The sequence below is a fragment of the Prionailurus viverrinus genome, chromosome E1, assembly GCF_022837055.1.
Source record: "Prionailurus viverrinus isolate Anna chromosome E1, UM_Priviv_1.0, whole genome shotgun sequence".
Taxonomy (NCBI): domain Eukaryota; kingdom Metazoa; phylum Chordata; class Mammalia; order Carnivora; family Felidae; genus Prionailurus; species Prionailurus viverrinus.
The window spans coordinates 51,603,715-51,739,020 of NC_062574.1; the positions used below are offsets into that span (position 1 = coordinate 51,603,715).

Here is a 135,306-nt window from a genome sequence, read left to right on the forward strand (position 1 = left end):
CGGAGTGAAGGACCTTGTGATCGTTACTTACCGGACGCAGGCCTCAGCCTCTTCTGTGAAATGGGTGCGGTACCTCAAGGGGGCCAGCTGGCGTGAGGCAGGTCTCAGGCACACCTTCCCCCAGGGCCCCGGACCCGGGAGTCTCTGTGGTCAAGGGCAGCCGGGGGCCTGGTCCAGGCCCCTGGGGACGCTGCTCGGGAGGCGGGAGCTGGCACCAGGCAGGGGAGGTGTCTGCTCTGGTCTGAGCAGAGCGCCCCGCACCCAACCCGTGTGCACCCACCGAGCCGGCTCCCTGTCCACCGCAGGGCCAGGATGGACGAGGACTTCTCCTCTCAGATGAAGAAGATGGCCTTGGCCATGGGCACGTCCCTGTCAGACAAGGACATAGAGTTGCTGCCCACGGACATGAGGCATCACGGTATAGCACACCCCTCGTCCCCAGCACCGTGTCCCGACCCCGGGCCTGGCCCAGCCACGGCCGAGGAAGCAGTGGACACAGGAGTCCCTCTGGGAGCTCCCCCTTCCCCGGGCTGGGCGGCCTCGCTCACACAGGGGTGGGGGGAGGGGAAGTGCAGGACACGGCAGTCCCCACCCCCAGGGCAGAAGCCTCCCTCTGGGCTCCCCGTGACCTGCGCCTGGATGTCCCAGGCTCCTTCAACTACCTCAAGTTCTTGGAGTACATGCAGAAGTTCCAGGCCTCGGGGCAGCTGGAGAGCGCCATCCGCCAGGCCTTCCAGACTCTGGACAAGGACAAGAGTGGCTTCATCGAGTGGAACGAGATCAAGTAATGGCCAGTGGCTGGGGAGAGGGGTACCGAGCCTCGGGCCCCGTGCCCAGTCCACGGCCACCGCATCCACCCCGGCACAAGACCCGGCACCCCCCGTCGGGCCCCAGCTGGCCTCGGGGGAGGTGGGGCGGCCGGAAACAGCCCAGGTCCACAGCACTGGGGCCGGGCCCAGAGACGACTCTCCAGCCGGGCCTCAGTTTCCCCACCTGTAAAGTGGGGAGTGAGCACCTTGCAAACCATCGGGCACCGGCCAGACACCCCCTCGGCTCTGACCCGAGCCCACCCCTGGCTCCAGGTACATCCTGTCCATCGCCCCCAGCAGCACGCCCACCGCCCCGCTGACGGACGAGGAGGCAGAGGCCATGATCCAGGTGGCAGACACGGACGGGGATGGCAGGATCGACTTCGAAGGTGGGTCAGCACAGACAGAGGGGGCAGAGGTGTCTCTCGGGACCTTCCTGGCCGGCCGCTCCCGGACCCCACGTCGCGAGGCACCCAGCTCGGGGCAACGCTGAGCAGGGCCGCCCACCCCCAGGCACCAAGCGTACAGCCTCCTCCTTAGGGGGCACCGTCACCCACCACAGATGGGAAGCGGAGCGTCAGGGAGGCTGAGCGGGTGGGGCGCTCCCTGGACGGAGGGGAGCCGGTGGGGGAGAGGTGGGCTGAGGCGGCTGTGGGCAAGGTCAGCCAGGACGCAGCAGCGGTCCGTGGTGCAGGGGACGGAGCGCGGTGGTCTGAGATGGGCAGGGAGGTTCGAAGATAGGGACGGGGGCCTCGGGCTCTCCATGGCTACCCTGGGGTCCGGTCATCTTGCAGCCCCGCCCACCCCCCCATCCCCAAGTTGCTGGCCCCGGGGCCCGAGGGCAGAGGGCAGCAAGGTGACCCCGAGAAGAGTCGAGCAAGGCTCAGAGCCTCAGACAGACGGACCTCCAGACCCCACTGCCAGCTGTGAGCCCGTCCTCACCTCTCTGGGCTCGCAAACCCTGACTTACGGGGTAGCCCCTAGAATTAACAGAGGGGCAGCCTGGCCAAAGGGTTCGCTTCGGACTCAGTGCCCCAGCCTCCCTGCCTGAGAAAGGCAGGATGATCTCAGGAACTCTAAGGGGAATTCCTGAGGGTCTCCACAAAGGGGACCGAGGGTCCCCAGTCCATCCTAAACCCCCAAAGGGGCTGGCTCACCTCCACCAAGCAGGCCCTGGGTGGGGACACAAGGCACACAGCAACTGTGGGGGTCAGTCCTGCTCCCCAGGGCTCAGGAGGGCTGGATACAGGGTCCCCTCCCTTGTGAGACCCTCCCCCCTCCCAAAAGGGGGTGTGTCTTCCCGTTGGGTCTGCAGGACTTGAGGGGCGCAAGGCAAGGGATTGTTCACCAGAAATCTGTCTCCTATTCTAGAATTTTCTGACTTGATCAAAAAGGAGAAAGTTCCAAAGAAGAAGTAATACCACACCCAGCCCTGGGCCAGAGGAAGCTACACCACGGGGCATCGCGAGGTGTTTGTGTGCCCGATCAAGGAGGCCGTGGGGGTGGACGCGGCATGTGCCAGGGAAATGGAAGAAAAATGTCATTAAATGAACAATGCAGCCCGAGCGTTTCTTGGGGGGCAGTGAGTGACCTGGGAGAGGATCATGGGTCTAGGGGAGAGCTGGGGGGGGGGGCGGGACAGGCGTATGGGGTGTAGGGGGGAAGACGGGAGGCTGGGCTGGTGGGTGCATCCAGCCCCTGTCCCTTCTGCCTCCTCCTTGTCCCCACAACCCTGGGGACACCTGCAGAGGAGTTCCACGGCCAGCTTTCGTTGGGCCCAGACCCCTGCAGGACCCCCTTCCCCAGCCCCAGCTGCACTCTGCTAGGCTGCCCTGGGTTCACGCAGCAGCCACGTGAACACAGAGCGGGGACACCTGAGACCCCAGGGTCCCAAGGGGGCCCTGGCCTGTGTCCTGCGTTGTCTCCTGGCTCTCTCCTTCCTCTTCTCGATGACCCTTCTCCCCAGCCTCTTCCTGCAGAAGAGAAGCCCCTCCCCCTTGGGGCCTTGCCACCCCCCCCCCCCATGCTTGTCCTCTGGGAAGGACGGGTGCCCCTGTCCTGCGGTTTAAGTACCACCTGGTGGCCAGGGCTCCCATATCCCACCTCTTCCCGTGCCCTGACTCCTGTGTCCATTTTGGCTTCCCAACGCCCCGTTTCACGGGAAAAGGGCATCTCAAGCTTAGAGCCCGGGGCTGAGCTCCGATTCGCCTTTCCCAAAGACTCGCCACCTGCACCTTCCTGTTTGTGCTGCCTCATTCCTGGGGCTGCTCAGTCCAGGAGCTTGGAGATGTGCACACAGAGGGTAACGGCTGCCCTCCCCCTCCATCCTGGGGCTGGTCCCGGGGAGCACTGGGCCCCCTTCCCAGCCTCCCCTGGCCACGTGTGGAGGGTGAACACAGGGGCATGTGTGGCTTATGGTGAGGTTTACAGGAGGTGCGTTCTCTCGTCCAGTCTCCATGGGACTCCCCACCCTCCAGGAAGGAGGGGCCAAAGGTGGCTGGATCACCCTGGAAGTGAAGGCGCCCCTCCGGAGCACCCTCACTGGGCTGTGGCAGGAGCGGGGGCCTGACTCACATGTCATCTTGCATTCCTCCCCTTACCCACCCTTGTGGGGGTCCCACTGGCTCTGTCCTCAGAAAGCCCAGACAATTACCACAGCCCCCAAATAAGATTCCCACCTGCCACCTGACAATCGGTTCTCAGCACAGCAGTGGGGAGAGCCTTTAAAAATACAAGTCAGGGGCGCCTGGATGGCTCAGTCGGTTAATCGGCCGACTTCGGCTCAGGTCATGGTTTCGCGGTCCATGAGTTCGAGCCCTGCGTCGGGCTCTGTGCTGACAGCTCAGAGCCTGGAGCCTGTTTCAGATTCTGTGTCTCCCTCTCTCTGACCCTCCCCCGTTCATGCTCTGTCTCTCTCTGTCTCAAAAATAAATAAACGTTTTAAAAAAATTTTTTTTAATAAAAAAAAAAATACAAGTCACATCTGGGGCTCCCAGCTGGCTCAGTCGATAGAGCAGGAGACTCTTGATCTCGGGGTTGTGAGTTCAAGCCCTGCATTGGGCATAGAGCTTACTTAAAAAAAAAAAAAAAAAAAAAGGAAGTCAGATCCATTGCCCCACTGAGAACCCTCTAGAAGCTCCCCTGTCAAGCCAAGTCCTTGGAATGCCCACGTGCCTGGCTCCCCACGCTCTCTCTGACTTCAGACCCCAGCCCCCACTTCAGCCACACTGACCTCCTCACTGTTCCCTCTGCACAGCCGCTCTTGGGCCTGGCATGCTCTTCCCTAGATTTAGATCTGTGTGACTAACTCTGTTGCCTCCTTCAGTGTTTCCTCAAATGTCACATCCCAAAGAAGCCAATCCTTACTCCCCTGTTGTACATCACACATGCCCTCCCCATGCCTTCCTCGTCTCCTTGCCCTATTATCTTTCCCCGTAGCACTCACCATCCCCTAATACACTACAACATTCACTTACTATGCTCATTGTGAGAAAAAAAAAAGCACCAAGGACGTGGGGTCTGAGATCCCAGGGAAGGACGGCTTTGAGCTTCATGTTGGCACAGGTTCCCTGCCAGGCATCTGCCAGTTAGTAACGGTGGCCAAGAGGCTGGGCAGCTGAGGAGGGCATCTGGTGGCCTCCTGAGTGTTTGGTATCTTCCAGGGAGGAGGAGGGGTTTTGCTTAGGGCCCTAAGGGCCTGGAAGTGAGGAGTGAGGACAGGAGAACCAAGCCAGTCCTCACAGAGACTGGAGACCAGCCTCAGCTAGCCCAGTCCCTCCCCTGAGTCCCCCTCAGAGCAGAAGAAATCCCTCTGGATCAGGGGCAAAATGCAGCTCCGTACAGGCCAGCCCTGGCCATGCCCGTTAATTTGCATATTATTTGTGGCTGGTTTCAAGCTGTTTTTAACTGGAAGGGCACGGAAAGCCTGGAAGTACGAAGAATCGCAGAGAGACACCACGCAGACAGTATGGTGAGAAAGCTGGTACAGTCACCACTGTCCGATGACAGAGACCGTAGGCAAGAGCGCTGCTAGACAAAGAGGCCATTTCATAAAAGTGAAGGGTCAGTCTGCTAGGAGAACACACAGCTCTAAATGTGTATGCGCCCACTAACACAGCCTTGGAATTCCTAAAGCAAAAATGAGCCAACTAAGATGATAAAGAGGTGATGCATGACCGCAGGGGCAGATTTTACCGTTCCTCTTGGGGACTGATAGGGTGAGGAGCAAAGAAAGCAGTAAGGATATGGAAGACTAGAAACACAAAGAGTGAACTCAACCCAAACGATAAAGATCAACTCTGCATCCAACAACTGCATTCTCTTTACGTCAACCAATAGAGCGTTTACCAAAATTGACCAAACGCTGGCCATAAAGCAAGTCTCAATGGAGTCAGAGAATTGAAATAACATAGAACACGTTTTCTGACCATGGGTAAGTCAAGTGAGAAAGCAAACCCAAAATGAAAAGTAATGAGGCGCTAAACAACCCACAATTCACAGAAAAAATATTTTGAACCTAAGAATAATGAAACTACAATAAACCCAAGTCTCGTGTTGCTTGGAGGAAAATAGAGTGTTTGCTGCGTGGGCTCGGAAGGGAAAGGCTGACCATCGGCGATCTAAGAACACTTCTTGAGAAGTCAGAGAAAGAAAAGAAGATCAAATTTAAAGGAGAGGGAGGGAAGTAGAGGAATTCTGAAAGGCCAAGGCCCCTGCCCCCACTGCACACCCCACAGGGCAGGCTGTTGGTTTGTTTTGCTCATGGTTCTGCCTGGCACTGATCCAACAGGAACTTCGAGGATTCGTTTGTGCTGTCACTGGTCTCCAAAAAGGCACATGGCCAGAGGACCACAAATGCCGTGGGCCTTGGGACAGGGTCTGGGTGGGGTGGGGCCAGAGATCTCCCCCTCCAAGCTGCCCCTATAACCCACAGCCAGCCGGGGAAGGGACTGTGTCAGAAACTCAGGGTGTCCCCGCCATCCTGCCCACAGGGGGCTTCGAGGAGCTCCTGCCGGGTGGTGCCCGGTCCTGCCTGGGCTGGGAAGTCAGGCTGCCCCAGGTTGGAGCAGCACCTCTGCCCGTCTGCACAGGTTTCCTGCCTACCCCCGTCTCTGGCCCCCACCCTGTCTGTCTTCCCGCCTGCTGAACACCTTACTTGCAAAAATACATAGCTTAGTAATTTACAGCGGCTTCCCCCTGGCAACTCCTAATGACAGCTTCAGACAAAAATACCTTTTACAGGAAACCGGGAGGAAGGTCCGAACCATTCTTCCCCCGTGTGGCCCCCACTCTGCCCCCGGGAGCCGGCCCGAGGGCAGCGAGTAGCCGGCTCCTTCTGGCTGCAGCTGTAGCCCAGGGAGGGGTCTGAGCTGGTGCCTGCCGCCCCTCCCCTCGAGGAGCCCCCACCCCTGGGGCCCAGCCATCCCCCCTTCTCGGGACTCGAGAGGACGCGTCAGAAGGTCAGCCTGACTCTTAGAACTGCACGTAGAGGGGCTGAGCTCCAGGGCAACACTGGCCCCGGGGGGAGGAAGTGGGCCAGCAGCCCCTCCGCCCCGCAAGCCCCAGACAGGGCGCCCCAGTTACACACGCCAGACGGCCACTTCCTCCCATCCAGCATCTCACAGGACGAGACGGCCCCATGAGGAGGGGAGGTGGACGGCCCCGAGCAGATGCCCCCGCCCCGCGCAGGGTTCGGGCCAGAGTGGGCCTGTGAGTCTCCGTGCTGCGTCCCGCTCTGGCACCAAAGAGGAGAAAGACTCTCCTGTGCAGATGAGGGAACCAAGGCTGGACACACCCCAAGGAAGGGAACAGCAGCGACAGCGGACCGTCCTGCAAGTGAGCGCCCTGCGAGCTGCCTCAGCCCTCCCCCGGGGCGGCCCTGCCACAACCCACGTGCAGGAGGTCACCCTGTGTGAGCTGGAGGGACTTCCTGGCCAGCACACGCTCCCCAGTGCGCCTGGCAGAGGGAGGGGAGGCGCGTCCTGGAGAAGGAGCACCCTGTCCGTGGGCCTCTCACCACCCCCACCCTGACTTCGGGGCGGCCTCACCCTCCTCTTGGGCACAGCCTGCCCAGTGCCCACCTCTCAAGGGCTCCAGGCTACACACTTCCAGGGGGTGTCCCCAAGTGGGGTGGAGGAATAAGAGGGTCTCTGCCACAGGGGGAGCACAACCACAGCTGGGGCATCCGAAGAGGGCAGGGGAAGAGCCTCCAAGCTCCTTCGGAGGGCAGGGCCAGCCAGCTAGGGAGCCCGGGAGAGCCCAGGCCGGAACAGACAGACATTCCCTGTGCTCGGGGGCTGGGACTCAACCCCGGGGGCTGGGGGGGGGGGGGGGGGGGAGGCCAGGCCTGGAGCAGAGCTGGGGACCCCGCCCAGGAGAGAGAGATCAGACAGAATCACATCAGTACTAAAAACACCTCTTTACTGTTAAAATGCAGCCCCGGCGCTCTAGCCTCAGGATGACCTGAGCCCGGGGCGGAGGGAGGGAAGGGGGATGGAAGGCCAGGGCCTGACGGGGGCCACGCCCCGCCGGCGCCCTCAGCCCTGCTGTCCCCGCCGGTCCGGGCTGCTCTCGGTCACTTGGCGCTCGGGAACGGCCGCCTGCGCTGCTCCAACAGCTCCTCCAGCTGGTCGGCCCGCTTCACGGCGGCCTGCAACACGCGGGCCACCTGCGGTCAGGCCCCAGCCGCCCGCGTCCCCGCCCCCGGCCTCGGCCTCGGGGACCCACCTCGTGCTGCTTCCGGAGGCCGCGCACCGCCTCCTCCTTCTTTGCCAGGGCCACCTTCACCCTGCGAGGCGAACACGGACCCGGGCAGCTGAGGGTGGCAGGGCGGAGCCTCCGTCCCCCGAAGAGCAGGAGGGGCAGCTCTGCTGCCCACCCCACCCCAGCCCTGCCGCCCGAGGGCACCGGGCCGCCTGGAGGGGTTGACGCCTGGCACTGTGACCCCCATGGCTGGCCTCGGGCCGCTGCCCGCAGAACAGGCCTCGGCGGGCCAGAGCCCAGAGCGGGAACCCTGGCACCAGGACCGCTCCCTGCGGCCCTGAGGCCAAAAGGCCCCGCCCCCAGCCCCGCCTCTCTGGAAGGACTGAGGGGCCTGCGGGGCTGGGGGCGCTGCCCGCTGCTACCCCCGCCCCCACCTTGGGACTCCTCCCACACGTGAGCTGCTGCTGCTTCACCCAGGCCTCTCTGGAGGCCGCGCTCCTGGGGCAGGAGGGGAGACCCTAGTCCCGCTGGGATGGCCGGGCCCTGGGGCCGCGCCTCACAGGGACACCACAGCAGCTGCTGACGGGCCCCATTCTGCCTCAGCCGCAAGGAGGCTCCCCTTTCTCAGGCCGAGGGTCCTGTCATTTGCAGCTGCGGGACCCTGCCCCCCTCTCCCCTCCCCCGTGCCCCCCAGGGACCCCGGCTCCAGCCTGTGTCTCCCCCTTCCCCCTCCCCCTCCCCCGTGCTCCCCAGGGACCCCGGCTCCAGCCTGTGTTCCCCCCTTCCCCCTCCCCCGTGCTCCCCAGGGACCCCGGCTCCAGCCTGTGTTCCCCCCTTCCCCTTCCCCGTGCCCCCCAGGGACCCCGGCTCCAGCCCACGGCCCACCTCTCCCACCCCTGCTCCCCAAGGATCCCGGCTCCAGACTGTGTCCCCCCTTCCCCCTCCCCCGTGCCCTTCAGGGACACCCCCCCCCCCCCCCCCCCCCCCGCTCCAGCCCACGGCCCACCTCCCGTGCACCTCCTCCAGCTCCGCCTGCTTCTCCCGGGTCAGCTGCTCCAGCTGGGCCCTGGCCTGCCGGGTCTCCTCCTCGGAGGCTGCCAGACGGTCGGCGAACTCCTGGCGGAGCACCTCGGCCAGGCCGCTCCGCTCGCTGACCAGCTGCTCGTTCACCTGGGTCGGCACAGGGCGGGTGTGAGCGGGGACCCGGATGCACTGGGGCCGCCCGCCCGCCCCTGCCCGCCCCGCTCACCGCCGCCGCGTCGGCCAGCTCCCTCTCCTTCTGCCGCACCAGGCCCTGCAGACGCAGGTTCTCCCCCTCGGCCTCCCCAAGGCGCCCCTTCAGCTCCGCACACCGTTCCTGCAGCTTCCGCTCCGACTGCTCCAGCTCCGAGAGCTCCGTCTCGTACTTGTCCCGGATGCGCCTGACGCTGGGGGGCCGGCAGGGCAGGGTCAGGGGGCTCCGGGGCCGCGGGGCCGCGCCGGGGCCGCTGGGAGAAGGCCTCACCGGCTCTCGGCGGTCCGCTCGCTCTCCTCCCTGGCGCGCGTCATGTCTGCCTCCAGCCGGCGGATGACCAGCTCGATCTCCTCGTCCCGGCCTCTCCGGATTTCTTCCCTCAGCTCCCGTTCCCGGGTCAGCAGCCACGCCTCCTGCGGGGCGCACGGGGCTTGGTGGGGCTGGCCACGCCCCCCCAGGTCCAGCCCCCGGTACCCGGCAGCTCACACGGTGGATCTTCGGACCCAGGGCGACCCAGGACGGGACAGAGCAGGGGCACACGTGGGAACATTAGCAGTGCAGCCGGAGTCTGCTGCCAGACCCGCCAGCGTCAAAGGAGGGACCAGATCCTGGTTCTGAGAACAGGAAGGGACACCTCCAGGCCTGGCCAGCGAAGGCCCAGACGGGGCAGGCCTTTGGAAGGCAATTTGGAGACTCAGGTCAGGTTTCACACCACACGCCCTCTGACCCAGCTGCCCACATCTGCAAACACGTCCCACAAATACAGTGGCCGCTGTGCACAGCTACGGGGCACGCAGGGAGGCTGCTTGGCCACTGCTGAGGCCCTGTCACTAGGCCAATGGGCCATCGCCTCATGTGTGGCCCTGTGCACCTGTCCACCACAGCCTCCTTCCGGGACCGGCGAGCCTGGTGGCACAATCCGTGCCTGTGGAAGGCACTGGAAGATAAGGGGGGAGACCGCCTCCTAAGTGTTCCCCTTTTGCTCGCTGGCTGAGTGGTAACCCTGAGAGCAGCCAGCTGGAGGGCAGGGGCGAGGAACAGCCTCCTCTGATGTCAGCCGGGTCTGCCCCCCCCCACCTCTCCCGCCTCCTGGCGACGCACTCAGGTGTTGCACACACACACTAGCACAATGCCACCGACCCCTGAGCTGCCCGACTGTGACACCGTGACACCGGCAACCCTGCCCTCCGCGAGGCCACAGAAGCACGGAACCCCATGCCACCTGCTCTGGTGTCCGGGGTGCGGGGCAGGAACAAACACTGCGGCTTCCCGCTCCCCACCTCCTTCTTGGCACAGCTGGCCTCCCACATTTGTCGCTCCACCTCCAGCTGGTCCTTCAGGGCCTTCATCTCCATCTGGGGGGGTGGGCGACACCGTGAGAGCAGGCATTGAAGCCCCGCCCCCCAGGGCCAGCTGGGCTGAGGGTGTGCAGGGGAGCCGGGGAGATGGTCTGCAGGATCTGCCCAGCTCTCCAAGTGGCCGCCATTCTGGCAGATGGGGTCAGGCACGGATAGTGACCCTGACACGGTGACCCCAAGGCCCTGCAGCGGCTGACGGGGTGGGGATGCGGTGCCGGAGCGCGGGGGCGGGGGCTGCGGAACGCAGGGAAGAGGGGAGGGACGAGGGGGCGACGGGGGAACGTGGAAGGGTGCACGGGGACGCAGGAGACGCAGGGGGACGGGGGAGGGGGAGCGCCAGGGCAAAGGTGCGAGGCGGGGCGCGGTCGGTCGCAGGCTTGCCCACCTGGTGCCGGCGCTCCTGTTCCTCTCTCCCCTTCTCAAACTCGGCCCTGAGGGCCCGGCCCTCCGCAGCGCTGCTCTCCTCCAGCTGCTGCCTCAGCTCCTCCAGCTCTGCCCGCTGCCTGGGGGGAGGGGGAGGTGAGAGGTCAGCTGGGTGAGGGAGTGGTGGCGGCCGTCGACGCCCGGGCCCCTCCCGGTGGCACCTGGCTGCCTGCTGGCCCAGCCGCTCCTTTTCCTCGGCCACCTCGCCGTAGAGCCGCCGTCGCTGCTGCTGCAGGGCCCGCTGCTCCTGCTCCACGTGCTGCTCGAAGCTGAGGGACGAGAGAGCCTCAGCTGGGGGCCACCGCCACTGCAGCCGGCCTGCCCCACCCGGGGACGCCGACGTCTTCAAGGGGTTTGCAGGGAGGCCACGCCCCCGGCGCCAGCCTCCGCGTCCCCCGCCCTCCCCGGCTCCGCTCCGCATCCTCCTGTCCCCGGGGCCCACGCACCGCTGCTGGGCGCGCTCCCGCTCCTGCTGGCCCAGCGCCTCCTTCTCGCGCTCCAGGTGCTCCCGCAGCTCCTCCACCTGGCGGCCGTAGCGCTGCGCCGCGCGCGCGTCCGCCTGCAGCAGCTCCGCCTCGTGCAGGCCCTTGAGCTTCTTCAGCTCCTGCTTATGCTTGGCGATCAGCTTCTGGATCTCGGGCTCCAGGCCTGGAGGGAGGGCGCCGCTGTGCCTGGAGGGAGGGGCCGCAGAGGACCCCTGACCTCTGCCCACTCTGCTGCCTACAGCCCTGACCCTTGCCCCCAGTGCTGTAGGGGACCCCCCATTCTCACCCACCGTGACACCAGAACTGCAATCCAGCCAGGAGATTTCCCCCCCAGGGGATCCCCGACCCCCCCCGACCCCCCCCCACCCCCCTCCCAGGCTCCAGTGGAGGCGAGGCTGAGTCCACCTGGGCCCACGACCATCCCTCTCCCTCCGGGCGGCCCTGCAGCCTCCGTGGAGCTCTGGCCCAAGGGGTCTCCCCTTGGAGGCGACCGTCACTGGGGAAGAGAGTGTCCTAGAGCAGGAGGGCCGGGCACAGGCCAGGCGTGGTGGGTGCAGCCCTGTCAGCCCTCAGACCTACTCTCTGACCAGGTGGCAGGGAACCCCGTGTGTCCCCCATGCTCCTACCTGGCTGGCACCCCGGGAAGGTGAAAGAGTTCAGGCGGCAGAGGGAAGGCCACGCCCTTCCTCTTGGACCCACCCTCCGTCCCAGGTCCTTGGCCCGTGTGGCCAGCCCCCTCCCTGCCTCCTCCGGGCCTGAAGCTGGCTGGACGGCAGCACCTGAGGCCCCGTAGCTGCCCTGGAAGGCCGTCTCTACTGCGGGCATAGACGAAACTACTGTTCCTGCTCGAAGGCCCCCATGCCTCCCCCTGGGCCGTGTGGCCTGTCAGCATCTGACCAGCGAGGTGTGGCCGGTCCCCACCTCGGACTGTAATTTCCTTGATTTTTCGGGTTTTCTCATTGATCCACTTCTCTCTGCGGACTTTCTCAGTGGCACTCATTAGTTCTTTGAGTTTCTTAATCTCCTGCCAGCAAGGAGACAGGAAGTCGACAGAGACCCTGGCCCCTCAGCCACCCCCCACCCCCGCCCCGGGGGCCCTGCACTCGCCAGTGGTCCTACTCTGCCCTCCCTGGAGGTGGAGGCAGGATCCAGTCTGGAGGCTTGAGATGGGGGAAAGTAATCGGCCTGCAGAGGCCCTACTGGGGTACCCCGGGTCCCCACTTCTGCGTGACGGAAGGCCCCCCAACCCTGGCTGTCCCCTGCGGTCACTGTGGGGGAGGGGGCTTAACAATGCTGGTACCCCCCCACCCCCCCAGAGCCAGCTCTCGGCCTGGGGGCCATCGTCGCCCACGCCGTGGGAAGTGAAGCTGGGCAGGGGAGAAGGCTGGTGCTGCCAGTAAAGCCCGATGAGGCAGGGCCCCCGGCCTCGGCGGCAGAGCCAGGAAAGCTAGGGGAGGTCCCTCTGCCCAGGGGCCCAGAGCTGGGGCAGTTCAGGCTCCCAGTCAGCCAGCACTGAGGGCAGGTGGTGGCTCCTCCCAGCCCCGCCTCCTCGTATGTGACACGGGAGGGGTAACCGGCTCCGCCCCAGGGTCTAGCACCCAGCACAGCTCCAGCCCAGAGAGGGACGAGACTGGGCTGGGGCGGCACCTCGTCCCGGGTGTGGGGCACGGGCCCGAGCCTCCACGGTGGGCCCAGTGATCTTGCTCTCAAACCCCCCATGACTCCCCTGCTCTGAGGCTGTCCCCCCCACACCCACTGCCCACAGGGCCCGAGAGCGCTGGAGCTGCAGAGCCGCCACTCCAGCCGCAGCCACCCACCCGAGGGGCTCACCAGCTCATGCTGTTCCTGCACCTGGGCCTCCCTGTCCCTGCGCCTCTGGTCCCCCTGCTTCAGCTCCGCCACCACGGCCTCGCACCTCTCTGCCAGGGCCTTCTTGTCTTCAATCAGCTGTGGCGGGTCAAGGGCCGGGGCTCAGGTGGCTGCCCTGAGATGGGGCCCTGCCCCTGGGACCACTGACCTCCCCTCCCCTCCCCTCCCGGGCTCCCCTGGGGCCGAGACTGCAGGAGCCAGCGCTTGTGGACAAGGGGCGTGGCCGGGGGACGTGGCCTCGGGGAGAGCACCCAGTGACGCCCTGGGCTGGCCCGTCAAGCAGCTCCCACACAGAAGATGCTGTGGTTTCTACACAAGGGAGCAGCAGGCCTGCCAGGAAGCCCCGTGGGTCTAGAAGTGTCCGTGCGGCCCAAACCGGTCTGGAACCCAACGACCCCCTGGGCCCAGCAGGTCCCGGCCCCTCTTCCCCGGTGCCCGGCTGCCTCGGCGGTGGCACCTGGTCAATGAAGGACAGATGCCGCTGGATGGTGGCCTCGTAGTGGTCCCTCTGCTGCCGCAGCTGCCGGCCCAGCTCCTTCTCAGTCTCCTTGACCCGCCGGACGGTGAGGTCCCGCTGCTGCACCTGTGGGGGTGGGGGGAGGAGAGGTGGGACACTGGGGACCAGGGGCAACGCAGTAATGGCCCCGCAGCGTGTGTGAGGATTTGCCAGGGTGGTGATGCGGCGATGGCCCAGGACAGGGACAGGGATGGGGACGGGACGGGGAACGGGCGGGACGTTACCAGCGCTTTCTGCAGCAGCCCCACTGCCTGCTTCTTCTCTTCCACCTCCAGCTTCAGCCGCATCACAGACGAGCTCACCGTGGACGTGGGCTCCAGGCGCCCCTCGTCCGGCACCAGCCCCTGGGAAGGCGGCCTGAGTCAGGTGACGGCCAGGCAGGTGATGACCTGGCGCCCTCCCCGGGGACCCTCCGCACCTGAGGGGCTGAGGCCGGCCGGTCCTGGCCCGACTTCTCCATCTCGTGCAGAAAGCTCATGATACTCTGCAGCTTGGCCTCCGAGAGCAGAGTCCCGTCTTCGGGGGGACTGGCACACGTGCCGAGCCTCCCAAACCTCTCCAGGTTGTCTGCTGTCAGGGAGCTGGCATCGTCCTCCTACAGGGGAGGGGGCGCAGCATCAGGGGCTGAGGGGTGGCCGCGGACGCTGGGCTGGCCCTCGGGAGCTCCTCAGGGACCCCCGGGTGGGAGGCAGGGGTGGAGCCAGTGCAGGGACGGCTGGGGAAGGCGGCCGGACCTGGTCTGGGAGGAAGGGCCTCTCAGCCTGCCCGGATGCTTGCAGGGCATCGCCCAGGGGCGCGCTGGCGGAGAGGCGGCACCCGTTCCCCACTCCTGGGCAGCCCGCGGTCACCTCGTCGGTCCAGGAGTATTTGTCCTTGTGATAGGCCCTGGGGTTGGGCAGCGGCTCGGGCTCCTCCTCCAGCAGCCTTAGCGTGGCCAACAGCTCGTCCAGGGTCGCCCTGGACTGGGCCTTGTCCTTGGCGGGGCCCACCACCGCCAGATCCTCCCTGGCCACGTCCTGGGAGCCGGCATCCTGCAGCGGACAGGCAGGAGGGACAACCGCTGAGGCCATTAGAGGCCAAGACCCCCAGAGAACTGTGCAGGCGGGGAGAGGGAGGCCTCCTCTGCATCGGCCCACGGCCACTCAGCCACATGGATCAGGCACACCCCGACCCACCTCCAGGAAAAGGAGAAGGGTGGCCGGGCCTCCTCGCCCCTCGGCCCGGCGGCTTCGGCCCACACCCAACCTCTGAGCTTCCTGCGCTCTTCTGTGGGCACGGACTTCGGGCCCCACCCCAGGGCGTCTGTGAGAGCCCAGCCGGATTCGAGGGCCATCGTGAGACCCCCCCGCGCCTTAGGGCAACAAGACCCATTCCAGGCAGCCTTTCCCAGTCTGAGTAACCCCACAGCCACGCAGGGGTGGACTCAGGCCACCCAGGCTGAGGGGGAGGGTGGACAGAAAGGGCTGTATGGACACCTGAGGCTTGTTCTCTGGAAACTGCCGGGGCTCTGGGGAGGAGTTGGAGGCCGGCTGGCAGGGGTCCTCTGCGCCTGTGGAACGGAAGCCAGCTCCTGCACGACAGAGCAGAGCGTTGGTCACGGGCGCATCGCCCCACCCGGGGGCAGCAAATCTGGAGGGGCCCTTGAGAAGAGACCACACGCACGGGAGGGAGAGCACGTGGCAGCGGGGACCACGGCAGACTGCATGCGGAGCAGAGGGAACATTCCGGAACCCTCACCTTCTGGGGTGAAAGGTCAGGGAAACTGGTGCAACCACCCCAGAACCCTCGGCCTCACTGGTCGTTAGGGTCATCGTGTCCAGCTTCAGAACAAGAGGGGCGGCGGTGGAGAAGCGGGAGGGGGCTGCACAGCCGAGGCCCCTCCTCCAGGGCGGAAGCAGGCGGGGCCAAGGGACGGCAGCAGAGGCCACGCCTCCTTCCTGGCCACTGCCTTCCCAGCGGGAGGGGGCGGGGCACGGGGCAGGGCCATGACCTTGAGAGTGCCTAGAGCTGGGAGGCAGAGGTGGGGCAGGACTCTGTTGGGCTCACCCGCGCTGGTGTTATTGGCCTTGTGGGTCCGGTGGGCCCGAGCGGTGCTGCCCGGCCTCAGGGCGGACTCTTGAGCGGGCTGGGGCTTCTCGGTCTCTCGAGCTTCCTTCTGCAGCCCAGGCTCAGGGTCGCCTGACTTCTGGGCTCGCTTCTGCTGCTGGAGCTCCTGCCGTGAGGGGCCCCTCTGAGCAGCCTCGCCCAGCACAAGCCGGCTGCCCTGCCCTGCCCTTCCCGTCCCCCCTCCCCCCACCAAGCTGCCCCGAGGCCCAGCGTCCAGGGGCTGGGGGCAGGAGGGCTCAGGGAAGGCAGCAGGCAGGGGTCCCCCAGGAGCACGGTCTTGCTCTCAGGCACAGGGGGTGTACCCAGCAGTTGTCTGCTGACTCCGCCCTGGGCTTCCTGCCCAGGGCACCCCAGGCACCTGAACGGCCAATCGTCTGGCCTGGCGCGCCTTCTCCTCCCGGACCTTCCTCCTGGCCGCCTCCTTCTGTTGCTGCAGGTCCGGCACGTTCCTGTCTCCCAGCTGCTGCCGCTGTTCCTGTGGAACCACAGCTGGTTTGATGGCGAAGGTGGGGGTGCTCGTCCAGACCTGGGTTTCCACGGGACCCCACCCCCGCCCGCCCCCGGTCCCCCAGCCTGCCTCCCTGCGGGTGGCCAGCGGCTCCTTCGAGTGGGGAGACAGCTCTGCATCTCGGAGCAGGGGCCCTGACTCAGGGCAGGGAGGAAGGGAGCCCCCACATGGGGTGTGGGCCCATGGGGCAATTCCACGTTTCAATCCCGCTGGTCCCAGAAACCCCACTGTATGCAGCCGGGACCCCGGGGATTCCCGCCTGCCTCCTCGGGGCACAGCTCACACCCCCCCACCCCCCCACACCCCCCGCTGACCTCTCGCTTCGGCGCGAGCAGGTGCTCCCGGCGAGCGGCTCTGGCCTGGCGCCTCTGCACCTGCTGGCGGTACCAGCGCTGGATGGTGACGGCAGCCCGGTTCACCTGGTGGATAAACCTGCGGGGGCAGGAGGGCGCAGGACTGAGGCAGGGCCCCAGGCAGCCGCCGACCCGGGTGAGCGAGTGACGGCCTCTCCCCCCTGGGCCCCCCCCCCCCCAGGGAGTGTGCAGCCGCACTCCCCAGGGGAGGTGAAAACGCCCATTCGCAGGCTCTGTGTGCAGTCACCAGAAATAACCCAAAGGCCCAGCGCCGTGCCCGGCACACCCGGCTGTGGGTCTGTGGGTGGGCGCTGCCGTCCTGATGGTGGACGCTATTCACCGACAAAAAGCAACAAACCAGAGACCTGGCTGGGCATGATAGGCCACAGGCTGAGTGCTCGGGCCATAGACTATTCTAGAAAAGGCAAAGCCCTAAGGGAACAGATGGGTGTGGCCAGGGTGGGGTCTGGAGCTGGATAAAAGCCCTCCGGGGGTTCTGGGGGTGACAGACGTCCTGTGTCTTGGTGGCTGTACCTGCAGACCACAGAGCTGCATACACGCGCCCGAACTCAGCCAGCAATACATCTAAAACGGGTGCATTTTATCGTACATCAATCACTTTGACTCAGTAAAGCTGAATAAACTCTAAAAAGCCTTAACCCCGGCTCTAAGGACCCCCTGCCGATTTACTCAGCAAAAGCCCTAAGGGAGCATCCAGGACATGGATGGTCGCCGGCTTCGGGACAGGCGCACAGAGGGGCCTGTATGCTGATGCACAGCCAGGCTGGAAGCACCTGGCTGCCGGCTCCTCCCACGCGCCCACCCCCAGGGCCCCATCCCCAGGCTCCCACGGGACAGCAGCGGTGGCCACCCACCAGGTGTTGGCTCCCACACTCTGACCAGCACAAGGTTCCTGACCAGGAGCGACACCCTGGACCGGCGGCCCCGGCGGAAGGTCCCGCGGCAGCCCACCCTCATCGCCCCCGCTGGAGCAAGATTCAGGGGACGGGGCCATAAGGCCGTTTGGGGTGTTTTTAGTTTTATGTTTTCCTTCCACTTAATGCTTTTTTAACTAACAGTTTTAGTGACGTACAATTTAGATACCGTAAAATCTATCCATTTTAAGTATACGGTTCAACGATTTTTCATAAATTTACAGGGTCGTACGACTGGCAGTGTGACCCAGATTTAGAGCATTTCTGTCACCCCCGGAAGGACCCCCTTCTGCAGCCACGGGCCCCAGGCAGCCCCAGGCCTCCGCCTTCTCCAGATTTGCCTCTTCCTGACATTTTCTTAAGTGGAAATTTCTATCAGGGGAGCTTCAGGGTCCCTCCCGGCCCCCAGCCCGCGGTCACCTCTCGGCCTCCTCCTCTGTCACCTCCTTCCGTCTGAGCAGGCCCGGGGTGGCCCCGGCGTTGTTCTGGGCCACGTGGTTGCTGCTGGAAAAGTTCTTGTGTGGCTTCCCGGAGCCGCCGCTCTCCCCCTCACCGGTGGCCGCCTTGAGGATATTGCTAACAGGAAGAGAAGGGGCTCTCTGCGCCAGCCCAGGCCCACTCACGGCCCCGGTGGGCAGCTCTGCCTTCGAGAAGCGGGGCTGCCTCAGCCCCATCCCAGGGCCTTGGGCCTGGAAGGACACACCCACAGGACATCGGGAGTGGGCACGGCCCCCGGTTCCCACACGCTAGTCGATCCCCAGGACCACCTGCCCCCCACACAGAGCCCACGTGGTGGGTTACTGGGCTCTTTCCGTTACAAAAAGCAAAGAGGTCTGGGGCATCTGGGTAGCTCGGGCAGTTAAGCATCCCACTCTCGACTTGGGCTCAGGTCACGATCTCATGGTTCATGAGGTTGAGCCTCGTGTCGGGTTCTGTTGATAGTGTGGAGTCTGCTTGGGATCCTCTCTCTCTCTCTCAATCTCTGTCTGCTCCTTCCCCCAACCCTGTGCATATGTGCCCATGCCCACAAGCACATGCCCACGTGTGTCGCTCTCTCTCAAATAAACAAAAAAAAAAAAATAATTAAAAAATGAAAAAGTCTCAAAGTCACAAGATCCCAGAGCCAGACGGTGACCCACGACAGCCGACGGGCAATCCCTGACTCCGGGTGTGCCGGGCAGGGGGGTGGGGGTGACGGGTCCGGGCTGCTCTGGCCTCAGCCAGGGGGCCGGAGACTCGGGGAGAGGCTACGGCTTCCTCGGCAGGGACCCCTCGCCGGGGGTGATCGCCCACCCGGGTCTGGTGTCTCTCTGCCCCGGTGCCCCCCCGCTGGCGAGGGCCGCAGCTCCGGGGGCGCCTGGGGTCCGGCCGCGCATCAGCTCCCGGACCTGCCCCAGGCCAGAGCCCGCCTTACTTGAGGGAGGGAGCCGTGTGGTTGGAGCTCTTGGGCGGCGGCGCCTTCTCCGAGGGGGTGTAGCGGTTGTGCAGCATGGTGGTGACGCGGTTGCCCACGGCAGCCTTGTTGCTCCTGCCGGAAGACGCGGGTGGCATCAGGCTCCGGGAGGCGGCACAGCCCGAGTCGTCTCACCGCGGCACCGTCCAGGCGTCCCTGGGGCCCCACCGCGGCCGCCACACCGACAGTAGGGGCCTTCTTGGGACCCGGGACAGCTCCACCCAGGGACTCCCACGGAGCAGGCCCCGAGGTGTCTGCAAACAGCAGAGACCTGCTGCAGGGAGAAGGTCAGGCCATCCGTCAACAGAGAATGGGCGTCTCTGTGCCAGGGAAACACGAGGGGAGGCAGACACCGCTCTCTCCCCGCCCCTCTCTCACCCACCGGAAGGAACACACGCGGTATAAACACACAGGGACCAAGGGAATGCGGGAGGAGGCTGCCGCGAAGACACGACTGCTAAGTTTTAGCAGGATGAGAAGGGCCAGTGGTAAGTGACACATGGAGGGACGGGGGAGAGGCCCCGAAGCGGCTGGTCTGTCCCCCTGGAGCCCCAGGCATGAGCCGGAAGTGGGGGTGCCTGGCTCTTCCAAAGGAACGCTGCACCCCAGATCCCTCCTGCACCCTCGCACCCAGGCACCAAGCCCACCCTGCGCTCCAGACAACAGGCTGGCCTTGCAGCAGAAGCAAGGTCTGTGCACTGAGCAGGACACCGCCATGCCCTCTCCCACCAGGCCCACAGCAGTGGCGGGCAGGTACCTAACCCCGAGGCAGGAGACCAGAGAACCTCCCCCCCCCTCCCCCCCCACATCCAGAGAGGCTGAGCCGCCCAGACACTAATACGTGTGGACCCCCAGGACACCAGCCGGGTTCCTGCCCGGGCACCCCCAAGTGAGCCACCAGGCAACTTTTAGGGCCCCCCCTCTTAGATGCTGGCAGAGCCAGTATTCCAGACGTTTGAGGAACAACCCGCACGCTACGGGCCAACAAACAGGATGTGGTGGAGACAACACTAAGCAGAGGGAGGGTGTCCCAAAGAATCCATGCTGATGGCCGGGCCGCTTGGACAAGCGTTACCAGCCCGTTCTCGGCAGGAAAAGCTCGGACTTGCAACGTTTGTCACCTTCGACATTCCCAGCACGGTGACCTCAGACGTCCCTGCGCGCAGAGGCGGGACGAACAGCCAGCCAGCGCCCTCCCCCGCCCCCCGCCGCAGCTGGTGCAGGTTGCCAGCCACTGTTCCCCGCTGTCGTCAGAGACGCGAGAAGGAAAGCCAGGCGCCCCGAGCCGGAAGGCAGGCAGCCGCCCTCGGGAGCAGGAGGCGCTCGTGGAATGGAGGGCTGCGCGGGGACGGAGCGGAAGGCAGAGGAGACAGGAGCGGTGCCCGTAGTCGGATCCGCTCAGCAACCCCAATCCCGGGAATAGCGGCGCAAAGAAAGGGAACAACTGCGCAGTCCTGAAACCTCTCCCTGCCCAGCACCCTGGCTCCGGAGTCTGGCGGAGGATGTGCTCACAGAAGACAGAGGAAGCGGAGGTCGCACGGGGGGGGCGGACAGCTGGGACCTCGGGAGAAGCCAGGCTCCTGGGACAGGAGGGGCCCCCGCTGGGCTCCCGGTGCAGAGGCCAGTTTCAGCCTCTCTTGTCAAGTCTGGGACAGGTGGCCGAGACACAGACAAGCAGCTAGGGAAAAAGGAGCGATCGTCTCTAGCTCTGGGAAAGACAGGTGCACTGCGCTGCTCTAAGAGGCTCCCGGCTCACCCGTCAAACCCTCCTGACCCTGTGGGGCAGACACAACGGCGGCCCCTTAGTATAAATGAGCATTCTGGGGCCCAGGGAGGTTAAGTAGCACTCCCAAGTCCCATAGCAAAAAGAAAAAGTTGTGAACTCAGAACTCGGACCGGGAAGAGCCCCTGCGTGACAGCGTGGCCCCGTGGCCCAGATCTGACGGACTCAGCTCTGCCAGTGTGGAAGGACAGGGGAGGACTCACAAGGCGGCCACAGGGGAGCAAAGGCCCGCCTGCCACGTGGATTGCATGCATCCAAGGTCGAAAACAGTCAACAACGAACACCACGAGCACATTTTCATAACTGTTTTCTAGAAAATACTAGAAGAAACTGCTTGGAAGTAGCTGCTTCCAGAAGCGCCTGGGAGGTTCAGGTGGTCAAGCGTCCGACTCTTGATTTTGGCTCAGGTCATGATCCCAAGGTCGTGGGATCAGCCCCCAAGGCATGGAGACTGCTTGGGATTCTCTCTCTCTGCCCCTCCCTGCACGTGTGCTCACTCTCTCTCTCAAAGTAAATGAACATTTAAAAAAAAAAAAAGAAAGAAAGAGGGGCGCCTGGGTGGCTCAGTCAGTTAAGCAACTGACTTCGACTCAGGTCATGATCTCACGGTTCGTGAGTTCGAGCCCCGCATCAGGCTCTGTGCTGACAGCTCGGAGCCTGGAGCCTGCTTCGGATTCTGTGTCTCCCTCTCTCTCTGTTCCTCCCCTGCTCATTCTCTGTCTCTCTGTGTCTCTCAAAAATAAATAAACGTTAAAAAAAAAAAAAAAGGAAAGAAAGAAAGCTGGTTCCGGGAAGCAGGACTCAGTTCTGGGGGAAGAGGTAGTGGGTTTGTTGCTTTTATTTTAAGTGTGTGGTACTGCTCTGCTTTAAAAGCTTTTTTTTTTTTTTCATCTTTATTTATTTTTGAGAGAGAGAGAGCAAGCAGGGAGGATCAGAGAGAGAGGGAGACACAGAATCTGAAGCAGGCTCCAGGCTCTGAGCTGTCAGCACAGAGGCCGACGCGGGGCTCGAACCCACGAACCGTGAGATCATGACCTGAGCCGAAGTCGGCCACTTACCCGACTGAGCCCTCCAGGTACTCCCACTGCTCCGCTATTTAGCTGTGTGCATGCATCACTGACAGAAATTAAAATTTAAAAAGTTTTTTTTAGAGAGAGGGAGCGCGCATGCGTGTGAGCAGGGGAGGGGGCAGAGGGAGAGGGAGAGAGAGACAACTTCAAGCAGGCTCCATCCCACGACCATGAGATCGTGATCGGAGCGCAAATCGAGAATCGACTGATTCCACCCAGGTGCCTCCAAAATTAATGTTAATTTAAATTCTTGCATCAAAAGGAAGAATCTTCCCGTGCTGACTCTGGTAGACGATCCAAGACTCTTCCTCTGATGCATGGCTCTGGGCGTTAAGAAGTTCTTTCTTGCGCTGAGGCACACCTATGTCCTTGTCCCTCTGCCCACTGGTCCCCTGAGGCCAAGAGCGAGGGGGACCGGCTCTGCAGCCAAGGGCGGCTGTGCCGACCCTCAATTCCTCGGCGGCTTCTCCAGGCCCCCTGCCCACCCTGACAACCACCGGCCACCAGCCCCACCACCAAGGCCAGCTTGCCTAGCCCTCTGCAGACCCCAGCGTCGTGGCCATCCCTCTGCATGTGCTTGCTTCTGTCCTGCCGTGGGCGGTGCGGCCTGCACACCAACCAGCTCTCGGCACCCAGTGAGCAGGGCCCGCCCGAGGCCACCTGCTCCACCCCTCCCGGAGGCCCAAGAACCTCCCCCGAGCCTTACTCCGACCTCTTCAAGAGCTAAGCCGGGCGTCTCGGGTCCTGGGGAGACAGGCCGCCCCACAGAGGAGAGGGCGGATGGAGGCCTGCAGGAGCCCTGGGCGAGCAACCCTGGGCCAGCAGAGCCCCCGGGGGCAAGGTGCCACCCCACGGCCTCCCTCCCCGGGCCCCTCCCCGCAGCCTCCTTCCCCGGGTGCAAGGTGCCACCCTGTGGCCTCCCCCCCCCCCCGCCCCAGGGCCCCTGGGTGGAGAAAACCAGTCACTTGTGCCCTCAGTCATTCATTCCAAAGCACAGGGCACCTGCCACGAATAAGACAGTCAGTCCCCAGGCGCTTCAGCGGTTGGGGTCCCTGTGTGGCACCCGCCTCAGGTCCCACCTGTTGTTGGCAGTGAAGTTGGGGGCCAGGGGGACGGTGCACTCTCTCCTCCGTGGGCCCACCGGCGCGCTGAGGGTGCCAGGACTCCCGGAGTCGGGTGGCGAGTCGAAGGCCCTGGGGTGGTCATCCTGTCGAGGACACTGACGCCACCTCAGACCGTGATGTGCTGCACAGGCCGCGGACCCCAGGCCCCAGGCAGGTCCCCCACTGCCTCACGCACGGATGGGGAGCTAACACAGACCCCCTCCCTGCTGCCGGCCCCTCCCGCAGGTGCGGCCACAGCAAAGAACCGGGTGTCACTCTTGAAGGGACACTTAGACTCAGCCCCTGGCCCTTACCAGGACATTCCACGTGGCTCCCCTCTCGCTGGGGGCCTTGCTTAGACCGGTCAGCCTCTTTTTCCCACCAGGGCTGCCCTCAAAGAGTGTCAGGAAGTGGGGGTCCTCGGCTGGCCTGTGTCGGAGACAGGATGCCAAGCAGGGACAGTCACTCCGTCTGGCCGGGTCGGCTCCAGGAGCACAGATGGGCACGTCTTCCGAGGGGCCGGGAGGGGCCGGGTCACCGGAAGGGAATTCTGTTCCCAAGCCAACAGCTTAACTGTCGATTCTCAGCCATAATCTGACGACCGTGCCTGAGAGAGATGCTCACACCCTAGGCCGCGGCCACCCCGACACCCACGGGAAGAGTGCAGCAGGGACAAAGGGAAAGAAGCAGGTATGGGGGGCACTGGCCTGGGGTCCGCATCTCTACCCGCAGATATGACGGGTCAAGACTCGGCCCGCCTGCCCAGTGCAGCATTGGCCTGGGTGCAGGTCACGTCAGGCCCCGCTGCCCAGCCCGTGGCCAAGCTGTGGGGCTGGAAGAAGGGCTGACAGAAGCAAGAGAGGAGTGTGCTGGGAGTCACCTGAGGGGGAGAGGGAGGGGTCACCTGAGAGGGGGCAGGGGTCACCTGAGGGGGCCGGTCCACGCCTGGCCGGCTGGTGGCTGGTGGACCTGCGTGGTGCTGTTAGATCTGCGAAGGTTGTTGATGGTTCGGGAACCTCCGGGCCCTGTGGCCTCCTGCAGAAAGGAAGAAACAGCCGTCCCCGTGGGTTTCAGACACTCACCAGTTCACCCCGGGTCACACCAGGCCTGGAAGAACAGATTCAGGGCGAGCGGGTGGACGTGGCAAGAAGGGTCTCCCGGCTCTCGTGGACGAGAGCAGTGCAGGGTCCCGGGCATGGCCGCGGGAAGCCTCTAGAAGCCCCGTCTTCCTGGATGAAGTGGGCACCCTTCACCCCTGGCTGGTGAGGGTCCGGGAGGAAGTGCGTGAGGCTTGGCCTGGGGGCTTCGGCAGAGGCTGCCCGGCCTTGTCCTCCGGCCTCATCCTCCCCACCACCCGCTACCCAGGGAACGTGGTGGGCTCGCTTCCGCCGCAGCGCCTGCCGCCCGCCTGCCCACTGGGCTTTCCTCAAGGCCACCGGGGGCTTATCTCCTCCCCCCACCCCAGGTCACCCTGCTTCTTGAGGACCCAAATCCTAAAGCTGGCAGAGCGAGAGGGGCCGAGAGGCTGGTGATTTCGGTTCTGCCTCAGACCGGCGACCGACCCTGGCCTTGACCTCTTGGGGAGATCGCTCTGACCTGTGAGCTGGAGCCCCCCGCCGGCCCTGGACACCTCCGGCCCCAGCACTCACCAGTGCCTTCCTCCTTGGCTCACTGCCCGAGACCGCGGAGAAGGAACGGGCGATAGGCTTGGCGGCGGAGGCGCTGTTGGGGCGCCAGGACACAGGCGGAGGGAGGCCCGTCAGGCTCAGGTTCACACCTTCTGGGCTGCCCTCGGGGGGGCCAGAGGGAGCGCTGGCGGCCCGGGAGCCCTTCATGGAGGCTGCAAGGGCCCTGAGCAGGCAAGAAGAGGTGCAGGGGGATGCCTTCTGAGGAACCAGGCCTCCCGGCACACCACCACACCACCGCCACCCTCCTCACTGGGCGGCGGGGCTCCTTTGTCGGGAAAAGAAGCCACGTGGCAGAGCAGGGCTCCGGGCCACAGGGACACCTCTCCGTAGGGACCCTGCCTGAGGGTGGCCTGAGGCAGCATTTACCCCATCCCCCACCCCAAGACAGCTACTCCACCTGTCTGAGCCTCACCTCCTCCATCTGTAAAATGGGTATTGAGAAAGTGCCTCTTCCTGGGTCGTCCTGAGGTGTGGACAAGGCGGCTATGTGAACACTCAACACGTTCAAATCAGGACTTGGTCTGATTGACGCTGCCCAACCCAGGGGCCACAGCTTGTCTGGCCACGGAACCCCTTCCGTTTCCTCGGAACCTCCAGAAACCCATGAGCTTCTGCGATGTGGCATCTGCCCCCTCGTGTCCAGGTCCCCCCCCCCCGTCTCCTGGCACCAGGCACCCTTCATAGCCTTCCTTGCTGCCCACCCCCACTCCCACCCCTGAAGTCGGAGGGCCCCCGGGGCTCAACCCGGGCCTCTCCTCCACCCACCCTCTCCCCTGGGGGACCTCGTCTGGCCTCCCAGCTTCAATCAGCGGCTGCCAGCTCCTGCCCCCTCGGTTCCCTAACTCCTGGCTCATGACCAGCCGTGCATTTGGCGCTTCAGCCCCAGAGAGACCAAAACAGAACCCTGACTCCCACCTCTGGCTGCCCCCTCCCCAGGGGTCATGCTTTGTAACTGGCTCAGGCCAAGGACCTCGACCTCATCCTGACATCTTCCCCTTCAGCGCCACACCTGCTCCCTCAGCAACCCAGCCAGCTGTGCCCTCTCCCCACACATCCTTCCCCTCCACAACCCGGATTGAGCCCCCTCTCCCTGAACCCGGACAAGCGCACCGCGCCTTCCCGGACCCTCCCCGCACGGCGGCCGGGGCTGATGTTTCTCCACCAGGTCTCAGATCACACTGTGTCCCTGCTGAAAACCTTCTGAGGGTCCGCTTGGCACAGAGAATAAAGTCTAAATGCCCAACACCCCTCAGATCTGACCCTGCTCTCTCTGTGACCTCCTCACTGCCACCCCTCGCTCTGCTTCAGCCAAACCAGCCTTCCTGCAGCTCCTCAAACTGGGCCAGCCTGTTTCCATCCTGCGGGTCCCTCTGCCGGGAGCCTCTTCCCCTGGGATGTCACGAGCCACCCCCTTTATTCAGAGGGCCACCGGGCCATCACTTTGCTCCCCCGTCCTGCTTTATTTTCCTTCACCCTGCCCCATGGGCGGTCTGCAACGTCTGACCCCCTCACAAGAACATTAGCTCCGTGAGGACAGGGACCACGCGGCCCTGGCACGTGGCAAGCTCTCAAGCAACAGGAGTGGACGAGTGCACGAGCCGGTACCACAGAGAAGAGGCAGCCCTCCCTGCCACCGAGGACTCTGGTGGGCCGACAGGCACACGCCATTACCACCCACGGTCAGTGCTGCGGCCTCCTTCCGCCCCCCAGCCCCCTCACACACATGTGGGGCGCCCCGTGGCCAGGTGCCCCTGCCTCTCCGGCCTGGAGCACAGAGCTGTCCTGCCATTCACCAGGTCGGTGTCCTCAGTTATGCATTTCCGGTCGTGTGGGTGAAATTTAACACCCTCCTCTCCCCAGGGCACTGGCCACACCCAGCTGGACCCAGGCTGGCCAGCTTTCCCAGCCACGGGAGCGGCAGCACGAGGGATGGTAAACACAGCCTCTCCGTGGAAACCTCCCGGCCAGACCTCACCTTGCAGACAAAGATGTCTCTCCCAGCAGCCCACGGTGGGTGTCCAGGGCCTCTGCCCAGACTCCTCAAGATGGGCTGACCCAGGACCCCTGGCAGCTTCTCCACCGGGCAGCTCCCAGTCTCCCAAGGATCTGGCTCAAGGTGGTGGGACCTGAGACCTTTGATTGGACTCCGCTCACCGGTGCAGGCCCCCCACCCCGACACACCTGCACGGGGTAGGGGAGAAGGGGGAAAGACTTCACCTGCACGGGCCCCGGACTCCCTCATCCGCGCGAGCCCCTCTCATCTGCGCGGCAGCCCTCACCTACAGGGGCTGGGGCCCGTCACCTGCGCGGGGACCCCCTCACCTGCGCGAGCCGGGCCTGGGGCGCGGAGCCTGAGAGGCCGGCCCGCGGGGGATGTGCGAGGCCCTCCGGCGTGGGACGCCCGGGGCCCCGGCTTCAGGCTGACGACCTCGCACCCTGGCCCTGGCTCCGAGGCCCAGGTGACAATGAAGCGACCGGGCCGTAGCGTGAGCGGCGGCAGCTAGCAACCAGCAACCAGCCTGGCACCTCCTCCCCTGTCCGTCACCGAGGCCCGCCTTTCCTGCCCGCGCCGCCTCCGGATTGGCCGACCGGCTGCCCGCTCCGGCCGTCCCGAGAGCCCATTGGGCGCCTGCCTGTCCTTCGGGACGTTCAGGCGTGGGAGGAGCCTCGAGGAGCGGCGCATCTCCCCGCCCCCCGCTGGTGGCAGCGGGCCGCCGATTGGACGCAGTCAGAGGAGGCGGGATCTCTGCTGGTATGGGGCGGGACCTGGGCGGAGCCTCAGGGAGAAGAGGCGGGGAAAGAGAAAGGACCGAGGGCGAGGCGGGGCGGGCAGCGTGGCGCTCCGGGCCCCTCTTTCTGAGCGACCTGGTCGGCCTGCGCTGGCATCCTAGCGGCCCTGGGCTCCCACGCGGTCCCGGTTCCCACGTCCTCCCCGGGCTCCCACGCCCTCCTCGGTTCCCACGCGGTCCCCGAGTTCCCACGCTGTCCCCAGGCTCCCACGTCCTCCTCGGGCTCCCACGCAGTCCGGTCTTCCATGCCGTGGCCGGGCTCCCACTCCGTTGCTGGGCTCCCACGCGGTCCTGGCTCTCTCCCCACTGCTGCTCTCGACATGTGGGTCCCGCTGCGCCCCTTCCCTGAAAAACTCCACTTAGGGCCCAGACCTCCCAGAGGCCCGCTGGCTCCCTTCCTCCTGCAGCCCTGCCCCAGGACCTGGTCACTGAACGTGGCACCCAAGGCCCACCTCCCTTCATCTCTCAAGACCCCTGGGTGGCACATGTTTTGTTCTGACTGTCCTCTCCATTCTTTTACTCAGGGTTTTTTGTTTGTTTGTTTGTTTGTTTGTTTGGCCTCCTTCTCCAAAGTTTTAGTCACCCCCACCCCTAACGCCACTAGTCTTTGCCTGGGAGTCGTTTCCACCTGTAACCCCAAGTCCAGACCACAGGCCCTTCCCTCAGTGTCCTGTGTCCCAAAGCGGGCACTGCACTGACTTCCCTGCCCTGCAGGTGGAAGCCACAGGCACCTCGTGCCCCTTCACCTGTCTGTGCTCCCTTCGCCCGGGAAGCCCCAGTCCTGCATCCCCTAACATCCAACACAGACGCCCTCTCCATGAAGCCTCTGGCCTCTACAATAAAAGTTACCCCTTAAACTATAACACTGCACGTTGGCTGGTCTTTACGCCACTTATTATAAAGTGCTTTTTTATTTTTAAAAACACACATTTACATAGGATGAAATTCACACTTTGGGGGCTGCAGTTCTGTGAGTTTTGACAGATGCACGTAGCTGTGTCACCACCACCATCAAGGTACAGAACATCCCTCGACAAAACACCCAGGGGCTGCCTCTTTGAAGCCAGCCACCCCCTTACCTAGGCCACCACTAATCTGTGCTCTGTCGCTACTGTTTTGTCTTTCCCGGAATGTCACAGAGATGGAATCCTACAGAATGTAGCCTTGGGTCTGGCTTCTTCTACTCAGCACTGTGAGATCGATCCATTGGCGACTAGTATTCCACCGGGTGGTGAACCACGCTTTATCGGTCATCGATTGAGGGACGTGGGGATTGTGTCCAGCTTGGGGTAATTATGAATGAAACTACTGTAAACATTTACTTTCAAGCTTTTATATGAACATGAGTTTTCGTGTCACTTGGGTAAAAACTTAGGTATGTATTTATACTTGTGTGTATATATATATATGTATATATATATATATACATATATATATATGTAGAGAGTGTGTGTGTATACTTATATAGAGAGAGAGAGAGGGAGGGAGAGAGAGAGGGAGAGTAGGTATGTGTTCAACTTTATAAGAAACTTCTAGACTATTTTCCACAGAAGCTGTACCATTTTATGGTCATACCAGCAGTTTATGAGAGCTCAGGTTGCCCCCCTGCCCCCCCATCACCCTCAGCATTTGGTTGTTCAAATGTTTTTATTTTGGCTTTTTTTTTTAATTTAAAATTTTATTTTTTGAGAGAGAGACAGACAGACATAGCTCGAGCAGAGGAGGGGCAGAAAGAGAGGGAGACACAGAATCCGAAGCAAGCTGCAGGCTCTGAGCTGTCAGCACAGAGCCCGACGTGGGGCTTGAACCAGTGAACTGTGAGATCATGACCTGAGCCGAAGTCGGATGCTCAACCAACAGCCACTCAGGCACCCCTGGTGTTCTCATTTTTAAAAAGTGATTCTAGGGGTGCCTGGGTGGCTCAGTCGGTTGAGTGTCCGACTTCGGGTCAGGTCATGATGTCACAGTCTGTGAGTTCGAGCCCCGTGCCACGCTCTGGGCTGACAGCTCAGAGCCTGGAGTCTGTTTCAGATTCTGTGTCTCCCTCTCTCTCTGCCCCTCCCCTGCTCATGCTCTGTCTCTCTCACTCTCAAGAATGAATAAATGCTAAAAAAAAAAAAAAATTAAAAAAATAAAAAGTGATTCTAATTATTTAAATACTGATCCCTTAGGTGTGCAGGGGTGTCCCGTGTCCCTATACTGATGTCGAGAATCTATTCCTAGGCTTATTTGCCATATATTTATATACCTTCTTTGGTGAAATGTTTGTTCAAATCTTTTGCCCACTTTGTAAATTGAGTTGTTTGCCTTAGGAGTTTTGAGCGTTCTTTACACGTTCTTTTTTTTTTTTTAATTTTTTTTTCAACGTTTATTTATTTTTGGGACAGAGAGAGACAGAGCATGAACGGGGGAGGGGCAGAGAGAGAGGGAGACACAGAATCGGAAACAGGCTCCAGGCTCCGAGCCATCAGCCCAGAGTCCGACGCGGGGCTCGAACTCACGGACCGCGAGATCGGGACCTGGCTGAAGTCGGATGCCCAACCGACTGCGCCATCCAGGCGCCCCAACACGTTCTTGATAATAAGTCCTTCATAAGATACGTAGGTTGCGAATATTTTCTCCGTCTGTGGCTTGTCCTTCTGTTCTCTTAACTGTGTCATTCAAGGAGAGGTTCTTAAGCCTTGTGGTTTGTGCTTTTTGTATGTTGTAGAAGCCACGGCCTGACCCGAGGACAGAACATTTTCTCCTATTTCTTCTAGAAGACTTAAGAGTGTTAGGTTTCCTATCTAGGTCTTTGGTTCAGCTGAGATTTTGTGTAAGGTGTGAGGTATAGGGTGACATTTTAAAATTCTTTTTCTTTTTTGTACATGGATGTTGAATTATCCCGGTACCACCCGTTGAAAAGCTATCCTGTCTTCATTGAATTACCTTGACACTTTTGTGTAATTTAAGTGACCATATTTGTGTGGGTCTATTTCTGAGCTGTCTACACTGGCCTATTGATCTGTGTCTGAACTTTCCCCAGTACCACACTGTGTTGATTAGTGCTATTCCACAGTAAATTTTTGAATCGGGTGGTGGGAGTCTTCTTTGCCCTTTTTCAAAATTACCTATTCAATTTATTTGGCTCTTCCTATACTATTTAATATCAGCTTGTCACCATGTACAAAAAAAAAAAAAATCCAGCTGGAATTTTGATGAGGGTATGTTAAATCTGTAGATCAGTCTGGCGAGAATGACGTCTTAACAATATTGTTTTCCAATCCATAACCATGGTATACCTCTCCATGTATTTAGGCCTAATCATTGATATCTTTCACTAGTCTTTTGTATTTTTCAGCATACAGTATTATTTTGAGCATACAGAAATACAATTGGTAGTATAATTTACCCTGTATCCTGTGTCCTTGCTAAATTCACTTATTAGTCTTGGGGATTTTTGTGGATTCTATGGGAGATAATAATGTCTGTGGATAATAACAATTTCTTTTCCAAGGTATTTGCCTCCTTCTCCTCCTGTTTTATTGAACTGGCCAGGGCTTTCTGTACAATACTGAAGAGAAGTGGTTGGAATGTATATCATTGCCCTGTTCCCAGTCTGGGGGTGGGGTGGGATGGGGGAAGCATTCAGTCCTACACCATTAAATACGATGTTAGCTGTGGGATTTTGCAGCTACTTTCTACCAGGTGGAAGAAATTTTTATATTCCTCACTTGGGAAGAGTTTCCATGAATGAAATGTTGAATTTGATCCCTTGCATTTTCTGCATACAATAGGATTTTCTTCATAAATATGTTAATTTGGTGAATTACATGATTGATTTTCAGATGTTAACCCACTAGACAAAAAGGCAGCGGTAGCAAGGGAAATTAGAAAATATTCTGGGGGCTCCTGGCTGGCTCAGTCAGTACAGCATGTGACTCTTGATCTCCAGGTCATGAGTTAGCCCCATGTTGGGTGTGCAGCCTACTTAAAAATAAGATAGATTTTAGGGGCGCCTGGGTGGCGCAGTCGGTTAAGCGTCCGACTTCAGCCAGGTCCCGATCTCGCGGTCCGTGAGTTCGAGCCCCGCGTCGGGCTCTGGGCTGATGGCTCGGAGCCTGGAGCCTGTTTCCGATTCTGTGTCTCCCTCTCTCTCTGCCCCTCCCCCGTTCATGCTGTCTCTCTCTGTCCCAAAAATAAAATAAAACGTTGAAAAAAAAATTAAAAAAAAAAAGATAGATTCCAGTGATTCATCCCTTACGTGTAACACCCAGTGCTCATCCCAACAAGTGTCTTCCTTAATGCCCCTTGCCCATTTAGCCCATCCCCCCACCCACAACCCCTCCAGCAACCCTCAGTTTGTTCTCTGTATTTAGGAGTCTCTTATGTTTTGTCCTCCTCCCTGTTTTTATATTATTTTTGCTTCCCTTCCCTTATGTTCATCTGTTTTGTCTCTTAAATTCCTCATGAGTGAAGTCATGTGATATTTGTCTTTCTCCGACTAATTTTGCTTAGCAGAATACCCTTTAGTTCCATACGTGTAGTTGCAAATGGCAAGATTTCATTCTTTTTGATTGCCAAGTAATACCCCATTGTATAGATGTACCATATCTTCTCTATCCATTCATCCATTGATGGACATTTGGGCTCTTTCCATACTTTGGCTATTGTCGATAGTGCTGCTATAAACATGGGGGTGCATGTGCCCCTTTCGAACAGCACACCTGTATCCCGTGGATACATGCCTAGTGGTGCAATTGCTGGGTCGTAGGGTAGTTCTATTTTTAATTTTTTGAGGAACCTCCCAACTGCACCAGTTTGCATTCCCACCAGCAGCGCAAAAGAGATCCTCTCTCTCCACATCCTCGTGAACATCTGTTGCTGCCGGAGTTGTTAAGGTTAGCCATTCTGACAGGTGTGAGGTGGTATCTCATTGTGGTTTTTTGTATTTCCCTGATGATGAGTGATGTTGAGCATTTTTTCATGTGTCGGTTGGCCATCTGGATGTCTTCTTTGGAGAAGTGTCTGTTCATGTGTTTTGCCCATTTCTTCACTGGATTATTTGCTTTTTGGGTGTTGAGTTTGATAAGTTCTTTATAGATTTTGGATACTAACCCTTTATCTGATACGTCATTTGCAAACATCTTCTCCCATTCTGTCGGTTGCCTTTTACTTTTGCTGATTGTTTCTTTCTCTGTGCAGAAGCTTTTTATTTTGATGAGGTCCCAGTAGTTCATTTTTGCTTTTGTTTCCCTTGCTTCCGGAGACATGTTGAATAAGAAGTTGCAGTGGCCAAAGTCAAAGAGGTTTTTGCCTGCTTTCTCCTCTAGGATTTTGATGGCTTCCTCTCTTACGTTTAGGTCTTTCATCCATTTTGAGTTTCTTTTTGTGTCTGGTGTAAGAAAGTGGTCCAGGTTCATTCTTCTGCGTGTCGCTGTTCAGTTTTCCCAGTACCACTTGCTGAAGAGACTGTCTTTATTCCACTGGATATTCTTTCCTGCTTTGTCAAAGATTAGTTGGCCATATGTTTGTGGGTTCTCTGTTCTGTTCCATTGATCTGAGTGTCTGTTTTTGTGCCAGTACCATACTATCTTGATTATTACAGCTTTGTAATACATCTTGAAGTCCAGGATTGTGACACCTCCGGCTTTGGTTTTCTTTTTCAGGATTGCTGTGGCTATTTGGGGTCTTTTCTAGTTCCATACACATTTTAGGATTGTTCTAGCTCTGTGAAGAATGCTGGTGTTATTTTGATAGGGATTGCATTGATTATGTAGATTGCTTTGGGGAGTATCGACATTTTAACAATATCGATTCTTCCAATTCGTGACCTATGCATATATGCTTTATTGAGACATAATTAAAACATTTATTCCCTCCAGGTTTACTGAGATTGAGTTGACGCATCGAGTGAATTGCCACATAACCCTGTGCGAGTTTAAGGGGTACACAAAGGTGCTGATTTGGTATTTATAGAATGCAAAAGGGTTACCGCCGTGGCGTTAGCTGACGCCTCCATCCTGTCACATGGCTGTTTCTTTGTGGTGTACATAGTATTAGAGTTCTGTGTCTTTTGATGAGTTTATACATCCGGGTAACCACTAACCTAATTAAGACATGAAACGTCACCATCCCAAGAAGCGTTACTGCCTCCTTCTGCTCAATTCCACCACACATCTTTATTCTTTCGCAGAGCAGAATGCTTTTGAAATGCATCCGTGTTGTGTAGATCTTCTATCGGCCCCCTGTGTGGCATCATGGCAAATCACGGTATGTGGCTTTTTGTGTCTAGCTTCTCTCCTAAGGTTCTTGGTGGCGACGCAGAAGCAAAGGAATTAGCAGTGAAGCTGGTGGAAAGAATCTGAGATCCCTAAACGGGACAAAGAGAGATGTTAGGATCTTGGCGGCAGCCAAGGTGGACTGTTTGGTGGCCAACGGAATGGTCTGGGGGAGCCTTCAAACTGGGGCACGTGCAGGGTTGGAAGGAAGGTATTGGGCGATCTGCGTAAACCGAGGAAGCAGGGTAGGAGCGTATTTCTCCAGGAAGAGCCGGTCTTGACTCCCCCCAGCTAACTGCTGTTGTCTGGGTTCTTGTTTTTGCTGCGGATGCTTGTATTCAGCTTTCCTGAGTTTCGCTCTCTGGTTCTAGAACCAAACCTCCAGGGTCACGGCCACTTCTTGGTTCTGCAGGCTGGGAGGGGTGTGGGTTCTGACTGGACAAGAATTCCAAATCTGCTCGTGGCTTCTCCGTGAACATTGTTCGCTTCCTTTGTGAATGCTGCTAGTGCCTTCCTTTAGGAAGGTCCCCTGGGTCTGACATCCTGAGATCTACATGTGTTCCCATGCTCTGCTCCTGTGACCAAAAGAAGAAAACATTCTGAACCGAATAAAAACAAAACTGCCAAAGTTCATGGGATGCAGTCAAAGCCGTGTCTAGAGGAAAACTGATAGCATTAACATTTTTGTTAGAAAAATAAAGCTCTCGCGTCAATAATCTAAGCTTCCACCTTCAAGAAACTAGAAAAAGAAGAAAAGTAAACCCAAAGCAGTAGGAAGAAACTAATAAAAAGCAGACAGCAATGAAATACAAAACAGAATGGTAGGAAAAAAGGAAACCCCAAGGTTTAGTTCTTTGAAAAAACCAGTATTAACAAACTTCTAATCAGACTAACCAAGAAAAAGAGGGGAGAAAGTTATCAACATCAGAAATGAAAGATGGAATACCATTATAGACCCTACAGAAATTGGATAATGAAATTATGTCATAAAATATTCTATGGTCATATTCAACTTCTGTGAAATGGACCGATTTCTTGAAAAATACCTTCCTGAAACTCACCTGGGAAGAAAGAGATAACCCAAATAGCCCCATACCTACTTCAGAAACTTTATAGTTCAAAGCCTACAATTAAGAATATTGAAGGACCAGATACTTCCACTGGGGAGTTCTTTCGAGCATTTAAGGAAGAAATAACACCTGTCCTGCTTTTAGAAAAGAAGTTCTCTAAGCGTGTCCTCATTAATGCTATCTTCATTAGCACACACGCGCGCACACACACACGCACGCACACACACACGCACAGGAAAGAAAAACAGCAACGGTGCAGCTTTGCGGGAACAACCGTGTTTATTTCGGAAGCTCTGGTGCTGTGACCCCTGGAGCAGCCGCGACCCTCTGAGGCACCAGAACCCTTGCCCCGAGGCCAGCCCCGCACAGTCTGCAGGGACCAGACACAGGTCGTACCGGGATCTGGCAGCAGAAACAGCCCGCCCCCCGCCCCAGGTGGATAAGCCGCTTGGGCGATGTAGGACTCCCTGCGAAGGGAGCGCTGAGCCCCAAAATACTCAAGCCGTGCTTCCAAATCCACACAAAAAGCCCTTGTTTCTGAGAGGCAGGCACAGGTCTCCAGGGGGCCCCTGAGGTCAGCGTTTCCCAGACCCGCTGCTGCAGGAATCCAAGTCCAGACAGCTAGCCTCTGGTAAGGGAGACAGGGAGGGGAAACTGAGGTAGCCCCGAGCCCTCCTCCCAGGGTGGCAAGGGCCACGGCTTGTCTCCTCCTGACTCGTCCCCAGAGGGGGCCGGGTGCCCTTCTCCATGGTGTCTGTGAGGACCCTGGGAGCCCCAGACAGATCCAAGTGAGGAGCCGGGCCTCTGCTCCTGTCCCCTCCAGGCAGGCTGTGCCATGCCCTCTGCCCCGGTCCCCCTCGCAGTCCTTCTGGCCGCGGGAAGAGCAGCCTGACAGTGTCTGCGGATGGGGCCCCCCGGACGGCTGCAGGGCAGGAGACCCAGCAGTCGGTCCGGGGCCCCCAGCCACCACCCTGAACAAGCAGCTCAGTTCCTAACCCTGCCCAGAAACCGGCACGGCCGGCACGGCTTGGCGCTGGTCCTGTTTCTCCCCCAAGGCCTCAGGCTGCCCCTCCGGCCACCACGCCCACAGGAAGGGCCCGTGCACGAGGGGGGTCCTGCCTCATCCACAGGAAACCAGGGAACCCGCTTTCGGGTTGGGCGCCGACCCCTGTGCACGGTGCCACCTGGCTCTGCTGGCTCGTGGACCGGCGGCACATCACCCGGGGCTTGATCAGCGGCCGCTGTACTCGCTCTGGTCAGCTGCCCGCACCGTGTCCTCGGTGAGTGAGGGGGGGATGCCGGAGGGAGGGCGGACCGGCCACACACACCCGAGGGGAACCACTCCTCGGTGGGACGTGGGGGCTGCGGGCAAACGGGACAGCACAGAGTCACGGAATCCTGGGATTTACAGGCCGGGGCCACGGTGACTCCACGTGTGGCCCAGGCTGGCAAGGTCACGAGTTTAGGAAAGGGAAGACAGAAGGTTCCGAGCCGGGAGGGGCTCCTGCTGCCGCCGCCCTCTGTGGTGGCGTCCAGGGGGCCTGGGGGGCCTCTTCTGTGGCGGGCCCGGCCCCCAGCAGGCGGGGACAGGCCACCAGCTCCATGCCAGCAAACAAGGATCTGCAGCCCCCGGGCCCTGGGCAAAGTTCCGGCGCTCCCTTTGGGGAGCCCGTGCCCGGCGGGCTCCACTCAGGTCCGGCGCCCTCCTCTCTGGAACCCACCAGGCCGGCCTCGGCCTCCCTGGGGACTGAGAGCGGGGAGCCATCGGGGGGAAGGGGGTGTGCAGGGCCCTGGGGCGGGAAGAGGGCGGAACTCAGCGGCTGCAGGAAAGCGTGGCTCCCGGAGAAGGGCACGGCGTCGGTCAGCAGGTCGGCCGGGCCCCCGCGGCCAGCAGCAGGGCCCAGCTCGACCGGGGGCCTCTGGGCGGGGGGCCGCTGTCGGCAGGAGGCTTCAAAGTGCCTCAGGATCTGGAGGAGGAAACGGAAGGGACCGGCTGAAGGTCCCTGTGCGCCCGGGAGCACAGAAGACACAGCCTCCCAGAGAGCAGGTGGCTCGTCCCACCTCCTCCTCCTCCAGCCACCCCCCACCGGCCACACTGTGTGCGCCCAGACACGGCGAACCTGCTGCTCTACAAATGCACACGTTCTCCGGCCCCGAGCCCGGCCCCGTGACGAGCCAGCTCGGGGTAGTGGGGGGGGGGGGGTCCCTTGCCGGGTGCCAAGCAGCACCTGACACAGATGCTGAGGAAATGAACGTGCCTCAAACCCTCCGGTCCTTCCCAACTCTGCACACACGGCCTCCTCCAGCCTTCACGTCCTCAGAGACACCGTGATGGCCTCGCTGCGGCGGGGTCACCGATTCTTTGACAAAGGGCAATTTAAAGACACGCCACTGAGGGTCCGAATTCTCAGCAGCCACGGAGGAGCGCAGAAGCCGGGGATGCCAGTGGGCAGGTGGAAGACGTGCTGGGGCCTGGCTGAGGGGAGAGGCCAGCAGCCTGTGGGGGCTGCCCAGAGGCTCCCCAGTGAGGGAGCCGGGCGGCCCGCACACAATTCGAGCATAACTGGGAAACGGACTCGCGTGAAAGAAAACACTTCTGCTCTCTAGGGGCCGAGCACGGACTCCTGAACTGTGACCCCAGGTGGCCAGCAGAAGGATAAATGGACCTGAGCAGGCAAGGAGGGCTTCCCGCAGGAGGCCACTCGTGGGCTGAGCCAGGCGGGACGGGGAGCTGCCTGCAGAGCAGAGCTGCTGAGCAGCAGGGCAGGGGAGAGGTCCCAGGAGCAGGAAAGATCCACGAGCCAAGGACCCCGGCTGTTCTAAGGCCCGGCCCGGCCCAGCCCGGTGGCGAGGGGCAGGAATGTGGAAGCGGATCTGGGAACGGCTGGAGGAACAGCGTGCAACTTCTCCTCCGGGTCCCGGCTGCTGCCCACCTTGGTGGCCTTGTTGGTCACGGGTCCAGGGCTGCCTGCGCTGAGCTCCTGCAGCCGCGGCCGGGCGAGGAGCAGGATGTGCTCCTGGGAGAGCAGGTCGGTGCAGCCCAGGGACGCGATGGCGCCCAGGGCCCTCTGCCGGGCGGACAGAAGGTCAGCGCGGTCCACCCCCGGAGGGAGGCCCCTCTCACAGCTCCGTCCTCCCCTTGGCCCGACTACAGCCCCAAGGTGGGGGAGCCCCGGGGGTGGGCCCACTGCCCCCCCGCCCCCAGGGCAGGCCCCGGGTGAGGCGGTCCCGGCCAACCCCACCGCAACCCTCACCTGCCCACACCCATGCCCCCAGGCGCCCCCCAGCCTCGGGCCGGCCCTCACCATCTGCACACACTCGCTGGTCCCGTCCAGACGGCGGGTCAGCAGTTCCAGGACCGCCTCACAGTTCAGCAGCCCACACCTGCAGGAAGGCACAAGCAGGAGGTGGGGGCGGGGGGCTGGGGCCGGGGCCAGGAGCGGGGAGCCGGTGGGGGGACTCACTCTTTGATGAAGCACTGAGCCTCCTCTCGGCTCAGAAAGGCACGCGGCCCCCGTGTCACAGTCTGGACCAGGCTCTGCTCCTGCTGGCAGTCGCTCAGGGTCACCGCCTCCACCCTACCGGGGGCACAGCAGTCAGGGTAGAGAGAGAGTCCTCCGGGTCAGGCCCCAACCCAGGGTGGGACCCCAGAAAAGGACCTCACCGCTCTGCCAGGTCGCTGGGTGCCTGGCTAGCCGCTGAGGGGCTGTCGCTGCCCGACCGACTGCCTGAGTCTGAGACCTTGCCTGGGTCACCGCTCCCCCGGGATGAATTCTGGGAGCTGGAGCCGCTGTCTGGCTCGTCCCAACCCCCTCCTGCCTGCCCGGGCTGGGGTCTCGTGACTGTGACAAACAGGACCGTGGGTGAGGTCGGGGGCGGGGGGCTCTGACTTGCCTCATACACCCCTCCCCGGGGCACCTCGACCAAGAAACACCAGGGAAGAGGTGACACGGGACAGAGCAGGGAACCCCTCAGAATGGTCAGGGAGGGGCCGGCCGGCCTGTGGCGGCAGGGGCAGTGCCGGACCCCGAGGCACAGAACTGTCGGGGAGTCCCGACAGTTCTCCTTCAGGCCAGGCCAACTCCCAGGAGCTTGGGCCAGAGCACTGTGACGCTGCGGTCCCTTCTCACCACACACCTCGCTCGGGGACGGCCCTGTGTCGACATCCCCCCGACTAGAACGCACGCGCGTGGAGGCTGGCCCTGGGCCCTGGCCTCGCGGCCGTCCCGGCTAGACCGGCAAAAGCCGGGCTGCGGCCCAGCTCACGACCCAGGCCTGTACCCGAGGCGGTGGGGCCCTCCGGGAGCCCCCGCCCCCCTTAACGCCATACACCCCAGCTCCTACTCGAAGCAACTGGCGAGAAGCTGGCAAAACAGCATCCAGACGCCGCGCGATCTTAATACGGCACGGAGGCCACAGCGAGCGCGCACAGAGCCACGGAGCCGGCGAAAGGCTGTGCGGGCCCCCGGCCCCCCCGGGACACACCACCTCCTTCCCCGGCCTCTGAGCCAGGAGCCTGTACCCCTTGCCGGGAAGGTCCTGTCGGCGGCTCCGCGGCCCCCTCTCCCTCCAACACACCACGGGGAGGGGCCTGCTCACCCGGACCCCCAGGAGAGTCTCACCGCTTCCTCGGGCGCCCGGGAGAGCTCCGGGGAGCGGCTTCCCGGCACTGGGGCAACCACGGCTGGCTGCGGGCGTCATGGCGGGCTGGTAGGCGTCACCCCGCGGGAGGGGCCTCCGGGTGCCGGGGCTCTCGGGCCCGGGGCGCACAGCATTGGCCACGACCTCTGCAGCCTTCTGGATGGTGGAGAGGAAGGCTTCGCCCGCAGAGCCTGCGCCGGAGAGAGACAGGGTGCCAGCCCTCTTCAGTTCTGCCCCCCCCCCCCCCCCCCCCCCCGCAGGAGGAGTTCAAGAGGCCAGCACGTGAGCCGTAGTCACACAGCAGAGCCCACGTGGGGCACCCAGGCCCTTCCGGAAGCTTCCCCAGTGAATGCTGCTTTAGTGCATTCCCAGGCCCGACAGAGCCTGGCGCTCCAGCTTACGGCATGGCCATGCCCCCAAGTCCCCCGGCCCCACGTGGGAGCAGGACAGCTAAGGGGATCGTCAGAGAGCTCGGTCCCCTCGGCGGCTCACGTCCAGTACGGGTGCAGGGGTGCGTGAGTGCCCTGACGGGACCAACCACCGTCACTCCTGAGTCAGGAACAGGCAAGGCCTGCGAGCCAGGCCTGCTTTAGGAATCAGTGCTCCCGAGGTACCGGGGGTCTGAGAGCCGAGACCAGAACCGGCAGCACCCAGGCCGGCCGCGTCCACTCACGACGGGCACCGTCCCCACGCCACCGCCCTCCGCCCTCAGCCCCTCTGAGGGACCAGGGCCTGGGTGCACGCGTACAGACCTGGCCTCCGCCCGGCTTCTCGCCTGTTGGTTTCGCAGACTGGCCCTGCCTCGTTCTCCCGCGGGCCCGGGCAGAGGAGAGCGCGGTGGCAGGACACCGGCCCCAGCCGTGCCACCCGCCACGCCTCCCAGGCCAGATCCGCCAGACCCTTATGCCCGCGCCCTGCACCCCCGCAGCACTCACCTGTGGGGCCCCGTTCCTTGCTGTAGCCGAAGCCCTGGAGGGCGCCCTGGGGCCTGGACTCGGAGCCCATGCCTGTGAGCAGGACCCACGTCAGTGCCAGTGTGACCGCTCACGCTCAACCCTGTGTACCTGGGACAGCGGGGCGGGGGGGGGGGGACCTCAAACCCTCCCCAGGGTGAACACCCAGCGAAGGGGATGGGCGGTCGCCTACCTGCCGGAGGCAGGGCCCTGGGTGGCTGGGAGGGAGGCGGGGGCAACAAGTTGTCCGAGAACAAGGCGCTCCCCAAGTCCTAGACGAGGACGCAGAGGGCACTCAGCTCGCTGTGGTCCGGCTCTGTCCCCCCGCCCCCCTGCTCTCTCCGGGGGTCCCACAGCAAGGGCGGAGCCACCTTGTTCCCAGGTGGTGGAACAAACGGAACAAACGAACAAACGTCTGGCAGTCTGTCCCGGGCTGCCCCGAGTGCTGGACTCACCTGGGCGGCCGCCCGCACCTTCTGGTACAAGCTGTTGCCGTGGAGAGGGTCTGGGGGCCCCGAGAAAACTGTAGGACGGAGGCAGATGCGCAGGTGAGACGCAGCTACTGACACTCAGAGGTGCGGCTTTAATGGCCCCCCGGCCCTCGTGGTGGGCACCCCCCTGGACCCCTGGCAGATGACCCCGGCACCCCGAGGGTCAGGGGCGGCCTCCTGAAACACGGGTCTGACCTCCAGTCCCCGGGCGACACCCCTTCCAGGTCAAAGTCCCTAGAGTGGCGGCCACCCTTCCGCACCCCCAAGCCCGGGAGCCCCCAGATCCCCCTCATCCGGGACCCACTGCCCCCACACTGCTTTTCAGAGATATACCACCCACTGGGCCTATGGAGGCCGCACCCCGGCTGCCCCCTCGCTCATGCCCACAGAGCGGAGCCCCCTGCCGTCTCTCGCCGGGGTCCCTGCACTGTCTGCCTCACTGTACCCCCCTGAACCCACTCTCTACTCGGAGCAAAGCGAGCAATCAAAGCCCCACGGAGGCTCCCGCGGCCCTGACGATACCACCTCCCTCTATGTAACAGCTTCAGCTGTGACAAACGAGTTTTTCCTAGAAGGAATTGAGTGACACCCCCGTTCCCAGTCTCTTGTCACAAACGCATCTCACTTTCTGCCCTGGCAGGTGGCCCAGGGTGCGCGCCCATCGGCCAGTCGGGAATGGAATCACCAGGGAACCACCGGGGTGGGGGAGGGGGGGTGGCGTAAGCCTCCCTGCTGTTCCTGCCGCACAGGACCCACCCCCCCCCCCAGCCCCGGCCCCTCGTGCCTGAGCTGAGGCCGTCGTCTGCGGGCCGTCCCACCCCAGAGCCACCTCCTCTCGCTACCCCACCTCCCGACAGCCTGTGGCAGGGTCCCCCGGGGTTGGCACTCAGAGTACAACGGACTGGGACCGGCCCAGCAGAGACTCCGGTGCCAACAAGGACCCGCTGTCTGCCGCATCCTGTGCTGCCTCAGCTGCGCCCCTGGGGTGGAGGACGGAGGCCTCCAGTGAAGAGTCAGCCGCGGTTTCGGGGTGTGGGGTAGGCCGGCACCTGGCAGGCAGGATGCTAGAAATGCTCAGGATCCCCGAGGAGCACGCGGTGGCCAAGAGCAACTAACTGGGTCCCCCTCCCCGGCGCTGCCCTCCCAGGGACCCTCTCAGGGATGGCTCCGTGGGCGTGGTTCTTGCCTGCGGGCCGAGCCCTTCCGGTGTCATTCAGGGCGGGGTCTGCTGACGCTGTGCCCCTGAGACCCACCGCGGCCAGGACTCCTGCCTTAGCTGAGGGGAAGGCCTCAGGCCCCGACCCCCCCAAATCCCAGTTAGGGAAAAAGACACGGGACAGCCCCAGGCCCGGCCGGGGAGTGAGAGATGGAACCCCACCCCAGACCCAGCTGTGCTAGACCTAGACCTCGACAGGCCAGAACCCCGCCTCTCCCGGGGGCCTCCCACAGACCTCCCTGTCTCGGTCCTGGGGAGCAGTCCTGGGGGGGGAGACAGAGCCCCTCTGGTGTGCCGGGCACTGGAACAGGCAGGACGGGCCTGGGCTGCCCAGGCCAGGCAGGGCACACAGGCAGAAGTAAGCCACCGTGCGGCGGCGGGCCTGGCGACGGATGGAAGGGAAAGCCTGTGACAGAGTGAAGGCGGTGGCTGGGGTGCGGGGTGCCGCGGAGAAGACCGCAGCGGGCAGGAGGCGAGTCCCGCCGGTGGGAGGGGCGTCTCTGTGAGGGGGCGGTGGCCAGCAGAGGGACTCTGTGCAGCCTGCCCTGGCCGCCCCGCCCCAGCGCCCGGATACCTGCGGCTTCCTGGATGAAGGCAGGGTTGCGTTTGAGGATGAGCAAGGACGAGGAGGAGCCGTGACCACACAGGTGGAGCAGGATCTTCAGCACCTGGGGGACAGTCGCAGGGGGCAGCACAGGCCCAGAGGGCAGCCCGCACGCATCCCGCGGCGACCCTCTCCTGGTGCTTCGCCACCCGCTGGCCCGTCCCCCAGCGGAGGGTCTGCGGGGGCCGCTCGGGGACTCACCTTCAGCTTCACTCGGCCAGAGCCGCTGTGCAGACGGTTCAGAAGGTACTCCAGGAGGCACTGGCTGCTGCCCAGGGACTCGTGTGAGATTTCTGGCAGGCGCTCGGGTTAGGGAAGGAGCGAGCTGACCCCAGGCCACACGAGGCCACGCCGGCGGGGGAGAGAACCAGGCCTTCCTGCCACCAGACTTCTCCCGTGTCTTCCCCGCAAACACCCACCCGAGGCCCTGGTTTCAGGAGCTTGGGCCTCTTACGGCCTCCTGGGCCCCGCGTCATCAGTCGTGTGGCTTTTGGACCCACCCACACTTGGTCCCTACAGTAAAGGAGCTGGGGGGCCTCCGAAGGACAGGCCCCTGGACATGGGTGACGAGGAAGGATACTGGCGATCTCCTCAAACAAGTAGCCCGGACACGGGACATCATCGTCCGACGTTCCCTTCAGGAGAACCGGGAGCTGAAAGGGAGCGCGAGCCCCTGGCATGATGAGTGGGCATCACAGGGAAAAAACCCAAACACCCATTCCCACTTGGCCCAGCGTCTGGGCGTCTGGGGAGCGTGGGCCTCAGAGCAAAGACAGGACGGGGAACCTCAGGGACACTCACGGGGACAAGTGCGTGGACTCTGCTGGGTGCTCACCACAGACTACAGTTTCAAGGGCAGCGGCCTGACGGCACGAGAACACGGGCCTGAAAGTCACCTTATTTGTCCAGCAAGGCCCAAAGGGGAGCTGGACAGACGTGCAGAGCCGTGGAGGCCTGGGCCCAGAGCGGAGTCTCTGCACTAACACAACTGAACCGACCGACTGCTTCACCGGCGGCCCAGCCCCTGAACACCTGCCTGGCGACGCTCAAGGCCGCCCGCTGCATCTGCTTTGGCTCTGGCCAACAGCAACAACAGGCCCCGACCTCCGCTTCTCGGAGCATTCGCCACGATGAACTGACGATGGTGGACGTGGGTCTCCCACAACTCGGGAGCGTCCTTCCCTAGGACCTGAGGGCCCCGGTTTGAAACGCAACCACTAGGAAGGCCCGGGCCTGTCTCGCACGCCCTGTACGGGGGCAGGACCCCAAGTCCCGAAAGGGCCGGCCAGCTGCCGAGTTGCACGGACACTGCAGTGCTCCTGCCACAAATGGGAAGGAGCCGGGGCTGTCCGCGCCGGCGTCAGGCTGTGCCGTCTGAGACCCCAGCTGTCTCTTCCAATTCGGGTTCTGTCCGGGGGGGGGGGGGGGGGGGATGTGAAGCAGAGGTGGCGTGCCCCGCCCACACGGCGTCGGGGATCGGACCCCGACCCTGAGGCCACAGCGGAGAAGGGGACCCAGGAACGAGATGCAGGGGCAGAGGGGACACCAGGGGCCCAAGAACGGCCGGAGGGGCTCGAGGAGGAGGACAGGCACGGAGAGGGCCGGAGGGAGATGGAGGCGTCTGTGGGCCTGGGAGGAGGCCCCAGCGGGCGCCGAGCAGGGCCGGGGAGGGGAACAGCTCTGGCCCGGGGTGGGGGCCGCGGCCGCCCGCACTCACCCGGTGCAGGAAGCTCAGGCGGTCCCGCAGCGGCGGCGTGGACGCCATGATGCCGGCCACCTTCCGGCCCCGCCCGCGGCCGCGGACCCCCTCCAATCACCGCGCGGGCCTGGACTAGCTGGCCAATCGCTCGCGCGGGGCGGGGCCTGCAGTCTATGCCGGCAAACAACCTGAGCCTGAACCAATCCGAAGTCCCAGATCAAAGACAGACAAATTCACGAGCCACTTGCAGGGCTCGGAGAGGCCCGGCGCCGTTCCGGAAGCGAAGCAGGGGCTGGAGCCGAAGCCTAGCCAAATAGAAAGCGCAGGAAAGGCGACGGGCGGAAGGCGCGCCTATCGAGAAGCTGGGCGCCGGAAAAGGACGGGCCTAAGATGGCGGCGCCCATGGGTGCCAGGAGGAGCCGCTCATGTCGGGGAACGGAGCGGTGTGGGGACGCGTGCGAGGCCGCCTCCGCGCCTTCCCCGAGCGCCTTGCGGCCTGTAGGGCCGAGGTGAGAAGGTGTCGGGCGGGGAGGGGGCGGGGGCGGAATCTGCCCTGGGTGACCGGCGGGGGGGGGGAGGGGCGCCCTCCGCGACCCTCGCCTGTCCCCGTCCGCCCCCAGGCCGCGGCTTATGGCAGGTGTGTGCAGGCGTCCACGGCCCCGGGCGGCCGCCTGACGAAGGACCTCTGTGTGCAGGAGTTCGAGGCCCTGCGGAGCTGCTTCGCCGCCGCGGTAGGTGGGCGCCGCCCCGGCCTCTTCCCTTGCCAACCCCAGCCCCGCCTTGGGGAGGGGCACCTGGCGGCGGGGACCCCGGCGTCCCAGCGCTGGACCGCTGGTCGGCCGCCCCCCCCCCCCCCCCGCCCCGCCCCGCGTGTTCGGTGCCAGGCCGTACCTCCTGCCCGCCGGATCCCGCCGCCGCGGAGCTTGTGTGCCCTCGTCTGTCGAGCGAGGGGAACACCAGCCTCGTCGTGAAGATGCTGGTGGCGGTGGTGGCATGTATGCGAAAACTCTCTGTGACTGGTGCTGTCGCTGGAGCCTAATGCTCAAACGAACCGCAGCCTAGTAGTCCAATGGGCACCTGCTATCTTAGCTTCCTTGGTGTTTAGGACCCCGCGTGTGTACCGCGCGTGCATTTATAACCATAGGGCCACCCAGCACACACTGAGAGGCACCCCCGTCTTCCCCCAGACAGCAACCCCATTTTGCAGAGGGTGGAAGGAGAATCTATAGGCCACTGTCCTGGGTTTGTCAGAACAGGCTTCCAGAGGCTGGTGAGTCCCTAGCCTAGCTGCACTGGCTGGTTTTCACTGGCTGGGAAGTGGGCCCCGCTGGGAACAGTTTGCGGGCTGTTTTCGGTTCTGGACTGTAACCACTCAACAGCGAGTCCCATCTCTTTCTGAGGCATTTTTTTCTGATCCCTGTTTGATCAAGTGTTGAGGCAGCAAGAGTCTCGTGAATATCACCAGCGCTTTACGAAAATGAAAAACTAGTGTTGTATTTACACATTTCCGTAAAAAACATGGAACAAGTGGGGTTGGAGGACGTAGCCGTGCCCAGAGAACCTCCATGGGGAGTTCCAGACAGCATGAGGAGAGGGCTGCCTGTGATGAGGGTCCTGGGCTGGTGCCCAAGGCATCACCACCCAAGGTGCCTCCATTGGGTGGGGCTGGGTTGGGCCATGATGCCAGCCATCAGCTCTGTCCTCCGGAGCTGCTGGTGCAGTTGGGTGAGCTCGGCAGGATTCAGGAGACCCGTGGCTGTTTCCTGATGTTCTGGGACCGTCTTGAGCAGAGTGACTAGCTGTGGGTTAGCTGCTTCTCCAAGGAGAGAGTTCACGTGTGTTCCCAGAGGGCTCAGGTCTCCTTGCACCTCTCTTTGTGATTATCATGGCCGAGAGCCTTTGGCCTCATCCTGCCCTTGTCACCAGCCTCAGATCTGATGTGGGCTGTTCATCCAAGGTTGCACCTGTTCCCCGGACTTGCTTCCTGCTTCTCGGCAGCTTCCTTGTTTGACAGGCCTCCCCAGGGGACAGGATGAAGCTTCACTGTGTGATTACTGGTGGGAAGAATTTAAGTGCAAGATGAAGATCAAACGTGTTAGTTATGCACAGATTTTCTGTCCCACCTTTTGTGGTTAGGAGTTGTCTGTTGCAGGCATCTGATCACCTGTGACTTTTTTTTTGCTTTTCTTCCCTGGTCACTTGAGGTGTCCCCACAGTGCGCGTGCTGCCCTCAGGAGCCCTCTGCTATTTTAATGTGCCATTCTTCACGGAAGGTGACTTACCTGCAGACCCTGGGCCCCAGGCACTTGGGAGTTTGGGACTAGGGTGCTCGAGCGTCTCTCACCACGAGGCAGCGCACTGCTGAGTGCATTTCTGCCCATCCTGCTCTTGTCCCCGGCACTTGTGCGGAGCTGCAGGAGGCTGAAGGGGCGTTGGGCTCCAGACCAGCTTCGTCCCAGGGAGCCCTGTCCCTGGGCCAGTGTTTCAGCAGCTCTGCCTCAGCGTTTTCTGTAAGAAGTTCCCGCTGCCTTTCAAGAACCAAGTGGTGTGCTGGAGGGGGGGGAAGGTCTGCACAGCACCTGGTCCAGGGTGGGCTTGGCTTTGGGAGCACGCTGTCACCAGCAGATTGAGCCCCTTGGCCCGTGGCAGCTCCGAGCAGCTGGGCCCTCTTCCACGCATCCACAACCAGGCTCTCCCACAAAGTGTTCGCTAGGAGATGGCATTTGGGGGGGAGGTGGCTTCTGCCCTTTGCGGTCACATCTAACCCATTCAAACCAAATCTTTTCTCTTCCAGGCCAAGACGACCCCAAGGGGAGGCCTTTAGGATGGACAAGCCTGCACTACATTTGTGTTTGCTGCCCACAGCCTTGAGGGACAGACGCCTGAGACGTCTAAAGCTTTTAGAGCTAAAAGGACTGCACGCCCATCAGGGCAAGACGTGGGCAGACGGGGGATCTGGTTTTCTTGCCTCGTGTATGTAAGGTTTCTGGTTAGAGTAAGAAGCGACAAAGCAACAATACAGACTGGCAGACCACGCCGGGTCTTTGTTCTGTTGCACCCAGAGTGTGCGTGGGCCCTGGGGGTACACTTGTCAAAGAATTTTCACCCCAAACACGTTATCGGAATCTAACAGCCACCAAATGTAGTTACCGGTTTACAGGACCTACCAAAGGACGTCAACGCCATGAGGAAAAGATTCGGGCGTAGGGAAGGAAACTCAGGTGCTTTTTCTGGACTTAGAGGCAAAAAAGGAGGGGCTGCCCTTCTAGAGGCTGGGAGGGTGAGGCACCAGCCAGCCCAGAGAGGGTCTGGCCTAGGAACCCAGCAGCAGTGACAGCATGTGGGGCGTCTCCCCTTCTGCGGCCTCCTCTGGGGTCAGAGCCCAAGCCCTCTTGACCCCACCCTGCAGTGCTTATGTGCAGCACACACAGCCAGTAGGACCCCCAGTGCCTGTGGCTGAGGATCCCACGGGTCCTGAGTGCCACCTGCTGGACGCTTGGGGATTGTGCTCCAAGAGCCCCTCCCAGGGGTGTGGCGGCTGTGCTACCCCTGGGCTCCACGCAGCCCCTGGCGTCTCAAGAGTCCCCAGCATCCACATGCTGATGGGGGGGGGCGGGGCAGGTGACTACCCTCTGCTGACCCCACACACACTCCAGGGGCCTGAGGGGGAAGGGGCGGGCGTGGGAGCCGAGTGATCCTTACCACAACCCCCACCACTATCACAATGCTCCTCATGGAGCCTTGAGGGTGTGCTCTAGACCCTTGCACGCTGTCCCAGGTCCTGACAGCCTCTCGTGGGGAGTGTGTGGGTGTCCGCTGGCCACTGGCTCAGCCCCTTCCAGAACCGTCCTGCCAGGTGCCCTCCTGCCCCCATGCCTCCCAGTTCTGTCTCGTGTTTCCCGTGTGTCCCTCCCCTTTGGGCCACACACCAAGATCCCTTCCAAGTTCCTTGGCCTTTGTGTTTGCTTTCTGGCTTTGCTAAATTCGCCCCATCTTTAAGACTGTGTTTATGGAGGGAAATTCAACGAAACTGGCATCTGGATACGGCTGTCATCACACCCAATTCCTCGTATGCCTCTGTACCGGTCACTGGTGTTAGCCCTCGGGTGGCCCTGCCCTCAGATGGGAACCTTGAAGGCAGGATCCTTCCCCACTCGCTCAGGGCAGCTACCCACGGGGCGCCCGCGGCCGGCCGTGCTTGCTGCTTCAGCCAGACTGCCCGTCGCACCTGCTTGGCACCAGCGATCATTCCCCACCCCCCACCCCAGCTCACTGCAGTTCTGGCAAGGCGGCCCCACCCAGAGGTCCCAGGTTCTTCCCTGAGGGCTGTGGACAGGGGAGGAGGTGGAGGTGAGAGCCAGGAGGCAGGGAGAGTGTGGGTGGGACCAGGACCAGAGTATCCAAGGGCAGCACGACCCTGCCCCTGCCCTGGAAGGAAGTTGCAGGATGGCAGGACCTCCAGGAAGACGCGAAACTCGGGTCTAGAACGTACGTGGGTAAATATGTTTGGAAATAAAATCCCACTCTAAAAACTTAACAGAGTTCGGATCCTAGGGAAACATCCAAAAGGTGTCTTCCCGCTGAGCATGGTTTGTTTGGGATTTTTACTTAAAAAAGGATAGGAAACACCCAAGACCCCGCCTCACCCAAGCCTCACCAGGGGCTTTCCTCTGAAGAAGCAGTGCTCCTCTCCCTCCCCTCCTTTTATTACCAATTTCTGGTCCTCAGGCCGTCCAAGGACAGAAAAAACTACACGAATTCAAAGGTGCGGGGGAGGCCAGAAGCGACGGCTGGAGCTGCCTGGGCAGCTGTCAGGGAGCAGCCGCACCCAGGGCCCCTGCCCTTGGAAGGGGTGTGGGGTATACACGTGGGATGGAGCTGGCACAGGCCTGAGCCAGTCACACCTGCCCCCCTGACCAGCCTCCGAAAAGCCGGGGGCAGCCTTGGGCTTCTGTTCCCTGAAAGTCTCCCCCAAACACCACCCCGCCTGCTCACAGGGTCTTTCCGGGGCTGCGTGGGGTCCAGTTTCCGTGTCACCCGTGACGTTTGGTCAACAGGGGTTCTCCGGCCGCCTGTTGCAGCTCTACGCTGGCCACAGGGGCTCCTCGACGCCAGCCCCGCTAACCAGACGTCGCGCCGTTGGTTATGTTTAAAACCACTTTCTGGTTTGGGAAACCGCAGGGACTGGAGCACGCAGAGCAGAGCTCGAAGGGGCAGGGGCGGGTGTGCGCCCGGGCAGCTCTCTGACCCTGTGGGCAGCCCAGCCCCGTGCCCGGTGCCCCACAGACACGAAGCAGCGTCCACTGAGCAGCCGGGTGGTGGCAGTGTGTATTAGGGTTTTCCACAACACTCAGAACATCGCGTGAACAATGAACAGAGCAACTGGGAGTCGGGCAGACGGGGGGCTCTCGCTCTCCCCGAGCCCCTGTAGGGGCTGTGGTCCCCGGCCGGCCTCTCTCGAGGCCCCAAGCGGACGCTGCATCGTCGGGAGTCTTGGCGAGTGGCTGTTTCTCCTCGAGGCCGCAGCGAGCTCAGTCACTTGGACAAGAGGCGGGATAGCACAGGCACACGCTGTCTGGAAACGAGGCCACAGTGAGAGGTCTTTCAGACTCCCACCCAGGGTGTGAACTCTGGAACTCCGCGCCCACGTGGTCCCGGTGTGGCTGGGTGACACCAGCCAGCCAGGAGGACGGTGGCCATCAGGGGTGCTCAGGGATCCTCCAGGGCCTCAGCCAGCTGCTTAATCTGGCGACCATGGACCACCCGCAAAGCACCCCCTGCAGCCTGGCGGAGCTGGGTCTCTAGGGCACTCCGGAGATCGTTGACCTGCACATCCGGGAGAGGGTTGAAGCTGATGATGACCCTGTCCTTCGGGGCTGGGGCTCCCCCTGCCCCAGGAGCCACATCCCGCCGTCTCCTCCGAAGGTCGGAACCGGCCTGGACTTTCAGGTCTCGGTTGGGTTTGGCGTAGTCTGGCTTCTGGGCCCCGGGGATGGCTGGTTTGGGCCCAAGATCTGGGTCTGGCCTCTGCTCAGGTTCTTGGATGGCAGCGTCCTCCCCCTGAGCAGGCACACGGTCCCCGCCAGGGGCCTCCTTTCTGGCCTCCAGGTGACCGCCCTGCTGCCCAGCCTGACCCAGTGCGGAAACAGCCCGGTGCCCCAGCTGCCGGGTCTCGGCCTGGGCCCGGGGGGCCGCTCCTCCGGGCTTGCTGGCCAGGCCTGCAGGCCCCTGGTCTCGGATGACTGGCTGCGACTTCACACGCGGGTCCCTTATCTCCCTCGCCTCCAGCGCATCTGCCTCCTTCCGAGCCCCGGCACCAGTGGCTGCCACCTCTTTTCTGGATTTCCTCCTTTCGCGGGAGCCTCCGCCAAAAACGTCCTGACCCTGCTCCGGGAACTCGCCGGCGACGAGCTTCTCTGGGCTCCGGGGCGCCTCAGCAGGGCCCGGCACGGGCACCCGCTCCCGCATGCCGGCGCCCGCTGCCTCAGGCACGACGCCCGGCCGGCCCTCCCTCGGCTCAGCCGGGGCAGCCCGGGGCTCCGCGTCGGCCGCGCCAGGAGGACCGGCCGGAGCTCTGCCCGCGGCCCCCACGGGCTCCTCCGCGGAGCGCTGGCCGTGCCCCTGGGGCGGAGCGGGGGGTCGCCCCGGAGCTCCGAGCGCCGCTTCCAAAGGCTGTTGGGGGGGGTGCTCCACGGTCTCCTCGCCGGGGGCCTCCAGCTCCTTCCCCCTGGGCGCGGCCACTCCAGGCTCGGGCGGCACTTCAGCTGCAAATGAAGGAGGCCACCGGTTTGGCTACAGAAGTGAGAAGCTGCTGACGAAGGGACTGGAAAGGAGAACTGGCCAGCGGAGCCGGAGCCGTGTTAAGAAACACAAGCCCCCAGGGGGACTCTAGGCCCCGGAGCCACGCACCCAGCCACACGGGGACGCCGGGAGACACTGCCGGCCTCCCGCGTCCAGGGACCACCCCCTTCCCGATCCGGCCCCGACTTGCCCTCCTCGCCGTCCTGCCTCTGCTGGTGGATCTCCTTGTGCTGCTCCTCGATCACCGCCAGCAGCTTCTCCTGCTGGTCCAGCAGCCGCTTCTGCTGCACCTGCTGCTCCTTGATCACCTGCAGCAGGACGGCGTGGTCCAGCATCTCCGCCCGGCCAGCTTCTGTTGGGAGAACGCGCGGTGAGAGCCGGCCCCGCTGCACGGGGGCTGTGCCGGCCGGAGGGGAGTGCGAGACGTGCGGCCACACCACCGGGTCGCCTGCGGGGACACGCCCCAGCACACCCTGCACCGGTGCCGGTGCCGGCTCATGCGGGCCTGTGGTCTAGCCACGCCCGGCGGGGTCCCAGCTGCTTTGATTGTCACTTGCTGGGAATAAAGGCTGAGAAAAGCCCCAGAGAAGGTTCTGGGCCACGATGGCAGTGATGGTGGCCTTCTGGGCTGGGTGATTTAAACTGCAGACTGTTCTACAGAAACAATACCAATTCTCTAAGAAAGCGTCCGCCAAGTTGAGAACTTCAGAAACAAACAGAATTTGGGGCTCCTGGGGGGCTCAGTCAGTTAAGCGTCCGACGTCAGCTCGGGTCATGATCTCACGGTTTGTGGGTTCAAACCCTGCATCGGGCTCTGTGCTGACAGCTCAGGGCCTGGAGCCTGCTTCAGACTCTGTGTCTCCCTCTCTCCCTGCCCCTCCCCCGCTTGTGCGCTGTGTCTGTCTCTCAAAAATAAAGATTTAAAAAAAAAAAAAAAAAAAAAGGCAAACAATTGCCTTCCTTTCCAGCAGGGACCAGACCTGCGACCTGATGGACCAGAGGCCGGCTGCTGGCGCACAGGGGTCCCGACGCTGCCCCTGCCTGCCGCTCTGGAGACGGGCTGCAGGCCGGCCCTAGAGGAGCGCCAGGCTGGAAAGGGAGGAGGCCAGAGCAGCAGGTGCGTGTGAGAGGGCCCGCCGTGCTCTCTTTGTGCCACCAACGCAGAACAAGGGCCCAGGAAGAGGCCTGGAGTCCGAGCGCCCGGCAGCCACCGGCGGGCACACGGGAGCTCACGTCCGCTACAAATGCTTTGGCGCTGGGTCAGCTTTTCGCAGCGAGCAGCCACAGCTTATGCGACTTCTACAACACGCGTGTCTCTACAGAGGAGGCCGTGGAAGATGACGTGAGCGGTCAGAGCCGGTCGGGGGGAAAGTTCGGAACGAAGAAAAACGTTCCGTGGGCGGTCATGCAAACATCCCGACCAGGCCCCACAGCCGGGCACACGCAGAAGTGCTGGCCCGTCCTCCCCAATGGTGACCTGTGACGTGCTACAATAGCACGGGGTTGGCCTCCTCCCAGGGGCCGCAGTGGCCTTCCCCCAGAGGCCAATGAGGAGTATGCTGAGCCAGACCCTCAGGGAGGACAGGAGGACCAGGTGACACAGAAGGCAGGGCCAGGCAGAGGACAGGGCCCCTCAGCAGCCCCCGCTCCCCAGGCGCCCATCCAGACACCCTAAGGTCATGAAGACGCCCGCCCGAGCCACATTCCATAGACCGACGCGGGGCTCCACACGCCCCGTTTGCCTGAAGGAAGTACTCCGCGCCATCTCCACAGGGCTCTAGACCAGCCACCTGAGCCGTGGGCCTCGCTGTCACCCTGGGTACCTGTGGCTCATGGCCACATCATGGTCAACGGTACAAGGACAGCCCCACATGCTGCCCAAACCGCCCGTCCGCAGTGCTGGAGGAGGCAGGCCCCATCCTTCGCGGCCCCTCGGGGGACCGGACGGATGCTGGAAGAGGAGTGAGGTGACACCATGTCATGTCCAGCCAGAAGCAACACACAGGGCAGATGTGAACCGGAGTGGTGGCAGGCCGTGCCCACAGGCAGAGCCCGGCCCCCGGGACCACAGGGACTGGCCTCACAGATGCAACGTAACAGACATGCAGACAGAGTCACACGGGGCCATGCACGCGGCAGGAGTTACACGTGGGCCCCGTCCTCAGGGGACGCCGGAAGCAAATGGCACTTACAGACAGCACCCACTGCCCTCCAGGGCCGGGCCGTTTGTGAAAAGCCGTGACTTGGGGCACCAGGGGGACCCCAGCTAAGGGGCTGGGGCCAAGCCCGGGGGACAGGCTATGTGTGTGGCCCCCCGGGTCTGGCTGTTACGGGCAGCCTGCCCGTGGCATCTCTGTTCCTGCAGCTTTACACCCTCCGCAAGCAGGCTTTCTATCGGGACGCGCTCCTCTGGATTCATACCTGCTACTATCTTTTTGATTTCAGCTGTTCATCCCATTGAGAGGCGTACGGAAGAAAGGCAGAATAGGAAACTGTGAAAATTCTCTTTTCAGAAAGAAAAAAAAAATCAAAAGAATCAAACAGGTTTAGGCAAAAGAATCAAACAGGTTTAGGCAATAGATTATAAGGACCGGAATCAATAAACACAGGGAGACTAAAAGCAAAGACAAAGCAACACGTGTGAAATTCCGAAAGCACCCCCCGAACTCCAGTGCCTCTTGGTTCGGGCGTCTGGCTGTTCAGAGGTTCAGCAGACATTCCCAGGCTCAGTGCTTAGAGCTGGCTGACCCCACGAGACCCGCTGGGAAGCAGCTGGGGCGGGGCGGGGGGGGGGGGGGGGGAGGCGAGGCATGTGTACCAGGAGCTGCCCCCAGTGCTGCTCCAGCGAGATCCCCGCGCAGACCCCGGGAGCACAGGGAGAAACGTCCTCGCAGGGCTCACGGGGGCCACGCCTCAGACAAAGTCGGTAAGGCCAGGGCTGGGTTCTCACCGGGTGAGCACATGCACAGAGGGCCCCTGGTCACCAGGAGATTACGAGCCGGGAAGGCTGCCCCCAGCCACGCTACAGAGGCAGTGTCCAACGGGGAGGGGCCGCTAGGAGGGGGTCACCCCCAAAGAGGCTCGAAGGTCGAAAGGGAGATGAACCGCTGGAGGAAAGCACGACAGACTCTTGTTTCGGGACAGGTGCCAGTCTTCACTGCGGGTGGCACAGATCTCCCCCCGAGCTAAGGGCAACAACAGCCCCCTGCCCAACTGGGTCACGGGGAAGACACATCCTGAACACGAGCAGCGTCTGGGCGCTCGAACTCGCCTATGCCTGGCGGCGCGCGTCACTACAGGCGCGTAGCTGCTTTCAAGGAGCTAAAAATGGGAACGGAGGACCGTGTGACAGGGCGACAGATGTTCTCTTACGGGGAGAAAGAGACGTAAAAACCGTGCCTAGGGAGGGGCCCGAGAGAAAGCTGCTGGTGGGGAGGGGGTGGTTCGAGTCTCTCCTCAGGGGGACACCAGGAAGTACCGAGGTGGGGGATGGGCTGGGGACGCCTCGAAAGGACCCCCCCAGGAGGACAGGCACCCGCGGCGGCTGCGGCTCCTTCTCCGTCATCGCCGTGGGTCCGGGAGGGAGGGGCAGACGTCGCGGGGCCCCAGGGAGGATGCGGCAAGAAAGCGAAGGCCTTACCCTCCAGTTTGCTGCCAGCGTGGCCTCCGCCCTGGCCCGCGCCCTGGCCCTCCGCGTTCCTCTGTTCTCGCAGCTCTGCCTGCGGCCCAGGCTCGGGGGCCAGCTTCACCGGGAGGGGAACCTTCCCACCTGCACACACGAAGATTCTGGAGGTTTGCAAGAGTTCAGAGGGAAGCGGCAGGCGGGTGGGGAGGGGGTGGGGGCAGAGGGCGGCAGAGGAGGGACAAGGAGGGGATCTGCTTCCGGAATCCCCCCCACGCGGCCCCCCTGCCAGCAGGCTCATACCCAACCTGACGATCACCGGGGAAGTCGTAAAAACATATTTAACAGGCTCACGGGCTCGTGGCAGCGAGCCAGCGTTAACCACCTTCACCAATTAACATGCGAGAACCGTCCCAACCAGCACTCAGACGGCACGGAACAACGTGGTACCTGTCAAGCGCTCCCCGCCCGTCCCCCGTGTGTGCCCCCACACACAGGCACGGCGCGGCACCTGACATTTAGTGGTCCGGCAGACAACTGTGTGACAGATACCACGGTAGCTGTCAAGCCACCAGACTCCCAGGTTCCCCAACAGCTGCTGAAGGGGCCACTACGCTCACTTACTGACATGCCGGTCTCGGGAGCCGAGCAAGAGAGTAGGGACCAGTGATGACAATCAGTCCCCACGGCCCCGCCCCAGCCCCCTCCCCCCCAGCGGGGCCCACGGCACGGGAGCCTCTCGAGGGAGAGGAGTGTGCCGAGACAAGCCCGCTGACACCCACCGGGCTGACTCTTCTCCGCCAGCTCGCCCGCCGCCCCTGCAGCCCGGCCTGGCAGCGGGATCCCGCCTGCTCGCTCCCCTGCGCCCGCCGCCGCCGGGGCGTCCTGCCCCTCGGGGAGCACGGCCTGGGGCCCCGGACGCAGACCCCTGTCTCCTGGCCCCCGGTCCTCCTTCACAGGCTCGACGGCTGGCTGGCCATTTTCTTCTGGAACCTTCTGGGGCTCTCTGGGGAGACCACCTGCTGCCTCCACGCCCTGGTCCTGTCTGGGTCTCTCTCTTTCTGCATCTGGCAGAGGTGGTGCCATCTGAGCCTTGCCGCCCACAGCCTTTTCATCCAGGTGCTTGGACGGACGCTCCTTCTCCTCTGCTTCTTCTTGGTCCTCCCCCTCGTCCACCACCACCTTGTCATGAGGGACGGGGGGCTCGTGGCGGTGGGCCTCGCCCATCGGGAGCACAGCGCCTGGAAGGAAATGGGTGTGTCGAGGAGCAGGCGGGGGAGGGTGGTCTCCACCCTGGGGGTGGGGGTGGGGGTGGGGGTGGGGGTTGGGGTGGGGGTGGGGGTGGGGGTGGGGGTGAGGGTGGGGGGTGAGCTCTAGTGCCTGACGGTGGCACACGGGCTGGCAAGCGCCACCTTTTACGGATCGGACTTTTGTCCAAGCGCTCATATCCCTCCTGGAAAACTACAAAAGGGGCCCGGCTGCTGTGGCCAGGGGAGGAACGGCCACTTGGATCAAAGAAGGAAGGAGGCCGAAAGGACCAGAAGGGAGGCAGGCCCCCCCCACCCCCGCCCTGCCGGCGCGCACCCCACCTTGGCCGGGGCGGTCCAGCTGCACCTCCTCCTGTTTGTTCTTGGCATCCTCCCTCTGGGGCACGTTCACAGGGCCCTTAATCTGGGCCTGCTCCGTCTCCTCTTTGTTATTCGGCAGCTTCGGCTTGTCTCGGCCGTCCTCGGCCACGTCCACCAGCGGGTTCTGGCCTGTAAGCACGGCGCAGCTAATTGAGCAGGGTTTCCACACGGCCACACCGCCAATCGGCACGGGAACCGGGCGGTTTTCCCTAGATTGTAAGTAATCACATTTCCTGGCCGAATGGCAGAGCCTCAGCAGTTATCTTTCTCCTGCTTCCTCGTTAGCAGCTAAGTAGCACAGAAAGCCGTCATTTTCCCCGTGTATTCGTAACAAAAATGGGTCAAGATGCAATTTACACCTAACTGGGTGCAGAAGAGCAACACTCCACGTAACGCTGGCCGTCACCACCAGATGGCAGCACGAGCCCGCGCTTCACCGGCATCGGCCCAGGGTCCCCCTTTCTCCGGAACCGCCACCCTGCCCTAACTCAAGCCCTTGCTGCAGGCCAGCACGGAAACGGGAGACGCTTAGGGAGGCCGATGTGCCATCTGTCAACGTCGTACTGCAGACGGTGAAAATTAGCGTCCAAGGAAGACGAGGGCAAGCAGCAGAGCCTGGGAAGCAGCACCCCGGCCGGGCCTGAGTGCCGCGGCCTGTCCCCACACAGCCGTCCTGAGCCACAGCCCACCTGCACAGCAACCGTGGGGCCCACACGCCGGGGCCAAAACGGAGCCTCTTAGGAAATGGTCTCCACTGAAAACGTTAGGCAAATGTGGCAGAAACTAAACACCCTGGGAAAAGAAACTTCAAAAAAACCCCAAAAACCCGCCATGTCACCCTCTGCTTCCCAACTCGTCCTCTGCGGGCAGCAGTGCCGCTGGCCTGAGCAGGGTTGGGGGGAGGCGAGGCGGGGAGGCTGGGGTCACAGCAATCCTGCTCACACGGGGCCCGGCCTCTCCCCAAGGAAATTACCCAGGCCGACCCAATGTGCCAGCCAGGGGAGGCACGCTCACACGACAACTTGGGATAGCGCCCTCACCAAACTGGGGCCCTGCCAGGTGGCGGGGGCGAGCCGGCAGGAAGCAGACTCCGAACTCTACAGTTTAACCAAGTGGCTGATAACAGTAAGCTTGTGAAGTCGCCTGGGCAGGTGAAAATGTTCTGGTCGCCGGCACACAATTAACCCCTTCCCGGGGCCCCATGCTCCAACAGGAACCGCCAATAAATCAAGGTGTCTGACCAGTGGATTACAGAGCTAAGAGAAAAGGCCAGGAGAGGAAGGAAAAACACAGGAAAGCACAGAAAACCGCCGTGCTAGCACGGGACCGAGCAGCCTGTGCGTGGTCCTGTCTCAGCAGGGAACGAGGTGAGTCCGCCACGAGAGCAGGGAGGGCCTGGCGTGGTCTGGGCCGAGGGGAGCCCTGTGTGGGCACCCCCCCCCCCCCAGCTGCTGGCCTGACCCCTGGCATCACTGTCCACAGCAACAACCAGTCCTTCCTCACCTAGAACGGGGCTCTTCGTAGGGCACAGCTTGCCAGCCACGCCTCCTGGCGCAGCAAACAAACCCTCGGAATCAGTGACTGAAAAGCAGCCCGTGCTCACCAGTCTGCTGGGGCCGCACACACAGGAAATGGCCCAGTGAGCAGAGAGGCACCTTGGCTTCTCCAGCGGCCCTGTCACTCAGCCTCAGGGTCGTGGCTCCCGGTTACCAGCGACCACTGATGACCCAGGAAAATCCCGTGTCTGTGCCTCATGCTGCCCGGGGCGGGGGCGAGCTGGTTCTCAGGGGCCTTGTGCCACACTTAGAACTGCGCCGCCTGGTGGCAGGGACCTGCGCACCCTCCTGACTGTGCTGCGGGCTGGGAGCGCCCCAAGACAGGCCGACAGACGGTTACTTGTCAGACTTCCCTTTCCAGCGTCCAGCATAGGCATCGAGTCCGTGATTCTGGCTCAGTGAGCTGGACGCCAGGAGCTCCCGGAACTGTGCCCTGGGCTCTGTGTTTGGAATCGGGGATGCAGTCTGGGGGGGGCCCAGCCCCCAGAGCAGCCCTGCCCCCTGCCCCCAGGAAGTCTGCACTTGAGGACCAGGGACTGGGGGTGCCTCCTTGTTGGCTCTCCCCTCCAGAACCCCGTTCTGAGTTGGGGTACACGCTGCTGATCACCGGCATCACAGGCCTCTCTCCGGGCACTCAGTGGTCAGGATGGAAGGCAATCACCTCAGACCATCAAGCACCAAAGTAACTGGACCTTTCCAATCACGCCCGAGTCCACAGACACGGGGTCCCTGTCAACTGGAGGGGAACCCTGATTCAGGACACGCACAGGGCCCCAGGACCACGTACTCATAAAGCAAGAGCAGCTGCCTGACGGTGCTTGAGGAAGCCGGGCCCCGCTTTTAGGGAACTTTCTGGTGACCGGTTTCCAGCGCTCCTTGGAAACACCTGCCTGGACGTTGCTGTGAGCGGCTTAGCAAGTGCTTCTGTCTGAACCGCACTGTCCTGGACTTGACCGCGTCGCGATGACGGCCTTCTCCCGCCTTCCCAAGGGTGCAAGAACCACCATGGGCCCGGTTCTCCCGGGAGAGCAGCTGGAGGGGGGACTCTGAGGGCAGGTCCAGGTCGCTCAGGGCCGCACACCGGGGGCAGTGCCCTCCCTGCCCCACGGGTCCCCCCTGAACCCGGCACAGCGGGGCTGGCGGAGTTATGTCACTGCACATGCCGTGTCCCACTGCGGGCAGAAACCATGGGGGCAGCACAGCGGCCGGGACCCGGGAGAGCCGAGGTGGGGCCCCGCTGCCCTTGCTGAGAGAAGGCGGACGCGTGTGGAGCCACGTCCCCCTCACACGCACTGGCATCTGTCACAGAGTGCACGCGCTTTTACGCCTGTGTGCAGGGGTGAGTCCTCGGGCGACAGGGTGTGGGGCGAGGGGGCCCAGTGGCGAGCTGCCACTCGGGCCGGCGGTCATCACCCTCTGCTGCCTGAGTCCACAGGCACGGCCACCGTGTGGCCCACGCTCGGGCCCACCACCCACAGGGCCCGTCCTGGCCCTTCTTGCTCCTCCCCCACAGAGCAGAAGCCAGCCGTGCCCCCGCAGGGCGCTGGCGGGGACAGTGTGGGCCATGGGGGCTCTGACACATGCACAGTGGGGATGCTGGGCGGGGAGGGAACGCTGGGAGGGGAAAGAGGAGAGGGGACGTGCGCATTCAGAGGAGGGAGCCAAACAAGTTACAGAACCCGACCTGCCCAGCCAGACCCTCTAGGGTGCCATCAGATAGAGGAGATAAATGGCCTAATTAGCCTTTTTAACAGATAATTGCCTCACGGGAATCAGCAACCTCGTTCCTCCACACTTGCTGTTTGCCACACCTGCGCGTCCGGGGCTCTGCTCCCCAGGGGTGCCCGGCCATGGGTGCCGGTTACGTGCGTCCCCAGCAGGGCAGGACCGCCATCATCTGTCCCGGGGCCCACTTGGGGCTCTAAGGAAAGCCAGCACCATTCTGGCCTCTCCAACATCAAAGAGACCAATAAAACCCCACTCCGGCTGACGGGCAGAAGTCCGACAGGGTGTGCACACGGACGGGGCAGGCCCCGCGGTCCCAGCTCTGCTTCAACGAGGCAACCCATCAATTACGGGGGAGGCCGGGGCGAGAAAAACGGAGAACGCGCTAAAAACAAACGGCATGTGGTTCCAAGGGGGGCCATGTGTTTCGTTACAGCCTCGTGGAAGAAATGGAAACCAGATGTGCCCTCGGCGGGCTCCAGGTGAGCCAAGGGCCCACAGCCCGCCTCCATGACAGGACGCAGCTGCTGACACAGGCCGTGGACTATGGCGGCCACGGGGACAGGCAGCCGGGTGCTGACGGATGCTGGAAAACCCACAGCCGGCTGAGATGGGGACACTGGTGCCCGAGTCCAGTTCTGCCAGGATCATCCCAAAGCACACAAGATGCCTGGCGGTGAGAGACCCGGCGGGCTGTCGGCGTGGCAGGTGCAGGCCACCCACTTCCCTCTTCAAGTGGACTTTCTCCATCCAAACTGCCCAACCCATGCAACTCAGGGTGGGATGCTCAGGCAGCTTCCGACCACCCTGATTTGTTTCCCTGGCAAACGCTGCCATTCTCAGGGTCCTCTCCGCAGGGATCCCAGAAGGGGAATCTTTCCGCCGGCCCTCACCACCCCAAGAAGGCAGAAGAGAGCAGAGCCGGCTCCTCTGAGCCGCAGGACGGACTGTTCACTCCCGTAGGGGAGTCTGTGGGCTGCACTGACGCAGCCAGGGGCTCTCAAGGCCAGAGACAGACACGGCGACACATCCAAGGGCCGTGTGCCTTCAACTGCTGGCAATTCTCTCGCCAGCCCTTTGGGACCTTCTCTTTCATCAGTCACGGTAGGTGGGGAGACCGGGGCTCCCACCTAGGGCAGGCACTCCTTAGCTATCGGCGTCAACAGACACCTGAAACCCACGAGCAAACAGCCTCCCCTAGGGGGCCTCCTCCCGAGGGGTAAGCCTGGCAGGCAGCCTGGCGAATCTCAATCCAAGTGGGGGTCTCTTTGCAGGGGAGGGGAGTCAGACACGCACAGGCGCACTGCTAGCGCGGATGCATACAACTGTCGTCAGAGCAGGAGCCCCCAGAGTGAACGCTACCACAGAAGCACAGCCCGCCGGTGCCCAAGCCTGACGCCCCGCAGGGCCACCGCTGGGGGTGAGGGCCCAGCACGGAGGAGGTCCTCTCTGCACGCCTCCCAGCTTTGCCTGGAAGGACCACAGGCTCAAAGAAACCTCTTCTCTTCCAACCGACTCCGGACACAATGGACCCCCTTCTGTACCCTGGAAAGTCATGCTCAGAAACCACCCTGCACCCCACGGGCACGGCCACAGGTGGGGTGACAGAGCCACAGCCCAGCGGGCCTTCCGAGGCCGGCCCGCGGATGTAGCAGGCCGCGTGGGTCATCACCCATCGACGTCGGGGCGGAGGCGGGAGTGCCGAGAGCAATGCAGAACATCAAACAAAGCCAAGGGCGTTGCTGACTTTGTCCAGGCAAAACCTGGCTCGAACCCTACAAACTCACAACAGAGCAAGCAAATGTGGTCACACCCACTCATCCGCTTACCTGTGGGCGCACCGAATGGTGGGCAAGGAGATCTCAACCCTGCTGTCTGCTGCCCACCATCTGCCATCTGTCCCCTGGCAAGCAGGAGGCCGTACCCTGCCCTGGAGGCCCCCTGCCCCACTTATCACCCCAACAGGACAGGGGCAGGTGAGACAACTGGAAAGCGCCTTCTGCACACCACGACCCTGAGGTGATGCCGCCAGGGTGCCCCAAGGAGGCTGCGGGGCCGTGTGCGCCCCTGGGAGCCGCGCACCTGGGAGCTGCCTACCTGGGAGCCGGGCTGCCTCTGCCTTTATGATGCCCTCGGCCTCTTCCAGCCGGCCGGCCGGGGCTTCCTCGGCCAAGTCCACAGGGGCCTCCTCGCTCACGGACAGGGTAGTGTGTGTGCTGACCACCAGGATGCCCAGGCCAACCCAGAGCACCACCTGGACGAGACAAAGACCCAAGAGCAAAAGGGGTCAGGCAGTTCCTGCGGCCCTGCCCTGCGCAGGGGAGGAGGGGGCGAGTGGGCACAGCACACAGCAAGAGGGGCTGGGGAGCACAGGGCACACGGACCATGGTCCCGCCAGCCTGCCGGCCACTCACGCCGGCCGCTGGGAGACAGTGGCTCCTAACTGGTGAACGTGACCGAATTGTCAGCGAAACCGGCTTGAGCCATGTTGGCGGTGGGGGGAGGGCGGGCTGGGGGCCGCGTGAGGGCAGCTTGAGGGCGGCCTGCAGACAGCCGACCCCCAAGCCGGACCCGTGCACCTGTGGCTGCAGAGGTCAGGCCCCGTCACCGACTTGAAGGGGGCCCCTGCGCCTCCCACCCTTCACCCAACGACCTTGCAGAGGGCCCAGGCCCCTGGGGGCCTGGCTCTGCACAGCCCGGGTGCGATCGTCCGCCTCCAGCGTCACCCACTGAGCTGGACGAGCCCAGGGCTGCTGGCACAGACGGAGAGAAAGCCATGGAGGCGGCGGCTCTGCGACCTCTTCAGAGGAGGGTGCCATCGGGGCCGCCCAGGGAGCGGTGCTGGAGGCGCTGCTGACCGCCGGGGGGGCCTCGTCCCCGACCCCGTCCCTCCCGTGAAGGAGCCGCGGCTCATCACAGACGCTGCCCTCAGTAATTCAGTACGACAAACCCCACATTATATAAGGCCGTCTCCTCCTGCAGCTATTTTAAGACGCGCACACATCGGACCAACGCTGCGTTATTTGTGCCGCCACAGCAGTGGATGCTGCTATTTCTGCCCTGCCTGCGCCCGGCCCACCAGGCTCTCCCCCGGGGAGCAGGAACTCTGGTCCTGCAGAGTCCGCAGGGGAGGAGCCCGCGGGGCGACCTGCCCCAGGAGCCAGGGAGAGCCTGCCACTCACCTGCACGCACTCTGAGCCAGAACTCAATACCTTTTTCTGAAGGGCACGTCCGTCGACTCTAAAATGTATCCGTTCAGAATAACCAGTGAGCCTTTCTGGGTCCAACACAGCTGGAGAAGGGGCAGTCCCAGGAGGAAAGGCCCCCACTCACAAGGCTGGGCGAGAGCGATGGGAGAGCCTCCAGGACAGGTCCACCTCTAGCCCCGCCGCTCCAGACACCCTCTGGTTCGGCGCTCACACAGGCCAAGTGCAGGCCATGCTTCCGAGGTCGGCTGTGGCTCGGGGGGGGCCTATGGATTCCCAGAGCCCCCCAGAAGCGACCCCCCACCCACCTGCCACAGTCAGGTGCAGTGGGGCTATCCGAGGTACGTGTAAGACCTGGGAGGCAGGAGAAGCCATCTGCAGACTGGGGCCAAGAGGGCCTGACCGTGACCTCCCCCCGCCCCCCCCCCCTCAAGTATGCTCATACCCTGCTTGAGTATGCTCAGCTTTAGCACACGACATCTTTCCGGGAAGGTAAGATTCGTGGAGCAGAGATGGTGTCCAGAGATGACCAAAGTCATTTCCCCCGTGACTCTGAAGGACTTACTGTAACACTCTGCTTTCTAGGCTTAAAAGAAAAATACCCCACACAAGATAAAAAACATGGGCGCCTGGGTGGCTCAGTCGATTAAGTTTCCCACTTCGGCTCAGGTCATGATCTCACAATTCGGCTCGTGAGTTCAGGCCTCCCGTCGGGCTCTGTGCCGACAGCTCGGAGCCTGGAGCCTGCTTCGGATTCTAGGTCTCCGTCTCTCTTCCCTTCCCCCAATCGCACTCTCTCTCTCTCAAAAATAAATAAGCAGTAAAAAACTTTTTTTGGGGGGGGCGCCTGGGTGGCTCAGTAAGTTGAGCATCCAGCTCTCGGTTTCGGCTCAGGTCACGATCTCATGGTTTCGTGAGTTCGAGCCCCACGTCGGGCTCTGCGCTGATGGTGCAGAGCCTGCTTGGGATTCTCTCTCTCCCTCTCTCTCCCTCCCTCCCCTGCTCACTCTGTCTCTCTCAAAATGAATAAATAAAAAAACTTAAAAAAACTTAAAAAAAATTTTTTTATTGAAAAAGATAAAAACCAAAAACATAAAAATAAAAATAAAAATAAAGATAAAATAAAATAAAAAAAAACGTCAACTCCACCAGTACTGGGAGACAGCCGAGCTTCCCAAAGAAGACTGACAGGTGACAACTTAAGGTTGCTTTATAAAGGAGGGCCTGCATGGGACCAAGAGGTTCCAGAGAACAAGCTCAGCTCCACTGGGTCCCAAGCAGACGCCTGCCCCGGCCACCGGCCTGGACGTCCCAAGTCCCCCCCCTCGTAGGACATGGCCCAAAGCTCCACCCACGCTCCCCACCCAGTGGCAGTCCCTGCGCCTCCTTCACCGAGACCCCGCCCGTGTCCTGACACATCTGGTTTGCACGCCAGCCCCGGGCCCTGCGGGGCACTCGCCAGCCGACTGCTGTCCCCAGCGTGAGCAGCCGCGGGACCGACCAGAGGCTCTGTGAGGAGCCACACGTCTCAGCTCTCTACCCTCACCTTTCCTCTGGAGAAACACCACAGACCCACAGAAGCCCCGGGGCAGGGAAGTCAGAGCCGCTCCCGCTTCGGGGAAGCCGCGAGATTAATGGCACACGGGTGCCAGTGAGGACACTGGGGACCCACACCGGACACCAGGCAAGTTTTGGTCCACAGGGTGATGGCTCACATGGTGACCAGACCGCCATCTGCGAGCAGGAACGTTGGAGGCAAGAGTCGGCCGGAGCCAAGGAAGGAGCAGGAACACGGCCACACGACGGTGCCGGGTGCCCCAGGTGGGCCGGGCACTGGGAAAGGGCACAGGTGCCGCCCAAGTCCCCCGAGGCAGCCATGACAAGTACGTGCTGACCACAGGCCCACGAGCACAGCCTGGAACTCTACGAGGCCCAGGGCTCCCGGGGCCTTTGGAGGCTGGATACGGAATGTGCAAACAGGAATGATGGCGGGTGCTCTAAAGTCCCGGATAAGGGGCCCTGCTCCTGGAGGAAGGAGCCGAGCTCTGTGCCATCCGGGCCAGGAGCAGAGAGACAGGGAGCAGCGGTGTAGGGGTGCACGGCCTAAGATGGGAGTAGGGAGTTCCAGTCCCTGGAGCTCAGCCTCAGCCTCAGCCCGGAAGCCCCAAGCCCAGCCCCTTCCGGGTCTAGCCCTGTGTGCGTCCAACAGGATAAGGCTCACAAGTGTGCCCAGTGGGCCAGCCTTCTGACTTCACAGTCCCCCTGCCGGACCACCAGGAGGAGGCAGACACAATACATTCTGAGGGCTTGGGGCGCCTGGGTGGCTCAGTTGGTTAAGCGTCTGACTTCAGCTCAGGTCTGATCTCACTGTTTGTGAGTTCGAGCCCTGCATCCGGCTCTGTGCTGATGGCTCAGAGACTGGAGCCTGCTTTGGATTCTGTGCCTCCCTCTCTCTCTGCCCCTCCCCCACTTGCACTCTGTCTCTCCCTTTCAAAAATAAACAAACATTAAAGAAAAATTAAAAAAAAAAAAAAAAGACATTCTGAGGGCTTGGCCCAGGCTGGGCAACACCAGGGGCTTGGCCTGGGGGCCACACGTGACATGATGTCCCGGAGCACCCCGCAAGCCGTGACCTGTAACCTCCAGATCTGCTGAGGTCCTGGACTCAGAGAGAAAGGCACCCAGGGGCACAGAAAAGGTTCCCTTTCGCTTCGCACATGGAAGCCTATGTGAACAACACACAGGCTCAAATTGTGCACCTCAACAACGAACACACACCTGGAGACGGGCTCGGGCCAGCCTGCAGCCACACACCCTGGTTCTGGTCTCCAGGTCAGCACGGCCAGTGTCTGATGGGCACTCCGGCCCCAGCCCACAGATCCCAGCCGGAGGGTCTCCAGTGTCGGGCTCCGGTCGAGGTCAGCAGGCAACGTGGGGTGACTCACTGGAATCCAAGACTCGGTGTGCATTGACTCACTCATGCCCTTCCAGGAGCACAGAGCCAACCTTCCGGCCCTGCCTGGGTCAGCTGCTTGCCCGCTGGGCGCCCGGAGAACGGCTGCACCGGTGAGCTGCACAGGCCGTGCCCTGGGCGCCCGCAGAACCTCTGCTCTCTTCCGGGGGCCCCTCCCATGGCTCCTGAGCCCCCTGCTGGCTTCCAGGACGCAGCGCGCCAATTCCAGAACCCTCCACCTAGGTCAGGACCGGAGAGACAGTCTAATGTAGTCTCTGACTCTCAAGATAAAGAATGAATGCACTATGGCAGATAATGTTCCTTTTCGATTCACTAAGGGCTCATGGTGTTTGCACAGTCCTTGCTCCTCCTTCCAGAATGTTTCTCAGGACACTCCTTCTTTTGGGACTTTCTGCAGCCCCGCCCCGACACACCCATCACCCACGAACCCCCAGTCCAGCTCCTGTCCAGGCCGGTGTCCAGGGACAAGCACTGTTGTGTCAAGGAGCACTCAGGTGGGCTGGGGAGAGTGGACCCTGGGCCTGATGCCCAGTCTGTGCCTTTGACAGGAGCAGCACCTGGAGCTCCTGGGACAGAAAGGAGGCGGGAGCCAAGCAGGTGCCCCCAGGGCCCCAGGTCTATGCGCACCGACCTCCAGCCACATTTCCAAGTGTGTCCCTTGGGAGATGTTTTCCTCAACATGTGAAAGCTACATGTTCAGAAATAAAACGCAAACAAAAGGCAGCAGCAGGTGAAAGGTAGGCCACGGTCAGATGGTCCACTCCAGAACTGACTTGTGATACAACTCACCAGGGCACTAAGTCAGAGGGAGAAACTTAACCACCTTCTCCACAAACGGTTAATACAATTCAATGTGCTCTCTAGATTTAAAAAACCATACCCTCCCCTACTTGCTGGCTCTCTCTCTCTCTCAAAAATAAATAAACATTAAAAAAAAATTTATCATGATCTCACAGTTCGTGGGTTCAAGCAGCACATCAGACTCTGTGCTGACAGCCCAGAGCCTGGAGCCTGCTTGGGATTCTGTCTCCCTCTCTCTGTGCCCCTCCCCTACTTGCTCTCTTTCTCTCTCAAAAATAACTAAATATATAGATGTTACAAAAATTTAAAAAACACAGTAAAGCAGGCACAGAGAGGGGCTTCTCTGCCACGATTCGTGTGTGTTTATGTAGGTGTATGTGCAGAGGTGTGTGAATGTATGGAATTCTCCATGCACGAAGCCACAGCCAGCACCAGGCTCATGGGTTAAAGACCAGGAGCTGTCCCGGCTGAGTGAGGAGGCCGCTCCCACTGCCACTCCTCCCACTGCCAGCCCCTCCCACTGCCAGCACCACGGCCAGAGCAGCAGGACACGCACAGGAGGAAAGAGAAGTCGTAACCCCTGGAAAGGAGGAGGTGAGATTATCAGAGACCCTGCACGGTGGGTAAAGAGCTGACATGTGAAGGAGACAGGCCCCTACACACAAGCAGGGAGAAGAGCTTTTGCAAAAAAGGAGATCCCGGTGGCGCAGACGCACGGGACAGCCTGGGAGAGGCGGACAGGACACCACACCCTAGGACGCCCAGGAAGGCTGCTCCCTACACACTGCAGATCAGCTAGAGCGGAAAGATGGCACTTTCCAAATTAACCTACAGTTTCAGTGAATTCCAACTCGACCAAAAACCAAAAAGCTGGATTTAGTTTTGTTGAGAGTCAGATCGGCTAATTCGAACATTCATATGGAAAATGCACAGGCGAGCACATCCAGAAATGTCATTAATAAGAGTGAGGACAAGAGATCAGAATTAAAACGTTTCCAGGGCAGGGTGCCTAGCTGGCTCAGTCAGGAGGCCAGGGGGGTGGGCATGTGACTCTTGATCTCAGGGTGGTTGAGTTCAAGCCCCACACTGGGTGTAGGATTACTAAAAATAAATACGCCTTAAAAAAAATAGTTGGATCCAAATTTTAAAAAAAGTCTCCAGGGGCACCTGGGTGGCGCAGTCGGTTAAGCGTCCGACTTCAGCCAGGTCACGATCTCGCAGTCCGTGAGTTCGAGCCCCGCGTCAGGCTCTGGGCTGATGGCTCAGAGCCTGGAGCCTGTTTCCGATTCTGTGTCTCCCTCTCTCTCTGTCCCTCCCCTGTTCATGCTCTGTCTCTCTCTGTCCCAAAAATAAATAAACGTTGAAAAAAAAAATTAAAAAAAAATAATAATAATAAATAAAAAAAGTCTCCAGAACGATGCGTCACAGTGCAGGGGCCCCTGCGCTACCACGGGCCATGGCAGCAAGCAGCGTGGACGGCTGCACGACAGGGCAGGCCAGAGGTACTTTTTTTTTGTTTTTTTAAATTTTTTAATGTTTATTTATTTTTGAGAGATAGAGAGAGAGAGTGTGCGCGCACATGAGAGGCGGAAGGGCAGAAAGAGAAGGAGACACAGAATCCGAAGCAGGCTCCAGGCTCTGAGCTGTCAGCACAGAGCCCGACGTGGGGCTCGAACTCACAGACCATGAAATCATGACCTGAGCCGAAGTGGGAGGCTTAACTGACTGAGCCACGCAGGCACCCCCACCAGCGGTACCTTTGAATGCAAGTCCCACGTGAGGCCCATGCACACGCAAGCATCTACATACGTGGGAGCAGTAACATGGCACGTCGGGGACAGAGCAGCAGCTAATGAGTCGGCTTTGCTTCTTACCCCAAAATAAGACACAGATGATCAAAGATTCAAAGGGGAAAAAAATTAAGTCATGACAGTACTAGAACCGAGGAAAAGAATTTTTAAAAATCATACTGAGAGGTGGGCCTTTCTAACAATGACTTTTTTCCCTTATAAGAGTCTGAGGGACTAAAACTCTGGGACTTGATGAAGGAAAAAACGTGTGCAATCTGGCAGTCATGGGCTAGTTAATTCCCAGAACTCACTAAAATCACCGAGTTGAAGATAGCGGCAGACAACCTGGGCCACTGAGACTGCCCGTGAGGATGGAGGCCAGCACAGAGGCCCCGGCTCCTCCCGACCCGTGGCACTGAGCACCAGGCAAGAGAGCAGCAGCCTGGAGCTGGCACAACATGCAAGGCGGGTACCAGGGGCTAGGGGTGTGGGCGCTCCAGCATCCAGAACTCAAGCGCCACCATCCTTGGAGAAGGGCACCCACACCCCGTGTGCAGTTCTCCCCAAGGCACATGCCAGCTACCAGCTACGCAGAGAGGCGCAAGGAGCACCTGCCAAGAAAATCAAAGCTAAGCAGAGAATTTAGCAGTGTGAGGGCAAAGGCGTTGAACTGAGACCCTGGAAGGGCTGTGCCCTAGGAGTGAGGCAAACCACAAGCAGACTCACCTCAACTGAATACAGGCCTCCTGCCCATCCTCTGTCTGCTGGAAGGCAGCATCTTTCAGAATCTCTACCAGTTCTCAAACAAAAACTACCAAGCACACCAGAAGACAGGACCAAGTGACAGAAAACCAAGAGGCTGCAAAGGATCAATATAAATAACACTGACAACTTAAAACAGTAACGGTATCTTGTGATGTTTAAAATATATATGTAATTAAAATACACATAAAAAAAGAAGTTTTAAAACTAAAATACACAAAAACAACAGCACCAAAGGCTAAAGGAAGATAAACAGAGGCAAAATATCATGGGATACTTGTCTTATCCGGGAAATGGTAAAAATAATTTATAGCCAACTCTAAGATCCATATTAAACTGCCTTGTATAACCATTAGAACAGAAACGTGCAACTCCAGCTAAGAGAAAAATAAAAAGGTGAATACTTAAGGGACGCCTGGGTGGCTCAGTCGGTTAATTGTCCGATTTTGGCTCAGGTCATGATCTCGTGGTTCAGGGGTTCGGCCCTGCATAGGGCTCTGTACTGACAGCTCAGAGCCTGGAGCCTGCTCTGGATTCTGTGTTTCCCTCTCTCTCTCTGCCCCTCCCCTACTCATATTCCATCTCTCTCTCAAAAAAATAAACATTAAAAAATTAAAAAAAAAAAAAAAGATGAATACTTAAAATGCCTGACTTATCCAAAAGTCAGCAAGAAAGAAACAAACAAAAAAAGAACAGATAGGACAAATAAAAAACAAAGAGTAAGACGGAAGTTTTAATCCCCCCCAAATCAGTAATTATATTCCCTATAAAAAAATCTTGGGGTGCCTGAGTTCAGTCAGTTAAGCATCCGACTTCGGCTCAGGTCATGATCTCATGGTTTGTAGGTTCGAGCCCTGCCTCAGGCTCTGTGCTGACAGCTCGGAGCCTGGCGCCTGCTTCGGATTCTGTGTCTCCCTTCCTCTCTGCCCCTCCCCTGCTCATACTCTGTCTCTCTCTGTCTCTCAAAGATAAATAAATGTTAAAAAAAAAAAAATCTTACCCTTTTTTTTTTTAATCTTAAATACTCTTATTAACAAACTGGATAAAAACAAAACACTACAAAAGCCAACTACATGCTGTTATCTAAGACATACCACAAATATAAAAAGCATAGAGAGATCAAAAAAGGATAGAAAAGTATACTATGTAAATATTAATCCAAAGCAAAGTCAAGTTAGTCACGCTATATCAGACAAGACCAACTTTAAGGACAGAAGCAGTCCCAAAGATAAAAAGAGACGTTTCACAGGAAAAAGGGTTAGTTGGGTTAAAAAAAAAAAAAAAAATGTTAAGTGTTTATTTATTTTTAAGAGCACAAACAGGGGAGGGGCAGAGACAGAGGGGGGACGGAGGATCCCAAGCGGGCTCTGCACTGACAGCAGAGAGCCCGACGCGGGGCTCGAACTCATGAACCTCAAGATCATGACCTGAGCTGAAGCTGGTTGCTCAACTGACTGAGCCACCCAGGCGCCCCAAAAAGGGTTAGTTTTAACAAGAAACAACCAGCCTAAAACGATATGCTCCTAATAACATAGCTTCAAGATAAAGAGCAAAGACTGACACACCTAAAAGGAGAAATAAACAAACCTACAATTACAGCCTGACTTGTCCTATCTTTCCCCTAACTGATACACGAGGTCAAAAAACGAGCAAGACCACGTAAGATCTGAAAATCGCAGTTAGTAAACGGTCTAACCACCCACAGGCCCTGAGCATCCACTGGAGAAGACCACATGCTGGGACACAAAACAAGCCTCAGAAATGTCAAAGCACTGAAATTCAAGTTCTTCAGCGTATGTTCTCCAACCACAAGGGGATCGTGCTTGAAAACAGTAGTACAAAAGGTTACCGGGAACCCCAAAGGTCTGGAAATCTAAAGAGAAACCGTGGGCAAAGAAGATAGAACGAAAATGAGGAAACAGAGGGTGCAATCAGCTAGAAGCCCTCACCCTACCTCCCCATCCGTTCCAGACAGAGTGTGCATCTGAATGTGAATGATAAAAGCTTCCAGAGTCTAACCCGGGAGGCTATCCGTAGGACCCTGCAGTGGGCAAACGTTTCTAAAACAGCACATAAAAAGCACCCAGCAAAAGAAGGGTGACAAACTGAAGTACACTAAAATGAAGAACAGCTGTTGGTCAAAAGGTATCACGAAGGAAGTGGAAAGGTCGCCAAGAGCGAAAACATCGGCAGTAGGTATTTCTGAAAAAAGATTTAGATCCGGAATCTTCTAAGAACTTCCACAAAATCATTAAGAGAAAGACAGCACGCCTGGGTGGCTCAGTCGGTTAAGCATCCAACCTCGGCTCAGGTCGTGATCTCACGGTTCGTGAGCTCGAGCCCTGCTTCCGGCTCTGCACTCTCTCTCCCTCTCTCTCTGCCCTTCATGGGATTCTCTCTCTCTCTCCCCCTATGTCCCTTGTGCCACTCTTTCTTTTTCTCTCTAAAATAAATAAACTAAATTTTTTAAATTAAAAAAAAAAAAAGACTGTTTATAAAAAGAAAGACCAACAACCCACTAGCTGAAACGGGACAAGACGTGAAAGGCAGTCACAGAGGCTCCCACGGCGGACATGCCCATGTGAGGGGGCTCAACACCACTAGTCATCTGGGAACTGCAAATTTGTTTTTTAATTTTTTTGATGTTTACTTATTTTTGAGAGAGAGAGAGACAGAATGCGACTGGGTTGGGGCAGAAAGAGAGGGAGGCACAGAATCCGAAGCAGGCTCCAGGCTCCAGGCTCTGAGCTGTCAGCACAGAGCCCGACGCGGGGCTCGAACTCACAAACTGTGAGATCGTGACCTGAGCCAAAGCTGGTCGCTCAACTGACTGAGCCACGCAGACGCCCCATGGGAACTGCGAATTAAAACCCACACGAGGTGCCACCGCACAGCCCTCGGAAGGACTAGCATCTGTGACCAGGACAGCAGATGCAGAAGCAACTGGAATTCTAATGTGGGGCCAGAAGACCACTTTTGGAAAACCGGCAGAAGTTTGGCAAAAGCTGCCGAAGCTGGGGGGACATAAGCCCGGGACCCGCTACCCCTGCCTCAGTGAATCACCGACGTGCTGCACGCACATCACAGAAGAGTCTCGTGGAGGGCCCCACCGTCTGCCCTGGGGGAACCATGCGATGTCATGCAGCAAGAAGAGGCAAGCTGCCCAACCCCGCGGCGACACAGCTGGCCGCAGATGTGACGCTTGGGTAAGGAGGCCAGACGTACACAAACACGCATTGTTAGACTCCATTTACCCCAACTCGAAGACAGGCGAAGTTTTTCCAAGAGATCAGAAGACAGACGAGCAGTAACCTTTGGAGGGGAAAGACTGTGAGGCACCCCAGGGAGCCTTCCAGTGCTGGAATGTTCTAAACCTGCCACGGTGGCTCTGTGGCTGGGTTCACTTAGCAAGGGGTCAGGCTGTGCGCAGAGAATTAGGGGCTCTGCTGTATGCATAGTACACGGTACTCCTGAAACAGTCACCAAACCACACCGGGGGGAAGAACTCAGCAAGCCCCTACCAGGTTGGCAAGAGGCAAGTCTATCCCAGCACTCGGGCACACACACAGTCATCACAGTTGTCTCCACGCGGCAGAGGGCACCCCATCACGCGGTCCAAGGAGACAGTGGGGGCGCTGCGGCGGGAGGGGGGGGAAGGGGGGAGCTGGGGGAGGGGTGCGAAGCATGCAGCGCACACGCACTCACGGAAGCACCACTCACCGTCCAGACACACGGTCGCACAAAAACACTCCAGTATTCGGCGCTCGGCTGAGGAAGCTGGTGCGACACACACACCTGGCCCCGGGAACCTCCCCATGTCCGCATGGCAGTGGTGTGGCCTGACCCTGTGCCTCCTGCACCATCCGGACCAAGGACCTCACCTCCTGAGAAGCCCTCGTGGGACAGCACGACCCCTCCCCCCCCCCCCCCCCCCCCCCCCGAGCCCAGACCCAGCCCGTGGGGCCGAGCCACACTCACCTGGGAGGAAAGGGCGTTCTTGTGGATTTTCTTATGGATCAGAGCCGGACAAATGAAGCAGATGAGGCTTCCCATCGTGGCGCCCGTGAGGCCCAGGATCGTCTCCACTGGGAACAGGAAGCAACAGGGAGGGGTGAGGGCCAGCGGCTCCGGCGAGGGACCGAATGAAAGCTCTCGGCAGGCCCAGGCGAGCAAGCCCCTTGCCACGAGGCCCCTCCACGCACGCCTCCAGAACACGAGTGGGAGCGGAGGCACCCCTCCCGTGCCCACAGCCACAGTGAAGGGGACGCCGTCCGAGGCTACAGGGGGGCACGGCGTGGGGCCAGCGGCCCCAGGAGAACCAGAGGCCAAGAGGCCACGCCTTCCCGGCCGTGGAGTCTCAGCCTAGCTCCATGCTCCCTGCACCTCAGTTCCTGGCCAGTGAAATGGGGCCAACGCGGCTCCCTCCCTCGACCGTGTGGGCCTTGGCGAGGCAGGAGCGGGCGTCTCTCCGTAGGGTCCGGCCCAAAGCGAGCCCCGAGCGCACCACCCTGATTCCTCCCAGAGCACGTGGGCGTCCAGCAGGGGCTTCTCGGATGGCTCATCTTAAATCACCACCCCCTCCGCCTCTCTCGGCGAGAGACGGAGCAGGACGGGTCCTCGGACGTGTGTGGAAGCCAGGACGCGTGGAGTGCGGACGCCTGGCCGGTCACCTGGGGGGAGCGCACGCAGGCCCCGCCGGGTATCTGATGGCAGGAAGTTCTGCGTGTCCGGGAGAACGCGTTTGAGAGCTCAGACCCCGCTCGGGTCCTCCCTCGGTGATGTGTCATCAAAACCGGGAGTCAAGAGCACAGGAGCTGCCGTAGCCCCTCGTTTTCACAAACCGGGCCCGCGTCCCCGCACCTCCGTCTCCACCCAGGGCTCAAGTGCTCAGGTTTCTGCGTGTGCTTGTGGTTCCCTGACGCTGAGACGTTCGTCCCACGCTTTTCTTGGGGTGCCAAAGATTCACTGAGGGTGTCTAGACTGTTCTAGGACACCAGGGAGGGTGGCATGAGATTCTGGAATGTGTCCTGGTTGAATGAGACTCCAGGCAGGGACGGCTCCGGGGTCCCTATGCGTAACACAGGGACGCAGGAGGACGGGGGACAGGCAGAGGGCCGGCAGGAGATCGGGCCCCGGAGCAGCCTCCCCCCCACACTCACCGTTTGGGATCATGATTCCACCGACCATGGTTCCAAAGACGACAGAGAGGGTGAGCGCTTTAAACCGCAGAGGGGGCATGTACCCCCCAGCGGTAAAGGTGCCATCTTTCTGCTGGGTGAAAGAAAACAAAAACAAAGGTTTCAAAATGACTGATCTCCTCCCTGCGCTCCAGCCAGGACGCCCTCAAAGGGCCCTGCCTTGTGCCGCCGACGGGCGAGGACGAGGCCGCCAGCCGCGCTCCAGACGCGGCACCGCCCGGCTCGGCAACGTGACTGGGAACCGGAAACCCAAACCGGCGAGACGCCAGGAAGGCACAGGCTGCGCCTCACGTCCGGCGGGGAAGGGAAACCGGAGAACTCAGTTTCTCGACACGTGAGCGGCAGACCCTTCCGTCTTCCTTTAGAGCGACCCGCGGGAGAGACGGAGAACAGCGCCGCGTGGTAGCAGCACGGACACCAGAGCCCAGCCCCAGCCCCGCGCACACCGGCTGATGGCTTCAGAGCGCAGCGGGAGCCCCGGGGCGCCCACTCCCGGCACACCCTCGTGCCACCTGGTGCCACCCACTGTCCCTTCCAGGCGCTGGACACGCAGCCCGAGAGGAAGGAAAGGACGCCGCGCAGCGTAACCAAGGCCCGCGCACCAGAGCAGCGCTGGGCACACAGGAGGGGCTGACCGCGGTTCCCGTTCGTGGGCTGGGAAACACCTCTCCGGGGGAGCCTCAGAACCTTCCATAACCAGAAGTTCAAAGCACCCGATTTCCAGAATAGACCTTGACGCAGGCGGCTTTCTTAGGACGGCCGCAGCCCAAGTTTCTGAGCGGCTTAGGAGGACGGCTCGTACCTGGTCTGGCGAGGGGGGTGTTAGGGCTACCCCTCTAGACCCGAGAACCTACCCGGTACTCCAAGATGAGGGGGGGAAGGGGAAGCTCCATGTGCGGAGGAGGTCGGGACAGAGTCACCCCCGAGAGGTCACGCGTGAACGCCCCGCAACGACCGGAGCACCCACAAGAGCTGGGACCCAGAGCAGGGGCGGGGAGGTGTTTGGGGACACGTTGGAGACACGCACTCGCAGACGGAGTGCACTCAGGGAAGGACTCTAAAGAAACACACACTTGCCACGTCATCTGTGGGAGGACGGAGAGACACAGATGAAGTCTCTTTCCTCATTTTTAAAATTTTAATTTTTTATTTTAGAGAGAGAGAACATGCAAGTGGGGGGGAGGGCAGAGGGAGAGACAGAACCTTTTTAATTATTTATTTGTCTTTATTTTGGGGGGGGGGGGGGCGTGAGCACAAGCCAGTGAGAAGGAGAAAGAGAATCCCAAACAGGGTCTGTGCTCAGCATGGAGCCCAACGTGGGGCTCGATCCCACGACCCCGGGATACTGACCTGAACCGAAATCAAGAGTGGGATGCTCAACCGACTGAGCCACCCAGCCACCTGAGTTTTTTTCCTTGATTTACTATTTCCTCTAATGCCACTATGGATTTTACTTCTTAAACGATAAAAATTGGGGTGCCTGGCTGGCTTAGCCGGTTAAGTGTCCAACTTCGGCTCAGGTCATGATCTCACTGCTCGCGGATTCGAGCCCCGCGACAGGCTCTGTGCTGACAGCTCGGAGCCTGGAGCCTGCTTCGGATTCTGTGTCTCCCTCGCTCTCTGCCCCTCCCCCGCTCATGCTCTGTCTCTCTCTCAAAATAAACGTTAAGAAAAATAACATAAGCGATAAAAATGCATTATATACAGAGGCACAAATGCCGCTCATGCACTAAGCGTGTGTTGGCAACAGACCGTGAAAGATGGGCGCGAGCAACTCACAGTGCAGAGGTGGGGTGGGGAGCCGACCCAGCCACCACCCCCAAGGGACAAAGTGCGACGTCATGCCATGCCTGGCGCCCAGGTACCTGAACGACGGGGGGTGAGGGGGACAAACTGGAGGTGGAAGGACAGCCAGTCCTTCAGGACTCGGCCTCTGCCACGAGGTGCCGTCTCTGGTGGCACCACCGGTGGGGGCGGGGGGGTGGCCGCCTCGAGCACATGCCAACCACGTGGACAGCAGGCCCCACTCTAGCTCTTCTGGAGGCCCCGGCAGCCCGCCCTCCCCAATCTGGCTACTGGACCCCCTGTCTCCTGGAGTTCAAGACCCCAAACTCCCCACCTGCTCTGCGGCCTCAGCAGTTCACGCAGAACTTGTGCGGCCACCAGGAGTCCTGGCTGACACCGCAGACCGGACTCAAGGACCTCAGGCCAGAGTCACAAGACACGGACGCGGAAAGAAGCTGCGAGGCTGTGGGCTCCCGAGAAGGACGGGGACTCCCACAACTTGGGACACGAACTGTGACACAGACCTTCTGTTTTTGACATGGCAACACAGAGCCGAGAGAAACTTCCAGTTCCAACCCATGCACGGGAAAACGTCTCATAAAGGGCTAAGCAGGGCCCTGAGTGCACACATGAAAGTGAACGAAACTCAGCCTCTTCTGGAAGCTTCTGTCAAACTGCTGAAACTTTAAGTTCCACCAGCATGGAGAGCACCGGGCGCCGACCCCAGTGCCGACCTGGTCATTGTCACAAAGTGGCTCTTCCACGTTCCCACACATTCCACAGCTTCAAGGGCCCAGTTTCCTGCTGCATCGCTGTTTTGAGGATGACAGCAGAGGGCTGTATAGTCACGGGAGCGGGCCTTCACTGCCCAGACACTCTCCACGTGCCCCACGTGAACAGACCCCTTCATTCCAGCTCTTCTCCCCAAAGTTGGCTTAAAAAAGTAATAATAATAATAATCCCAAGGTGCCTGGTCGCTCAGTCGTTTGAGCGTCCAACTTCGGCTTAGGTCATGATCTCCCGGTTCATGGGTTTGAGCCCCACATCAGGCTCTGTGCTGACAGCTTGGAGCCCGGAGCCTGCTTCAGATTCTGTGTCTCTCTCTCTCTCTCTGCTCCTACCCCACTCACGCTCTCTCTCAAAAATGAATAAACATTTGGGGCGCCTGGGTGGCTCAGTCGGTTAAGTGTCTGACTTTGGCTCAGGTCATGATCTCGTGGTTCATGGGTTTAAGCCCCACATCGGGGGCTGTCAGCACACAGCCTGCTTTGGATCCTCTGTTCCCCGCTCTCTCTGCCCCTGCCCTGCTTGTGCTGTCTCTCTCAAAATAAGTAAACCTAAAAATTGTTTAATTAAAAAAAATAATAAACATTAAAGAAATTCCTAGGTGCCTAGTGGCTCAGTTAGTTGAGTGCTGACTCTTGATTTCAGCTCAGATCACGATCTCACAGTTCGCAGGATGGAGCCCTGGTCGGGCTCGGTGCTCACAGCACACGCCTGCATAGGATTCTTTCTCCTGTTCTCTCTGCCCCTCTCCTGTGCACGCGTGTGCCTCTCTCTCAAAATAAACATATAAAATATATAAAAAATTATTTTTTAATTAAGATAAGTCCCTATAAAAGATTTCACTTTAATCAAAGCTTTTCCATTTTTTTAATTTAATTTTTTTTGAGAGAGAGAAAGAGCACGCACACGTGCAAACACATGAGCTGGGGGGAGGGAGGGGGTAGGGAAGGAGGGGGAGGGAGAGGGGGGAGGGAGAGAGAGAGAGCGAGGGAGGGAGGGAGGGAGGGAGGGAATCTCTAGCAGGTTCCACGCTCAGCATGGAGCCCAATGCAGGGCTCGATCCCATGACCTGGGACCATGGCCCAAGCTGAAATCAAGGGTCAGACGCTCAACCACCTGAACCACCCGGGTGTCCCAAAGCTTCTCCATTTTTAACTAGGAAAAGCTCCCCCTACCACCACCCAGAAAAGAAAAGACCCAGCAAAAGCCAACAAAAGAGAACACGATTCAGATCAGGAAAGCATTTCCCCGGCCAAGTGCGGTCCGAAGGGCCTCGAGAGCCTCACCTGCTGCTCGAAGAGCAGTGTGTTCAAGGCCTGTCGGCACGGCAGGATCATCATGGGGAAGCCCACGGCCACCGACATCATGAAGCCCACGCGCATCATCTCCGTCACCAGGTTGGAGGGAAAGTGCATCAGCACGTTGCCTGCGGTGGCCTCGGTGAAGCTCACGTAGCCGAAGAAGCCCACCTGTGGGAGGACAGCAGCGGAGGGCGGGCGGTGGGGCCGTGCTCCCCCCCCGGAGGCGGCCCCAGGCCCCTGCACAAGCAGCTCCGGCAAGCCCATGGCGCACATCGGACTCTGGCTTGCAAACTGCCCCCCCCCCCCCCCCCCCCCGCCCCGCAACCGGAAGGCTCAATTCTGCCGAGGCTCCGGGAGCTTCCCGCGGGGACAGCAGGCACCGGGGAAGCGGAGCCGCCCCAGCGGAAGGAAGCCTCCGGACGCCCCGCAGGCCCCGCACGGCGGCCGGTCTTCATCTGGTGCAAAACCCAAACCCGGGAGCCGTGGGGCACACCGTGCTTGCCCGAGGACGGACACCGCGTGGACGACAATCTGTGTGGACCATCTGCAGAAACCGACACGACGCAGAGGCCACGAGGCTCGGGGAAACAAGCTGGGATCTCGGCACAGCCATGATTTTGTGTGCGATGCGAAAACCAGAACAAATGGGAACACTAAGAAGTCTGGAAAAAAATCTACCAAAATGTCAACTGTAACGGCACCTGGGGGCTGGAATCGGAGGTTATTTTCTTCCTCCGCGATCTTGCGCTTTCTAGTTTGTTAACAGACACGCCCCCTTCCACAGCTGATTGGCAAAGGTCTCGGAGAAGTCGAAGGAGCCTCCCAGCCAGTGCAACCTGGGAACGGTCCGTGCCCAAACGCCCCCCGGAACAGGAGCGACGGCAGCGCCGCCCAGGGCAGAGCGGCCTTGCGGGTGGCCGTGGAGCCGAGCTGAGGGGGTCTGTCCCGTGGCCACCGGGCACTGGGTGGGAAAGGAACAAAGGGCAAGCCTGGTGGCGGGTGGGGGGGAAGGGGCCGAGAGCCAAGTCCGTTCCTGACGTGGGAGACGGGAGAGGGCGCGAAAGGGCTCCTACCGTGACGTAGAAGGTGGTGACCACGTTGAGGGAGGAGGCGAATATAGAGCTCATGGTTTTCACCGACGGCTCGTCCAGGCTGTCGTAGGTGGGCAGAACCTGGCTGTATAAACACAAGCCACTTCAACAAGCAGATTCCAGAGAGACACGCCCCGTGGCTCCCTAGTTCCCAGGTCCGCGGTCGAGCCTCCGGCACCTTCCAACCACACCCGTCACCACAGTAAGTCGGGGCCACAGCTGACCACGGTTTGGACGGCGGACTGCAGCCACTTGCACCCGGAGCGCCCCCCCCCCCCCCCAACGAGCTCTCTGTAAACATTTCACAAGTGCCACAGGATGAAAGGCCATCTGTCCCGCTGGAGCAGGAGTGTGGCCCCTGTGCGGAGTGCTGGGCTGCGCTGGAGAGCACGCGCCCGCAGGGGAAGCAGGAAGCGGTTCCGGGCACTGCCGTCAAAAGAACAGAAAGTTAAACAAACATAAGCGGGGCGGGGCCGCCTGCCCTCGCCTCAGTGCCGGTGACCGGAGCCGGTCCAAGGGCCAGGAGAGCAGAGCTGCTGGGTGTGAGGGGGACTCATCCGGGCTCCGTGCGAACAGAGAGTCACTGAGGGAAGCAGGTGGGGAGAGGCGGTGGTGGGGGGCGGGGGACAGGGAGGTCTGTGTGTGGCCCCAGGAAGGGAGGCAGCAGGGCGGGGGGCGGGGGGGGGGGGGGCGTCCAGACAAGGCGGCAGGGATGGAACTGTCCTGGGGGTGAATGACGGAGAGGCGGCCACCCTCCATCCCATGCACTGTGGCGTAAGGATGGGGGCAAGGGGGCCACGGCCAGCGGTCACGAATGCAGGATGCCAGCTGGCAGGGGTGCGTCGGGACACAGAAGATCGTCGCCAATGAATGGACAAGCAGAACCGTCAGTGGAGCCAACCCCCCAAACCACCTTCAAGAAAGCGAGAGGAAACGTCACCGAAAAGCCAGCGGAAACCAGCGGGAAGGCCCGGCTGGAGTGCACCGTCCCGTCAGGGCACCCACGGTGGGCAGGGGCACGCTGTACAGCCGCCTTCCCCTCCGCCCGGCTGCACGTGCCGTGCAGCCCACCCACATGGCAGAGGACACGCGGGGGCCACCACACAAACGTCTCGGCGCCGAGCAGCTCCCGGGCCGGGGCGGGGTCCCCACGGGCGAGTGCCGACTCGGGGGAGCGGGGTCAGACCCCCGGACAGGGACCTCCCTTCCGCGGCCCCCGGCACACACCAGGAGCTGCGGGGACTGTGCAGAGGGGCTTGTGCCCGGCACGTGGGCACGAGCAGGTGTGGGAAGGCCAAGGCGGTGGCCCCCTCTGATCCCGCCTGTGCCCCAGAAGCCCCTGGCAGTGGGAGCCACAGACACCCACGGCGCCCCACCTCGGCCCTCCACAGAGCACCGAGACCGCCCGCCCCGCCAAGCGGCCTCCACGGGCACCGGGCCTCTCTGTGCTCAGTGTTCTCTCGGCTGCTTCTCCGGGCCCCGGAGCCTAGTGGGGCTGCACCAAGTACTCATTACTATGAAGTAAGACCAGAAAGGGCCAGACAGCAAGGGCCGAGCAGAGACCTGGCCCGTCCCTGCAATAAGGAGACCAGTCACACAGGAAGGGCCTGGTGGTCCCTTAGCGGTCACCTGGCAATGGCGGGCAGGGGCCCCCGTCCTGCACGCGCTCTGGTGCACAGACACAACGAGAGGGGAGAGCTCTATCTCTGCCCTTGGCAGATGCGCGTGTTATTAAGGATGGGGACATCGGCAGATTGGTCGCGCCGAGCTCTAAAAGCGCCAAGGGCCCCCCCGCCCCCCAACAGCCGCTCACTGTGGAGAATGTGGGCGTATCTACAGGCCGCCGCCCTCTGCAAGCAGCAGAACAAGATGGGGGCCCACAACCCTTCCAGAACCTACAATCTGACCTAAGAACCAAACCCAAAGGATGTGCGCTGGCTGCTACGTGGCCATCACCAAAAAGCCCAACCACGGGTTTATTTTTTAAAAAGCAAACTCACAGACAAAAAGGACAACCGGTAACTAGGTACGCGGTAGGAGAACGTAACTTCTGTCACCGATTATAATGGGGACATTAAACAGCAAGAGTGGAGCACGTTCTGGTGGGAAACCGAGCTGCCAAGAGAGACAGCAAGCGGGAAGTGACGATTTGGATCCCGCATGTGGGTGTAAACACAGCAGCACGAGCAAATTTATCTGCCACGTTAGTTTACGATTGGCACAATACATGCCCAGCGGAGCTACGGGGGGGGTGGGGGTGGGGGGCTGCTCCGCCAGCCCCCCACCCCCGCCCCCCCACCCGTGCACTGATGGTCTTTTCCCGTCCGTGCCGGATTTACGCCTCTCTTTTGAGCGGGTTACCGTTCCGACCGGGCATGAATCACTGGCTCTTGTCATCCGGGGAGGACGGTAATGCTGCTGGAATTCTGGAAATCGCCTGATCTGCATTCACAGAGCCCCGCGTGCCAGAGAGAAAGCACGCTCGCGCACGCGCACACCCCTCCGAAGGCGCCCCGGCGGCAGTCGGAAGTCAATGTTTGTGCAATTTCCTTTTAAATATTCTCACACGAACAGCTCAGTTTTGGCAAAATGCTTGGGACTGTGTGAATCAGATGGTTTTGGGCTGTTCTGTGTTGCCCACAGCCAACTCTTCGGGGAGGGGGGTGGCGAACTGGGCACTGTCCCCAGTGCTGCCAGCAGCACGTCTCAGCAATGAAGTCGAGTTCCCTCTCGATAAAAATACACACAGCTCTCTCCCTCAACTTGGAGGGGGGACAAGTCACAGCGAAACGAGGCATTACAAGCTGGTGGCCCGCGTCACCGATTACAGAGAGCAGACGACGCCCACTTCCTGCATCGGACCCCCGCCCCACGAAACACGCTGGCGCCTGGGGCCCCTTGGGAGCGGACGGCACTTACGACTGGCAGGCGAAGGACATGCCGAAGATGGGGATACAGCGGAAGACGCCCTCCCAGCGCACGTAGCTGACCCGCTGCAGCCACTGCCCGCCGAACAGGCCGTGCTTGAGGGAGGACAGCACGATCTGCGCGAGGACAAGAAGGGAGGGCTCAGGACACACGGACGACCGGGACGGGACGGGACCCGGGACCCCCGGGGCCTCGGCCACGTGCTCCCCTGCAGCAAGAGCTGACACTGCCGGCCGGGGCCCGGGGTCCCCAGTCCGCTGCCCTCCGCTGTGCCACGGGCTGGATGCACGCAGCCACCAGGAGCTCTCGCTGCAGGACCCCTCCTGGGCCTCCGGGCGGCTGCCTGCATTGGGGACTCGGCACGGGCAGGACACGGCGAGGCCCAGATGGTCCCCACAAACTGGGCAGGTCCCTCCTTTTTTTTTTTTTGTTTTTGTTTTTGTTTTTAAAGTAAGTCCTACACCCAACACGGGGCTCGAACTCACAACCCGGAGATCGAGAGCCGCACGTTCCACCAACTGAGGCAGTCGAGTGCCACCCCCGACCCAGACAAACCTGGGGCTCCTGGGTGGCTCAGTCAGTCAAGTGTTTGACTCTTGATTTCGGCTCAGGTCGTGGTCTCGGGGGTTCGTGAGTTTGAACCCCATATTGGGCTCTGTGCTGACAGCACGGAACCTGCTTGAGATTCTTTCTCTTTCCCTCTCTGTCCCTCCCCCGCTCGTTCTCTCTCTCTCTCAAATAAACAAATTTTAAAAAAGAATAAAAGACAAACCCATAGAGGACAGGGCTGTCTGGAGAGCAGGGGCGACCATGACCGCACTGGCCCTCACAACTGGGGGTGCTGGCCGCACCCCCCCCCCCAGCGCTCGGAGTCCCGAGGAAAACCCACTGCAGTATTTCCACCCCGTTCACTCAGGGGTGGGCGCTTCTGACCTTCGCTGTGAACGGGCAGGTCTGGGGCTCGGCTCCCAGGAGCCTCCAGGCACTCATAGGAAAGGAGCATTCTAGGCGTGAGCTCCACACCGGACCCCCCAGAGCTGGCCGGCTGTACACGTTCATCGAGAAAACAACTTGCCCCCTCGTGACTAAACACTGGCGCCAAGACTCCTGATCCCAAGCTACACAGAAAATGTCTTTCCATAAAACGAAGAGCATCCACACTTTGTCTCCTGGGGAGTCGGCCGCGCCCCCCCGCCCTGGAAGACTCCCCTCCCCCGCCGTCGACGGCCCCGAGGCCAGGCGGCCGTGTGCCCCACCGGGGCTCACGAGGATAACTCTAACACCTCCCGGCTGCCAACCACGTTCCCGTCGTCCCCAGGAGGCGGCGGGGGGCCAGCCCGGAGCCTCGGGCAGCCTCCACTCACCACGAACATGAACACGGTGTAGAAGATGAGGGCCATGGCGCTGAAGGACTGGATGGAGGCCATCATGTTCCTCTGCAGGCTGAGTGGGAGCACGATGCACAGGGACACCGCAAAGAGCAGGAACACGCGGAAGGTACCGGTCACCTGGGGGGAGCCGAGCATGCCGGGAAGGCCTCGCCCCGGGGGACCCCCAGCGTTACGAACCTGCGAGCCTGGAACCAACCCTGGCCCATCCCGCCTGCCCTCCCGTCCGCACGGGGCTGAGCAGTGGCCCCACGGGGGCGCCACGCGGAACCGCCACAGGAGCGGCCACGGACCCTCCAGGGTACCGGGCCCGGGCGTGTCTTACCTGAAACCCGAACAGCCGAGCAAAGAAGTTGGACCCCAAGTCGCCAATCACAACGTAGAAGGCCATGCAGGTCCCCAGCATCAGCCCGATCATGCTGCGGAGAACGCGGTGGGGTTGAGAGGGCACCATCCTAGCAGGAGGCCAGGGGTCGAGCCCCGGGAGTCCCCGCCGATCACGGCTGGCCGGCGACCGCCCGGAGCCGGGCCCCATGGGAGACGCGGTGCCCAGCATTCACCGGTCTGCGGGGCTGGGGGGCGCAGTGCGCTCTATCCCACGCGACGAACACTGAGCAACTAAACTTCTCTCCCCACGGGGGGCTGCACACACTTTTCGGAGCTACCAAAACGCCCCGCGATGCTACTCAAGTTAAAAGAACAATCGACTACTTTCAAAGAGAGTTGTTCTTCCGCGTTCACGATTCCCTGATTTAGAAGTCTAAAAGGGCAATTTCCCGGCAATTTTTTCTTCTCGCAAAACTTCACTCCAAAGGGAGAAAGATAGGACATTTCCAATCTGATGCCGCCTTGAGGCGACAGCGTGCGGGGCTGGGGGTGCAGGGGCTTCGGGAGGGGTGCCGAGGAAGGGGCCCCAGCTAAGCGAGCGCCGCTGTGCTCTGTGTTCTGAGCTGTCCGGTCCTGAGGCTTAAGTAAGACTTTCACCCTCGACTCTAATCATTTTAAGAGAACACTAACTTGAACTCTCAACTCATCAGTAAGCGACACCTCAGAACAGGGTAGCCTTCTAAACCAATGCACGTCTGAGGCACGTGGCTCACGCAGCAGCCGTCCCCGGCTTCTCAGCACGGGCGACGGAGGGCAGCGGGCGTCAGGTCGGCGAGGCCGCTCCACCTACCTGGTCTCCACCAGCATCTTCCCCGCTTTCCCGTAGGCGTGCAGCGCTAGGGCGGAAACAGAGAGTCAGCTCCCGGCCAAGAACACGAAAAGCGCGCCACCAAAAACGCCTCTAAAAACGAGGTGAGGACGGCCACGTGACAAGGACCCACGGTCTGGAGTTTCACGGGTGTGAGGAGAGCGTGCTAGGATTTTGGGTCCGTGCTGCTTCCGGTCTACCATCAAGGAAAGCACAGGAAAAAGAACAAAGCAAAGGAAAGACACAGGCAGTTGACTTTTCTCATTCAAAACAAAACAAAACAAAACAAAACAAAACAAAACAAAACAAAGGAAAGGAAAGCTGTCCCTGCAAAGTGGCAGTCTCCCACACGCAGCCCTGAAGGAGGCCGGCCCGGACCCGAGGCTGCAGGTGCACACGGGCGGGGGAAGGGCGGGGACAGGGCGGACAGTGCCAGGCGACCTCGCTTCCCCGTCACCCCAGAGCGCCGGTTCTCCAGGCTCACGCCAAAGGGACCTGGTTCAGGGCTCTTATGTTCACTCTCTGTGATTTCAGAAGAAAACTCTGAGAATCCTTTCTGGTGGGGCACTTTGGGTGGGAGGGGACAAGAGGTCTCAGGCCTGCCCCTTTTCAGGATGGTGAACAGCGTGTCCCACGGTGGAGGGGAGTTGCCTGTCCTTCCTTCTTGGCAACAGAATGGCTTTGAGCAGATGAGAGGTTAAGAGCTGGCTCCACAAGGCCCTTCCCAGGACTGAACAGCGGTCCGGGAACCCCGCATCCCCCGCCGTCCAGGCAAGTCCCCATCCCCCAGGGGCAACCGGAGAGGGGGTGTGAGCGCACAGCCCAGCTTCCTGCTCCGAGGGACTCGGAGAGCAGGAAACATGCAGGCCAGTTGGTGTCAATGAGTCCAAACAACACTCGTCACTTTTAGATGACTTCGGAAGAGGCACAGGGCTGCCAAGAGCAAGGGAGCTTGGCACAGGCGACACGGGCTACGACGAGCGGGCCTCCCTGGTTTGTGTGACTCCCCGCCGGAGACTCAAGGCCAAGTCGAGGCCTTCACGAACGAAGGACTCCAGACGGCAGCCAGTAGCTGGAGGTCTGCTGTCACCAAAGGGAGGTGCTCCAAGGCCCCCAAGGACGGCCGGCAGGCAGCACAGCCCTGGGCGTGACCCGGAGCTCAGTGCCCCGCAGAGGTGGCCCCGTTCCTGGCCCTCCCGGTCCTTCTCCTTCTGCACAAGGAGGTGGAATGTCTACAGCACGCTCCAGATGCTCAGAGCAGCTGCCAGAAACAATTCCAGGACGCGCCCGCAGCCTGGACAGCGAGAAAATGGAAGGTACTCTAGGAAGCAGAGGAGCACGGTGGGAGGTGACCCTCTTCACCCAGACGCTCAGAACGACATCCTGACCGGGCCATCCCAGTTCCCGGCCTCCCCACTCACTCCTTTCTTGACCTACCCCGCCCCTACTTCAAGTGCAGATCTCTCAGCAACCTCCAACCCGGAGTCTCAAACAGAAACGCCCAGCAGCCCCCAAGCCCCAGCCTCCCGCCTGGCACGGTGCTTGGAAGGGCAGAGGGGGCCCGGGACTGCCCCTCAAGGGTGGAACCACAGCGCCAGACCGGCCCCATTGGGCTGGCAGGCGTCCGCAAGAGGGTTTCTGAGCAAGCCCCATCTGGTCTGGGTGTGGACCAGAGCTAAGCCAGGCCGTTCCCCGCCCCCGCCGGTGATGGGCACTCTGCAGCTAACAGGCCGGGCCTCATGGGGACAAGCAGTAGGCGTGGCCCCGTACCAGCCTAACCAGTGCACTCGTGCGGAGCTAGGACTGGTGCCGGGAGGCTCTCCCAGTCCTTCCCTGGGAGACAGGGTGGCGGCTCCTCCTAGGAGCCACTGCTCGGCCCAAGGCCCTGAGGCTGCCACGGACACGGAGCTCTCAGACCACCGGGCTCAGTGCGGGAGCCGGGCCACACTCCCACTCTCTCCGCCAGCTGTCCAAAGCCTCCTCCGGACCACCGCCCAGCATCAGCAGGGCAGAGGAGGTGATGCGCACCAAACTGTGCCGTTCAAGACAGGACGGCGACCGCAACCCGGCCATCCCCAGAGCCAGGCCTCGGACTGCACTTGATTCCCCAGTGCCACCTGCACAGAGGACAATAAAACATTTGTTGCATAAATGAGGCTGTAGAGACCCCTGGGCATCAGGAGGCTTGGCTTTATAGCCCTCGTGCCCAAGCCACGTACCCACACGTGTGGGTCACACAACTGAAGACAGGCAGGGAGAAAACTGGCCGGACAGGCCCCCTGCAGGCCCCGCCCCGGGCCCCGGAGCGGGCAGCAGGCTGACCAGGCCCCCGGGAGGTCGGACGACGAGACCACGGACACAGCACCAAAGCATCTGGTGCTCACAACTGAGAGCTCGGGCGCACCGGCCACACTCCACAGGTTGGGGTGTGGGCTCAGGGTGGCCTCATGGGGGCTGAGGCCACTGGAGGAGGCGGACTGGCCCGCAGGTCTGTCTTCTGAAGGCAAGGTTTAGAAAAGTCTACGTGAAGCAGGCTTCACAGGGCGAGGAAGCAGGAGGTAAGAAATGGATGAGATTCGCCAACACGGCCCGTGAGCAGCCAACGCCACAAACACACGGAAGTAACAACAGCGAAAACCGCCCGGCGCTCTATTTCCCGACGAGCCGAGCTCCCTGTCCAGCAGCCACCTGCACACGGGTCACAGGGAGGGGGCAGCACGTGACCGCCGCGGGGGATCACCACACTGCAAAACCATCGTAGACTCATGTCTGGGCGAGGCAGACATACCCGTGAAAACGGCCCATACGCGCCCCCCCCCCCCCAACAGCTGTGGAGCGTTAGTGCCTCAAACGGCCTATTTGAGCTTTGCCCCCGCCCCAGCCCTGCACGGTCTCCAGGTCTGGCCGAAGGCCATCTGTCCACGTCCCTGTCCCCCACGGCTGCCCGACGCCCACGGACCCAGCGGACGACGCACGCCGGGGCCAGGAGGTCTGCTGACAGAGACGGTCCGTCCTGACCCCGTGGCACCGGGATGCGGGGCGCCTCCTCGAGGGCCACCCTCTCCAGCCATGGCGCAAGCTCTCACGGTCTCTTCCCAGAGGCAGAGGATGGAGAGAAAGACCCTTCAGTAGGTCTCCGCCCAGGTGTGGGCCGAGAGACACTCTTCTCCTGTCGAGGACTCCTCTCTGAGTGGCGGGGTCTGTGTTTCTGGGAGACGGGGCCAGGCCCGAGGCCGGACACCAGGCAGCCGAGGCCGCAGGCGGGAGCTCACCCAACTGAGCCACTTTGCTGAACGAAAGACACCACCCACAACCGAAGACCAGTGGTGGTTTGGGGCCTCTTCTGCTTCTAGCAGCGGAGCTAGCACGTAGAGGGGGAGGCACGTAGAGGGGGAGGGCCCAGGCAGCCGCGTAGACGGGCGCCCACTGTCCGATTCCCTTTCGGCCTCTCATGTGCCACCACATCGGTTTGCCTTCTCGGGGACTTTCTAAGAATAATCAGACGGACTGCTGTCAAACCCGCGGCCTTCCCGGGTCTAGGGTCACACGTCCTCTTTCAGGGCACAACCAAGCACCTCTTGGGCCATCTTCTCGGGTAACCCCGCCGTATGGAGACCCTCAGAGAGGAGAGAGGGGACCCCGAGGCCAGGGCCCTACAGGCGGGGGAAGGGGTGCCCCGGAGCACGATTCATCCCGGCGCGGTCTGTTCACCTGTCACTATCACTTCCTCAGGTGGCTCCGACGACGATGACGGCCTGAGAGCACAGCTCTCTTCGGGGAGGAGAGAAGGAGGCGCCCCTTCGGCTCTGAGGTCAGAGCGGATGCTGGCAGCTTGGTGCCGACGCAAAGCCGACGAACTGGAAGGAAACCCGAGGTGGAGCCGCCAAAAGCCCACGCGCGGACCCTGCAGATGCATTTATTTCGTTTGGCCCCTTGGAATCCGCACGCCACTTCCTCTCGCCGCCTCCTCTCGGCCCCGGCGCCCCGGCCACACGCTGGCGGGAGGTGGGGGAGGCCGGGGAGGGGCTCTGGTCCGGAGCCCAGGGACTCTGCCCAGCTCTGAGATCCCCCACACCAGACATCCGCGGTGCGGAATCCACACCAGCCCGAGGACGCTGGGAAAGTAAGGGGCCCGCCCTCGGAGCCAAGTGGCCTAGGAAAAAGTCCAAACCAAAAGGAAGCAGAAAGCGCAGCCTCCTCGCCCTCGCCCTCGCCCTCAATCCAAGGAAGACAGAATTAAAGGACACAAAATTACAACCACGAGCATCGGGGAAACAGCACCGCTAGGGAGACAGGTGACGGGCCCGCCACCGGCCCAAGCCCATGACCGTCTCCCCCATGGCATCCACGGCGTGGAAGCACAGCAGACCCCGGGCCTGAGGACCGCGGGTCCCGCCGGAGTTCGGAAGGGAGACTCCCCACGGTTATTTGCACAAGTCGGGGACGGCGGAACAAGGGTCCCCTCGATGGTAACGCATGTGTTTCCGTTAACGGTTTTTGAAAACCGAGTTACGCTTTACGATAAGGAAAAGAAATGCCGTTCAAGGAAGTCCGGAAGCATAAAGTGGACGAAAAGCAAACGAACGAGGGAGAAAGGGCCCGGCGCCAGAGCGCGTGCTGCCTGCCTAAGAAGGGGCTTCGGGCTGGGGCCACCGCGCCAGGGGCCAGCGCTCTCACCCAGGCCGGCGTACGTTCTCCGCTTGCTCAGGCTGGCGGACTTCACCAGGAACATGCAGGACTGGTGTGTCATCCAAGAGCAGAAAACCAAGAGCAGGGCCCCCAGGACAATGCCACACTGGAGGGTTGGGAGACAAAGAGACAAAATAAAGCCAGCCGGTACTGTGGCCTCACGCGCGTGGCTCCCGAGAGCCCTCCCCGCCTCCCTCCGCTCTTGCTGACCCAAGACCCCGGCTCTGCCTCGCTTCTCTGCCCACGGGTGGCAATTCCCAGCGCTGACAGGGACCGATTCCCCACGTGTGGCGGCCACATGCGTTGTGGCCCTGAAAGAGTGCCACGGACACCATTTCCTCGGTGGCCTCTCCGAGTCTTAATGAACAGCCAGGTGCCGCCAACGAGCGGCCCCCCCAGTTCTCTGCGTGCACCCCGCAGTTGGCCACCTTCTAGCCACTTACATCAGCAGCTATGAGTGGTGACCACATTCCGGAAGGAAGAGATTAAAAATGACATTGACACCTTTCTTACGAGTTCCAGAGACACCATCTGACCCAGCGATCGCACCCCCCGCTATCTTCCCGGGAGAAATGCACACATACACGTTCACTCCAAAACCTGCATGTACGGAAGATTTATCCGTAATCGAAAGCTGAAGAAACAGCTCCAGGGCAGGGACTGGGAAACCTTGGGGAGCGTCTAAAGGGCTAGAGCATTTTTAGAAATAAACACAAGGTCAGAACGTCTGGGTGGCTCAGTCAGTTGGGCATCCAACTCTTGATTTTGGCTCAGGTCATGATCCCAGGGTCATGAGATTGAGCCCCAAGTCCGGTTCCACACTAGGTGTGGGGCTTGCTCAAGATTCTCTCTCTCTCTCTCTCTCTCTCCCCCCTCTCTGCCCCTCTCCCTCACTCGTGCTAATAAAAAAAATTTAAGCAACTGAAATAAACACAGGGTCTTGGGACTGGGTTTTGAGGTTGAGTTGAGAGCAGGGGAAACGACCCGGAGGTTGGTGCCCCTACAGAGCAGACCAGTAGAGAACCTCCGTGACTGTATTTCTGTTTTGTCCAGTCGTCTTTCCTCTCTGACTTCCGGGTCCCCCGTGTCAGGTGAGGAGCCAGGGGTCCCTGTTACAAGTCAGGAGCCCTGTAGAGAGAGCCCTCCTTTCTTTTGTACAAGTGCCTGAATGCTGCAACGGGCAGACTTTTGCAAAATTGTCTATTAGTTCCTAACGACAACGGTGACTGGGTTCCTGGGGGCTACACCCAGCCTCGGATTTTTGTAAGAATTTTGGGGTGACTCACTTAGGTGTCGTTTCCTTCTCACTCCCTTTTTTCCTGTGTAATCTAAGCGCATTACCCATATTTGCAGGGGAAAAAAAAAAAATAAAACAAAAAAATAAAAGCTGAAGAAACGAGTGTCCTACTGGTGTCGACCAGAGACGAACATACAACATATCCTACAATCGAGCGATTCTACTCGAAGATAAACACCCCAGAGAAATGCACACGTGCCGGCAAAGCCCGCGCACAGGTGCCCACAGAGCTCCGGGTGCAGGGAAGGGAACGAATTGTAGCATATCTGTAGAACAGACATTAAAATGCACAGGTAGGTAGGTAGACATTAAAACGCGCATAGCAGGGGCGCCTGGGGGGCTCAGCCAGTTGAGCGTCCGACTTCAGCTCAGGTCATGAGCTCACGGTTCATGGGTTCGAGCCCCGCGTCGGGCTCTGTGCCGACAGCTCGGAGCCTGGAGCCTGCTCCGGATTCTGCGTCTCCCTCTCTCTCGGCCCCTGCCCTGCTCGTGCTCTGTCTCTCTCAAAAAATTCAATTAAAAAAAATTTTTTTTTAATTTAAAATGCACATAGCAGGATGATTCTGTGTCCATAACGTCAACACAGAGGCACCACCCACGGACGGCCCTAGAGGTGAGAGGGTGGGCCGCCAGTGGAGGGGACAGTGCTGGCAAGGCTGTGTTCCTTGACACGGGAGCTAGTTACCCGTGTGCGTTCACTTCCTCACAACCCGGCACGAGGACACCTAAGAGGGGGTTTCTTTGTATGTATGTCTTGCTTCGGCAAAATGTCCATTTTTGCTTAAAGGACCCGAGTTACTACAACCAGACAAACAAAAAAAGCCCCAGACCGACTTTTTTTTTTTTTTTTTAATTTTTTTTTTTTTCAACGTTTATTTATTTTTGGGACAGAGAGAGACAGAGCATGAACGGGGGAGGGTCAGAGAGAGGGAGACACAGAATCGGAAACAGGCTCCAGGCTCTGAGCCATCAGCCCAGAGCCCGACGCGGGGCTCGAACTCACGGACCGCGAGATCGTGACCTGGCTGAAGTTGGACGCTTAACCGACTGCGCCACCCAGGCGCCCCAGACCGACTTTTTTTAAATGGCATGGCTGTCGGACACTAAGCACATACATCCCCAAAGTGCCCGCTGGCCTCCTGCTGCGCTCCAGCCGAGGGCCACCCACGGAGGGGATGCCATGGCCAGACGAGAGTGGCTGTCCCAACCCCGCCAGGCCCTCAGGACGGGGGAACCACTTGCGGTTCTGTGCGTGCACGTGGGCCTCCGCCACTCAGCTGTGAGCTCCCCCTGGGCCAGTGAGTCTGGCCCACGTTTAAATGCTCTGGCAGGGCCTCGTGCCCACCCCACAGCAGACTCGGGGACGGCTGAGTCACCTGGCTCCAAACGCGTGCCTCGCCAGAGCCCTGCCACGGTGGCACCTCACCGACCGATTTCAAGGATGGCAGCCGGGACTTACAGGCACGCAACCACACGTGTCCCGGGAGGCCGGGCCACGCCAGGCAAGTCACAGTGCACGCTGGGATCTGTAGCGCTTACACACAGATGGGCGCCGTGGGCTCTGGAGCAGCAGGTGCAGCGTGGCCTGTCACCTCGGCAGGCAGGGCCCCTGTCCTCCTGCCCACGTGTCTGTCAACAGATCAGTAACCCACACGGGAGCTCTAAAGGAACGCAGGCTGGTAGGCCCTGGGTGGGGGACCAAGAATCTCCAGGGGCACCTGGCTGGCTGGCTCAGTCGGTAGAATGTGCACTCTTGATCTTGGAGTCGTGAGTACGAGCCCCGGGTTGGGGCTAGAGTTGACTTTAAAAATAAATAGATTGGGGCGCCCGGGTGGCTCAGTCGGTTAAGCGTCCGACTTCAGCTCAGGTCGTTGATCTCGCGGTCCGTGAGTTCGAGCCCCGCGTCAGGCTCTGTGCTGACAGCTCGGAGCCTGGAGCCCGTTTCAGATTCTGTGTCTCCCTCTCTCTGCCCCTCCCCCGCTCACGCTCTGTCTCTCTCTGTCTCAAAAATATAAAGGTTAAAAAAAATTTTTTTAAATAAAAATAAAAATAAATAGATAAAGGGACACCTTGGTGGCTCAGGTCATGATCTCGCGGTCCGTGGGTTCGAGCCCCGCATCAGGGTCCACAGGGACAGTGCAGAGCCTGCTTGGGATCCTCTCCCTCCCTCTCCCTCTGCCCCTCCCTCACTCGTTCTCTCTCTCTCTCTCTCAAGATAAATAAATAAACATTAAAAAAAAATTAAATGCAGGGCGCCTGGGTGGCGCAGTCGGTTAAGCGTCCGACTTCAGCCAGGTCACGATCTCGCGGTCCGGGAGTTCGAGCCCCGCGTCAGGCTCTGGGCTGATGGCTCGGAGCCTGGAGCCTGTTTCCGATTCTGTGTCTCCCTCTCTCTCTGCCCCTCCCCCGTTCATGCTCTGTCTCTCTCTGTCCCAAAAATAAATAAGCGTTGAAAAAAAAAATTAAATGCAGATTCAGGGGTGCCTGGCTGGCTCCAGTCAGTAGAGCATGTGACTCTTAACTCAGGGTCGTGAGTTCAAGCCCCATGTTGGGGGTGGAGCCTACTTAAAATAAAAAATTTTTAGGGGCACCTGGAGGGCTCAGTCGGTTAAGCATCTGACTTCGGCTCAGGTCGTGATCTCACGGTTCGTGGGTTCAAGCCCCGCGTCAGGCTCTGTGCTGATGGCTCAGAGCCCGGAGCCGGTTTCAGATTCTGTGTCTCCCTCTCTCTCTGCCCCTACCCTGCTTGTGTTGTGTCTCTGTCTCTCAAAAATAAACACTCTTTTAAAATTAAAAAAAAAAAAAAATCTCCAGATTAAAAACATAAATGTGCTATTTTTACCCAAAAGATGCTCAATATGAAAAATGCAAAGTGTCTGTTACTCCAAAACCAAACTACTGATGCCCACTTTCAGTTCCGAAACGTCATTTTATTTTCATTTTTCTACCTATTTGGTTTCATCACGCAAGACCGGTACGTGTGGCCTTGCGGGCCACCTGCCCTCCCCCCCCCCCCACCCCCTGCCAGGAAGCAGCTCTCTCCAGCGGGCAGGGAGAGCCGCAACTCCATCCACCGGGCACTGAAGCTAAGAAGTTCATTTTTAGGGAAGAAGTTGCCCAATTGACAATTTCACCAACGTTCCTCTTCTAAAGTCCCAAACACTTATTTTTTGTGCGTTATTTAAACAGAAGCCAAATGAATCCACATCTCAAAAATGGTGACTTTTTTCCATCCGGTCGTTAATGCCCGACACCTATTTTTCAATAGATTTCCGATTTTTTTCCACCGAGGTAAGATTTACATATGGTGACACCCACAATCTAGCAAATTCTGTAACGACCTTGGAACCAACACCCCAATCTAGTTCCAGGACCGAAGGACTTGACTTGTGCCCCCCCCCCCAACACACACACACACGCCCCCATTACAAATGCAGTCGGGTCAGAGTTTTTTTAAATAATAAAGAGGGGGCGCCTGCCTGGCTCAGTTGATCTCAGGGTCCTGAGTTCGAGCCCCAGCACCCAATCTCTTGGGTGCAGAGATTACAAATAAAATCCGTAAAAAAAAAAAGTTATAGTCCTAAAGAGGAATAACACCGAATCCTGTGGCCACTCCCCACCTGGGAAACATCACTCCGCTTTGCCGCGCTCTGCACCGGGGTCTCAAGCGGTTAACCGGGAACTCTCCGGCCGAAGCCGAAACTCCGCTACCGCTCGCCTTTTACGGAGGGAATCCTCTGGGGCTTCTCCCGCACATCCACCCGGCCCTGGCTCCCCGCGCCCCGCCAACAGCCGACCCTGGGCCGGGTGAGCCCGCGGCGGCGAGAGGGCGACCCCTGTCCCGCTGGACTCACCTGTTTGAAGCAGAAAGGCATGGTGAGCACACTGACCCCTACTATGCTGTTCACTATGTTGGTGATCAGCCCCCAGTTGGAGGCGGCGGCCGCCGTCATAGCGCGGTGTCTAGGGCCCGGGAGCCCCGGTCCCAGGCGCTGGACGACCGCAGGATGCGAGACCCTGAGGGGAACGGGCGGCTGCCTGGAGGCGGCGGCCTCACGGGAAGGCGGCAGGGACAGTCAACCTCCAGACCTCGCCAGGCTTTCCGGCTGCCTCATGGCATCGCCCCCCTCCCCCACTAGCTCTCGCTGGCCGCCTCCGGGTCCCCGCGCCCACACGCGGAAGAGTAGCCAGGCAGCAGCCAGGGACACCTCAGCCCGACTTCACGGCCGCCTCTGCGAGAACACTTCCGCCTTCCGCAGCCTCCTCTGCCCGGAAGTGACGACAGGAGGCGGGCTCTGAGGGGCGAGCACCAATGAAAGGCGGGCCTGGAAGGGCAGGCGGTGTCTTGCGGCGCTGGCGTGAAGGAAGAATCGACGTGGCCTGGTGGGGCGGGCCTCGGCGGATCGTGAGCCAATGAGAAGCAGGTGCGGGCTTCCGGGGCGGGGCTTGGGCCTGCGGTCGGCGGGTTGCAGGCGGGGTCTGCCGTGTTCGGGGTGAGGGTCCGCATCCGTCCGGAGCTTCAGGCCGCTTTTCCCGCGGTTCCGGTTTCTTGAGCCTCGCCTTGCAGGGGCTGGAGGACAAGGTCAGTGGCGGTCAGGAGAGAAAGGGCAGCGCGGCGCCTTTCGGGGAAGAGCGGGGCTTGGGGGGTTCAGTTTCAGCGATTACACTTTGGGACCGATTTCGGGGCGTGTGCTGGGTACCCTGGCCGCGGGGACCGGGGCTTAAGTGTTGGAGCTGAACACCGAACCAGTGTGGAGGAGCTAGCACCTCCGTTTTACGAGTGACACGCGGAGGCACAGAGAGGTTTGGTGGGCGCACAGCTGGTAGGAGAGGGCGTGGGGATCTGCTTCCTGGGCCGGCGCCCTTTAGCACTACACGCGGATCAGTGCAAAGAGAGAAGCTAACATTGTAAAATGGGGAGAGGAAACACTGTGAGAGGACAGGAGAGGTAGAGACCGATAGGACCCCGGAAATCTAGGCGGGCTTCAAGAAGGAGGTAGCTTCTGGGCCTGGCCTTGAGGGACAAACAGGAATGGAAGACTAAGGGAGGGAATGGAGAGAGGCCCTGAGACATCTGTGAATTCCCGGCACCTGGCGATGCTCACTCTGTGTCTGCTGACTGGATGGATAGAGACAGGAGGGCTGGGAAGGACCTTCTCAAGAGGAAGCAAGTAAATCCAAGCAAGCTGGAACTGTGCACAGGAAGAGTTACCAGCTGCTGGGAGAGGATATAAGGCAACCGCGTTTGTGGACACACCAAGGGCCTTCTGTCCTAGAGCAGAAGCTGATTCTTCAGCTGCACGCAGGGCAGCCACTAGATAAGTCTCTCCCCCCGCCCCACCCCACCCCAGACACGAGAGGAAGAAGAGGGAATACCAGGTAAAGAGTACTTAAATTCAAAGCCAAAACAGGAAATGCCATTTATTTCCCTTTATAGAAATCATACATACAATGATTTCCCTTTATAGAAATCAATTATTACTTACGTACTTTTTGTGAGATGTTAGCATGCAAGATAGGATATGAAACTCAAATGTGTGTTTTCACAGAGCGTAATAAATACTCGTGACCCCACCGTTCGGCTTTAAGACAGAATACTAACTTAGAGACTCCCTTTGGCCCCTCCACATGTCTACCTTCCTGTCCACTTCCCAGATGTGGACACAGCTTTTCGGGGTCATCACTATCCAGATTTTATCATTTCATTACTTTTCCTTTTTTTCAATGGGCTTCGTGCCAGGCGCAGAGCCCGACACAGGACTTGAACTCACCACCTTGAGATCAAGATCTGAGCTGAGGGGCGCCTGGGTGGCTCGGTTGGTTAAGCATCTGACTTTGGCTCAGGCCATGATCTCACGGTTCCTGGGTTCGAGCCCCACATCGGGCTCTGTGCTGACAGCTCAGAGCCTGCAGCCTGCTTCAGATTTTGTCTCTCTCTCTCTCTCTCTCTCTCTCTCTCTCTCTCTCTGCCTCTCCCCTGCTTGTGCTCTGTCTCTCTGTCAAAAATAAACATTAAAAAAAAAAAAAGAGGGGCACCTGGGTGGCGCAGTCGGTTAAGCGTCCGACTTCAGCCAGGTCACGATCTCGCGGTCTGTGAGTTCGAGCCCCGTGTCAGGCTCTGGGCTGATGGCTCGGAGCCTGGAGCCTGTTTCCGATTCTGTGTCTCCCTCTCTCTGCCCCTCCCCCGTTCATGCTCTGTCTCTCTCTGTCCCAAAAATAAATTTAAAAAAAAAAACGTTGAAAAAAAAAAAAAAAAGATCTGGGCTGAGATCAAGAGTTAGATGCTTACCCTACTGAGCCACCCAGGCACCCCCTCATTACTTTCCTTTAAAGGTTTACCACATATGGATATATCCCTAAACGATTACTGGGAAGTTTACTATTTGTCTCTTAATATTCATTTTTTCTGTCTCCCAAATTTCGCCAGCACATACGGCTGCCTAGGATAAAGAACGCACTTCCCAGCCTCCCTCGTGTCTGGTGACGCTTCATCCTACTGCTTGTAACATAGAGGTCATGGGCGGAAGCCGGCTCGGGCCATGCGGACCGTGGCAGGAGTGGAACAGCCAGCTGCAAGGAGCCTGGATCCCTGGACAACATGAGATTGCAGAGCCATCATCCCAGCCCCTGACTGCCTCCTCCACACTGCTCCACGGAGTGGAGACAAACCTCCCGTTTAAGCCATTGCTACTTTGGACTCCGTTGCATGAAGCCCAAGTTGTAGCCTAACTAATTCAGCAGCGTATGGGGGTAGAGCATTTGGGCCTTTTTGATGTTTCTACTCGTGGACTCACATGTGTGTATTCTTCTGTAACTTCCCTTTTGACTCAACCGTTGGCAAGATTCACCATCATACTGCTGCTCTGAATCATTCCTTCTTGCTGCTCTCTGGAAGTCTACTGTTCAGATAGCCCAGAATACATGTGTTTATGCTCCTGCTGAGGGCACCTGACTTGTTTCCAGTTATTTGCCATTATAAACAGTGATACAGTGGCGGTATTGTCTCTTTCCTCTGTTAGAGTTTCTCTAGAGCAGGAACCTACGAGGGGAATTGTAGATTCAAGAGTATGCGAGCCTTCGATGTTCCTAGATATGGCCGAACTGCTTATACTGTACTTCAAAGTACTTATAAGAGTTCTTGCGAGTTTATGTCGGAGGCTGGAAAACTTGCCTGCAAAGAGTCAGATAGCAAATGATGTGTTCTGCTTTGCAAGCCATGTGGACTCTATCCCAACCATTCAGTTCTGCTGTCGTAGCTCAAAAGCAGCACTAGACAGTACGTAAACAGAGGAGCGTGTCTGTGTTCCAATAAAGTTTTATTTACAAAAATACTGGGCGGCCCAATTTGGCCTGAGGGCCATACACTGCGCTCCCCTGCTCTGAATTGTCACCATCACTTGGTATCATCAATGTGGTCAATCTGGTGACTAAAATGAAATCTTCCTGTGGTTTTAATGTGTTCTCCTTACTTGTAGGTCAACCACCTACTCGTATTTTTTATTGTCCGTTCGTATTTCTTCTGTGGAATGCCTGGTCTTTTGACCCATCCTTCTAATTAGCTTATGAATTTTGAGAAGTTCTTTCCATGTGCTTGATAACTAACCCCATGTCCCTCATACTGGGCCTGTCTGATGTCTTCTCATTGTATTAGTTCTCCATTGCTGTTGTAGCAAATCACTGTAAACCTATCAGTTTACCCAACACAAATCCCTTATCTTACGGTTCTGTAGGTCAGAAGTCCAGTATGGGTCTCAGCAACTGAAGTCAGGGCCTGGGCAGGCCACCCCCTTTCCGGAAGCCCTAGGGGAAAATCAGTTTCCTGCTCCTGAACGCCCACAGAATTCACTTCCTTAGAGTGGTAGGCCCAATAGCCCTGTTTTCTTGCCAGCTGTAAACAGAGGGCCGTCCCCAGGTTCTGGAGGCCACCTCTTGGTCCCCTTCCTCCACTCTCAGAGCTTCAACGGAGGGAGGGGTCAACTTCCCCTCAATGTGCATTTCTCTGACCCAGCCAGGAAAAGTTTTCCAGTTGTAAGGAGTCACATGATTAGATTGAGCTCATCAGATAACCCCGGATAATTTTCCCATCTCAAGGCCTGTTACCCTAGTCCCTTTCTACCAAGTCCCCTGGGCCAGGTGAGGAAACATTCACAGGTTCCAGGGGTTGAGGGGTGCACGTCTTTGGGGAGGCCTTTGTGCCTACAACACTCATTCCGAGATTTAAGTTACGTTTCTTTGGCAGGAATATCTTAGAAGTGATGACCCGTTTTCACTGAATCCTAGCGGGTGCTGCCAGACTTTGCTTTGTCCAATCGCGGACGATGTTCTCTTTGATGGCCTGATTAGGTAGGCTTCTCCACCGTAAAGTTACCTCTTTCCCGTTTGTAATGAATGAGTGTTTTGGGGGCAGGTAATTCGAAACTAAACATCCCGGTCCCTATCAAACTTCCAATTTATCAACTGATCGATATCCGTGCAGACTCGTGGTTCCCTCTTTTATTCAGCGGGTTGTAATCCGTGACTATCACTGGTTTTCTTCCCCGTGTTCTGGTGTATCCCAGATTTGCACTGTCCCTCGGTGTGTCCTCGTCATGATCTGAGGACTTCTGCTCTCTTGCTCAGTAAGATGTCCCCGGCTCATCTCGTACTTCTGCGATTAGTCATTTCTCCAAGGATCCCCGAATCTCTCCAGTGGGGAATGGTAATAGAAGCAAAGATCTGGGCCCCGGGTGCGCGCTCGGCCGTGGGATGTCCCTGCGCCCGGGCCACTCGGTGACAGAGCTAGGAGGTCGGGGTGCATTCACCACACACTCACGGCCGGACTTCCGCGTAAGCCCATCTGCGCGTGTTAAAAGCCACGAGTTCGTGGCAGGACCTCCAAACGCCCGTGGAGGTTCATTCTAGAAGTCCCCCTTCGGCATCAGCAACTCCCTGGCTCGCGCCCGCCCACGTCCTTTGGGCTCCAATCCCCTGCCCCCACCTGGATCCCCTCCCCATCCACGTCAGTGCTGGGTGGCTTCCCCCTGCCCCCCATCCAATCCCTGCTGGCACAGACACCCGGCTCATCCTGCCCCACCTGAAGTTTTCAGGACTGAAGTGAAAGTCAGTGGCCATTTTTGACCCTGTGCCCCCTCCACACTCACCTCCCACACGTGAGATCAATCACCAGAACAGACAGGGTGCCGATGTCCCGTGGGAGACCTCTGTGGCTTCTCCAACACAAAGGCTGTGTGACCTCAGGCACATTCATGAACCTCTCTGAGCTGCTCTGGGGCACCCACTGCTGAAGTGGCAGCTCTAAGGGCAGCAAGCTTCTGTAAGTTTGCTAGAGACAACAGCTGTGGGCGCCATCTAGGGAAGGAAGAGACCGCACGTGGGTGGGGAGAGGGGGTGCTGACCCTGTCCGTGGTGAGGTGAGGATCCTTCTTCTCCCCTGCTAGGCAGGGGCTGCTGCTTTGCCAGGGGTGAGTCTGTCTCACCCCTTTCCCCTCCAGATCCCCCCGCCTCAACCATCACCGAAGAAATGCAGGGGCCCAGCCTGGGCTCAGTCCACGTGGGAACCGCAGCCACTTCTGAGAAGGGCTCTAGGGGAGCCGGTGGCAGGCAGAGCCCGGGCCAGGGAGCAGGATCTGTCCTGTGTGTGAGTGGAAAATGGAGCCAATGACCCCACCTGTACACGTCCAAGGAGGGCTGGCCCCTTCTCGCCCAGAGAGCATCTTTATTAGGCAATTCTCTGCTTTTTCATCTGGGTCTCCAGCTTCCAAACTGGAGGCATGATGGGAGGCCAAGATAGCCCTTCGGAAATGAGTGTCAAGGACCCCGGCGGGGGAGGGGGGGGGGCGGGGAGAGGAGCCTGGGCTATGTGGGCGTCGGGGAACCTTGCATGGGGCCTGGCAGGCAGGGGTTACATTCTCACTCCAGCCCAGTGACCGCACTGTCCAGAAACGAGTTTCCATCCCCCTTTCTGGTTGATGCTCCCCCAGTCAGACCGCCTGCATCAGAGCAGGGCCTCGAGACTACCCCAAATCCAGGGACGTGTCTGGGGCGGGGGGGGGGGGGAGCCCAGGGCCTGGTGGCTCCGTCCCTGCCTCCCGCTGTTTATACAACCCCACAGCCGTAAACCTGACAACAGGTCCGGAACACAGGAATAGATCTCATTTAGCATCCCCTCAATGGGTCGCCCCTGGAACCCACCAACCCCCTACCACAGCCAGACACGCCGACGGCCACGTCACGGGGGTAGCGACCACATGAAATGCCCAGCTGCGCAGGGAGTCTCAGGATGCAACCCCCCAACACACGCACTTGGCCTTGGCTTCTTGGGTGGGGGCAGGGCTGGGGGCAGTCAGGCCTCGATGAGGTTGGAGAAGCCAATCGAATCTGGTCCCTTCCACCAGCCCTGGGTGTTTGTCCACATACTCTCCTCCGACTGTTTCACTGGCCCCCTTGGGAGGGGAGGGGAGACCCAGGCTGGCCCTAGCGTGGACACATGCCCTCCTCCTCTGTCAGGATCCCCAGCTTGGAGCCTGGGGCCAAGATGGGGTTGGGTGCAGGGGGCTGGGTGGGCTAGGAGGGCCCAGCTTTGGGGGCCCGTCCTTGGGCCCAGACCCAGAAGCCACTACCCAAGGGTTTTTCCCAGACTTTGACTGTGGTCACCCCCTGGTGGCTCAGATGCAGGGAGGGGGGCTACGGGCCGAGGCTCAGGCTCTGCTGAGCAGGCTGGGCTCCCGGGAGCTGCTCTGAACCCCTGTGCTTGGCAGGCCTGGGAGAGCCGGGAGTGGGAGCACAGCAGCAAGGTCTGCCCTGGGTCTGGACGCTGATCACTCTGCCTCCAGAGACGTCTCGCTGGCGAGGGGCTGGGGAGGGGCACCCCATCTCCTCGGAGCCTGGCCCCTGCCGCGCCTCCCCGGCTCTGCTGTCCCCGCCCCTGGCCGCCTTAGCTGCCCAAGCCAGCTGCAATTCATGCTGGGCTGGGTTCACACACCACCTGATTGGCCACACTCGCCCTGGAGAACCCCGGGGATTTGCCTGATAGAAGCGTGTGCAGAGGAGAAACCTGCCTAATTCCAGCAGATGCCTGCAGGTGAAGAGGGTGGGGAGCCCACCACGGACCCCGGACCCCTCGCCTTCTCCCCCTCAGCTCTGACCTCTGCTGCTTCCCGCCGCCCCGCAGGTGGCCACTCTGATCCTGGAGCCCCAGACTCTGTCCTGCCCTTGGGGAGACGCTTGGCAGGAGCCTAGCCTTCTCCAGCCTCTCCTCCTTCCCTCTACCCTTCTCTGTAGCATCCGCCGGCCCCAGCGCGCATGGGTCCCATGGATGGATGGGGTCCCTGCCTGGGCTCCCCTCATGCAAAAGCACCTCCAGGTCCTGGCGATCAGAGGCCCCAGAGCCCTTTTGCCCAGGGAGAGGAGCTCACAGGGCTCTCTTCTCCGGGAGCAGATTCTAGAACTAGAGTGCTCACGCCTGGGGCGTCCACAATGGCAGCCTCCCGTGTTCTCAGAGCTTTCTCGCCCGCGCTGCTCACTTCCAGGTGCACGGCGTCTGCTCCAGTGGGTGGTCTGGGCAGGCGGCAGGGGCTGCGGTGACAGGAGCTCAGCCCCGGGACTGATGTATGGAGGCAGCCCCTCTAGACTGCTTGGGGGTCCGAGGCCATCGCTGCATGGTGGTCCCACAGTCTTCACGGGGGGAGAGGTGGGGACAGGCCTGGTCAGGACAGCACAGGGGCTGGGGACCCACCTGCCTCGCTATCCCCCCCCCCCCAGCACAGGTGCACTGGGCAAACCGGACCCTTCCCTCTCAGCTGCTGGACAGCAGAAACGAAAGTCCCCTCAAAACCTCTCATTCCTTCCTGTGCCCCAAGAGTGGAAATGATGCTGCTCCTGGAGTCGGGACTTCTGTCTGGCTCTGGGTTCAGGGGTGGCAGGACCCTGGGTAAGTCACGCCCTCTCTGGCGGCCTCAGCTTCCTCACCGCTAGAAAGGCCATCGGATTAGAAGGTCCGTGTGCTGGGAGCCACCCAGCAGCTCACGCTCAGTGTCCCATCCCGGTTCGCCCAGGCGCCTGGGTGGCTTTGCAGACAAGCCCACAGCCCTGCCGTCAGACTCCCTCCCTCCCCTCTGAGTGACGCACGGTGCTGGCCCTTCCCAGAGGCCCCGTCCACGGGGCCTGCCGCCCGGCCCGCGGTCGTCAGTACCCACTGGCAGCTGACTCTGGGCTAAGTGTGCCTCGAAGTGGCCCTCTGACCTGCATCCACACCCCCCTTTCCTTACTAGCAGCGTTCCTGTCATTGCCCACAGCGGGCGACCAGCTACAAGATTACTCTTCCCTTTTTCCCTTTGCAGCCAGACGTGCTCATGTGACTAAGATCTCACCTGTGTTAGCTGAAGGTTTCAGGAAAGGCTTCTCAATAGTCCTTTTTACCTCCCCCCTCCTTCCTCATCCTGCTGCCTGGAATGCAGACGTGATGGCTGGAACTCCTGCAGCAACAATGGGGCCATCCTTGGCTTCTCCCTTTCAACACATCTCTCCCATCCAGCCTGTCGGGAAACCTTGCTGAATCCATGTTCAGACAGTCTCACTTTGGACCACCTCTCACCACTGTCTCTGTTTCCACCAGGATCCCGGCTACCATCATCCGTCTCTCTCCTGGGTCCCTACAAGGTTCCCCTCGCTGAGGAGCTGCTACCCTGGCCTCCCCACAGTCTGCTCTCCGCACAGCGGCCAGAAGGTCTGACCTTACCTGCTTCTGTTCAACCCCTTCGCACTCAGAGAAAAGCCTAGGCTCTCACTGCGCCCACACGGTCAGCGCCCCACCATCCCCTTTCCTCACTGTTCCCTTGCAGCCACACTTCTCCTGCCGGGGACACCCCCCCCCCCCCCCCGCCACCCAGGCCTTGGCCCTGGCTGTCGCCTCCGCCTGGAGCATGTCCTCAGATACCCCTAGGCTCTCTTCCCTACCCCCACGCTTCTGTCCATTCCTTGCCTCCCTGGAGGCCATTCTGGTCATCCTACTTAAAATGGCAGCGGCCATTTAAGGGCCCTCTGCCGAGCCCTGGGCCTTCCCATGGAACCTCCCGCCTTCTGACACACCCTTTAATTTACCAGTATTTATCATAGTGGTGGAAGTATCGTAGAAGTCTGCCAGCTTCCAGACCATCTCGCCTACTAAAGGGCAAACTCTATAGCATTTGCTGAGAAACGTATGATGCTCGGACCCCGAGGAGGGAGGCCGCGGGAGGCGGGCACTGCCCAGCTCGGGGCCACCCACCACCGGCAGAGCCTCTGGTGTTGAAGCCACTTGTTTTGGGTCTCCTGATAGAGGCAGCCAACGGCAACCCCTGTTAGCCGCTCCACTTTACAGATGGGGAAATTGAGGCTCAGAGAGGCAGAGCAATTTGTCCAAGGCCACATCACTCCTGAGTGTGGGGCTGAGATGTCGGACGCATTGTTGTGGCTCCAGGGTCCCCTGCACCCCAGGGCTGTTCGCCTCTGCCCCCCGCTGAGCTGAGGGCGGTTTCTTCCTGCTGATGCTGTGGAGTCCAGCACAGCGCCTGTGGGACTAACCTGTGGGGACACTTCAGGACACGTTAGGAGAAAGAGGGTACAATGAACACTATGACGCACTCTAGACCTGACCCCTGGCCGCAAGCTTTAGGAGCCTCGTGTGGCCCTCACGGGGCCCTCATGGGGCCCCCCTTTCCCTGGTCTGACCGGGTCAGGTCCAGCGGCTAGTAGAGGTGTGTCCCCAGTCCCATCAGGTGTGGCCAGGCTGAGGAGGAGGGACAGCGTGAGCCCTGTGAAGTTCCCCAAAGCTTCGGACTGTAGTCCTGGTCTGTAGGAGGAGACGCCCCCGAACCTCATTATCATCTTGTAATTAGAGGGGTTGTTGAGATTCAGCGAGATGAGAAACCTGCCTCTGTCCGTCCACATGCTTTTCCCTTTCCCGAAAATTCCAGGCCCGAGGGTGGCGCTGCCTGGATGCACAGGTGCACAACGCCCGCCCCGGACGAGGGGGCCGCGTGCACGAGCCACGGGCGCGCTCTCCACTCTGCGAGTGTGGGCCGGGTGCTCCCTGCAGGTCCCGGGGGAAGTCACAGGTCGTGCCCCTTCCTGTCAGGGCAGGAGGCAGGCCCGGGGGCACAGGAAAGGCGGGGGTGACTTCCGAGCACGTTCTCCACCTGATTTCATTCTCCCGAAACACCAAACGGGTCAAGAGCTGGCACTTGACCCCAGTCACCTGACCCGTAACCACCAGGCCACACAGCTGCCCCCGTCTGCTCTGGGCCTCAGTCCTCCCTAAGCCGGGACGGCCAGGATGTCCCGCGGCCGCATTCTGCCCAGCCTCAGCCAGGATGTCCCGCGGCCGCATTCTGCCCAGCCTCAGCCAGGATGTCCCGCGGCCGCATTCTGCCCAGCCTCAGCCCCGTAGTTTGGGACAAAGCCGGGGCTGAGACCCCCGCACTGCTTTCTACCCCAGGGACCCTCTGCCAGGCAGGCCGGCGAGGGGGCACAAAGCCTCACGCCTGCTCCCCAGGCTGTGTCTAGGGAGGGGTGTTCTGGCAGCAGATGGGTGGTCCCCAGGCTAGCCAGGGTGAGATCCCCCCGAGGCTCTGAGAGAGAGGAGGGAGAGGTGTGGCCTGCAGGGGCCCTCGTCTGGCACCTCCTGGTCCTGGGGGCCCCCTGCCTGCCTTCCTCTCCAGCCCCGTAGGTGGGAGCTGCCCTGCCCACACTGGTCCACCTGGGCCGGCCCCCGAAGTGGGGAGACCTCCCCAGAACGGACCCTCCCCCAGGGCAGCCACCCAGGGATCAGAGAGGTGTCACCGTCCCCCCGAAAGGTGTGCCCCAAGTAGGGTTTGTCCAAATACCACAAAGCCTGTGCACCCTGCCCAAGGTGACTCACAGTGGAGGAGGGGCGACCCTGGAAAGTCACATGGTCCTGCCTCTCGAGGGACATCCCCCTCCTGGGGAAGGTTTCCCTTGCCCTCAGGATACCCGAGCTCCTCCAGGTGGCCCCAGTGGACCCCGAGTGATAGATTACTGACTTCTCTCTGCAGGTTGGAGGATGAGGCTGGGGGGGTGGGGGGAGGGGTGAGGGAGACACAGCTGGGAGCCCTGGGGCGCAGTTGGGCTGTATCCAGGCTCCCCCATCCAGCAGCTGCAGCCCCCCAGGCTCCCCATACCCGTGGCTGCCCCACAGTCGAGCAGGACAGTGGCCACGGGGAGGTATGCAGGAATGCGACATGCCCAGACGAGGGAGGGACAGAGCTTCTGAGAGCGTCCCCAGCTGTGCAGAGGCCAGGGCAGATGGAACCCAGGTAATTAGAGCCTGTGACAGCCCAGGGGAGAGGGAGACAGGGAGCACGGGTGGGGAGTATAGGACAGGCTGTCCCTGGGGGCCTAGGGGACCTGGGGGGGGTGGAGGAGGGATGGGGCCCGGTTCGGGGTGGGGGGGACTTCAGGGGCGTGGGGGGGCAGGGCCTGGACAGGCCCTCTGTGTGAATCCTCAGGTCCCTCCCGTGGCAGGCTGTGGTCTGTGCCTCTGACCTGCCGCAGGACCCCCGCCCGCGTAGGAGGAGGCGGCCCAGCCCTCCTCTCGGCAGGCCAACGGCTCAGAAGGACGGCGCCTTCCAAACGAGGTTCCAATCCTCTCCCCAACATCCAGCCGGCAGTCTGGACCAGGGACTTCACTGAAATGCAGTGCTAACCGCACCCCCTCCCGAGACTGAGGCAGGAAGTTGAGTGTCACAAAGGGCCTGGTGCACAGCAGGTGCTTAATCGACAAGGACCCCCGCTCGCTCCCTGCACTGCCCACCCCTTCCTCTGCAAGTGGCCACAGCGGGCCCCGCTTCTAACTCTGCCAGGGAAAGACCATCCTCCACTTGCTGGAGCGTTGGTGGCTCACGGGCGCCCTGGGGATGCAGAGGGCGGTCACGGCACCTGCCACGTCGTGTGTCCAAGGTAGAGCAGCGGGAGTGTTCCGGACGCGGGCACCATCGCTGCCACCTGGTGTCACTGTCGTTGTTAGGTGCCCAGGTGAGCACAGAAGAAGTTTTCGTATAACACGGGTGGGTTCGTGAAATCCCAGGCCGGGGGGTGGTGGTGCTGAGGCCAAGTTCAGGCACCCATGGTCCCTGGGGGCTGAGCCACAAGGTCACCTCAGTTTCTCAGCTGACGGGGGATGGAAGTCACTAGAATTCAAGCCTGTGGATGGGAGTCACCCCAACAGGTGGCTCCTGAGAGGTGCCCAGACCAGGACTTCCTAATGCTCCCCCCACCCCCAGGCCAGGCCTGTCACCTGTGGGACCTACTACATACCCTGTGGGGCCCGGCGCAAAACGAGAACACGTACCCCGTTCAAAAGGCTGGGAAAATGCCCCAAAATGTGTGAGAGCGTGAGACGAGCTTCCTCTTCCTCCGTGGTTCCCCATTTGTCATGGTGTTTTTATTTATTTTTTTATTTTTCATTTTTAAATTTATTTTTAATGTTTTTATTTATTTTTGAGACAGAGACAGAGGCAGAGCATGAGCAGGGGAGGGGCAGAGAGAGAGGGAGACAGAATCGGAAGCGGGCTCCAGGCTCCGAGCTGTCGGCACAGAACCCGACGCGGGGCTCGAACCCATGAACCGTGAGATCGTGACCTGAGCCGAAGTCGGACACCCAACCGACTGAGGCCCCCAGGCGCCCCTGTCATGGTGTTTTTAATGGCCATTTGATGTCATTCCAGTAAAGAAAAAGGCAAACTAACGGCACACGTTGTCCCGGTCACCGTCATGCTGGGCGATGCCAGGCTGCACCCTAAACACAGACAGAAGCACCGAGGTCCCTCAGTCCGCACAGGGCCGCCGGCACAGGCTCCTGGGTTTGGTTATTAGCAAGAGAGCGTAGACTGTCTCTGCTGTTTTCATGGCACTTCCTCCTCGTCCTGGAAGCAGGAAGCCGGCGGGGGAGGGCCTGGGTGCGGGCCTGGCGCCCGCCCAGGGGTCCCTCCCCTTGCCCAGACCAGCAGGGTTTCGGTGGGAGGGCTGGGCTGACGACGAGGACACCAGCGAGCGGGGGTGCGGTGGCTCTGTCGGCGGGTGATGCTTCTCACAACACGTTCGAAGGGGTCTCCGGTTCTCAGGGAAGCGTGGCCCCTGGAGGCTGTCGGTGCCCCCCACCCCTCACCACTGCCTCGCAGGGGACACGCCTGTGCTCGCTTTGGGGCTCCCGCATCATCGGCCCCCACATCTGCTCCCCACAGGGCTTCCTGGACTCAGCCCACAAGGCTCAGGCACAGCCGGAGACGCACATAGGGCACCTGTCTCCTCGACTCTCGCACACGCTCCGTTGTCCCACGCACAAACACAGATGGAAAGATGAATTTACTCAGAATTTCAAGACAACGGTAAACCACGGGCTCTTCTGAGCATGGGGCCCCCCCTGGCTGCTCCTCCGTGAAGCCAGCCCTGTCGCTTGGTGACTTTTGCTAAAATACCTGTTTTGGCTGGTGGGTTGGGGGCCCGGCTGGGAAAGCAGGGGCCTGCGGCTGGAGGAGGGCCTTCTGCTGGACCCCGGGAAGTCCCTTAGCGCTGGGTGTTGGGGCCCCTAGCTGGTGGGCGTGCCCCATCCTATCGGATCCCCTGCTCCTAGTGCAGCGGCCACAGCCACCAAAACACGAGACTGTTTGTGCCCCTCCCATTTGTGGACAGACTGGGCATGAGCCCCGTCTCCCCTGCTCTGCGGCTCCGGGCCCACCCCCTGGCCCCCACCTCTGTTCCTCGGCTCCTTGAAGAAACCAAGCCTACCTGGCTTCTGCCTAGTGGGCCCGTCTTCCCCACCCATCTCAGAGCTCCGTCTCCTCCTCCTGGAAGCCTCCCTGGCCCTCTCCTTCCTCCAGCCGGGTCCTACGTGCCCAGGGCCCCCCAGACTTACATGCTGTGGTCTCTTCCTGCAAGGGCTCGTGTGCCCTTGTGGCCTCGATATCTAGTACCGTGTCTGGAACATCACAAGAGCCCTCTTCAGGAGGGTGGATGACCACGGATAGGAAGAGATAGATAAGGATGGACGGGAGGACAAACGGACAGACGGATGGATGGGCAGGTGGGCGGGTGGGTAGGTGGATGGATGTGTGGGTGACTGGACCAGTAGGTGGGTCGGTGGGTGTGTGTAACCAGTGGAGTCTCAACTCCTAACTCTCTTAGCCTCATCTTGTGGGTCCTGTATCAGCCCAGAGCTTTCAGAGATGAGAATCAGGAGGCGCAGCCCGGACAGGGGACCTGGGCGGCCGCACCCTGAGGACCCTCTCTGTGCCTCCCCCTGGTGACCTCGTCAGGAGTCAACGCCCAGAGCCAAGCAGAGTCTGCTGGCCAAGGTCTGGGCTGCCAGGGGGGTGGAGTCCGGCGGCTGGGTTTCCCCGTGGGGACGGAGCCCGCAGAGCTGCGTCGGCCAAGAATTACGCGTGGCCCCTGCTAGTCTCGTGGCACAGAGCCCACCGCTCAGGAGTGGGGTGTGCTGGGGAGCAGTCTGCCCCGTGATAGCCCCCCAGAAGGCCGTGTTCGCATCTCCACCTGGCAAAACCATGCAGAACTAGTGGGGATACAGAGGAAGACCCCAGGGTCCCAGGGTTCTCTTTGGCGGGGGGGGGGGGGGGAGGCACAGTGGCAGAGCTGGGGGCGGGGCAGGGGCCACGTGACATGGTTTTTGCTCGGAAGGTCCCCTGAAAGCTTCCCAAATACGGTCCATGCCACTTCATAGAAGATTGCAAGCTCCTCCCTTGTGCACAAAAGACCCTCTTTATTCCAGGCGGCAGCTGCGAAGAGAACGGCTCCCTCCTCCAGAGGGGACCTGGTGAAAGCCGACCCTTGTCCCCAGGTGTCCCGTGAGACCTCAGCTACAACATCAAAGAAGAGCTCAGTTTGAGAAACAAAAATGGACTTAACTCGTAAAAGACACAATTAGCCCGGTCACTCGTCCCTTCCAAATGGAAGGTCACCTGCCAAGGGACAGCCCCTCCCCCCAGGTGTGTCCCCCACCCCCCCAGGAAGCTGCCCCCAGGAGCAGGTGGAGAGGAGGATGTGGTGCCCACGGTAGCCCTTCCGCCAGGGAATTCACACTCCCCCCCGGACGACAGCCCCCCTTCACGGTGGCCGGCTGGTTCCACGTCCGCAGGTGAGCCCTGGGAGTCAGCCCCCCGGCAGGGGCCGATTATGGGAACCCCTTCCGGGAGGAGACGTCCTCCGGCCAGGGCCTGGACGCCCAGCACAGCCCTGCAGAGGGCAGCTCGTGAACAAAGACCAGGTAAGGACATAAATCAGCCCCCGGATCACATTTCCTGCTCTGAAAGGTTCTGTAAAACATGGGAGAAAATTGACCTGTCAGGGGGGATAGATGGGCCGCGATAGTGGCCGCCATCTGGGGGCCCGTTCTCCACCCTTGGGGGTCCCACCTGCACTGGCCGCCCTCGTCCTGCCAGGGGCTGGGCTTCTGTGGCCTGGGCCGCCCCTGGGCAGAAGCCAGGGAGGGGAAGGGGTGGCCCATCTACCAGGCCACCCTGGTGGAGGTGGGAGGGGAGGGGTTGGCTCCTCACCCCTACCCCCAGCACACCCTGAGGGAGGAGGCCCACTGCCTGAGCCGTCAGGCTATAAAACGGATGGAGACCAGAGATGGTGTCGGCAGACAGCTAGAGTACCTTTTAAAAAATGTAATCTCTTTTTATGTCCCCTCCCCCTCCCCCCAACCTCCCAGTCACCCCTCCCCCTTCCTGCAGCACAGGCTGGCGGTGACCTTGATGCCTGGACCTTGGCGTGGGACAGCCAGAGCCCTCAAGGACGCCCTCATCACCTTGGGGGGTTCTGTGGTGGAAACAGGACGTGGGGCTGGAGTGGGCGGGGGCGGGGGGAGCACAGAGCCCGAGCAGGCTGTGGCCCCGTGGCCGGGCGCCGCCCCTGCCGTGGTGACCCCAGCACCTGCAACTCCCACAGGCCCGGGGCTGAGACGGGACCAGCCTTGGGAGGCTTGGACACCCCAGACCTCGGCGTGTGGCCGCCTCTACTGTCCCCCCACGGTCCTCGGGGTGTTGGGGGCCCCTGGTCTCCTGGGAGCTGGGCCTCCTACACAGTTACAGCAGTTAACCGTTGTCTGAAGCCCCGGCTTTGGCTCCGGAGAGCTCCAGGGCTCACCCGGGCTTGGGCCGCCCATCTGGCCCCTTCTGGTGCCGGACCATGGCCACAGAGCCCCCAGGGCCTGACGGCCCCCCTCTGAGGGGAAAAGCCAAGAAAAATTAAGGGAGGGCCCTGGAGCCGAGCAGGAGGGAGAAGACAGGCGGAATCAGGTCCAGCAACAAGCCACTGAAAGGCACAAACACCCTCACCTCCAGGGGCGCAGCACCCAGGCTGCGGGGCCAGGATCGTGGACTCGGGGGCCGCAGCCTGCATGGCTCTCGGTGGGGTGACCAGGTGTCAGAGGGGCAGCAGCTGGAGAAGGCCAGGGAGCAGGTCAGGGTGCGGGGAGGGGGCGTGCGAGAGCCAGGGGTCCGTGCAGGCGGGCACTGTCAGGTGAGGCACTTGTCCTCTGTCCGCTTCGGCCGAGGACAGGCTGCTGGGGGCAGGATGGGAGGGGGTGCATAGGTGGAGAGATACCCAGAGACAGAGAGAGACGCAAGGAGAGAACGTGGGGACCAAGGCCCCACAGCACAGAGCGTGCAGGCCACGCGGCTGTGGGGCTGCCCGGGGACGTCGCCCCCCTTCTCAGCTGGACCAGAGGCTCCGGGGACTGGGGCCCTAGACTCACCACACAGGGGATGAGGGCCTAAGAACAGGGAAGGTGGCCTCTGATTCAGGCCTCACTCAGGCACTGCCCTCTCCCGGGTCCCCACTGGCTGCCCAGGAACCACTGGCCCGGAGACTGGCCCAGCCCAGCACCTCGGCTCTGACCCTGTGTGGCTGGCTGACAGCTGATGGGTCTCCACACCCTTCCAGAATCCCCTCTGGAACAATGGCCCTTTCAGGCCACTCGCTGGCAAGGGTAGGCCTGGCTGGAGGCCTGTGGCCTGGCAGGGAGCAGACAGATGACTGATAAGGAAAACAGGGCAAGGAGACACCCAGATCCAGTCCCGAGGGAGGTGGGGTCCCCCCGTTCCCCAGCTCCCGGGGATGCCGGGCCCCTGGGGGACGGAGGGCTGCTAGGCAAGGCCGGCTCATCCTCTCCCTCTGAGCCGTTCTCCATCCTTAGGGCTTGGGGGGCAGAGAGGAGGTCCCTGAGGGCCGCGGTGGGGGCACAGTGAGCCTGAGCGGCCGATGCGGTGGTCAAAGGGCACGTGTGGGGAGCTCGTGGACGGGCAGGGCTGCGGGTGTGGGTGGGATGCCCCCACCACGTCACAAAGCCCTCTTTGCAGGGTCTCCCCTAGCACTCGCCTGCCCACCCCACCCCTGCACTCCCATCGCCTGGACGCTGCCTCCCCTCCAGCCCCCTGTCTCCCCTGGGAACGCCCACCCCTCGCTGTGGCCCAGCTTTGGGCGCCAACTCTCCACCCTGGGATTCTCCAGCCTCAGCCCCCACCTGCGCATGCACTTCTGGGTCCAAGAGCACACACGGCCCCAGCCTCAGGCTCCCCGGGGCGTGGGGGTGGGCAGCGGGAACGGGGTAGACGCCTCCTCTTACACACGCACACACTCGTGCACACACATGTCCGTGCACACGTTCCTTCCCACCCTGTGGATTCCTTGCCCCAGGCTCGCAAATGGGGGGCTGAGAGTGGCCCGTCTGGCGGCCGCACGGGCACAGCGAGTTTGGGGTGCTTGTGGACGATGGAAGTTACGAGAGGCTAAAGTTCACACCAGTGTCCCCACGGTGCCAGGTGTCATCACCCCCTCCTCCCTCCAGGTCACCAGGGCGCATCTCTGTCTCTGCGCCTTCTCCCTCCTCCCTCGTTGCTGCTGCCCCCACGGCCCCTGGCCAGTTCGGGGAACCTGCGGGGGCCAGTCCGTAGAGCCTGTCCTGAGCGGGTCCCCTCGCTGCCTGGGTCTCATACCCCAGATGGCAGACAGGGGGTGATTCTTTGGGGCTCTTGTCTGAGTTGTCTAACCCTTCACTGTACCAGCCCTAGAGGGGCCCTGGATTGTGCCTCAGGGTGTCTCCCACAGCTCAGCCTGAGTCTCTGCTGGTTTCGTGTTCTCTGGCCTGGGGCCTGGCCCTGTGTCCCTGGACGTCTTGCCTAGTTACATCCTGTCTGGCGGCCCCTCCCCCCGTGCCCCAGCCTGCCTCCTCCTCCAGTCTCCACCTGAAATCCTTGATATTAAGAGCTACATCCCGGTTGGCCCAGACACAGGCTTAAGTAGGGCAGGCCTCGGCTCCCTGGGGGCAGGTGGCAGAAAAGCAGGTTACAGCCGAGCAGAACCCATCAGGAAGCGAGGGTGGAGGGTGGAGGGTGGGTGGGCTTTGGGCGGTTCGCGGGGCGGGGTTTTCAGGGCCTCCCCAGTCCCCCTGGGCAAACCGAAGGGCGGTCCACGGTTGGACAACCACTTGCCCAAGGTCACTTAGGGTCCCCACGTTCAGGGACACTGCAGAGGGCTACCTGAGGGACAGGCATCGAATATATCCCCATTTAGTCCCCGGTTTTGATGGTGATTTTTTTTTAAATTTTTTTTCAACGTTTTTATTTATTTTTGGGACAGAGAGAGACAGAGCATGAACGGGGGAGGGGCAGAGAGAGAGGGAGACACAGAATCGGAAACAGGCTCCAGGCTCTGAGCCATCAGCCCAGAGCCCGACGCGGGGCTCGAACTCACGGGCCGCGAGATCGTGACCTGGCTGAAGTCGGCCGCTTAACCGACTGCGCCACCCAGGCGCCCCTAAAAAAAAATTTTAAAAAGAAGTTATACCAGTTTCTCTTTTGAACAAGAGAAACTTTTTAAAAATTTTTTTTTTCAATGTTTATTTATTTTTGGGACAGAGAGAGACAGAGCATGAACGGGGGAGGGGCAGAGAGAGAGGGAGACACAGAATCGGAAACAGGCTCCAGGCTCTGAGCCGTCAGCCCAGAGCCCGACGCGGGGCTCGAACTCACGGACCGCGAGATCGTGACCTGGCTGAAGTCGGACGCTTAACCGACTGTGCCACCCAGGCGCCCCGATGGTGATTTTTTTTTAAGGCGACTTTATTTTTCTATTTCTCAAAAAAACTAACTTTTCCAACTTGAATGAGACAGAGAAAGCTCCTGGAGCCAGCGAGGTCGGGTACCCACTGTGGAACTGCCCACGAAGGGCCACCTGCTGGGGGAGGTGGAACAGTGAACACAAATGCAGAGGTTGGGGGCAGAGGGGGCTTGGAGGCTGAGACCACCGGGTCCAGAGGGCTGGCGGCACCCCCTGGCTGTTCCTGGTACAGCACATCGGGGGAGCCTGTGGATTGAGGGACCCCTGTTTTGCAGGACTGGGAGCCGGATGCTCTGTCCACTAACCCCCGGCTCACAGCTGACCCCAGCCCCCCAGCCCCCCTGGAGCCGGACAGGACCACGGCTCCCCCTCCCCAGACACACCTCTCTCTCCCACAAAATAATTTAATGCAACTTAATGGCTTGAAGTTGATGTAAAAATTACAGGCGTGTGGGGGTGGGGTGGGGTGGGGGCCTCGTAAGAAATCTTTTTGAAAATATAATTGAGTTAATGGAGCCATAACTGTGTCTCGTTTTGGGGGTAATTGGCCTGCTTTTTGTCACTCTGTCCATTTACATACTCCTGTTTTCTTTTCTCTATTGATTTTTTCTTTATAAAGTGGGCCACTTTACTGCAATTTTTAAAGCCCCAGTGATGAATAAAAACCTTATCTTCCCACTCATTAAGACACAGGAATTAGCTGGGCTCGGAGCCCCACCAGCCAATTTGTGTAACAATCCTGGGCTGCCTTGTTTTGGCTGAGGCTGGGGGGGCTGTCTGCCTAAGGCCAGGCCGAGGGGTTCAAAGGCAGCTAGGCTGGCTGAGCCAATTTCCGGGAGGCGGATCGGGGTGAGGGAAGCCTCCAGAGGGGGTCCACATCCAGAGGAAAGAGGCGGAGGACTGAAGGCCTCCCAGGAATCTGGGTCCCCTAGACTGTGACCTTGAGACGCCCTTCCCCGGCCCCTGCTGAAGCGGCCTTGGGCCCCTCCCTCATCTGCACCTGCCTCCCCGTGGCTGAAACCCAGAGGCCCCACCCACCTGCCTTTGACTGCAGACCCGAGGTCACGTTTCCTAAAGGAAATTTTGTTTCAATTATAAAATCTATACACACACAAAATAAATGAAGCCGATGGCACGTGGGACACAAAGCAAAAGTAGCAACCCCCCAGCTCCCCTGGTCTCCAGAGGCAACATCTAGGAGCGGCTAGCTCGCTCGTGCCCCCTGCAGCTTGGCTGTTTTGTTGAATCTCACTCACTGGGGGGTTTCCCGGGACTCGGGATTTTTCAGTCCTAATTCCGGGACGGTCCCGGGGAAACTGGGACAGATGCTCAGCTTATGTGCATTTAGCCAACCTCCCGCGGCTGGACGTTTGGGTTGCTTCTGGTGTCTCAACGTAACAAATGTTGCAGCAGAGGACATCTCTGTTCACACATTTTTGTGCTCTTGTGCAAGCGTCTGGAAGACACAGTTCCTGGAAGAGAAGCTGCTAGGGAAAAGGCAAGCGTGTTTCAAATTTTGATGGCTATTGCCAAATTGCCCAGCAACAGCGGGCCAACTTACACCCCTACCAAGCGTGAGCGCTTCCTTCCCGCCATCGTTTTGGCCTCCCTCATCCGACAGGTGACAACTATCGTCCAGTTGGATTTTTATTTTAATCAGTTTTATTGCTACATGATTTAGATACAATAAAAGGCGCACAGTTTAAAGGGTACAGTTCGATTGAGTGTGGACAAATGTATAGAGGCATATAACAGGCCCCACAATTGAGACAGAACATTCCAGCACCCCAGGACAGTTCCTTCGAGGCCCCTTTCCGGTCTGTCTCACACCTGATGGCAGTCCCAGCGGCCACGCCACGGATTCCCTTCCTGTCACTCCGGGATGCTTTCGCCTTTTCCAGAATTTCGTACGAAGGGAATCATGCGGAATGCACCGAGCCAGGCGACGATCCGCTCAGCACCACGATTTTGAGACTCGTGAGGATCGTTCGCTCTGTGCACGCTCTTATTGCCGGCTAGTGACCGCGGCCTGGCTGGGTTTGTGGCGTCCACTCTGGTTGGACGCTTGGGCTGTTCCAGCGTGGGGCTCTTCGTGAACGTTCGAGTGTGAGGCTGCAGGTGGAGGCGTGTCCTCACCTGGCCGCACACCGCGGAGAGGAATGGCTGGGCCACGCGGGGCTTCTCCCTGTGCTGCATCCCGTGGGGCTCCCAGCAGCCGGGCTCCACGCGGCCACGCTGGGGGCTGTGTGGCCACGTCTCATTGCAGCATCTGTGTTTGCCTGATCAGCCTGCTGCCTTTTGACATTTGTTAACAACGAAGCTTTTATCATGCAGACATTTCAAACGTTTTGTGTAATACATTTCTCCTTCTGTCGGTGGTTTTGGGTTTTATCAGTCTCCCTTTAGACCCCAGTTGTGATGCCTTCGTAGCCATAAACTGGCCCCTCAGGCTGACCCTCACTTACCCTTAGGTGTTTCCAAAGCACAGGAACAACCCCACCCCCTCCCGGGCTCATAAAGCCCATCTTCCTCCTCTCCGGCCACACTGGGGTCCACCAGGAGCTTATTGGAAAACAGCACAGAGACGGACATCAGTGCCCCCAGGGGGACCGACACCCACACCGAGGGTCCTGTCCCGCGTCTGCATAGCTTGGCCTATCTCTATCACCCCCGACCGCAGGCCTCAGCCCCAGGTCAAGGAGGCTGGAAGTTATGACTATAAGCCACAGCCACCTGCAGCGTGAGCCTGCATGCAGGGGCGTCGCCCAGAGAGACTGCTCAGCAGGACACGGAGTGAGGTCCCCGTCACGTCAGCCCTGACCAGGGAGCCAAAGCTGCCTGTTCCACCAGGGCTCAAGGAGCCCCACATCTGTCCCCTGTTCTTCCTGGTACACGGGTGCGGCCACGGTTACCGTGGGCCATGTCCGGTCAGGGGTTTCGGCTCCTTCTGCGAGCCGTTCCCCCTTCCCAGCCGGGCCCCCCCCGCCCACTGCCAGCCAGCCCCCCAGGGAGGAGCCCTCTCTTCTCGTCACTCCTCTGGCCACATTTGCTTTGCCAAGCCTTTCCCTCCAGCTCAGGTCAGCTGCCACCCAACTATGCCCTGACCTGTGACAGCGCTGTCACTGACTGCCCTGGGCCGAATGGTGTGTCCTCCCAGAGCCTCAGGATATGGCCTCCCATAGAGTAAGGGCCTTTGCAGGTGTAATTAAGGTAAGGATTTCAAGACACCATGGAATAGGAGAGCTCTAAACCAGGTGTCCTTTTAGGAAGATGACAGGTCGCACCTCGCGGGGGGCAGGGGGGAAGGCCCTGTGGGGATGCATCAGGGGGGCTGCAGTGATGCAGCCACAGCCAAGGGAAGCCAGGGATGACCCGGGGGGCCCAGGAATGGGGCACAGGCACAGCAGGGCCCTCCCTCAGAGCCACAGGCGAGCAGACCCTGCCGACACCGGCCCGGATCTGGGCCTGCTGGCCTCCAGAGCCGGGAGAGAATCCACCGCTGTGTTTGTGGTCCTTTGTTATGGCAGGTCCCAGGCCGGAGGCTCCCTGTGCTTCCCCCTAAGCAGGGCCCGAGACAAGGGCCCCTGGGAGGTGACCCCAGAGTGTAGGAGTGAGAAGGTGATGAAGGAAAGCCCGATGCAGGTGCACTGACAGGGGTTGCACGTGGGCAAGTGGGGCCACAGCCCCCCCCCAAAAAAGTGGTTCAGAAAGGTCCCACGAATGCTCACGCTCGGGGACACCGGCGGCACCTATGCGGGAGGACCTCTGCGGGCCCCCAGCCCAGCGCACACACAAGCGCTCCAGACGTCTGCACGTGGTGAGCCGGACGGTCCCGGGGACTCAGCGGGCCGACGGGTCTCAGCAGCCCCTGCCCCCGCGGGAATCCAGCTCCTGCTCTGAGCCCCCAGTGTGCCCACCCCTGGAGCGCCTCGGTTGTCAAGCTGGGGTGCCCACCAGGCAGACAAAGAGGTGTGTGGAGGGCACCGGCAAAACCAGGAAGCCAAAACTTCTCGGAGATAATCTGACACGCAGTGGTTCCAAAGGGCACCAAAGCACTCACCTCGGCCGGGCTCAGCCAGGTTCTGATGGGGGAGGGGGGGCCCGGCTCAGCCAGGTTCTGATGGGGGAGTGGGACACCTGAGCTTCCAGGACCCCAGTCCCTTGTCCAGTGCCCCTGCCGGGACCTCTCCCAATGGCCTGTCCCCAGGGGCTCACCCCTGCAAGAGATGCCAGCTCCTGCCTCTGCTTCTGCCCAGGGCTCCTCTGGATATCCTTGCTCTCTGTTCTCATCTGTCCCTCTCACGCGGGCTCCCCCATACCCACCACCTCCCGTGGACACCACCTCCTAACGCACACCTCAGCTCACAGCAAGAGCCGGTCCAGCCTCAAGTGTGGCCGCTTTACGGGGAGGGGTGAGTCCACCCGGGGTGAGTGCCTGAGTCTGTGATTTTACGCTTCCCCAGAAGCAGCCAGTGTCCCAGTGTCTGCTGCTCTGCAGTGAGGCAAGGGGGGCGGGGGGAAGGGGTGGGGGGTGGGGGAGCCTGCTCCCTGCATGGGCTGTGGGCAGTGGAGGCAATTAACGTGGTGGGGGCTGTCCTGGGCAGCCTAGTGCCCCCGCCCCCCCTCCACTCGAGGACAACCCCTGCCCAAGTTCCCCCCCTCCCCTCCCCCACCCCAGACCGCCCAGGCTGGTGGCGGAAGGGTGCTGGCCCAGGGAGACCCGCAGCCACAGCATCGAAAGGGCGCGTGACACCAACTTTCTAGCAAAGAAGAGTCTGTAGGACGAAGCAGCGTGAGGACAGCGAGAGAGACCCAGGTTAGAGCTTGGGGTGAGCTAGGCGCTGGCAGAGGAAACTGGGGTGCCCTCCTTTTTAGCTCTGGGCAGACCTTTTGGGGGAAAGTGGCCCTCCGCACACATTTAGGAGGAGCCCCAAGGGTCCGATGTGCAGGCCGGCCCTTTGCAGCCCCGCTGGCCCCTGACGAGAGAGGTCCTCGGACTCTCAGGACGTACGGGCACCAGGGCCCTCACGGTGCCAGGCCCCCTTCCGAGGGCATCCCTCGCACTTGCTCACCAGGAACCCCTGCGGCGGGGGTGGGGGGGGTAGGGGGGTGGGGGGCCCGTCACAAGGTAACGGGCACAGAGAGGTTGAGTGGCCTCACCCAGGGCACGCAGCACCCGGCCACACAGAGGGTGGTGTGGCACCCGTCACACCCGGCCCTGGCGTTAGCCCAGCAAAGCAAGGCAGAGGCACTGGAGCCCAGTTCTCAGTCTTTGTTTCTCCGACATTGCAACTGTCCATGTAGTTCCCCAGCCCAGGGCCTCTCTTCTTCTTCTTTTTCTTTACTGTTTGTTTATTTTTGAGAGAGAGAGAGAGAGAGAGAGAGAGAGAGAGCACGAACAGGGGAGGGGCAGAGACAGAGGAAGACACAGAATCCGAAGCAGGCTCCAGGCTCTGAGCCGTCAGCATGGAGCCCGACGCGGGGCTCGAACTCGTGAACCGTGAGACCATGCCCTGACCGGAAGCTGAATGCTTAACCGGAAGCTGAATGCTTAACCGGAAGTTGAGTGCTTAACTGGCTGAGCCCCCCGGGCGCCCCCACCAGGCTTCCCTTCTTGCGAACGAACGAACGTACAGATGCTTTACAGGCTGGGTCATGTGAGCCCCAGGCGCCCCACCCTCTTCCTGAAAGGACCTTTTCCTGCCAGCTCCTTCCAGGGTCTTGCCTGACGCAGCAGCTTCGGGAGGCCCTGCTGGCCGTGCCACCCAGGGTCTCACCCCCAAGCAGGCACCGCACCAGCGGCCCGGCCGCAGAGCTTCCAGGTAAGCAGGTCCGTGCGCCACGGTGTCTGCGTTTCCAATTCCCAGCACTGCTTCCGGGCAGGGGGAGGGGGGTCCCGGGGCCACGCCGAGAAGGCAAGCCTACCCTGGTTGTGGCCACCAGGTGTTGCCAGGAGCTGAGCCCACAGCCCAGACCCACCCCAGCGCATCACGCGACCAATGTGTGTCCTGCTTGGATTGGCCAGCCTCGGCCGTGCACCTGCCCCACCTGCATGACACCCTGAAGTTGAAGCCTGAGCAGAGGGGCCAGTGCTGGGAGGTGTCCCCCGGGCCTCACTTTGTAACCAGAAGGAGAGGTGTGTGTGTGCCTCAGCCCCTTCCAGGCAGGCAAGACCCACACTGTCTGAGAGCCTCCCTTCCACTCTGCACGGGGGGCCCTTGGTGGCCGAGTGAGGACTGGCGAGGGCCTGGGTGTCCCACGGCGTCACCCTTGCCTGCATGAGGTCCCGGGCTGTGAGAACGTGGGCCTGTGGCTTGGGGCCTGTCACAGCACAGCTGGGGCTGGAGGGAGAGCGTCCACTCCCAAGCAAGGCCACCGGCTGCCAGTCCAAAGTCCCAGGGCTGAGGGCACTCAGTTCCCAGGGGACCCCCACTTGCAGCCGAGGCTGGTTGCACCTACGGGGGCCTCACCGCCTTTCCTGCTTCCTGTCCCACACCGGTTAGTGTGAGGTCACCCTGGGGGCACCCAAGGTATGTGCACGTCCACAGACAGCGTGACAAGCACCCGTGACGTCTACTCGGGGGAGGCCCTGTCCGGGGCTGGAGGCGGAAGGAGCTCTTATGTTGGGGGTCGGGGCTCCCCACGGTTGCAGACACGCTGGGATGCCTCACGAGGCTGCACGCCAGCGTGAGGGCGCTGGCCGGTGTCGGCCCGGAGCCATTGGGACGGGGCTGCTGTCACCCACGATGGCCGATGCGGCAGGGAGAGGGGACCGCTGACTTGGCTCTCAGGGCCCGAGTCCAGTCCCGGCTTCGGCACCGCAGGTCTGGTGACAAGGTGGGTCTCAGCGCTTCCTACTTCGGAGCCGGGAGCCCTGCTCAAGAGAGAGCAGGTGTCTCTCTCCGCCTTCCAGGAATCCTGTGAATGTGTTCTGCCCGCTGGGCGCTGGGGCGCTGGGGCTCTAGAGGGCCGTGGAGATCTCCTCCGGGGAGACCCGGAGAGGGGGCGGCTTGGGCCGGCCTCTTGTCCTCACTGTGCCTTCCGGAAGTAGAGCAGAGAGCCCCAGGGAGGAAGGCTGAGAGGTTCCTGCCCCCCCCCCCGGGGACAGGGGCCGAGCAGGACGTGGTCAGAAGCCATTCCCCGGCCCTCACACCCCCTCTCCCCTCTTCGCTCCTGGGCCAGGACGGGGGCTCCGGTAGGACACAGACACAGAGACCGAGCAGTGTCACTCTGAGAGACACTCATGGGAGGAAAGGCCCAGAGATCAGAGAGGCCTCCACAGCGCCAAGCCTCCAGCCCCAGAGCGAGGCCAGGCCTCCCAGGATGGAGCCACGGGGAGGCCGAGAAGGGACAGAAGAGGGGGACTGGAGGGGAGAGCTGGCGTCCCCGTGTGTGCCGCGGACCTGCCAGGCGGCCTCCCGGACGTCAGGCACACCTGGGCCCCGGGAGCTGTGTTTCTGTCTGGTCCCCAGAACTGGCCCGTGTCCCAGAGTGGAAGGCTGGCCGGACAGAGCCTGGGGTCCCAGGGAAGGAAGAGCAGGGGCTAAAGTGGGTAAGTGAGCAGAGCTCCAGGAAAGTCCCAGTTGGAAAAATTACTCGTAAGTGCTCAGGAAGCATTAGAACATAGAGACTGCTAACGAGCCCTATTGAGATTAAATCAGGAGCCCGATAAACATTGTCATCTGGTTGCAAAGGGCAAATGCTCTCCTTACCATGGTTCTCCTGGTGTGGGGGGAGGAAGGGGGCGCCCCACACCCTCCTGTCTCTGAAGGGGTCCTGGGAGGCCTGCAGGTGTCTGGGCCAGGGGTCTGGCCCCTGGGGCACCCCTCCACCCCAGCAGGCTGGAAGATCCTGGCCCCAGGAGCACCCACCTGTCTGAGGGCTGAGAAGTGGGGCCCAGGGCCCCTTACCCACCCCATCCCCATCCCAGAGGCTATCCCAGAACGCTTTGGGCCGGGGCTGTTGCCCAAAGTATGACCCCCAAGCTTCTCTAGAAGGGAGGGAAGGGTCTGAGCCCCTGAGGCCACACCTCCACCCCCATCACCTCTCATCCTGTAGAAGTGCCCAGACTCTAAGTGGACTTTGTCTGGGGGTAAAATCCCCGTCTACAGGTGCCATCACTGTTACCCTGGCCCTCCCCAGGGGTGCTGCTGGCTGTTCCTGGAGTGAGGAACATGCCTCGGGTCCCACTCTGCCCACCTTGTGCTCAGACCGTATCAGCGTCCCCCTTCCTAAGCCTGGGCCTGGCCTTAGGGGTCCCCTTGCAGCCCCCACCCGTTATAGGACGGACCCTGAGCCCTCAGCATATTCCCAGGGGGTATGTAGGAAGCAAAGTCCCCTGCCCCCTGTGGCGAGAGGGATGGCCTGGTGCTGGGCTGGGGGGCAAGACTGCCTCCTCCTACTCTGGGGTCACTGGGTGTGGGACCTCCGTCCTAGAGCCTGCAGTCTAGCGGTGCGTTGACTGGGGCGGAGAGCAGGGCAGGGGCAGGGTTGTGCTGAGATCACGTCTGGGGGAAAGCGGTGGCCATCCAGCCTGGCAGTCCCACCCGGGGCCCCCCAGCTCTCTCCCCTTCCCCTGGGAGACCCACAGCACTTGTTTTCCGGAGCAACTGGAGGCCGAGGTCAGCGGGAGGCCAGCGGGGAGAGCCGGCCGGGGGTGCGGGAGGGAGGCCCGGCCCCCGTGCCCGGCAGCCCTGGGGCCCCAAGAGGGACGGGGTGGCCCGGCCAGCTCAGGAGCCGCCAAGGGCACACAGAGTGCAGCGCTGGGGCGAGCTGCCAGCAACCCCCCGACAATGTGGTTTCAATCTAATTGTCCCAAAATATTGTTACAACATGAACCACGTGCCATCCACTCACCTGCAACTAATCAGCAGCAAAGCTACCGAATAAATCGGTTCCACACCGTGGGGCTGGGCAGCCCGGCGCGCGAACCCAGGCACTCAGGCCAAGGACGCTGCTGCCGGGGCCTGATTCCCGGCGGGGGGCAGAGTGAGAACGGTCAGGACAGATGGGGGCACCCGCAAGGGCTCCTCCTCCTCTGGGACCCCCACCCTCCTCTGGGGGGCAGAGCTGGAAGGGCCAGCCCCTCGCGTCATGGCCCATCCGGGCCTCAGAGGATTGGCCGGGGAGCTGGGGCCACACTGGGGCTGAAGCCGGGTCAGCCAAACCCTGCCCGGGGTCTGAGGGCCCAGGGAGTCCTCAGTGCCCTCTCTCCAGGCTGTTTCAGCCTCAGACTGTGTCCCGTGGGGAATATTCGTCCGCTCACTGCAGAAATAACACATAACCTTCAAAGCCCGCAAGGCTACATGACTTGAGTGATTCCTGCAACACTCAAGTGAGCTATACTGCAGTAGTGGGCATCGGGACTCCTTCCCAAGAGCCTGCATGGCCCCCGCGGTGGCCCTAGCGCTTGGCCTTGAGGGCGAACAGTGTGTCTTAGGAGGAAACATGGCGGAACAGTGGGCTCCCCACATCCGCCCTCAGTTGTTTGAGTCTGACCTGACAGAGATGCTTTTTCCGAAAAAGATCACACTCGAAGGTTCCAGGTGGACTTCTCTTTTCGGGAGGATTGGGGTTACCATTCAACCCACGACACAGAGAGAGCCTCACCTATGACCCACCCTTGAGAGGTCAGATTCCATAATCAGGGTGCCATACAGATAAGCGCTTTTCCTAAACTACTTTGCACATTTCTGGGATGTAGATGCTACCCTACTTTTTAGTAAGGAAAGTGAGGCTCAGAGATGTTAAGCAGCTGCCCTGAGGCTGCACGGCTTGGGAACAATGGAGTCGATTCAAACAAAGCCTGTGCCCTGCCTGCAGCACTCAGTAAAGCCTGAGAAGTGACACTGGAGGCTTTGTTACAGCAGGAGCCGAGTACCAGTTATCGAAATGCCACAGTCACGTCCCGGAGCCACCAGGAGCCCGTGTCTCAGGCTCACACACGGAGACCATTATCCCTCACGCGGGGGGCGATTCTGTGCAGACTCAGTGGCCCAGGAAGGCCGCGGGGTACCCAACAGCAGACAGCTGCCGGTGTTGGAACAAGGGTCTAACTCGGGCTCGCATTCCTGCAGTGGCCCGCAGGCCGAGGGCGGCCCCTGACCGGCCTTCAGATGGTGGCCGGCTGACAGAGAAGCTATGAGACTGGACAGAGAGGACGACAGCACACCCCAAAACCCTGCTGTGGGGTTCCCGCCGCCCATCCCATGCCCCTATTTGTGCCAATGGTTTCGCCCTTCCCCATCCATCTTTGAAGCAAAACAAAGTGGACAGGATTGCTTCTTGTCTCCTGTTGAGCTGGGCTCGCCTGTCAGGGAGCCACCAAGGAGGTGGGCTCGGGGCTTTGACCCTCAAGAGGGATGGTGCAGGGAGGGGGGGCCGCCGGGACCCCCTATATGCCTCTCACTGGGCCCTTTCCTTTTTAAACCAGTTTTATTGGGGCAAAAAATATATAACATATAACCAGCCATCGTGACCGTTTTTAAGTGCGGAACTCAGTGCCTTTGCCTGCATTCACAACGTTTGCAACTGTCAGCACTATCGATTTCCAAAATTTTCATCATCCCGAACAGAAACCCGGTCTCCATTAGGCAATAACTCTCCATCCCCCTCCCCCCAGCCCCTGGTAACCTCCACACTACTTTCGGACTGAATTCGCCTGCCCTACACATTTCGTAACAGCGGGTTGGACGTTTGTCCTTTTCTGTCTGGAATCTTCCGCTTTACGTGATGCCATCAAGTTCACCCGTGCTATTCCTTCTTTTTTTTTTTTTTAATTTAATTTATTCATTTTTGATATATATATACACACATATGAGAGAGAGAGAAAGTGCGAGCCCGAGCAGGGGAGGGGCAGAGAGATAGGAAGACAGAATCCCAAGCAGGCTGTGAGCGGTTAGCACCGAGCCCGATGTGGGGCTCGAGCCCACGAACCGAGAGATCATGACCTCAACCGAAACCAAGAGTAGGACACTTAATCGATTGAGCCACCCAGGCGCCCCACGTCATTCCATCTTAAGGCTGAGCACAGGTCCCTTAATTACATGGATAGGGCACACCGTTCAAGGCCTTGCATTTGGTTCTTTGGGGTGCAGGCCCAGAAGTAGTGTGGCTAGATCTACGAACCCCCCCTCCTCTTTCAACCCATTTTTAGTCTTTGAAAAAAAAAAAAAGAGGTTCTGTCTCCCTTCCCTCTCGTGGACCAGTGGCAAATCTGTGGAGGTGGGAGATGGCCACACAGCCACAGCCACAGCCAGGCCGGCGGGGGAGGGGGGGGGGCGCCCTGCAGGCAGCAGTGTGGATCTGCCTGCCTCTCCGTCTTGGCTCTGACACTCTCCCCTCCACCCCTGCCCAGCCCAGCCCAGTGGTGACTCATCACCCTGTGCCTCGGTTTCCCCATCTGTCGAAGGTGGGTAGAACAGCATGCCCCTGTTGGGGGGCACTGAGTGTGGAGGCAGGCCCAGCACGGAGCCCCGCGTTGGTCGCCAGTCACTAGTGCTTGGTAACGTCAGTCTCATGACACGCAGCCTCCCTCTGGGGAAGATGGGCCACGACAGGATGGCCCTAGCCCACCCAGACCGGCCCAGGTGACTCGGGGACTCTGTCAACGCTGTGTCCAGCTCATTTGCCCCCTCTAAGCTGTTCCCAAGGGACCCCGGGCAGGGTAGGCCTTCCAGCAGGCTGGGAAGTGGACCTAGCAGCCTGGAGGAGGGGCCCCGGGGAGAGGTGGAGGGCAGAGGGCGCGGACCTCCCCCCTTCCTCCCTGCCTGACCGACTGGGCTCACTCATCTGTCCTTGTGAAAGAAGGGAGCAGGGCTTCGAGGGCTTCGGGGTTGGCCAGCCGCCCAGGGGAGGAGGCCGGGTGCGTCCCGCGGTTCTGTCCAGCAGGGGGCGCCCTCTGCGTTCCGCCCTCACGCTTGCTTTTCCAGCAGGGCACCAGGGATTGGGTCCTTAGCATAAAGCGCTGGCTCTGGGCCTGGGCCTGGCCAACGGTGTGCGGCTCCCCTGACCTCCGGAGCCCCGGACAAAGCTGGTCATGTGGCCACGCTGGTGTCTCCGAACTGGGGTTCGCAGGGACGGAGGAGGTCACTGGGGTTCTCTGCCTCACCCTGGGCGAGACGAAGAAGTGCTTAGAAGGGGGGGTTTGGAGATGACCGAGCAGCCCAAACAAGTGATCTCAGGGGAGGCGTGGGCGTGTGTGGGGCCCATAGGGAGCCTGCTTGGGATGCCCTGGCCTTCATACTGTTCCCAGGGCGGAGGGGACCCCAGCTGCTCAGAGAGGCTGATTCTGAGGGTCCGGGCCTGCGAGGGCGAGGCAAGGGGCTCCAGACTGGACTCGAGGCCGGGGCCTCCCTGCTCTGGGGCTGTCCCTTGGGAAATCCCTTTCCCAGATCACCCTCTCTGGGCCCCGCGTTGCCAAAGGAGGGATTCGCCTTCCCCCAGGCTGGACTGCCTGACATGATCCACAGATGGCCCTGAAAACATTTTTAAATGCATGATTTCTTTTGCATGCGTTAGGGAAAACAACACATCACGCCTTCGATTTCACAGATATTAACGCCTGGGACGAGATCAGGTAAAAGAGAAGCCTGTGAAAATTAGAGGAGGCGTGGGGGTGAGCAGCGGCACAGGGTCTGGGGACAGTCAGGCCTGCCGTGACTCAGGTTTGGGAAGTGCACCCCCTCTCCCACCACGAAGGGGCCCGGATGGTCCTGAGCCACTGGGCTGGAGCAGAGGGGAGGAGCCGGCTGGGTGGGGAGCCGCCCCTTGGGGGCCCGAGGGCGCCCCTCCATCCTGCCCCGCCTGCAGGTGCAGTGAAGATGCTCCCAGCCCGGCCCCTTCCCGCAGGTTTTTCCTGTCCGTCAGGAGCCCTGGCAGGCAGGCCACAGGCTGGGCGGTGACTCAGAGCTGGCTAGGGCCCATGTGCCCCTGCCCTGGGGTGAAGTGAGAAACCTGACCAGGCTCCAGCACAGATGGGAAACCCCACCCCAGGGCCCGCGGCGGGACAGGTGTGGCTGGGCTCCCTCCCACACCCACACAGGCCTGGGGCCAGGGCGGCCGAGCCCCGCCTGGCAGCTGCCTGCCGCTCCGGGCCCGGGATCCAGGCCGCAGTCCCAGGCACTCAGCTGGGGTACGCATCTGGCTTTGGGGGGCCTGCCGTTCAACAGGCATCACAGGTGACCCCGAAGCCTCCTGAGACCGCCCCTCCCCTCCCCCACCCCCGTAGTTTGCTCTCACCTGGGGCAGAGGGGTGGAGGCTTCCAGGGCCTGGGGGGCAGGGATCTGGTCAGTCTGAGCTTCTCACACCCTCCCTGGTGGAGGGGGCCGGGACCACTCAGGAGTGTGGGGGGGGTCTCCCTCCCAGGGGACCCCTCCTTTGCGAGCTGCCTTGGGGAACCCATCGGACCCTGGTCATCCAGGAGTAGCAGCATCTGATTCTTCTTCCCCTTCTTCCATCGTCCCCGGTGCCAGGCTGGCTTTGCTGCGGGGGGTGGGGGGGATCCAGGCAGCAGCAAGAGGGGCCCGTCCTGCCAGGCCAAGGGGCACAAGGACACCCGGCCTCTCGGGAGCTGGCTGGGGCCTCTCAAAGGAGATGTTCTTAGAGCCGAGGAACGAATTCCCAGCAGACCAAAGAGAGGCTCTGGGCAGGACCAAGCAGATGGGGTCTGGGGGACTAAGATATAGGTCGTGGGGCCGTGAGGGGAACAGTGTGGGAGACGGCCAGTGCCTGCCGGCATTGGGGTGCATCAGGGCTGTGTCCTACACCAAGCTGCCCTGCCCGCCCCTCTCTCTGGCCGGGGGGACTTCACTTCTGTATTTTGACCCCACAGCAAGGTGGGGAGGGCAAGGACCAGATGATGGGCAGAGGGCTTAGAGTCTCCCAGCCCCCAGCCCAAGTGCTGCTGAAAGGCTGGGATCTGAATTTACAGCCAGAGTCCTGGATTCCAGGCCCACCCAGCATCAGAGAAACAGGAGTTCTCGTCTTGAGCCCGCTGACCACTGCGAAGGGATGGCACACGGATACAGGGGTGCCTGCTGGCTCCAGGGGACCAAGCCGAGCCCCGTGCTGTGGGCGAGGCGTGCCCAGGAGTGGAGGGAGGTAATCCCTGGCTGGACCCTGGTGGGCCTGGGGCCGTCGCCAGCCCGGAGGGGCCAGCAGCTGTGCTGTGAGCTCTGGGGAGCCAGCTGCCCGTCCCTCCCCCTGCCTGGGGCTTCCAGGCCTCAGGGAAAGCCGAGGCTGCAGAGGGTGAATGGGCCAGGCCTGGAGGCCGGACCCAGAGGCCAGTCCTTGCCCCTGCCCCCACCCTGCCAGGACCGTCTGGCAGCCGCACTAGGCCCATTGTCTGCTCACCAGTGTAGGATCTCACTCGTGCACGGGAAAAGAAATTAAAGGAAGAGGAAAGGCAAACTGGTGAGCTGGGCCTGGAGGCCTCGTGCAGCCCGGGAGGAGGCTAAGGGGGGCTCATCAGGCTCCGCTGTGCAACTTGCCTCATGAAAATACAGAAGGCCCCGGGGGTGCCTGCACCTCCGTGGGCTGATTGTGCCCTCCTCCCAGGGGCGGGGACCCTCGTCCTCAGTGGAACAGAGGAGACTGCCCACACCGTGGAATGCACCCCTGCAAGTGTGCGGGTGCCTGGGTGCGGGGCACAGTCTGAAGGCATCCATGTGGGGAGTCTATGTCTGCGAAGCCACAGGCCTGGAGCTGGAGGCTGGTGTGGACCTCATTCACCCCCGTCGCCCCCAGAGGCTGCTGCAGGGGAGAAGCAGGCAGGGAGGCTTAGGGCTGCTGCCCGTGGGGCCTGCCCGGCTCCCCTCAACTTTCTCATTTGTGGAACGGGAATCAGAGTAAGACCTTTCTCCCCGTGTTGCTGTGAGGGGCAGGCGAGGTGTGCCACGTTCCGTGGCCTGTGCGTAGTAAGGTTTGGGTCAACTTGAGCCACTGTGTCCCCAGCTTCCCCTAAGCTTTAGTCTTTCTTGGCCTCAGCTTCCTATTTAAAAATGAGTTAAGGGGCACCTGGCTGGTTCAGTCGGTAGAGCATGCGAGTCTCGATCTCGGGTTGTAAGTTCGAGCCCCATGTTGGGTGCAGAGATTACTTAAAAATAAAATCTTTAGGGGAGCCTGGGTGGCTCAGCCGGTTAAGCGTTCGACTTCGGCTCAGATCACGATCTCACGGTTCGTGAGTTCAAGCCCTTCATTGGGCTCTGTGCTGATGGCTCGGAGCCTGGAGCCTACTTCAGATTCTGTGTCTCCCTCTCTCTCTGGCCCTCCCCAGCTCACACTCTGTCTCTCTCTCTCTCTCTCAAAAATAAATAAACATTAAAAAAAAATTTTTTTTTTAAATTGGATGCTCAAAGGGGCTCCTGGATGGCTCAGTCGGTTAAGCATCAAACTTCAGCTCAGGTCATGATCTCACAGTCCGTGAGTTCAAGCCCCACGTCGGGCTCTGTGCTGACAGCTCAGAGCCTAGAGCCTGCTTCCGATTCTGTGTCTCCCTCTGTCTCTGTCCCTCCCCCACTAGCACTCTGTCTCCCCCTGTCTCAAAAATAAATAAACATTTAAAAAAAATGTTTATTTTTGAGAGAGAAAGAGCGTGAAGGGGGAGGGGCAGCGACAGAGGGAGACAGAGGATCCGAAACGGGCTCCAGGCTCCGAGCTGTCAGCACAGAGCCCGACACAGGGCTTGAACCCACAAACCGTGAGATCATGACCTCGGCCGAAGTCAGACGCTCAACCGACTGAGCCACCCAGGCGCCCCTAAAGATTTTATTTTTAAGTAATCTCTACACCCAACGTGGGGCTTGAACCCATGACCCTTAGATCAAGAGCCAGTCAGGGGGCGCCTGGGTGGCTCAGTCGGTGAAGTGTGTCCAACTTCGGCTCAGGTCATGATCTCACAGCGTGGGTTCAAGCTCTGCATCAGGCTCCGAGCTGATGGGGCAGAACCTGCTTGAGATTCCCTCTCTCTCTCTCTCAAAATAAATAAGTAAATAAACGTAAATTAAAAAAAAGAGAGAGAGCCAGTTGGACGACTGAGCGAGCCAGGCGCCATGTTTAAAAACACGCCATGGCGTCTGTGCTCTTTCCTCCCTTTAGAGAAAATCTCGGAGCCACATGGGAGTCATTCGCAGATGCCATGACACTTCGCTCCAAAATACTTGGGCATCGAGCGGGTAGGCATCTAACAAGTGGGCATCTAATGTCCAAGAAGGATTCTCTTACGTCATCACACCCAGGAAACGTACCTGGCACGGTCTATTAGGTCCTACTCTGCCCCTACACAAAATCCCTGCTTCTGCCCATGATCCCTTCTAGCTGACCCCCAATCCTGGGGGTCCAGGACCCTACCCGGGCCTTGCACTGCGGTTACTTGTCCCCTCTCTTTAACCTGCTTTCCTGTAAAACAGGCACCCCATCTTTCCATCCTTTTCACCACTGACCTTTAGAAAGCCTCCAGAGTGGTTGTTGTGTAGACCGTCCTTTGGGACTTTCTTTATTCTTCCCTGTAGCTCAGTTCAGGTTAAGCATCCTGGGCAAGAGCATCACACAGGTGATGCTGTGAGCCACTTGGTGGAAACTGAGGCTCTGAGAGGTGGAGTGAGTCGGTCATGGCTGAGGCCCATCTCCAAAACGCCGCTGGCCTCCCTTCTGCCCTTGCAGGGGCTCCAAGGGGCTCTGTCTGCCACACCCAGGTCCCACAGCAGCCATCACTCATACATCTGTCCTTATGTGGACCCAGGGCTCCTCGAGGTGGCACCTGCCTGTCGTGTCTCCTCTGAGCTGACCTGCGGGCCAGCGGGGAGCAGACAGGACCTGGATGGCCAGAAGTGAGGGGCGGAGTGCCTGAGGACCAAGGAGCATGGGGCTCTGGCCGGGGTTCCTTGGGGGGCTGGGTGCAGAGCAGCACCAGGAAAAATCCAGCCAGGAACTTCACACCCTTTCTCTAAGCAGGGTCTCAAGGAAGATCCAAAGTGTGTGGGCCAAGGGCTCCGGGGTGGGGGGGGCGGGGTGTGGGGGGAGTGTAGGACTACAGTCCCGCTGTGTCCGGGAGGAAGGTGGGAGCAGCCTGGATTCCTGTCTCTGCAGCTGCCAGTGCCCAGGAAGGAGGGCGGTGGGCTGGGGGGGGGGGGAGGGGGGGCGGGGAGGGAGGGTATCCTCGATTTCCCAAGCTCTTCTCTGACAGATCCCAAAGGTGCTGTGGCTGGAGGAGAAGGGAGCCCCCACTGCCAAGTGGGCTCTTGGCCATCAGGTCAGTGTGTGATACGGATCTGCTGGGGCCCTGCAAGGGCCCCCCAGAGGGAGATACGGGACACTCTCTGCAGGACTGGGGGGGCATCACTCTCCTGGGGAGGGAGGGACAGGAGAGAAGGCACTCCTGGAGCCCAGGGAGCTAGGAGAATTATGCCCGAGCGGGGTAAGGGGTGCACAGCCCTCTTGTACACCTCCTGTCCTCATTAGCCTGTGCCTCCCCGGCCCCACCCTTGTGGGGGTGCAGGCCACAGGACCAACAACCACCCCACAAAGCAACACACAGCAGGGTGGGGGCAGGGCACAGCCGGGTGGGGCAGTGTCTGCAAGTGGCCCCATCGGGCCCCTGTAGCTCAAATCCATAAACAAGCATAGAACAAATTCCATCTCAATGAAAGCGTCACCAAACAGCAGATTCCCAAGCCCCAGGATGGGGGTCCCAGAGCCGATGGCCCCAGCTGGGCCTCCTCCTGCACCTGTCAGGGTCCACCCCGGTTGCCGGGTCCCCCCAGCTGACCGGCACCGCCCTCTGAATGTCCACTATGGGACACGGGGAAGGCCATCCCGGGGCTGGGATGGGGCCAGGGAGGACAGAGGCCTGCTAGGCCTGGAGCCTGGAGGTGGTTCGTGGATTTCAAGGTTCCTGGCTGTGTGTGGGTCTGGGATGGATGAGGACCAGTGGGGAGAAAGGCTGGCCCAGGGAGGCCAAGGTGGGGCAGTGACACATAAGGGACTAGGGTGAGAGGGAACTTCAAGCTAGAGACGCGACATCGGGGGCAGGACGGGCAGGACTTGGTGTAACCAGAGGTTAGGAGTGGGGAGAAGGGGCCACTGCAACCCTGGAAAGAGCTCGAACCCCTCTGCTCCCATGCTTCTGTCCCACCTCCACCCCAGGATGCCCGGGGATGTCCTCAGGGCGGGTGACTTGCCAGGATGGCTCTATGTGCAAAATACCCCTAAGCCCTTAGAGGCTTCTCCCGAGCTTTCCTGAGGCCGGGACATCATTACCTGCAGTGACCCAGGTGGGGCCAGCCCGGGTGCACTGAGGCCTCAGTCGTGGTGCGGTGGGGGATGGAGGGGGGGGGGGGTTGGCATTGAGCAGTATGGCCTGTGCTGACCTGACCTGAGCAGGGCACCTGGTGCAGGTCTTCGGGACGGAATGGTCTGTGCGAGAAGTGAGATGTTCTCCCGGAGGATGGCACCCCCCTTCCTAGCAATGTCCCCGAGGTGGCCCCATCCCCCCCCACACACACCCTGGGCCCTCTCCAGGCCCCAGAGCGGTGTGGCATGACCCTCTTCACCCTCAGAAGCAGCCTGCCCAACCAGCCCAGCCCACACAGGTCAGCTGTGTGGCTCAGGGCCAGGGACACAGTCCCAGGTGGGAGGAGGGACCCATCAGGTGCCCTGCGGAGACGATAATTTTAATTAATCTGCAAATATGTCATGTCTTGGACAAAGGCAGGCTTCCCAGTCAGACAGGCCTGGCTCAAATCCTGCTGTGTGGCCTCGGGCAAGTTACTGACCCTCTCTGTGCCTCTTGTCTTCAACTTTAATGTGATTTGTACGGCAGGGCCAAAGCTATAAATGTAGCGAGTGCAGGCGCCGGGAGAGTCAGTCCTCCCCCCCTCTCTCCTAGCCCGTGTCCTTGTGGCCTCTGGACAAAGCAGTCTGGCAGTCCTGTTAGGGTGGTGGGGTGGCGGTGGGGTGGGCCAGCAGAAGCACACCACGGTCAGCACTGCTTGGGGGTAGACAGAGATGGCCGAGGTGGCCACGGCTGGCCTCTGCACCTGCCAAGTGAATAGAAGGCCCGTCCAGCAGTGGCAGGCGGCTGGGAGCCTAGTCCAGGAGCACAGGGGGGCTTGCTGTGTTCTCACTGCCGCCCTCCGCAGCACCCCTCCACCTCCCTCCCTCTCCATTACATCCTGGCCCCTCTGGGGACATTTTGGTCCCACTTCAGCAGCATGGAGGTGCTGGGTGGGCGGGACTGTGAGGTGGGCCACATCCCGGGCCCTCCGGGCCCTCGCCCAAGATACGGCACAGAGGCTTTCTTGTGTCTCTGCAGGGAAGGGGCCAGGAAGCCCTCTCTCCCAACTCCCCACCCCTGTGTGCCTCACTCCGAGTGTGCTCTGACCTCAGGTTCTCGGAAGAACTTTTCCAGTGGAGCCGGCTCTGTCTCCCATAGGCAGCGCGCACCCACACTGCAAGAGTGCCGAGGAAACCATCCTGGTGCCGGGCAGACCTCACCATCCATCCGTCCGTCTTCAACAAACACTTCCTGTGGGAGGAGCACCCCCCACCCCCCACCCCACTGCCTCCCAGTACTGACCCTGCAGCCCATCCAGGCCTCCCGGATGGTAGTTGGACTGCCTGGGTCAGAACCATCCAGAGTCCTGGCTGGTCACACCCACTCCTCCCAGGCCGCTCTCCAGGGTAGGACACCAGGGACACCGGAGAAGCCCTGCATCGCCGCATCTCTCAGAAGGTGCCGAAGGCCTAGCAGAGCAGCCAGCACAGCGGCTGGCTGCAATGGAGCTGTGGGGGGGGACCCTGCTGTTGGCGCTGTGCCCTACCCACTCCTGGGGCTGCAGAGACCCGGGCAGAGGCCTGCTTGGCAGGAGTGTTAATTCCCCCACACCGCCCAACAGGACAGGCCCTGTCCCACCTGAGCCCGTGAATTCGAGGAAAGGGACGATGCCTCTTTAGAGGCCGGGGGTCCCGGGGCGAGGTCTCTGGGCTCCCCCCTTCCCACACCTCTCTAGTGAAGGCCTCTTCCTTGTAAGGGACCCAGCTGGAAGCACCCCAGAAGACCCCATCAGGCCCAGGTCACATAGCAAGAGAGCTGGGGTGGGGGTAGGGTGCAGGGGTGGCTTGAAGCCTTCCAAAGCACCCACACACCTGTGGTGGCTATGCTGGGGCATTGGGGCCGCAGAACCCCTAAATTGCGCCAGGGACTCCTGGCCCCCCTGAAGGCCTCGTTCATGCTAATGGCTTTTCAGGGGTCCTTGTGCACCAGGCCCCCTTCTCCCGGCTGGCACGATCAGCGATGAGTTCAACGCCAGGAAAATTATTAATTTCCATCCTCAAGTTTACTTCTGGGGAAGTTTGCCAATTAACTCAGCAAGCCGAGGCGCCCAGAGTTAAGAGGGACAGGCGGGCAGAGACCCAGCACAGTCCTTGTGAGGGGTGTGCGGGGAAGCCGTGTAGGCTCCATGACCCTCAAGAGCTCGGAGGGCCACAGACAGAGGAATTAGGAGGCCACCCCCAGCCCCTACCCACCCATGGCTGCTAGCAAGGGGTAGGAGAGCAAGGCCGTCTGCTCTTCCAGGCCACCGCGGCTGCTAAAGTGTGTGTGTGTGTGTGTGTGCGTGCGTGTGTGCATGTGTGCGCATGTGTGTGCTGGGGGGCAGGGATGATAGGCTGGGCCGGGAGCCCTGGCCCTCACAGTGTGCACGTGTGAACAACAAAGCTGATAGTTTAGCACTAGGTCTGGATGGCAGGAGCTGGTGGCCTTGGATCCTGTGACAACCAGGGCCAGAGTGCGCTTCGGGGTTTCAGATGTCCTGCCGGACGGTCCCCAATCCCAGTCCTACACATCCTTTCTTTCCCTCTTTTGTTCAAAGCCAAGCCCCTCCACTTCAACGCTGGGTTCCACTCCGGTAGCCTTGGCTACCACCTCTCCTGGGTCCCCCCGTCGCGGCTCTGGCCTTGCCCTGCAGTCTGTGTACAGGCAGGGGAGGGGGTGGAGGGGTGCAGAAGGCAGGCAAGGGGACACACCTGCTGGGGCTGTCTGGGCCCTCAGGCCTTGGCATTGCAGATAAGGCCAGCAGGAGTCGGCTGGCCCCTCCAGAGGCTTCAGAAATGGGAATGAGATCCTTCCACAAGGCCAGAAGGGGAGCTGAGCCTAGGTAGGGCTCCTGACAGTGGGGGGAGTCCCCGGCAGGCTGCTTCTGGACCCGAGGAACGAGGAACCCACCCTGCTTCCCACGGGATGGGCAGGGGACCACTCTGCCCAAGGTCCCAGGGCCCCCGGGGGACAGTCGCGCCCAGCAAGCTTTCAGATGTCTGGCTCAAGAATGCTTCCCCAGGCCTGCTCTGCAGCATCCAGGAGCAGAAGAGCAAGGCCTCAGGGTAACTTTTCATTGCTTTTTTATTATTTATTATTTATTTTTTAAAAATATTTATTTATGGGGCACCTGGGTGGCTCAGTCAGTTTAGCATCCGACTTCGGCTCAGGTCATGATCTCACGGTTCGTGGGTTCAAGCCCCGCGTCGGGCTCTGTGCCGACGGC

At 60.6% G+C, this 135,306-nt stretch overlaps 6 protein-coding genes and 2 long non-coding RNA genes across 23 annotated transcripts; 5 read left to right on the forward strand and 3 right to left on the reverse strand.

The window, feature by feature from the left end:
* The first annotated feature begins 312 nt into the window (after window positions 1–312).
* PVALEF (parvalbumin like EF-hand containing) lies at window positions 313–2,227 on the forward strand. Its single transcript, XM_047831823.1, has 4 exons — window positions 313–418; window positions 649–784; window positions 1,083–1,198; window positions 2,181–2,227. The coding sequence occupies exons 1-4, from the start codon at window positions 313–315 to the stop codon at window positions 2,225–2,227; spliced, it is 405 nt and encodes a 134-aa protein (XP_047687779.1).
* Window positions 2,228–7,212: 4,985 nt separating this feature from the next.
* Window positions 7,213–26,930, reverse strand: CEP131 (centrosomal protein 131). 11 transcript variants are annotated; one of them, XM_047833492.1, is made up of 27 exons: window positions 26,719–26,930; window positions 24,809–24,859; window positions 24,358–24,559; window positions 23,634–23,743; window positions 23,023–23,137; window positions 22,685–22,824; window positions 18,714–18,827; window positions 17,720–17,875; window positions 16,326–16,443; window positions 15,862–15,978; window positions 15,444–15,609; window positions 14,873–14,967; window positions 14,132–14,428; window positions 13,816–13,992; window positions 13,622–13,741; window positions 13,338–13,463; window positions 12,842–12,958; window positions 11,933–12,035; window positions 10,973–11,174; window positions 10,688–10,795; window positions 10,489–10,606; window positions 10,026–10,100; window positions 9,016–9,158; window positions 8,761–8,938; window positions 8,529–8,681; window positions 7,536–7,596; window positions 7,213–7,458 (listed from the first exon to the last, which is right to left on the reverse strand). In XM_047833492.1, exons 3-27 carry the CDS (start codon window positions 24,541–24,543, stop codon window positions 7,346–7,348), a joined length of 3,408 nt encoding a protein of 1,135 aa, XP_047689448.1. In that variant the 5' UTR covers window positions 24,544–24,559; window positions 24,809–24,859; window positions 26,719–26,930; the 3' UTR covers window positions 7,213–7,345. The 11 variants fall into 11 exon arrangements, with proteins under 11 accessions (XP_047689448.1, XP_047689447.1, XP_047689446.1 ...); XM_047833491.1 differs by lacking the exon at window positions 24,809–24,859 and adding an exon at window positions 26,372–26,577; XM_047833490.1 differs by lacking the exon at window positions 24,809–24,859.
* Window positions 26,931–34,775: 7,845 nt separating this feature from the next.
* TEPSIN (TEPSIN adaptor related protein complex 4 accessory protein) lies at window positions 34,776–44,255 on the reverse strand. Of its 2 annotated transcripts, XM_047831697.1 has the most exons (14): window positions 44,138–44,255; window positions 43,001–43,073; window positions 42,622–42,713; window positions 42,391–42,484; window positions 40,565–40,632; window positions 40,303–40,381; window positions 40,092–40,163; window positions 39,138–39,347; window positions 38,180–38,357; window positions 37,980–38,093; window positions 37,821–37,899; window positions 37,449–37,583; window positions 36,774–36,987; window positions 36,352–36,482 (listed from the first exon to the last, which is right to left on the reverse strand). In XM_047831697.1, the coding sequence occupies exons 1-13, from the start codon at window positions 44,183–44,185 to the stop codon at window positions 36,775–36,777; spliced, it is 1,455 nt and encodes a 484-aa protein (XP_047687653.1). In that variant the 5' UTR covers window positions 44,186–44,255; the 3' UTR covers window positions 36,352–36,482; window position 36,774. The 2 variants fall into 2 exon arrangements, with proteins under 2 accessions (XP_047687652.1, XP_047687653.1); XM_047831696.1 differs by lacking the exon at window positions 36,774–36,987 and having other exon boundaries at window positions 34,776–36,482; window positions 44,138–44,254.
* Window positions 44,256–44,433: 178 nt separating this feature from the next.
* NDUFAF8 (NADH:ubiquinone oxidoreductase complex assembly factor 8) lies at window positions 44,434–47,154 on the forward strand. Its single transcript, XM_047831698.1, has 3 exons — window positions 44,434–44,628; window positions 44,740–44,850; window positions 46,914–47,154. Exons 1-3 carry the CDS (start codon window positions 44,545–44,547, stop codon window positions 46,941–46,943), a joined length of 225 nt encoding a protein of 74 aa, XP_047687654.1. The 5' UTR covers window positions 44,434–44,544; the 3' UTR covers window positions 46,944–47,154.
* Window positions 47,155–49,429: 2,275 nt separating this feature from the next.
* On the reverse strand, window positions 49,430–94,907 carry SLC38A10 (solute carrier family 38 member 10). Of its 5 annotated transcripts, none has more exons than XM_047831691.1 (16): window positions 94,497–94,907; window positions 89,334–89,451; window positions 84,639–84,684; window positions 83,787–83,880; window positions 83,438–83,581; window positions 82,065–82,189; window positions 79,128–79,230; window positions 78,040–78,222; window positions 74,144–74,252; window positions 72,963–73,069; window positions 61,549–61,705; window positions 56,132–56,299; window positions 55,325–55,783; window positions 54,561–54,689; window positions 51,111–51,272; window positions 49,430–50,883 (listed from the first exon to the last, which is right to left on the reverse strand). In XM_047831691.1, the coding sequence occupies exons 1-16, from the start codon at window positions 94,593–94,595 to the stop codon at window positions 49,829–49,831; spliced, it is 3,258 nt and encodes a 1,085-aa protein (XP_047687647.1). In that variant the 5' UTR covers window positions 94,596–94,907; the 3' UTR covers window positions 49,430–49,828. The 5 variants fall into 5 exon arrangements, with proteins under 5 accessions (XP_047687647.1, XP_047687648.1, XP_047687646.1 ...); XM_047831692.1 differs by having other exon boundaries at window positions 55,469–55,783; window positions 74,144–74,255; XM_047831690.1 differs by having other exon boundaries at window positions 74,144–74,255; window positions 94,497–94,906.
* Window positions 94,908–95,088: 181 nt separating this feature from the next.
* LOC125151137 (uncharacterized) lies at window positions 95,089–97,635 on the forward strand. Its single transcript, XR_007146650.1, has 2 exons — window positions 95,089–95,224; window positions 97,070–97,635. It is a non-coding gene; the product is annotated as an uncharacterized LOC125151137 (long non-coding RNA).
* A 19,885-nt stretch (window positions 97,636–117,520) lies between these two features.
* LOC125151226 (putative Polycomb group protein ASXL2) lies at window positions 117,521–135,199 on the forward strand. The gene is made up of 4 exons (XM_047831852.1): window positions 117,521–117,738; window positions 119,374–119,591; window positions 130,953–131,018; window positions 133,154–135,199. Exons 1-4 carry the CDS (start codon window positions 117,521–117,523, stop codon window positions 133,639–133,641), a joined length of 990 nt encoding a protein of 329 aa, XP_047687808.1. The 3' UTR covers window positions 133,642–135,199.
* Window positions 119,601–124,506, forward strand: LOC125152139 (uncharacterized). The gene is made up of 2 exons (XR_007147058.1): window positions 119,601–120,606; window positions 123,846–124,506. It is a non-coding gene; the product is annotated as an uncharacterized LOC125152139 (long non-coding RNA).
* Window positions 135,200–135,306: the final 107 nt, after the last annotated feature.

What these genes read in the sequence shown, in the direction of transcription:
- TEPSIN (XM_047831696.1), bottom strand. Translation starts at nt 44,185, where the DNA reads ATGGCGTCCACGCCGCCGCTGCGGGACCGCCTGAGCTTCCTGCACCGG. An exon ending in CTGGCCGAGTGAAGCTGAAG is followed by an intron (nt 42,485 to 42,621) that starts GTGAGTCCCCGA and finishes ACTGTCCCCCAG; the next exon opens with GTGCTGAAGATCCTGCTCCA. An exon ending in AGGTGCGGGCGGCCGCCCAG is followed by an intron (nt 40,382 to 40,564) that starts GTGAGTCCAGCA and finishes GTCCTCGTCTAG; the next exon opens with GACTTGGGGAGCGCCTTGTT.
- NDUFAF8 (XM_047831698.1), top strand. Translation starts at nt 44,545, where the DNA reads ATGTCGGGGAACGGAGCGGTGTGGGGACGCGTGCGAGGCCGCCTCCGC. An exon ending in TTGCGGCCTGTAGGGCCGAG is followed by an intron (nt 44,629 to 44,739) that starts GTGAGAAGGTGT and finishes GTCCGCCCCCAG; the next exon opens with GCCGCGGCTTATGGCAGGTG. An exon ending in GGAGCTGCTTCGCCGCCGCG is followed by an intron (nt 44,851 to 46,913) that starts GTAGGTGGGCGC and finishes TTTCTCTTCCAG; the next exon opens with GCCAAGACGACCCCAAGGGG.
- SLC38A10 (XM_047831690.1), bottom strand. Translation starts at nt 94,595, where the DNA reads ATGACGGCGGCCGCCGCCTCCAACTGGGGGCTGATCACCAACATAGTG. An exon ending in TGCCTTTCTGCTTCAAACAG is followed by an intron (nt 89,452 to 94,496) that starts GTGAGTCCAGCG and finishes CCAACCCTCCAG; the next exon opens with TGTGGCATTGTCCTGGGGGC. An exon ending in GGCGGAGAAGAGTCAGCCCG is followed by an intron (nt 54,690 to 55,324) that starts GTGGGTGTCAGC and finishes TCGTGTGTGCAG; the next exon opens with GTGGGAAGGTTCCCCTCCCG.
- LOC125151226 (XM_047831852.1), top strand. Translation starts at nt 117,521, where the DNA reads ATGCGGGAGGACCTCTGCGGGCCCCCAGCCCAGCGCACACACAAGCGC. An exon ending in CCCACCAGGCAGACAAAGAG is followed by an intron (nt 117,739 to 119,373) that starts GTGTGTGGAGGG and finishes CGCCCCCACCAG; the next exon opens with GCTTCCCTTCTTGCGAACGA. An exon ending in AGTGGGCTCTTGGCCATCAG is followed by an intron (nt 131,019 to 133,153) that starts GTCAGTGTGTGA and finishes CTCTGACCTCAG; the next exon opens with GTTCTCGGAAGAACTTTTCC.
- PVALEF (XM_047831823.1), top strand. Translation starts at nt 313, where the DNA reads ATGGACGAGGACTTCTCCTCTCAGATGAAGAAGATGGCCTTGGCCATG. An exon ending in CACGGACATGAGGCATCACG is followed by an intron (nt 419 to 648) that starts GTATAGCACACC and finishes TGGATGTCCCAG; the next exon opens with GCTCCTTCAACTACCTCAAG. An exon ending in TGGCAGGATCGACTTCGAAG is followed by an intron (nt 1,199 to 2,180) that starts GTGGGTCAGCAC and finishes CTCCTATTCTAG; the next exon opens with AATTTTCTGACTTGATCAAA.
- CEP131 (XM_047833490.1), bottom strand. Translation starts at nt 24,543, where the DNA reads ATGAAGGGCTCCCGGGCCGCCAGCGCTCCCTCTGGCCCCCCCGAGGGC. An exon ending in TTCCAGAGAACAAGCCTCAG is followed by an intron (nt 14,429 to 14,872) that starts GTGTCCATACAG and finishes TGTCCGCTGCAG; the next exon opens with GATGCCGGCTCCCAGGACGT. An exon ending in CTGGGCCAGCAGGCAGCCAG is followed by an intron (nt 10,607 to 10,687) that starts GTGCCACCGGGA and finishes CCCTCCCCCCAG; the next exon opens with GCAGCGGGCAGAGCTGGAGG.